This window comes from Scomber japonicus, chromosome 2 (assembly GCF_027409825.1).
Source record: "Scomber japonicus isolate fScoJap1 chromosome 2, fScoJap1.pri, whole genome shotgun sequence".
NCBI classification, from domain to species: Eukaryota; Metazoa; Chordata; class Actinopteri; order Scombriformes; family Scombridae; genus Scomber; species Scomber japonicus.
The window spans coordinates 32014900-32135516 of record NC_070579.1 but is presented as its reverse complement, the minus strand read 5'-3'; the positions used below and the strand labels follow the sequence as shown (position 1 = coordinate 32135516).

The 120617-nt window shown below is 41.0% G+C and overlaps 9 protein-coding genes and 1 non-coding gene across 16 annotated transcripts in view; 4 read left to right on the top strand and 6 right to left on the bottom strand.

Annotated features, from left to right (window-relative positions):
• Window positions 1–7967: 7967 nt before the first annotated feature.
• On the top strand, window positions 7968–16958 carry LOC128370316 (equilibrative nucleobase transporter 1-like). Its single transcript, XM_053330958.1, has 12 exons — window positions 7968–8154; window positions 11080–11209; window positions 12071–12117; window positions 13450–13526; window positions 13650–13742; window positions 14081–14220; window positions 14312–14460; window positions 14665–14808; window positions 14899–15006; window positions 15106–15292; window positions 16517–16640; window positions 16866–16958. Exons 1-12 carry the CDS (start codon window positions 7968–7970, stop codon window positions 16956–16958), a joined length of 1479 nt encoding a protein of 492 aa, XP_053186933.1.
• Window positions 16959–18334: 1376 nt separating this feature from the next.
• On the bottom strand, window positions 18335–29593 carry LOC128370284 (uncharacterized). Its single transcript, XM_053330956.1, has 7 exons — window positions 29320–29593; window positions 26260–26591; window positions 26082–26146; window positions 25813–25970; window positions 21471–21986; window positions 19703–21198; window positions 18335–19190 (listed from the first exon to the last, which is right to left on the bottom strand). Exons 1-7 carry the CDS (start codon window positions 29558–29560, stop codon window positions 18525–18527), a joined length of 3474 nt encoding a protein of 1157 aa, XP_053186931.1. The 5' UTR covers window positions 29561–29593; the 3' UTR covers window positions 18335–18524.
• On the bottom strand, window positions 26455–28511 carry LOC128370300 (uncharacterized). Its single transcript, XM_053330957.1, has 2 exons — window positions 27262–28511; window positions 26455–27169 (listed from the first exon to the last, which is right to left on the bottom strand). Exons 1-2 carry the CDS (start codon window positions 28317–28319, stop codon window positions 26929–26931), a joined length of 1299 nt encoding a protein of 432 aa, XP_053186932.1. The 5' UTR covers window positions 28320–28511; the 3' UTR covers window positions 26455–26928.
• Window positions 29594–32304: 2711 nt separating the features above from the next.
• ccdc175 (coiled-coil domain containing 175) lies at window positions 32305–34521 on the top strand. The gene has a single exon (XM_053327238.1). The coding sequence runs from the start codon at window positions 32305–32307 to the stop codon at window positions 34519–34521; it is 2217 nt and encodes a 738-aa protein (XP_053183213.1).
• An 8483-nt stretch (window positions 34522–43004) lies between these two features.
• LOC128370701 (nocturnin-like) lies at window positions 43005–47418 on the top strand. The gene is made up of 5 exons (XM_053330984.1): window positions 43005–43188; window positions 45157–45287; window positions 45399–45573; window positions 46045–46376; window positions 46460–47418. The coding sequence occupies exons 1-5, from the start codon at window positions 43176–43178 to the stop codon at window positions 46979–46981; spliced, it is 1173 nt and encodes a 390-aa protein (XP_053186959.1). The 5' UTR covers window positions 43005–43175; the 3' UTR covers window positions 46982–47418.
• Window positions 47419–48857: 1439 nt separating this feature from the next.
• elf2b (E74-like factor 2b (ets domain transcription factor)) lies at window positions 48858–66616 on the bottom strand. Of its 6 annotated transcripts, none has more exons than XM_053333887.1 (10): window positions 66317–66616; window positions 58071–58213; window positions 57725–57977; window positions 52976–53089; window positions 52677–52868; window positions 52254–52340; window positions 51948–52143; window positions 51454–51855; window positions 51165–51339; window positions 48858–51041 (listed from the first exon to the last, which is right to left on the bottom strand). In XM_053333887.1, the coding sequence occupies exons 2-10, from the start codon at window positions 58143–58145 to the stop codon at window positions 50433–50435; spliced, it is 2103 nt and encodes a 700-aa protein (XP_053189862.1). In that variant the 5' UTR covers window positions 58146–58213; window positions 66317–66616; the 3' UTR covers window positions 48858–50432. The 6 variants fall into 6 exon arrangements, with proteins under 6 accessions (XP_053189862.1, XP_053189872.1, XP_053189880.1 ...); XM_053333897.1 differs by having other exon boundaries at window positions 51948–52140; XM_053333905.1 differs by having other exon boundaries at window positions 52677–52865.
• An 8639-nt stretch (window positions 66617–75255) lies between these two features.
• On the top strand, window positions 75256–75347 carry trnar-ucu (transfer RNA arginine (anticodon UCU)). The gene is given in 2 exon segments: window positions 75256–75292; window positions 75312–75347. It is a non-coding gene; the product is annotated as a tRNA-Arg (tRNA).
• Window positions 75348–86139: 10792 nt separating this feature from the next.
• On the bottom strand, window positions 86140–89022 carry LOC128380485 (ras-related protein Rab-33B-like). The gene is made up of 3 exons (XM_053340319.1): window positions 88804–89022; window positions 86681–86859; window positions 86140–86535 (listed from the first exon to the last, which is right to left on the bottom strand). Exons 1-3 carry the CDS (start codon window positions 89020–89022, stop codon window positions 86205–86207), a joined length of 729 nt encoding a protein of 242 aa, XP_053196294.1. The 3' UTR covers window positions 86140–86204.
• Window positions 89023–91144: 2122 nt separating this feature from the next.
• naa15b (N-alpha-acetyltransferase 15, NatA auxiliary subunit b) lies at window positions 91145–105508 on the bottom strand. 2 transcript variants are annotated; one of them, XM_053340273.1, is made up of 20 exons: window positions 105356–105508; window positions 100898–100982; window positions 100703–100807; window positions 99124–99281; window positions 98220–98354; window positions 97545–97698; window positions 97158–97277; window positions 96943–97038; window positions 96579–96685; window positions 96196–96268; window positions 95912–96081; window positions 95676–95828; window positions 94491–94619; window positions 94155–94368; window positions 93820–94013; window positions 93615–93723; window positions 93429–93527; window positions 93154–93297; window positions 92971–93068; window positions 91145–92876 (listed from the first exon to the last, which is right to left on the bottom strand). In XM_053340273.1, the coding sequence occupies exons 1-20, from the start codon at window positions 105407–105409 to the stop codon at window positions 92679–92681; spliced, it is 2595 nt and encodes an 864-aa protein (XP_053196248.1). In that variant the 5' UTR covers window positions 105410–105508; the 3' UTR covers window positions 91145–92678. The 2 variants fall into 2 exon arrangements, with proteins under 2 accessions (XP_053196248.1, XP_053196256.1); XM_053340281.1 differs by lacking the exons at window positions 98220–98354; window positions 99124–99281; window positions 100703–100807; window positions 100898–100982; window positions 105356–105508 and adding an exon at window positions 97803–97924.
• Window positions 105509–116582: 11074 nt separating this feature from the next.
• The window catches only part of maml3 (mastermind-like transcriptional coactivator 3), a 108006-nt gene continuing 103971 nt past the window's right edge, over window positions 116583–120617 (bottom strand). The window contains exon 6 of the mRNA XM_053340260.1: window positions 116583–118711. Coding sequence (XP_053196235.1) covers window positions 117609–118711 — 1103 coding nt within the window. The 3' untranslated portion in view covers window positions 116583–117608. The remainder of the gene's footprint in view (window positions 118712–120617) is intronic.

Genomic DNA, 120617 nt, shown 5'->3' with positions numbered 1-120617 from the left:
CTACACTGTGGAATTAGTATTTTTACTTAAGTAGGGATATGAGTACTTCTGTCATCACTTAATTAACACTCCAACAAATGATATCAATGTAAATGTGCAGAATATGACTAAAAACAGGGATTATCTTGATTTAGAAGACTGGATTTCATCATTTTTAGTTCCACAAACAGCCAGTAATTGGTGTTATACTGCAGGGTTCCTGTGCTACTACTATCAGTAAATATACCAACCACCTGGAACCAATTAGTGGAGAGTATGATCTTGGGCTCTGCTAGTTTTGTCACAGGTTGATTCTGTACATCTACACACACCTTACCAGGGCTTTTTCACCTCCTGCCAAGCTATTCTGTGTATCAGATATAGTGAATATGCTTGTTATTTCCAGGATTAAAATCACAAATGTTTTGAACAAAGAACATTTTAGAATATACAGCATATTCATGTCCAGTGTCAGATTATCTGATTACGTATTTTCAAATTATTTATGAGGATTTATAGTGAGTGAAGCATCCAAAATTAATTGAACCTGATTATAAATGACCCCAGGAGCACACAGAAGCTGATGAAACATCCTGTCAGGGTGTGTGGGTCAGCTACAGGCACAGGATGAGTAAGAAAGTAATTCTAATACAGAAGTGAGAAGGAACAGTGGTGCAGCATGAAGGAAGGACTGATATAACAAATGTGATTTGTGAAGTGAAGTGATCACTTGGGAATAAACCAGCTAAGCTATCATACTTGGTACATGACGTTTGGAATTACTTTGAAGAAACAAGTAACAAACTGAAAAACTTTTTATATTAGGTCAACAGAAATAGAGATGTCTGAATGCATTTATGAAAACGACTCTGGTGAAATTAGAGAAATAGTATTTAATGCAGCTGGAGAAAGTGATGAAGCAGTGGAGAGGATGACTGTCTATGAGGTCGAAGACTACCACAGGGGTCACAACACACTGGACCAGCAGCCAGGTGAGAAAATCACACACACACACACACACACACACACACACACACACACACACACACACACACACACACACACACACTGTATAATGAGCTTCTCCATAGCATAATCACTCTTTTAAAGGTTTCCCCTGATGCTGGACTTAAAAAAAAACATTTTTCACCCAGGCAGGACTTCCTTCAGGGCTGTGGCTGTGTGTCTGGGTCTGCTCTGTATTCTCCTCCTGGCTGGCATTATAGGTCTTGGCATATTCACACTACAGAACTACAACAAGAACTGGACTGAAAGGAGAAAGGAGATTTTGGATGAGCTGAGTGAGTGTAAACTCAGATCTGATTGAGCTCGTCTCTGTGAGTGAAATAAAAGGACATTTGTCATTTCTACTTCTTGATTTGTCTATGCTTGCAGGTGATTTCTGTAGGGATGGGTGTACATCATTCAACAACAGTTTTTACTCCATTTCCTCTGTAACAAAGAACTGGGAGGACAGCAGACAGGACTGCAAAGACAGAGGCGCAGATCTAGTCATCATAAACAGCAAAGAAGAACAGGTAAAAGATAAGAATTTGCTGCCTAAACCTTGCTGTTTGACTGTTTAGTTGGATTAAAGCTGTCATGAGAGCACATTTCCTCACTAACACAGTCATATGACTCTGAGTGTTGATGTTGCTTTTCCTTAAAATGATTCAACAGGCATTTATCAGCTCTTACCCGCAACACTGGATTGGTCTGAATGACAAAGAAGATGAAGGAACATGGAAATGGGTGGATGGTTCAGTTTTGAACAGCACAGTGTAAGATGTTTTTCTTCTTTCCCCTGCGCTTTATGACAGCCAGTTAAAACCCAGCTGGAGTAACTTTGTCTTGAGTGTAAAAGGTTATTTTTTACCTTGGAAACGGCAAAAAAAAGAACTCAAGCTCCACTTATAACCTTTTCTGAACCACATCTAGTGGTTTTCTTCAATGGATGGAGTTTGTTTAAAGAAATAGTTTGATATTTGGAGAGATACACTTATTTGTGAGATGATCGATATGTACTCTGTATAAATCTGAGACAACCACCAGCAGCTAGTTAGCACAGCTATTGAGTGGAAGCAGGAGGAGCTAGCCTGGTTCCATCCACCTATCAGCACCTTTAAAGCACACAATGTGCTTTAAAGGTTTGGTGGTATCGAGCAAGAAAGAGAATAAACATGTATCCCAAAATGTTGACATATGCCAATAAACTATAAGCACACTCTATCTGCTGAGGAAGACTATGCAGTTTAAGGGTAAGTAAAATATGAGTAACTATGTAATAATTGTGTAACTGTTTTGAAGTAATATTAGGATGACACTTGTTCAAACAGGTTTTGGAGAAAAGGTGAACCCAGTGGACGAGTGAAAGACTGTGTTAGCACTTTGCATCGAGAGCTCAGCAACTGGAACGCTATTAAGTGTACATCCTTGAGAAGCTGGATCTGTGAAAAACTTGACTAACATTATTTGTCAAACTAAATAAAAATGTACTGTGATGAGCACCATACTTTGTTTTCTTTTCTTGTTTGTGAATCACTTTTTTTGCAGAAACTATAGCACAAGACACTATATATTCTGTTTTTCTACTATATATTCTGTACAGAGTACAGAATATAGTTTCACTTTTAATTTTGTGCACTTTTTTATCAGTTGCTGTAAGCCATTGATTCCTAGGTTCATACAGTCGTTCTTTAAGTAAACTTCCATTTTAATACTCTTTCATAATCCCTATTAATCCTGTCGACAGTAAAATTATTGGTTGAAAAACGTTAACTGAGCTGTCGGACTCTAATCCAAAGCTTTCTGTCACACAAAGACAAAGTCTCTTATGTCAAGAACAGAGTAATTTCAATACCACAGTACCCAAAAAATGAATTTGTATTTACTAGAAAACCAAGAAAATAATGTATTGATTTATGTCACACTCTTGTCAGTAATGTCTGTACTTTTCTAGGTAAACTTTGCTGAAATGATTTTACAACTCCAATGGTCATAACTATATGTCACCTTTACATTTCACTGTCTGAGCTGCTCAGGCAGGAGCATAAACGTGTGGCAGCATGTGTAAATGTCAAGAGAGGAGAGCAACAAGGCAGCATTGGTTGACTCTGCTGTCAGGACTGGTAGAGAGTTTGCTGGTCACAGGGATGGGGTTTGGCTGGGCTTCATTGGTGTTCGTGCTGAAAGTCGATGGATATTTTGCTGGATACTATGGCAATGCCACTAGAGAAGACTATACTATTTACTATTATTTACACAGGTATACTGCATGTGGAGGAATATGCACAGACATGAAAGAGATTGTTTGGTCACTTAATCCTTCTCCTTCTTCACCGTCTTCCTGATTCCAAGAGGACATATTCCCTTACCACTGCCAGAAACATACACTTACAGGTCACAACAAACTATGGTGTCCTAATTTTCCACTACCGATAATGCCAGTGAGACCCTGGCCATTGTGTGCGTTATTGTTAAAACACGTCTGAATCACCAGCTCTGCTCTGACAGGGTTTTCTGGCCCGGCCACAGGAGAGGGAGAGGAGAAGGAGAAGAGGAGAGTGACACGGAGGAAGAAGGAATTAAGGGAAATTCTCTTTTCCCTTGTTTAAAAATATACTACTGAACTAATTTCAAAGAAAGAGGAAGGTATGGTGTATGTTGTTTCTTAAATGTGAGTTATAAAATACACTATGATGTGCTAGACTGTAAGCTAGTTTAGTTTAGTGGTTCCCAATCTATGGGTCAGGCCTGTCCGTTTTTAAAAATAATTACAAAATACTACACTTTGACTTGTGCTGAGCAGGAAAATCACAGGTGGAACTGATATTATTAACATGGTTTCAGCTGACTGCAAATCTAAGGACTGAACATGATATGGCAGTAAATCCAGGAGGTTTGCAAGACTATTTAGTCCATAGTCAAGTTAAACAGAAATAACAGAGATATGTCCTAAACAGATCAGAAATCACATGGAGAAACTATATGGTTGATTATCACTTTTTCAGTGGTCATATTGGCCCGTGAGCGAGGCTATACTAAGCAACTTTCACAGCTGAAAATGAATATGATTAATATTCCTATCAACCCTCGACAGATACAGTTCTGTTATGGGCCTTGTGTGCTTTGACATACTGCAAGTTTGAACCAGAACCGTCAAACATGAAGCAGCTCCCAAAGAACAAGAGGATCTGAAAGGTTGACATATGATATCACTCTCCAAAAAAACATTAACTTCCTCAACAGTTATGATCATTATAAGTGTGATTACTTTAGTTTCTACTGTTGTTTTTTAGTATCTGTTCCTGTACACTCGCCCACTTGTCTTCAGCATCAAGTTGCAGCTGAACAGAGCTCACACACAGTTCTGCAGTTATCCTGCAGAGGGCAGCAAAGATCCACACACAGACAACGGGTCTGTGGAAGCTCAGTACCAATAAAATGTTTCATCAAGCAGGGGCCACCTCGCTTATGTTGGGTGCTGGCTGTTATTTATTCATTCAAACCAAGGTTTCTTTTAATGTGTGTGCATGTGAGTGAATGAGTGTAGGGTACAGTTTTCCTTTCTATTAAGAGGGACAGCAAATTTCGTTGTATGTCAACATGTGATGACAATAAAGGCATTCTGTTCTATTCTATGTTTACAAAAACAGGCAGAAAGTCTTAGTCTAAAGTTGTTGTTGCTAACATGTTAGCAAACGGTTTCTGACACATCCAACCGACACGTACCTAGAGCAATAGTATTTATTTGGACTCGTGTTTTTGGCTTCTTAATTCATGTAAGTCCAGTCTATTGTTTTTGTCAACAGCAACTCTTGAGAAAATATTTGGGTTTTTTTTCTTTTTCTTGCTATTGAATTTCCTCCACCAGCTATCGCTATCTGCTTGCTACTGGGCAGTCATAGCTTAGAATACAGAGGGTTTATTCACTGAAAACTGCTAGCTGCTGTTGAACATTTGTGTAATGAAAGCAGTGACATTAAAACATAGCTACAGTTAAAAAAAGGCTAAATGTTTTAGCTAAAAAACAAACAAATATTAGAGCTGTTAAATTGGCTTGAATATGAGTGGCCCATTTTTACAATACAAACACTGTAGTCATTGAGTCCATGTTAACATCATGTGCTATACGTAGCTCTTGCAACAGGTTGATTTTAAATTAAAGTATGTTGTACACTACATTCGACTTTCTCCAGTGTACCAGAAAATATCCATTAACAGTCAATTAAGCAATGCACTATTTCATTCAGCGTCTTCCTTCTAGTGTTTTATAGTATAACATTGATGGATTCATTCTCAAAATGACCTCTAGGGGACAGTGGAGAGCTCCATGCAGACTGCAGGCTGTGTAAATTTAATAGAAGTCTGCACGTAGTTAATTAAAAGTTTTTAGGGTTTTTTTTAATTATATAAAATTCTGATATTCTTTTTTTTTTTTTTTTCATTTTGCACAGAAATGTAGCATACGTCTACACCAGTGTCTTCATACACACAAGGGTATTGATAGGACAAAAAAGGAAATCCACAATATATTTATTATTTTGATATTTTATCTCCAGGTTTCAGGAATGCGTTGAATTAAATAATCTGAACGGAAATCCGTCACACCATCCTATGGTTCACAATTAGGCAATTCAAGAATTAGTGCTATAATAGAGACCCATATGTCAGTGTGTTTCCCGCCCTGTGCCCACCTGTTGCATTACAGTGAATGTGGAGAGAGTGAGGCGCTGCACCGCACAGTAGTTGATCAAGCTGCGGCTCGGTGGCGGTGCAAGGTGCATCCCCGTCCTTCAGAGTCCCTGCACAGGAGGACCGGACTGTTTGGATCAGCTGGAGGTTGCAAGGTAAATATCATTTTAGGTGTGGATATTGCAGCAGGTGTTGGTAAAATCGTGCATGTTTGATCAAATGAATCAGGTGAATTGATTCAAGCCATCAATAGACAATCTGTGGGTAATAGCTATAGGTTACTCATTATTATACTCATAGCTACGATACATGTCCAGTTCATGATGTGTTAATTGATAAATGCTGTTTAAAAAAAATGTGCCAGGCTCGTTTTCGAGTTTTGTGTCCACGTCGCACCATGTGGCAATACGCATAGATTAACTGTACTAATCTGGATTACAGTGAACACCGCCTGTTAACTGTATGTCTGCATGTCTGCGGTCCTCATGGAGCGCAAATTTAAGATGTGATAGAAAGAAAAATATCATAGACATCAAATCCAGTTTATGGCATATTTTACACAATATCCACAAAAACAGTATAAATAGTTAGCCATAGCTCATTAGAATAAAACATTGATAATGTGTAAAAGTAAAGAAGCAACAATGGTTGAGTTTATCATCAATCAATAGGCTATGTGATTAACTGTGCTGTCTTGTGTTCATTACTATTGTTAAGAAGTTTATTGCTGCTTCCCTTGCCTTGGTCCATGTTAAGTAAGATGCAAGTTCTCTGTGAATATGTGAACAGTGCTTTGATCTTATAGTCCTGTGTGTCCTGAGGAATGCTCATGTTAACTACATTGAGGGTTCTGGTGGTCATCATGTTCTTAATGTGTGTTAAGATGAGGTAAAGGTTTGGAGTTCTTGGAAAGGGCAAGACATGTTTAAGTGTTAGTTGATCATTTGTGTTTCAAGACTCTATTTCCTTCTGTCCAGGGGGATGTGTGACTCTTGTGTGACATGATTTTGGGTAATAAATATGCATATATGTAAATGTATTTCTTTATGGCTATTTGCCATTGACTGTAGTCATGTAGGTTGATATGTTTGACCAATCATAGATGATTTCTTTGTTCCTTCAGAGACTATAATAGTTTTTAGTTTTGTCCTTGAGTGCTTTGAAAGGCGCCTTTAAATAAAATGCATTATTACTATTATTATTATTATTAGTGATACATGCATTTTAATGGTATTTTGATGATAGTCAATGTGGAGCTACTACTATGTATTGTTGGATTAGTTACTGTATAGGAATGCCTTACATTTATGAACTATATATAATATGCTTTTTATGTAAAATTGGAATCTGCAAAGAAACTAATACCATATCAGGGAAATGTAGCACAATATTTCCCTCTAAACTGCTCTGGAGTAGACTTAGAAAACAACAAAAAATGGAAATATCTTACTCAAGTATGCATACTTAACAACTAAACAGCAGATAAGGGTTGCACTTGTTACAAACACAGATAATTGTCTTCATAAACTGAAAAAAAGATCAAGATTGATGTTATCAGGTGACACTTTTTGGAGTTGGCTTGTGAGTCCAAATGTATCTTCATATTCCAGCAGGATCTCTGTGGGTGCCGTCATAGTGTCCTGGCAGCTGTTTTATGATTTACTCATTGTTTGAGCTGCCTCAGGATTTGTGTGACATTGTTACTACAATCTGGAGTGACATATGGAGATTTTTTTAGAGTGGGCATTTATTTTAATAATGCATCTTGGAAATTACCACGAGAGGGTCAGTGAATTAACTCTCACTGGCCAGAGAGAGAGAGAGAGAGAGAGAGAGAGAGAGAGAGAGAGCAATAATTGATAATAGTGTCAATTTGCATCAAGTGTAAACTGGACATGAGACAAGACAAGGAAAAGGCCAAAAATAACAGTCATTACTGCTACAAGCTTCATGATTATCTCCCTCTGATGTGTCTGTACTGTCTAAGAAATGTCAATGATGTAAACTCATTAAACTGCACTTTTATAACACCATACTGAATACAACATTCTTTAAACGTGGTGTAAATTGGTTGACATGGTTGATTGTGCAGTATGTGTTTAATCTGTTCAAATTGCACTCCTGTGTCATCTACTGCGATGGCATGGAAAAATATGTTGTATCACGTTGTACCATTTGAGCTGTAACCGGAATCTGAAAAAAACGAAATATCTGCTTTACATCTCCTCATTTTTTGTTTTTGTTGTTGTTTGTTTTTTGAAGTTGGGGTGACCTGAAGAGAAGTGAAGTGAAGCATGCAGGGATACGAGGTTGGTACCAGGCTGCGCTACAGGCTGACTCTGGCCTCCGGGGTGCTGGAGTGTCTGTGCTTTGCCGGTGTGGTGTTCGGTTACGCGTCCCTGGTGTTTGTGCTGAAGGACGATGGATACTTTAGTCAGCTATGTGTCAGCATCCCACACATCAACATCACCCATGCTGAAGGTAAGCCACTCTTGAATCTGGATGGATACTAGTCCTTTCTTTAAACAAGGTGCTCTACACCAACATGTAACTAAATACAATACATTCCCTGGAGAAAATGTGCAAGCTAGTTAAAAGCAGTTGGCACAGATTTTTATTTTCCTAAGGAATCACTCTATTATTAAATGAAAAAGAATAGGTTCAAGGTACAAGGTATCTTTATTATCTTTATTATCTGTTTAACAGAATGTGACTCGTGCCAGCAAATAAAAGAAAATATAAGAAGAGATTCAATAAAACATTTCCATAAAAGTAGTGTCAAGTCAACATTCAAACTGTGAAGCTTTTGATGAAAGTGCAAGCTTCACAGATACCCGATGGTTACAAAACAGAGGCACACTATGGTTAAACTTTAGAAACTTCATTTTTAAATTTGAGTAAAAACAAACACTTTCAATTAAAACTAAATGAATCCATTCTCACCAGCAATGCACAAGCGTTTTCCATTTGTCAAAACACAAATAAATCCAATAAAATAGGCTCTTTCTACTCAAGGGCCCCATGACAATTAAATACTGCAATACTTCCACAATTCCAGTACCACCTGTAATCTGCAACCAAACTTTTCTGCACTCTGAAAGCTCACCAACTTTTTTTAACAACAATTGGAGAAATTTTCTTACATTTGATCAGATGTGTCAGATTTATAACATTTTTTTTAAAAAAGGTCTTCAAACATTTACAATTAAGACATTTCATACAATCAAACTATAAACAAATGTTATCTAAACCGCCACCGCTATCGCATCTTGAGAATCTAACAATTTCACATTTGTGTGGGAGAGGTTTCTTTATTCTTTACAGCTTTGATGTCATATGATAAGGAGTCTAGTATTGACAGGCTAGAGGCATGGAGACTAGACGTTCAAGAAGATATACATGAAACTGAATGGGGAAATGGCATGCTTAACAGCTCAAAAACAATTAATCAATACTAGAATGAAGTTATTGCAACACAAGTGGTTAATGAGAACTTACATTACCCAAGTCAAATTGAATTATTGGTGCCATTCCAGACACTTGTATTAAATATTTAGAAGGGAAAGGCACACAGTTGTTGCAAATATATCTAAGGTTTTAGGAGTAAAAGTGCTCCACCAAGCAAAGTTGTGTATACTAGGTATATACCCAGACAACAGTTGTCAAAACATTCAACTTTGATTGAGTTTGGACTCCTGCAGGCCAGGAGAATGATAGCTCTATCTTGGAAAAAAATGGATATACCTTCAATAAACGTGTGGACGAAGGAAATGGTATCCTGTGTGGTACTGGAAAGACTGATTTATATAACCAGAGGAAAGACAGAAGAATTTGAAAAAAGTGTGGAGACCCTTATTGGACTTTCTTGCAAATCAGAGTCCACAATCATTTTTGTTGTGAGGTGTTGAGTCGTTACTATACTTTTACTGTTATTCTTTTTGTGTTTGTCTGTGTCAATTAACTTTTGTAAGTATGTGGAACATGTGAAATGTAATGTCATTTTCTATGAGAAATGTAACTCAGTGATTATGTTTCACTTATGTCTGTATGTGTAGAATTCAATAAAAAATATTGTTGAAAAAAACAACAACAATTGGAGAAACTCACCACAAGGTCCAGTAGTGAGTCCCCAACTTCAATGTGTTTCCAAGGTGTCAGTTTGTCCTCGTGTATTCTTTTAATGAAATAGGAGGAGAAGCATTTTAGTTCAAAACAATCAGTTTTATTTTTAACACCAGTAGAATGTGCAATATTACAGAGCTCTGGGTCTGACTTATAGTATCCCTGACAAGCAACAGAGTGTTCATCAGTTCACAAAGTCTGACTGACTATCTCTTCCCTGACCCAGTGTTTTACAGCGTACAGAGCAATAGGTGTAACGCAAGGCAGCGTCCTCTTCTGACTGGCTCAAGACGTGTCATTCATTCTCCTTGTAATATCTGACTCCATCTGTTGTTGTGACGCCTTAGAGCCCAACCTGAAACACAACTGTTAAGAGACAAACATCCTTTCACATACTTGCTGAGAACACAGTCAAGGTCATCTTTTCACTCTCCGTACTTTTCCACTTCAAGTTACCTTGTGTTTTTCTTTTTGTACAGTGGTGTGACTATGACAAGACAATGCAAGCATTCACTTCTTATCACTTATAAAAACCCTTATTAATTAGTGCAACATAGTTCCCTTTAATCATCCGTATACTCAGCAGATTAAACAATGCAACAGCTCAAGGCTACATGAAAATAATATAACAACTTCAATATATTGACACTCTTACTGCTCAAATGCAGGCAGAGGTGTGTGTGTGTGTGTGTGTGTGTGTGTGTGTGTGTGTGTGTGTGTGTGTGTGTGTGTGTGTGTGTGTGTTAGCACAGTGTATGTGTGTAAAGGGCTGTAGTATAGTGCATGTTGTACGGCCTTGTGCTCTGTGTGTTACTCTCTGCTTACATCTCCTGTCACACTTGATACTGACCATTAAGATGAACTTAATACTGCAAAAGTAAAAGTTATTTAGTTAGTGTTAGTGCAATTATCAAAACCAGAATATGATCAGGGTGACTTTTGAACACTGGAAATAAATCATGTACTTGTCCAGGCAGCAGTCCAGTGGCACTCAAAGTTTACATGTAATATTAGTAATAAAAACAATAAAGGTCAATAGTGAACTTTTGATCTCAATTGTATTAAGCCGACATGGACGAAAAGTCCCTAAGGTGTTTTTAAAAAAAATTACATTTCTGTAACAAATAAACAACTCCATCTGCTGAGGTGGATCGTGTAATGTGATTGAAAGTTCTAGAACAGATACTGAATGGATCTTGTGTTACTAATATGGTTTCGTTCTCATCACTTTGAGTCCCATTGGTTTTATATTTTCCCAGTGTCTTTTCTGTCCCTCTGTTTCAGACTGCAGCAGTCAGGATGAGCAATTCTCTCTGGTCTTCACCATTGCATCATTCCTCAACAACTTCCTGAACATAGTAAATGGCTACCTGTTTGATCGCTGTGGCACCATGGTGACCAGGCTTGTGGGAATGTGAGTTCATAACATGTCTTTTTCCAACTATGTAAAAAAAAAAAAAAAAAAAAAAATCCAAGATGAAGTCATCATCAGCATTAGGCCATATTATAACTGACTGACTGAACATATGTAGCTTTTAGTTTTAGTTAAAGAGACACAAATCTGACAGCATGATGAAACAAACCCTTGAGAAGTTCAAGCTGCTGCTGCTTTGTCTTCAAATGGGCTTCAGTATTAGTAGTAACAGTTTAAAATGAACCACATGGGATCCATGAGCTCAAATTCATATTTCAGTTTGCATTTCAGTTATTTCTACAGTTTACAGTTAGGGTAAAGTGGAATCAGTGAAGATAAAAGTAGGGAGTGTCTAACAGAAGCAGAAAGATTATACTCCATTGACTCCAACATTTTGTTGATTCTCATATATTCAGTCAGTATCAAGACTTTGTAATATTTAAATGAATATTTTTATAAAAAATTAGAAAAAAGCAAGAAAGCAAGAAACTGAACTCTTTGAACTCTAAACTCTGTGTCTGTGTGCGAATGGTACATTTTACTAAAAAAAACACCTAATAGACTCTAGATTTATGTATGTCCTGCTGATACCAATAATTAGTGTCTATCATTTTAATGTGGTATGATACATGAAGCCAATCTGAACCTGCCTCTTGTCTTGTTGTTTCCCTGCCCAAAGATACAATAAGGAATGTTGATTTATTGAGCAAAATGAGGTCTCTCCACCAAAATATTAACCAAGATCTCAGGAAACCAAACAAATTGACTTCATATTGTCATATTTTAACTTAAGGAGTTAAAATGCTCTCTAGTGTGTTGGTTAAATGGCTGATCTGAGTTCAGTCTTATTTTTCTCTCTAGATTTCTGTACACCACTGGAACCCTTCTTGTGGCCCTCTCTAGTCCAAGTAGGTGAACTCACACATGCATATGCAACATGCACTAAATAAAACTATCATGTGAGCACATTTCAGGTAGGTCACACAGCTTTTCTAACATATTAAGCCACTTCATCATTTTAAGATATTAGGTAACAGCTTATTTTTGTTGTATGGTTACTATTTTCAACATAAATCAATCTCTTCCCAGTGAAGTGGATTATATGTGCTCACATATATTTTTATACATATGCAAATGTGCAATGTGCAATGTGCAATGTTTATGTTAAGAAATTACCTGCTAAACCTGACAGTCATAACAGACCAGTAACTTAAGCAGGGATGCTACCTTATAGGTTTGATTCTGACAGCCCGTCTCTCTGGATTCTTATTGCATTACCTTTGAGTCTATTTTCTGCACACAATCTGTGAAATTCAATGTTCATCCACTTTCTGCTTTTTTTACATAATGTAAGGAGTAGTGTTTATCATGCTAGTTTAGCGTGTTAGCATGCTAACATTTTAAAATTATTACTTGAAGTACAGTTGAGGTGGATATGAATGTTATTAGTTTTGAAGGTATTTGGTCATAAACCAAAGTACTGGACACATTGAAAATTTGACGTGATGATGGTACTAGATGAAGTTAAGAGATCACCAAAATTACTACAAGGCATCCTGAGCAGGATATAAATGTGCATAGTAAAATTTATCCATTTTCATCATCCATTTGAAAACTCTAAACCAAAAATGTCGACCTCATGGTGATGCAAGCGGAAAAATCTGAACATCACCAAAGCCATTAGGGTACATTGTCTGTACACTATAAATATTGCTACCATATTTCATGGTATCCATTAACCCTCCTGTTGTCTTCTGTCGACCATGTAACTTTTGTCCTCCTGGGTCAAAATTGACCCAATAACAACAGGAAGGTTAAATAGTTTCAATGTGGACCGACTTGACGGACATTACCTTGTAGTCTCTATGCCTCTAGCAAGACTAAAATTTGTCAGATACGTGGAGATAGCTGTTAACCCTCCCAAATGTGAAATAAGCTCAAATGGCTCCTATGGTAAATACATAATTCATACCTTAATCATGTCAAAGCCATATTTCATTCTTAACTCTTAAAAATCTATTTTCATCTAGCTGTCCAAATCACTGACATTAATGTCACAGGATCAAACTAACAAGGATGTGTGTGTATCATTCTTGTTGGACTCGACAGCAGTACTCAAACACTCAACTGTAACAATCTATTGTACTGGCCGACACTGCAACCATTTAATGCAGTGTTAACAAAGAAAATAACATCAACTAATTTAAGGGTTGACGAGTTTGCCTTCCACTGTCATGTAGCATTTTCAGAGCTGCTTTTCCCTGCCTTGTCCTGCATTGCTGTGGGAGGAATTCTGCTCCTTCTAACTAACATGCAGGTGAATACTCAATAGTATTATTAGATGAATATGTAAGAACTGAAACATACTGTAGAGCCTAAATATATTTCAAAAACCCTGTAAATTGGGTATCAATTAACTGTGCTTATGTGTGTCGGAAAGGTGAGCAACCTGTTTGCTGCTCATCGCTCCACCATCATCACCCTCTACAACGGTGCCTTTGACTCCTCCTCAGCTGTGTTTCTCATCATCAAGGTAAAATAAGCACTATTACATTAAAATACTAAATGTATATTCTATATTACAATAAAATACACGAGGCACTATAAAAAAACAATTAGAGTCATCTATAAAGTGTTGATCATTCACACTAGAGTCAGAAAGCTTGATTCAAAGTGGCAGACAAACTAAATATTGGATAGTGGATGATTTCACACATAGCCAGAGACTATGTAGATCAAATATGTTACAATGTCTGCTTTAAGGTGCTTTTTTCTCCTCATCAGTAAAAACACATGAAATTTAGACTTTTTTGACCAAATCAAGTTTAACTTTGGTTTAAAAGTTTAACCACTCATTTTATTGCTTTCCAGGTTCTATATGAACAGGGTGTCTCTCTACGCTCGTCCTTCTTGGTTTTGTCCTTCTGCAGTATTATACACCTTCTGCGGACCTTCCTGCTGATGCCCAGAGCCCACATCCCCTACCCTGTCCCACAATACTACACCTATGGGTAAGAACATTACCTTGTCTTTGCAGCAGCTGACATAACACAGATCTTTAATATGGTGTGGTGGTATGTTGTTACTTTTCCTGACATGCAGACTGAACTGTGGAAAGGCCAACACTTACAATGTGGAGCAGTCGGAGAGTATGAGGGATGGTAGGATGACTGTTACACAGGACGTAAATGGGAGGGACAACACACCACCAGAGCCTGAGGATGGAACTGAGGCGCAAGACTCGGAAAAAGGTATCTATCCTAATTTTACATTGTCAGAATGTCTGCTTAATTCCATAGCTGTGAAAACATGAACACATTAATTAAACTAAGAGCCCAACAGTATATTAGTAGAATATAGTCTATTTATAGAACTTTGAAGCACATCTCAGCGTGATCTTGCACACAGTTGATGTCAGATTTCATGTGAATTTTAATGTAACTTACTTGGTTTAGTGGTGAGTTTCCGGAGCTGCGTGCTGTCCTGGTTCTTTCTGTGGCACATGCTGTGGTTGTCCATCATGCAGCTGAGACACTACCTCTTCATCGGCACACTCAACTCCAGGCTCAGCCGACTGGCCGACAATGACCCCGACCTGGGTAAGTTATTGCAACAGACACTGAACATCTCCATCACACATTCACGTCTATATTTAACTGTACTTTGCATTCTTTGCTTTTCTCCCTCAGTAAGTCAGTACACCAATGCTTTTGCCATGACCCAGCTGTGTGGGGTGCTGTGTGCTCCATGGAACGGACTCATCATGGACAGACACAAGGGAAAGCCTCTGACCTCTGGTAAATATCAGTGACCAGTGTGTGTGTGTGTGTGTGTGTGTGTGTGTGCATGTGCAACAGAATAACTTTACTCATTATTAACCGTTTTCCTTTGTGTAGGAGAAACCGAGCAGGAGGCAGACCTGCGTTCCTCCTATCTCTCCCTGTTCCTGACCGCTCTGCAGTGCCTGCTCTTCTCTGTGTGCGCCTCCATTCCCATCCTCTCGCTGCAGTACCTCACCTTTGCTCTACAAGTCCTCAATCGCTCCTTCCTCTATGGGGGAAATGCAGCCTTCATTAACATTGCGTGAGTACCTAACACACACACACACAGACAGGGGATGTACCAAATACAAGACACAACTTACAATATAATAGTCCAGCAGATAACACCAACTCAGTTAAGGTCATATCAGAAGTGACACAATGGACTTTTCTGAGTTATATAGTTTATATAGTTATATAGTTTAACCAGTCAGTGCCAAGTTTGACACCATGTTGTTCCACAGTGTTTGGGACTGTCTGGCTTGTTTGCAACTTTGTAAGAAGCATTAGTGTTTGAATACTCACTTCATGAATCATTAATGTTCATTAATTAATCATAAATAAAATCTTCTTTTTTTTAAACTCATTTTCTAACCTGGCATTGTACCTTCTCTAAAGAGTGACTAGTTTCATGTACATAACTCAGTGAATTCAAAGGTGCACAGATTTAACTCATTTCATTTTCTTTTTCATTGTTACAGTGAAATAAGCACCATCCTAAAAGCTGAAATGCTGGACGTTTGGCACATACACTTAATGAGTAATGAAAGTTAAAATACATTTATAACTAACAGGAGCAGCAGGCCACTGTAATTATAATTTAAAGGAGCACTCCAATAGTTTTACATTAACATTACATTAAAATTGTTTTTCTTGTCATGAAGAGTAAGACTTCAGCAACAAGAGTTGTACAATAAAGTTTAGATGTGGATGTGGGCAGTAGCCAGATAGAGTAGGTTTAAAGGAATATGCTGTTGAACTGCTGAATTAAGTTGCATTGTGGGAAATGTATGATCCAGTGCCAGTGTTTAGAGTTTGATACATTCTAGAGAATAAAAGTCAAGATATCTTGGTCTCTGCTGCATAGATTTTGACTATTCTTTTTTTTTTTAAATCTGTCTCTTACAAGCTCTCCAACTTTATAAAAGCACATTGCTAAATCACTGGAATACCCTTTTAAATTAGCCTGGATTATATCATAATGATAATAGATGCCTAACAAAAATGAATTGACAGTGTCAGTAATCAAAATTTGTAACCAGGACTGACTGAAAGAAAATTATGTGTTTACACTTTAACTATATCCTCAGTTAGATTAACCTTTCTGACAGTCTCAAAAAAGCCAGCATGATAAGCTTCACAAGACGTTTTCACTTACTGGTATTAGAAACTTTAATGATGATCCAAAACCTGTACTCTATTCATGGCAGCCAGAAAGTTACAGACAAACCTGTGAAGACAACATGTCTCTCCCCCTGTCTCTCAGTTTTCCAGCCAGTCACTTTGGGAAGCTGTATGGTCTGGTGATGTCCATGTCTGGCATCATCTCTCTGCTGCAGTATCCCTGCTTCGCCCTGGTCAAAGGACCTCTGGGGGGGGACCCCTTTTTTGTAAGTGCTCAAGATAGTTTTACTATAGAAAAATATATGCATATCAAATCCTTGTGGAGGGTAGATTTTAGATAGAGGGCACGATAATGACTTTTTAAGGGACACTGGTACTCTTTGTGCCACTGAATTGATATCAAAATGTAAGTATGTGTTAAAGTAGTGCCATAGCTTTTCTCAGTAACAGACTTCAGCTACATGAATAAGTGTTGTTTTGATCTGTTACAGGTGGACATTGCTCTAACTGTCTTCACTCTGCTGGTGTTTATCCATCCAATCTACGTCTTCATGCACTGTAGAAAAACAGCCCATAACCGGTAGGATGATGACAAGCCTGTCGCTAATAGCTCCAAACTGCCTGAAGCCAAGTTGTAAAAGGATAATACTGGTAATACCAGTTCAAATTATTCATTTACTTGAAAGAAGGAAAAACATCTTTTTAGTGGACTAGAAAATGGAGGATACAAAGTTTTGTATAACTTTAGTTTAGTTTTGATATAATATGAAACGTTTTTAATACTAGGAGAACAGAAACACATTTTTTTAACATGTTTTGTATAATCCAAAGTGTCAGTTTAATAAAAAAAACTTTAATATAAATGTTTTTTTATTGACTGGACTGTTTGTATTAACCACAGTAGACAATGTAGAAATAATATACTGTTTTTGTACACTGTTTTATTTACAGTACAGTAAGTAAGACAAAAACAGTAATTCTGCATGTACGTGAATATGCAGAGTTCAATCATGTCAGTCAAAGACAGTACAGGCATTGTGCTGATAAGCTTCATCCATTGTGTTAACAGCGTACTATGTAATGTTGAAGAAGTGTATCATACTTTGTCCGACACATCTAAAAACATCTTCTGAAATACAGCAGACCTACAGTAACAAAGAGTAAACAATACACATTTTGAGACTTTAGATGTTACGTTTCTATGCAGACACATTTTATCCTTTAAGTTGAAGTTCTATCACTAATTTACAGACACAATTCAAAATGACTTAAGTAAAATGAAGGAAGAGCAGCATGAGGTGAATTCATATTCAGTCTTTGGATTTTTCTTTCACAAGCTATCGATCCATAACAGAAAATAATTCAAAAGTAAAGGCACAGTAGTTTTACACAACACTACCATGGAGGACTTTTTTAAAATCAGGACAGACAACAACACACTTAGTTATATAGTTGTTTTTATGAGCATTAAGGAGTAAAAACTAAGAATAATGATAATATCTACAGTAGGATAGTATCGAAACAAGGTAAGGCACTAGGTGCTACAAGGTTGTTGATACAAACTGAAAAGTAAGATAGATCAGCAGTGGAGTACTCCAAACTGTACATGACCTGATTTTCCTTGTCTCTAGCTTCCTTGTCTTTAAAAAAAAAGAAATTTAAAGTGTTAACTTGCCACACAAATAGGGGCAAATTCAGTAAATGTTAGTCAATGAAACGTGGTGTGATAGTTTAAGATCAATCAAGTATAGAGGCCAACCACCAAATAAAACCCAACTTTTCTTCAAGTATGTGCTTAATTTCAACTTTTATATGACTTCTCTGTGTTCTACATCTCAATTCAACAGCCTGTTTCATCAGAAAATGTATCAAATTAATAAGAAAGATGTCCAATGAGGCCCACTGCTCTGTGTGTGTGTGTGTGTGTGTGTGTGTGTGTGTGTGTGTGTGTGTGTGTGTGTGTGTGTGTGTGTGTATGTATATGAACATCCTCATATGTTCAAAGTAGGAACATTCTTCATGCTTTCAGTGGGTTAGTTTTGATTAAGGTATGAATCAGGGTTAAATTTGAATGAGGCAAATGGTCAGCATGCAGTTAAAAAGGTTACATTTTGAGTTTGTCAAATAATGAATGAATGCTATGTGTCAGTTTAAGAGACTTTCTCCAACACACTGCTCTTGTCTTCATTCCTAAGAGTTGTTTGCCCACCCTCACTGGTGGGCATGTGGTTGTGGTGCAGAAACAGGATTGCGTCTAAACTTTCTGGTGGAATGTTGGCTCTCTTTCTGTACGTCGCTCCCGCACCTTCCTGCACAAAGTCCTGTGCAGAGTTCCCTGCCACGGCCGGGGCAGCCAGGTAGGCTCGTGCCACAGTGGACAGCAAAGGGAACTGCACTGCCTTTGTCCTCCACCACTGCAGGGGTTCCACTCCCAGTGAAGCCCCCTTGTCTGCTCTAAAGACAGACATCTCCATTTCCACAGACTCTTCCACGGAGCTCTGCCTGCTACGAGGGGTGGAGCAAAACAGATCTCCAAGCAGGAACTCCATACCAGAGAGTCCGCCCTGTGAGCCTGGGTCTGCAGACTCGCTCTCGTCTGCCTCCCCTGTGTCGCTCTCATATTCTTCATCTTCGATCTCTCTGAAGTTGATCGGGCGGGATTCTTTGAGCCGTTTGCTTCTCCTCAAGAAGTCACTCTCTGACTCTGGTGACCCAGGGGAGGGGCTCCTCTTGCTCTTACATTGACCTCTCCTCCTATCCTCCTTCACTATCCTGACAGCCTCTTTCTTCAGCCAATCAAAAGTCGCTGTCTGCTCCTTAAAAATAATCAGGACAAAAATTATTAAATTGATAAAATCTTGAGAGATAACAGCAGATAACTATAAACATTGACTAGCAGAGGCCAAAGTTATATTCAGGACTTGAACAACTGACAGCCTCAAAAGTTCATTAAATCTGCCCTGCTAATGTAACATTCAAGCACATGAGCATCAGAAATAGACATGAAAAGGAAAACACAAACCTCCCAGTAATTACAATGATTATTATTAAATTGGTTGCAAACCCCAACCTCATTGAATGCCCGTTCAGTCTCAGTCAAGTTTACTAAATCTGTACCATATTTAATTCATTATTGTCATTACTGCTATTATTATTTATTAAAAGTTCCTGCTTTTGTCTTTCTCTGTCTTAAATCAAGGACCCATTGTTTCAAAATGTACAAAGAATTTCAAAAGGTAAATCCCCATTATCACTGAAAACTGCATATCTGAAAATAACAACAGTAACTAAGGGGGCCGGGTTGGCTTTCCCTGCATTTATAACTCACCTTCTCCTCCATGAATCCCAGCCCGTGGAACTGGGGATCGAGGGAACACGCCACACACAAAGCCCTGTTGACAACAGGGTTGTCATAACAGCTCGCCAAGCTCCTCCTCATCGTCCTCTTCACCTCTTTCAAGGTGGATGACGTGTCTCCTGGCCGGGATACAAGGTGGCGGGAAAGCAGGCCGGTGAGAATGGGTTTGATAAGGGACAGACGGGGGAAGGCCTCCTTGGCGAGGGTTCGACACGCCACATCCAGAGGTTTGAGGACCAAACACAGCTCCTCCATAATCTTCCATTCAGAACGCAAAGGCACAAAGCTTGAAGAAAATGTGTTGGAGGTGGAGTTGGCGTGGCAGCTGCCAGATGAACTGGACTCTGAAGCACTGTCTTCTTTGGACAAGCCCTCACCTTTTACCTCTTTTACCATATCACAGAAAAGGCTTTTATGTTTGATGAGCATGCTCAGCAGGGGATACAGCTTATTCCAGGTGGGCCGACTGTGAGCCCATGACTTCAGCTCTGCATACTCCTGTTTCGTCATGCCTTGCAACAGGCTCTGGATGTGATACTCATATAATCCTTTGTTCAGCGCAGGTGGCAGAAAGAGTGTTGAAAGAACACCCTGGAATTGGGTAAGGGTCTTGGAGATGACAGGGTGTGACATCACTTCCTCAATGCAACCTTGCACAGCGCTGAAGAAGCATGGGACAGATGGTAAACCTTCACTTGAATGGCTCTGTTCTAATCCATGTGGTTCCTCAGGTGACACCAAGTCATCCCTCTCAAGAAAGGTTGTTGAGTTCGGGTGAGGGATGCTTCCTGAAGCTTCTCCGCCTTTCTCGCTTTTTATTGGTCCCAGTCTCATCTTGTTCCTTCCCTCCCCTCCCAGCAAGACCAGATTGGGCTGGGCGATACCCCACTCCTGTGCCATAACTTTCACTTGGGTCTCCACTGCTCGAAGGCTGTAATCTTTCACTCCACTCTCTGTCGGTCTTTGTGTTGTCAGGGCAAGGTTCTGAAAACTAAAGTTAGAGTCTATGTAGTGTGCCCAGAGGGTGAGGTACATGTCAGTATTGCCCTGCCAGTTGTGAAACCAAATATCCACACTTAAAGTGACAAAGTAAGGAACCTCTCTCCGATGACTGGGAGGTCTCCCACGTCTCCTGGGCTCATACTCGATGGGAACAGTGTAGTCAGGTATCTCCTCATTCTCTAAACTCCCAGTTTTCCTCCTCAGGAGCTGAGCCAGGCTAGTCTTGCCTTTAGTGTGCTGTTCTTTTAGGAGGTTCTCCAGTTGGCAAGGTGATGGCAGCTCCTTGTAGGAGGGTAGCAAGGTGTGGATCAGTTGTTTAAAGCCCTCTCCTTCTACCAGAGCTGGCGGCTGGAGATCCATGATGAGAAAGTTGGTGATGGCATCTGTCACTTGAGTAGAAAGTACCAGTGGGAACGTACTGATCAGACCGCTGTTAACCATCATTGTCTGTGAGCGTTGTTGACCTGTTGAGAAAAAATACAAATCCTCAGTGGGAAAAGAGCTTTGGCAACACATCGATTCGTCAAGCTGTCGTTAACATGTGTACTTAATTTATGAAGTACACATGCGTGCTTGTTTACAGCCTGCTCTGGTTTTTACCACATTGGACTTACTGTAGTGATGTTGCATTACTAGATCTCAGCAATTACTCTGGTGAATACAATATTATCATAACTGACAGACATGAAGGTGAAAACTATGAAAATAAGGTTCAATCTGTTTATTGTGTAGTTACCTATGGTCAGAAGACTGCGTTCCTTGTTGATGTCACGTGGTCTGATGTGGTGCTTGCTGGTCAGATGGTTTTGGATATCTGCAGCTCCTCCCCCGCAGCCCACTCGCTCCCCACACAGCTTACAAACCGCTGTGCTTCGGTCCAGCGGTCGCCCAGTGGGGTCCGGCTCGAACCCAAAGAAGTACCAGGGGCTATTGTGCGTGGCGTTCGGGTTACTGAGCAGTTTCTCAGTTCCAGGCATAAAATCGTACTTTTCCAACTGATGCAAGCCAGGTGATGGGAAGGAGATGAGTGGGGAGGAGGTAAGGGCAGAGGCAGAAATGGCTCCCAAATCATTAACGGCGTCGGGGTGTGACATGGTGGTTACGTCGTTGATAATAGGCATGGGGCTCTGTGACTGGCTGTGGTCTGACCAAAGGGAGGAGCTGCTGGGTTCTGGGAGGGTGACCAACTGGATGTCCTGCAGGAGCCTCAGAACCGTCTCCTTGTCTCCAACTTCACACTTCACATTCTCACCTGTAACCCCCACCAAAAACAGATGCACAGAGTATTGATTTATTTTAGCAAGCTAATGAGTTACAGTTATACAGTTTTAAAAAACTACATACTACATTTAATATCTTTGTGTCGACTGTGCTGTCTCATTCATTAACACCCAGACATTAACCTGCTCCCATTACAGGAGCAACACACTCTGAACAATAACCCACACACCAGCTTTCCTGCCAATGTCTCTTTCTTATCCAACTTACACACATGAACACCCATCTTGTCCTGCAGCTTAGCTTGTTAAAAAAGCCAACAAACATTCACCAGAGAAAAAAGCACTGCTAACATAAGTTAGGAGGCCATCGTTTAATAGCTAATTAGTTGTTCAGCTGCAGCACATTCATTAGCTGTAAACATACCTGCTGATATCACTTCTGTCCGTTCAGGGGCTGGTATGGTCTTTAACAACATTAATAACAATGTAGAGTATGACATAATGTGTTACTTTCTGATGATGGATATTGTTGACCAGCTCTGGATTAACATTAGCCATAGTAATAGTTGTGTATTTGATATATATTTTAATAACTAATAATTAACTACTGCAAACATTGGTAGTAGTAGTGATTCATTTTGGTACGTATTAACAATTTTACAAAAACATTTCACATAGAAATAAATATCAAAAGGAAAACAAAGATATTAGTCATATTTAATTGCATTTCACTCTGTCATACTGTTATAAACTCACTCAGATACAGTCAGCAGCTGGTTGAAGTCATTGTTCATAAAAAAGTGACTTTAACCATACATTTGGTATACATCTGCATTGGGAGCTTCAGCCCTAAAAGCAACCCCCTAGCTCCGCCCCTGTTAACACTGTCCTTGTACTTTTAATTTGTATTGATATCATTTAGGGATAACCCCATAGCTGAAAACTTACCACAATAAAATGTTACTGTCAGTTGATATCGAGAATTTGTATTTTAATGACTTATTTTTTAAAATAAAGGGACAGAGAAAAAAAGTGAATTATTTTAACCACTTTATTTATTAAGGCACACAGGTAACGACTTCCATGTTAACACAATAATAAAAAATAAAGAATAATAATAACCTCACCTTGGCAACTGTCAAACTGTTTTATTGCAGAGTATCTCTTTGTAGTGGATTGTTTGTGGGTTTTTTCTGCAGATGTTGCAGATGTGGATTGTATTCGTGACTGGCGACATGTTTCGTACTCCAGGGGATGAGAGCGGCCCAGGTGGTTAAATAAGTTTGTGGTATTCCCGCCTTTGGTCTGGACCTTTCTCCTGCACAGTTTACACACAACCGTGTTCTGCTGGATGTCAGACTTAAAAAACCCAAAAAACTTCCAGACTGACGAGCGGGGATCTCTTTTTTTGTCAACTATCTCCTCCCCGTCTGCACTCATCCTTAAAACTCCACGTTGTTTCTGTTGTTCTCCGCGGTGTTACAACCGGGTACTTTTTTTTTTTTGTCAAACAAAACTTTATTCAGCAGAGGAAAAAAAAGGGGAAAGTGACGTCATATTACGTCAGGCCCAAACAAGTGCACAACAAAATAAAGGATGAAAACGAAACAAACCAGTGCAATGAGAGATAAATAAAGAAAAGAAAGGGGAAAAGGAAGGACAGGGGAACTTAATTACTTGTTTATGAATAAAGATTTTTTTTTCCAATGAAAAAATCATATGGTTTGGAGATGTGTTACTCATATAGTCATACTAACAAATGACATATTTCAGAGTAAAACAGTGAGTAACATTAGTCATATTGAAAACATGAGAATTTAAATCAGACCAAAATGTCAGTTATTTTACACTAAAAGAATAAATGGATAGCTGTTTCACCAGCATGTCCACAAAATAAAGAATTATAACATCCTCATATCTGGAGATTATAGAATTCACATTAAATATTGTTTTGTAAAATGTTGAAATTAACTTCTTTGACTTTGTTAGGAATAAAGCAATTTTCCCCCATGGATCAGAGCAGAAGTGCCAAGGAAGGAAACTTTTTCCCTTCCTCCCGAGCTTGTCTCTTGCCACTCTATCCTCTAAAGACAGTATCGCTGTAGCTGCAGAAACTTGCAGCCTTTAGTGCTTCCCACACAGCATCGCAGAGACGGTGGAGTGCAAACAAGATGATAATAGATCAGTGGGATATATCCTTCTTTTCTTCTTGGATGATCAGCAATATCAACACCCTCCTCCAGATATTCATGAGGCCCAGGAGCACCATATTCAACATCAATTACCACTTTTCTCACATCTTCATTGGCCTCCTCTTTCAATCAGTGTAACTTCAAAGCCCAGCTCCAACCGTAGTGTTCACTTCAATCTCTAACTCTGTGTGCTTCAGAATTTCTTTATGTCAATCAACATCAACAAGAAGTTGTTCAACTTGTAGAGGACAGTTTCTCAGCTTGTTCAGAAATTGCATCTGTTCACTGAAAATCTTTCAGAATGTGTCGTCATGTTTGTTGGAAAGTTTCCAGATTGCTGCAAAGATGTCTAAGCTGCCATTACTGCTGTCAATGTTACTGTTAGATTCATACTTCTTCTTTGTGATGACTGGCTTCAAGTGAGAGTTGATGGGGGAGAGCAGAAGATGTTGATTGTGCCATCTGAATTAGCTTCAACCACCATTTTTTCTATACCTGGTACATTTGGATCCACGGAATTTCAATGTCAGTCACGTTACCATTGGTTATTGACTTTTCCTTCCGTTGATTCTTAAGTTTTGATTCAAACCTTTACTGTCTCGCCTATACAAAATATGTTTACACTGAGAACTAAATATATATCACTGTATAATAGGCTGTTTATGAGCCAGGGAAGGGGCACATTTGGGGTTTGTTTATGTAACCAAACTTTGCATATTTGTTATGTGCTTTCATTGAGGTTTGTATCTAATACATTCAAGTAAAACTATTGAACATTCTATTGAACACTTTTCTTATCGCTTTTGATGACGTGTCTGTTGCCTCAACATATCACTATTGGTTTATCACCCAGGCCTAGTGTAAATAAATTGATCAAACTGACTCTCGAGGGATGAATATTATTGAATAGCCTGTAACTATCCTCAGTGCAAGCGTGTTTACTTTGTCGCTCATTTGTCTGCCAGGGCTCAGCCTGCCCGCTGCTGTCAATCACACACCAATCCACCCCTTCCCTTTCCTTTCCTTTTAAATAACAATAAACTATTAATACTAAGTTCAAAATAACACTGGCATTATTTTTGGATGCAAAAATAACTTGAAATGAAATGTGATTTCAGTTGGACTTTAAACCTGATTTAATGCTGATTTTTACCACTTGGGGGCAGCAGAGTTGTTAGATGTTGTTTTTTCTAACCTGTTAGAAAATGTTTTTTTATTTACACAAACAGCAGTTTGAGAGAAACATCATCATTCATTTGGAGTCGTGTTTCTATCCACCTGCTGAATGTAAGTCCAATATTCATTCTCCTTTACCTCTATTTGACGTGTCCAAATATCTAGCTACTAAAAGCTCCACTGTGTTCACCATCAAGTCTACAGTTAACTGTCTGTTGCTGTTTGGTGCTGAGCAGGTAGTGTACAATAGGTCTTTAAGAGCTTTTACTCTGACATCATGTTCCTGCTGCAAGGGAGCAGCAGAATCAGGTGTCAGTAGGTTCATCACTACAAGCGATGCCTTTGGCATTACCCACCTTCACAGATTGTTTTTATAAAAAAAAGAAGTATTGATTCCAGCCACTTTAAGTTCACAAAGGGAATAATCATAATTTAGTAGCCTGCATCTACAACATGACAGTAATGTATCACTTAATGGAATAAGACTCACCCATCCCAAGGCCCAGCAGGGTGGCATAGTCCTTGCCGATCCAGACCCTGAGCTCCGCTCCCTCTGTGATGGGCTGGGTGACCCTGTAGTAGATGTGACGGTAAAACTGGAAAACGACCAGGTTGTGTTCCTCCTCCCTGCTGGTGTATGTTACATATCTGAAATAGAAAGAAAGCACGTACAGTATGTAACTGTGACCAACAAAGTGACTGAATGTTGGAGCACATTATAAAAGAAGTGAAGTGAAAGGGATGGTAAGATGTGCCCACCTCATCCAGTTAGATCTGTTTTCATCAGAAGCATCGACATACACAAAAGCAGCATCATCCCTGATCTGGAGATGAGAACAAAACAACATATTTTATGCAATTTTATGCAACTTTAAACTGCCTCTATATTATAAACATCATCTGCACTTTATTATTCTGTAAGGATTAGACTACTCACAGCCCAGGCATATTTGAGGTTGGTAGGCATTTGTGCCCTGCACACTTCTCCTACATAGGGTCCAAACATTACGCCCTGCTGAAGGTGACACTTGGCGTACACCTTCATCTCTCCCATCTGGTCCTCGCCAGAGGATCCAGGACAAGATAGTTCAGACCCAGCAACCCCACACAGGCACAGACAGGAAGGCAGAGAAAGCACCGCTCGGGTGGGGCTGCCATGGAGCCACGGCTCTCCAGGCGGCAGCACAGCATCTGGGACATAGTTCTGGTTTGCAGCAGTCTGAAGAAACGGAACATCCTCAAAAAATTCCTCATGGTTTAAATCCAAACCTGTAAAATAAAGACATAACTAGTCACATGTGAAAATAAGGTGAGATGTTATTACTGACGGTCCAAAGGAGGACTTCATGGTCAATGTTTAGTGTTGCTTTTCTTAAGTAACACAAGAAATTAAGCAACACAAGAAATTATAAACACAAGACCTTCTGAGGATGTCAGCATAAGTATGTGAGTGACATTATAGTAACCAAAACACATTCTAAACATCAGTTATTTACAGCAGAGACAAAAGCTTTGAGTTTGTTTTGATCATTTTATTTTGTTCCTCCACCAAGAATAATCAATTTGTCTTTAGTATCTTTCAACATCCATTTTCATGTCAGTTCACTCAGAGTTTCACACTCAGACATTTATCTACATAATTCACTTGGAATGTAATTACTGCAATAATGAATCCATTGCAGCACTTGTGCAAATTGTGTGTACTTGAGTGTACTTCTGTTAGGGGTGCCCACTTGTCTGGTGGCAGACCTGCTGGGCCAGCTGAATCTCTCTCTGGCAATGTCTCACTCCACTGCTTACATCTCCTGAGGGTTGGCGTCTGGTGACTCCTGAGGGAGCTTTCAGACCTGTGTTAAAGATTACATTTAAATATAATTTTACCAGCTTTAATGTGATACGAGCAAAATAAGATGGCAGCACATCAATACACTTATCTTACCTGTGAATAACAGATATGTCTCTCTTGTCCAGGCCTGTGTCACACAGTTGGTGAAAGGGTGTGCTCCTGATGCAGTGATTGGTGTAGATGACTGATGTGCCAGCTTCTTTACACATTCGAGCCAGCATTGAGCCCAGATAATTGACTCCTAAGGGGACGTGGCTGTACCACATCTTATCTGTTAGCTCCTTTTTAGGCTGTAAGTACAGGGCAGCTGCGTTGGATGGGAGCTTGCTGAGGTACTTTAAAAGAGAAGTAATGGGACAGAATTCACTCCCTGGCTTCTCAACCATAGAACATCGATCCTTCTCGTTATGAAACTTTTTCTCATCCCCGAAGGATAAAGTGCAATATCTCAGTCCTCTCTCATCTTTTCTGATTACAAATGAATCTGGCTTCAAATTCCTGTTGGCCTGCTTGCCTCTACGACCAAAATATACTTGTATATCAAACCAGACCCTGTTAAGAAGTCCCCTTGGAGTGCTGGTGTCCATGACATGTGAGTGTCTGAGGATGCGGACATCATCAGCTGACAGCGGCTGGTGGTGTGATGTTATATCTCGACCTGACCTCCTAATTCTCTTGAGCATTCCCATGAATACCTTGTTGGCTGAGGTGAATTCGGCATCTCTCATCAAGCACACAGGCCGGCTGACGGGATGCTCTTTGAAGTAACGGTTAATTCCAGCTCTCAGTGCGATGTAACTCGCAATCCCATACAGCTCGCCTTTGCTGTTGCGCACTGAACCATAAAAGTGTCTCAGCAAGCTGTTTAGCTCAGTTTTCTTCAAAGCCCTCAGGTCCACCTGGAGGCCCTGGGACTCCAGCCAGTCAACAAAGCAGTTCACAGCCCATGTTGTCTGCTTCTTTGTAACCTTACTGATTTCATTCCTGTTGTCCTCAAGTTCATCCAGCTCCAAGTCTGACACCATTGCATGTCTGGAAATGTCAGTGGTATTTATCTCACACTCTTCCTCTTCTTGCTCCTCATCTTCTTCTTTCAGTATAACCTCCTCCTTAGTTGTCATATCAGCTTCAAACAGCTGGTCTGCATCCATCCTGACAGAGCTGTGTCTTTATAATGAATGTAAAGGTGGTAGGATTTGCTCATGTAAACACAGCGGAGTGATACCGCGACAGTAGTTCGGTTCCGGTGCAATACGCGGATTATACCACAGTCATTATCAGCTTGTATTGAACAGCCAGGCCAGCTTGTTATGAAAGGGGGGGTTTAAAAGGCTAAAATGGCGGCTCTGCCAGGCCACTATAGAGCTCTTATTAACGACACATCATTACACCGGGGCAGTAGCAGCACCTCACTTAACAATTCGTATTTTAAAACAAAAATGTCCCCTAATGGTACCTTTAGCTCCTTACACCGGACTGCATGAATGATGTTTAGCTGATGCCATGGCAACAGCAGAGGTATAAGACTGCCGTAAACATGACTTGTATAGCACTTGTCGTTGGCTCCTCACATGCGCATGCGTACGATCGTTTCTTAAGTGGTTAAAAATGTAATAGTGTTATATAGTGTGCAGTTTATTATTGCTCCACAATATGAAATGTAAATTACATTATTGCATGAATTAATTTGTTATTAGACAACTAAGAAAAAGACGCATTTCAACTGTTATTTCTTACTAACAGATGTTACTCCAGCTGTGGGCAAGTGTAATGATCCGCTCTTTAAATTTGACATCATAGTGCATGGTTGACATAAGTTAAACATTCATATAGGCTAACATTATAAATACACTGTGTGCCAACATGGGATATTCTGCAAAATAGAATTTACCATACCACTAAAGTGTTGCAAACATCTACTATCACAGCATCATGCTCAGTTACTGATTTATTTTTGCACTTCTGACTACTCTCTATTTAAATGTAACTTTATAAACACCCATTGTAGTGTCTGCATGTTGTCAAGACTTTGGGGAATGGGTGCATGTAGTAGCCTAGTTACAATGGTAGTCAATGAATGCAACAAGACCCACAGTACACTTTAGATATAAAACACTTGCAGTGAAAGCAGTGAATTTGGTAGTAAATCACCTTGAGTCTCAAACAAAGCTCCGGAGGTCGTGGAGGAAGCAGTCTCGAAAAAATCAGCACGGTGTCGACGTCTCAGGTGACTTCTTAAATTCGTAGTGTTTCCACCTTTGGCGAGCACAATTTTTCGGCACAATCGACAAATTGCCTCGCCGGAGTTCAGTGGCTGTCCCTTCTCATCCGCTTTCAGGCCGAAATACATCCACACGATAGACTTGCTTCTTGGTTTGCTGATGAGATCCATGTTTGTGTGGCCCTGTTTCTGCTTTTCTGCAGGCTGGCTGTCCGCGGGCTGCAGCCTCGCTGCAAGACATTGTGTGCATAGAGAGGACAGCGCATGGGAAATAACACAGATCTCTAGGATGCAGTTTATTGTAGGCATGTCATGGTGAAATGTTGATGATGACAATGTGCAGTGTGGAAAAACGTCGCACACTTATTCTCCTTATGATCGGCGCAAAACTCTGTAATTAAACTTTACGCTTTTGAGATAGAAAAATGTTAAAGTTGTGTATTCTAATTCGTAGGATACATGCCAATGCTAAAGTTGTGACTAAAGCTACAACTATACTCTCAAATGGCTTTCATTATAAAACACACTGGACTTCAGTGTTTGTATACTCCTTCTATCTGCTCTGTTTCTATGTTCCCTACGTCTTTATATGCGGACCAACGACAACACACTGCGACTGGCAGGGTTGCCAGATCCTGATGTCAATATACCAACCTGCACAAACCTCCAGCACAAATATTATTCAAATGCTGCTCATATATTTGTTTCATGTCCTAAAGGTTGATGTTGCAAATATTTAAATTTGAATTTAAATACTGACAAATTTACACTCTCCCCCCTTAATTTACCTTTCTTATTTGACTTAATCCACGTGTTATATTTATATTCTTGAGAGTTTGGTGGTTGTATGAATGTTTCATTTAATGTATTGTAACATTGTATTTTTTTCACATTATTACATTGTGTTTTTTTCTAATGTTTCTTTTGTTTTTCTCTGATTGGTGACACGTATGCTTGGGGTTAGTTGTGCTCACCAGTCCAAATAATCTTTGTAGTCCTCTGATTTGATGATTGAAGCAGCTCCAGTGTTAGAGCTGCTTCAATCGTGTTGTGATGCGATTTCCCACCTAAAGAGAGAAGTCAGAGCTGTGTATGTGGCATTACATTGATTCATTTGGCAGAACGTTTTGTACAGAGCAATTAAAAAGAGGTAGATGAAATCAAAAATGACAGTTCAAGTGCTTTTACTTGTTTTACTCTCTGGAAATGAGCAGAAACCCATCACTATTTTCATGAATCTTCAAGACTGGCGCCACAGGATACTCCTTTACTTAACAGGCTGTCCTACCTGCCATCATAGATGAAACTACTAGCACGTCCTTGGGCATCTCTGATACTGCTATGTTGACTGCTTCCTCTTTCACAAAACAAAACATGGTTGTTTTATCCCTCTTGCACCTTACAGAAAAGAGCACAGAAGAATCAGGGATATCTGATCCACTGCTGACAAAACTGTCAGCTGTCCGTCCCCTTCAGGGCCTCTCCCACTCCATCTGGGACACCCTTGCCATGGCTTGCCTCAAAGAACTTCCACTGAGGGCTGTCCGGAGGTGTGGTGGGGTGTTTCTGGGCCTCTTTCCTGGATTTGATCCTGTTTTAAGTCTCCCTCCACTTTTTACGACGTGTGCACTTTTCCCTCTCACTTATGTTATTGGCTGTTTTCTTCTGGCCTGATGCTATGTCCTCTCTGTATTTCTGCTGCTCCTTCTTTAAGTATGTCTCTCTCCTTTCTGGGTTGGCATTGCATCGTGTGCGATAGTGCTGCTACTTTTCTGCAGCACTTAATCAATTGGTTCCCTGTAAGTAACGTGTTGACATCTGTTACTCTTTTTCAGTCATCACTCATAAGAACAGTAACAGGACTGAATGTCTTAGCATAGCGGTAGCAAATGGCATCAATACTACCAGGAGAAAACTGTACATTGAAAGCGACAATCTTAGTCATACAATGATCAAAATACAGAAAACACAGAGAGACAGAGAACTTACTTTTGGTCTTCTCATGGCTTACAGGAGACTCATGGTGCTATCTCCTGTTGATAATGTGACTTGTAGAATGCCCCAATTTTTTAAGAGGGGGGAATGTATCAGGGTAACAGGACTGAGTGAAAACCTGTGGACATGACTAAAATGACTATTCTAACATATTATACATTTCAACTGAGAAAATGTATTTCATGTTTAAATTGAAAAAAAAAAAATTCTGAAAGACTTTCATCATATTTCATGGTGAAATGTAGTGTTAGAGAGTGTGAGTTAAATCGTACTAAAACAGACCAATGACCTATCTTGAAAATGCAATTAGGACAAAGTACAGCACACTCTTCCCCACATCTCTGCAATTGATTTGCGTGAAATCTTCAAATCTGGCAACACAGGAGCTAGGATGCCTTTACTTACTGGCTGTCATACTGAGCCTGACTGTTTTCAGCTCTCACACACATATTTTGGAGAGCGGAAATTGATCCTAAACACCTTTTTTTTCCAGGAGCTGTTACAGTTTTCAGGTAAGCAACAAAGCGGTTGTTAAGCTTCCAGCAGGTAATGTATAGTATTTATCCGGACAAAACGTGTCGACATGCTCTTTAAGTAGGACCACGTGTTGGTTCATGTAAGTACAGAGGTCGTTTGTTTATGTGAGAGTTTATTACAGTAAGCTAGTGACCCCCAATGTCACCATTTGTTTGATGGCTAGCCACTGCTAACAACGTCATGGCGTCACTGGCTCGCCGTAACCGTAGCACGCTTTCTCTCCCGCTCTCTCCTCCTTCGTGTTGGGGGCAATTGTTACCATGGCGACCACACTCACAAGTTCTCGGCGGCGGAAAGCTGACTGAAGTCAACACTGCAGACACACCTTCGAGCACAAGACAAATAAATCTGCAACAAAACACATATAGAAAGCTAAAAAAAAAATGGCCTCTTGCCTCGCCCCCGAGTTCCCGGCCGTCATGGTCGCTCTGGAGCATTTAAAGGAGCTGGACAAGCAGCTGAAAGAGGAGGGGGTACCGTTCTCACCTGAAGCCAGCCTCCACCTGACCGAGATGACTGCTGCCATCACTGAGCTGGAGGCGGAGAGACGCGCTACCCATGAACATTTAGAGGTGGAGACCATAGAAAACAGTAAGCTAAGACACCAAATCAACAATGTTAGAGAACGAATGAGCCAGGAAATAATGGCTGATGTAGCAGCAGCCAGGGCATCTAATGCTGAGGAGATAGAGCAGCTTCGCAAAGACCTCAACACAGTCTCTCACCAGCAAGAAGCCACTGTGAAGAGACAGGAAGTGCTCAAGAGCCAAAATGAAGCTCTGCATCCAGAGAGAGATCGGTTGAAAGTGGAGCATGAGGAAGTCATCGCTGCTCTAAATGATCGAATCACGCTGAAGTACGGCTTGCAGATACAGCTGGGTCGCACGCGGGAGCTGATGGAGGAGTTGAGGTCCTGCATCGCCGACGTGGAACAGGAAAAGATAACGCTGCAGCAGAATATGGCGCTGGAGAGAGATGCCTTCAATGTGAAAAAGGACAACGTGTCCAGAGATGTGGACGTAGCCGAGGAGAAGATTAAGCAGCAGAAGCAAACCATCAGGAGGAGCAGGATGGATCTGGATGTAGTGAATGACAAGAAACAAGAAACCCAAGAGCACCTGGATGAGCTCACAATTCACCTGGCCAAGTTGGAGAGCGCCTTGCAAAGACTGACGGCGTCCCGGTGCCAGTTTGAGAAACAGCTGGAAGAGGAGATCCAAAAGCGTCACGATTTGAAGAAACAGAGGGAAACGCTGAAGAAGGAGCTGTGTGATTTAGAAGAAGCCTTCAGAGCTGCCATTCAGCATCTTAACGAGGAAATAGCAACGGTGGAGGGTATGATAGAAGAAGGCAGAGCATCGAGAATCCTCTATCAAGACTCCTTGGCTCAAATCTATGAGATATTCAAGCGGCAGCAGGAGGAAGAGAATGAGGTAAGGGCCGAGCATTTCAGCGTTTCTCAGCAGCTGGAGAGGTCCAGGTTGCAGCTGGAGGAGCGCATCGCCTCCATAGTGAAACACAGCAAGGAGATTAAAGAGATGGACAAGCAGATTGGAGAGCTCCTGGAGGCGGATGTGATCAACAAGCGCATCTTCAAGAGGAATCAGGAGGAGCTGTGCGGTAACATGGACATAGAGAAGAAGAACATCAGCCAGTTGGAGGAGGAGAAGAGTCGGCTGAGTCGGCTCCTGGAGGAGGCGAAGAGGGTGCAGCGGGAGCACGTGGCCAAGATGACCTCTGACATCAGCAGCACCAGGAGGAGGTACGAGGAGCTGCGACAAGAGGAGGCCAGACTCCTGCAGCGTCAGCCCATGAGTGCAGACACCGACTTGCTGTCAAACCACTTGGCCCGATCAGTGGTAGAATTCAGAGAAATGGAGACCGCGCACCACCAGGAGATGCAGCGGTGTGCCACGGAGACAGAGAGCCTCGGGAGTAGCAACGAGCAGAAGCAGAGGGAGGTGGAGGAGAAGGAGGCAACTCTGAAGGAGGTGGAGGCAGAGTGCAACGAGGAGCGATCCAGGCACCAGAGCCTGAAAACGTGCACCTCCAAGCTTAGGAGGAAGAGGAATGATCTGCAGCTGTCGATCCAGGTGCTGACGGAGAAAACCAGCTCGCTGCTTCAGCCCAAAGAGGAGACGAAGGCCGAGCTGCGGGAGCTGCGAGCGAGTTACATGGACCTGCTCGACAGACAGGCCTCAGAGCTGAGATCTGTGGAGCTGAGCGTCTATGACAACAGCGTGAAACTGGAGCAGGTCGGCATGGAGAACAGCAGGCTGCATCTCTGTATCCGACAGATGACAGACAACATCAACAGAGCCCGGGAGAACAAAGACAGATACCTGCAGGAGATCCGCCAGTTCAACGAGGATACCCGGGCCCTGCTGGAGGGTTTGCAAGAAGCCTGGAGAGAGGATGTGTTGATAACTGGAGACAGTCAGAGCAGGGACAGCGCTCTGTTGGTGTGCATGAGTAGCCTGTTGAGTCATCTGAAGTGCAGGAGACAGCAGTTAGGAAGTGTCAGCACGCTCCTGCACCAACAGATGTTAGACTTCAGCAAACGACTGGGGGATAAAACTACTGTAGTGCAGCACAGCTGAGATGAAAAAGTGGCTCTGGTTCCACTGCTGTACATATCTGTGTACATGTAAGAGTGAAAGTTGGCTTTGATTTGTAATGAAAACTTTAAATAAAGCTCACAAAAACAAGATGATTCCTTTATTTTGTAGAGCAGGCTCATAGGCATAAAAATCTTAAGTAAAAAGCACTGTTGGCACAGCAATAGGAGCAATTTGGGATTAAGTGTCTTCCAATCTTCCAATTGAAAGACAACTGCTCAACCCCCTGAGCCACTCAAATGATCTGACTATATAAAGTGTTGGTTCACAAGCTAGAGGTGGGTCCTCATGATCAGTGAGAAATATACAGACTGAAACTAAAGACTTGAATTGTCAAACACAGGTGTCGCATGTTAATTGCTGCATTGAAACTGAGCCATAGTTAATTAGTGTTATTGGATATACCTGTGCTTTAGTTAAACATGCTCTGATATAAATGCTTTAAGCCATAGTCATGCCATGCCATGGACATCTCTCTGTCCAAAATCCCTTATTCACTCATTTACTCCTCCCTATGTAATAAACATTAAATAGTTCACTCAATAGTGAGCAGCAAGTGAAGATTTCAGACACTAACAAATCATTTTATATCATCACCATCAGCTGTAGGGTCGCATGATGGTAGTTTTCACATCTTTAAAATGTGAAGCAAAGTAGAGTATATGCCATGGACTCTATTTTTTTTGTTTCATGGTGTTATATTTGAGGGCAAAATATAGTGGAGATATTTATACACTCAGCATTCAGACACTCAAATAAAATGGCTGAGGGTAAATATAGTAAATAGGGAATGATATCAGACACAGCCTATGACTTGTGGTCAATTCACCCATAAATATTGAATACATTGCAGTTTATTTTTAAGATGGCATTAAAAAAGGTTGAATTAAAGTCATACTTCATATGATATGGTTTTAATGTTTAATTTTCTTTATCAATATTATTTACTTTTTAATATTTAAGTCTTTGCTCAGTTTGTTTTGTAGTTTTGACATACAAATACGACAGTTGAAGGCAGAATGCAGTAATTGAGTTGACTGACAGTATGTGTCAGCTTCTTTATCATCATCATTATTATTATTATTATTATTATTATTATTATTATTACTATTATTATTGAATAGTGAAGTGACGAACAAGAAACAAGATGAGAGAGTCTGGCTAGAACTGAACTGGGAATATTGCAGCCATGTGGTGGCTACTCCTGTGTGTGTCAGCTTTAACCAGCTTTACATAATGTACATGAAGTATAGGATAGTGACTGTCTGAGTGGAAAGCCTGTGTAAAATAGTTATGTTGTGTTTCTCTCTATCGTGCTCATCTGAAAGCCTTTCTAACCACTTTCCAAGGAGAACTCTCACCTTCTATGCAGCCTAATAAAATCAAAACACACATACATGTATATGTATGTAGCACAGTTGCTTTTAGTGATTTCTCCTGTACAATGTATGGCATACTCTTTAACAAAGAAGAAAAAATCATTATTTTATTATTACCTCTTAGCCTGCTGCAGTAACACAAGTATAATATTGAACTCTATAACGTATAAAGTGTTCTGTGTTCAGTTAAGACACATGAAGAGCATTTCTTAATTTCATATCCTCTTATGACAGATGTGCTCTGGGTTCTTGTTGTGAAATATGCCACCGTTACTTTTAAGTGTCTGTAGTATACAGAACATCGTCAACATCTAACTTCTCTTCTAAACAGTTGCTTTGAAAAAGGATCATTTTGTGACAATAATTTGAGTGTCAAAGTTAAATGAGGAGGTTCACATGTGCCATTTTTTTCCATGTTCATTTTCACTATTTTCTTTTCTCAGACTTGTTGTGTGAAGTTTGGTGACTCCTACCAGCAGAGGGCAGACGTGACCAGGTTACTCTCTGCTGTGACCTTCCCCTGCATTTAGAGGGTCAAACTACCTCCCACTGTTACTTCCCCTCAGAACAACAACACACAGACACATGCACACTCTCTGCCACATAGAGGACAACGTGCAGACGAGACAAGACAGGAGGACAACGCAGCTGCACAAGTGGAGGTGAAAGAAATCAGCTGTTTTTTCCAGAAAAGGAGGTGAGTCAAGTAAACTTCGCTCCGAAGTCATTTGTGCCATTTCCTAACAGCTGCAGTGTCTGTAGTTTATAGTGCTGTCAGACTGTTTCACAATATAGGTGTGAAGCATTTCCTTTCTTTAATTATTTTTCTCTTGGTCTGACTGTATCTGCTGTCATATCAATGTGACGTGTGTGACTGATGCCACAACAACTCTTATTCTTCCAAGATCACAGAAACAGTTGTTCATTAGTATGTTTTTCTGCATTTATGTAAAAAACGTTGGTTGGTTGGTTGGTTGTCACAATGTTATGTTCAGTTGAAGAACAAATACAGCTGTTAAGTTGAAAAAAGTCTTTAAAAATGATGTAATGTTTGATATTTCTCACTTTCAACCAAGATCACAACTGCTGCTTTCACACATTCATAAACATTTATATTCAAGACTGATATATTTTGTTTGTTCCTTTTCAAATTCCCATCAGCTTGTTAAAATGATATTTGAATTGTTAGGTTTTACTCCATTTAGTCTGAAGCACTTCAGTCTTTCAGTGCTGGGTGGTGCCAGCATGTTTTTTGGTGGGTTCAGTTCACAATGAATGGCTTCCTGTTCCTGCAGTGTTTGCATCTGTTTGGTGGGATGAAATTCAGGAATTCTCAAACAAAACAGTATCGACTTTGACTGTTGTCCACTTTAATCTACCCTTCACAACTCCTGCAGCTTAATGGAAGTACAATATTAAAACACTGTAGTACTCCATCAATGAAACCACACCACTAAAGAAAGGTGGGGTTTCATTGAACTTCAAACAGAACTTCAAACATTAAGGTCCTGTACTCATATTTCCCAACAGGCTTATTTAAAGATCTTAGAAGATAATATTTTTTGTCATAAAAGTCAAATTCAGTCCATGAAGATATTATTTTCCTGTAATGTGTCTGCAGAAGTGTTGTTATGTGGATATTAGAGGATATGATATGCAGTTTCCTGTGCTTACATTTCTGGTTGTGGGCCAGTGCTTCTGTACACATGGAAGATTCGACATGTAGCAAATATGTCTGTATCACTGAGATAAGTGCTTCAATCATGTCTGTGACGTCCATGCTAACGGACAACAGTGAATATGTAATAAGAGACACCAGTACAGTGAACACAGGCAAAGAGGAGGGTCATGTTACCAGACACAAAACTGCCATCATCTGTTATTTTCTTCTTTTACTTTTCCTCTTCTTTCTTTATATTGTTGCTTGTGTTGACTCAGCTTGGCAGCAGTGGAGGATGTCGTCGGTCTAAAGGTCAGAGAGTAAAGAGGCAATTTAAAACCACAAACTAGATAACATACCGTACATTATGTTTTTATGTCTGCAAGGTTGTTGTCACACATCATTCTGAATGTGTTGTGTTTTTGATAGAGTTCTTTGTCATGAAAACTACTCCAGTCTTCTGCAGTGTTTAATTTACAGATGAATCCATCACATAGAAAATACATTTATTTTTTTATTATAACCTTTTATTGAAACAATCTCTTTTGAGATTGGCTCTCCCAGAAAGACCTGACTACTTTGATATATTTATAATTACATGATTTTTTTTTTTCAAAGATGGCAAAAACCGTGTTAAACATTGGATCACAGGAAAAAAAAGAGGTGTTGATACAGTGAGACCAGGATGGTATCAGATTGTGATTTCAGCTACATACTGTATGTACAGTGGTGCAAGATGACAAACAGACAACAACTATCACAGTGAAATAGTTTGTTTGTTTTTTTAATAATTTTTTTTAGATTTTGTTGGTATAGACGCCTTTATTCATCAGTAGATCGACAGGAAACATGGGAAAGAGAGGGGGGGGTGAAATGCAGCAAAGGACCTCCGATCGGGATTGAACCGGGGTCGGCTGCGTATATGGCATGCGCTCTAACCACTCGCCCACCTGCGCGCCCCACAGTGAAATAGTTTGAGCTGCCGTGAAAGACACAACATGCACATGTACAGAAAAACGCACCCACATATTGTAATGCAATGAGGCAGCTGCCCTTCAATGTGGAAATGTCAATGTGCCAATTAAGGATACAGCAACATGCGCTCTCGCTCTCGCTCTCGCTCTCGCTCTCTCGCTCTCTCTCTTCCTCTCACTCCCTCTCACTCACACATACTCACACACAACAGTAAATTATTCTATATGGGCTCCTGGAGTAACACGAGGTTGTCTACAGTTGTAGTTCCCAACCATTTTGGGCTGTGACCCCTTAAAATAAAGCAAGGTCTATCTCGGGCCCCTCGTTACATGTTGTATTATCTACCTAACTGATTTTTGCTTTGATTCATCATTTAATAACTTTTTCCACAAAATGTCAGAGAATAGTGAAAAGACCTCTCTAAAGAAATCACCTCTAGGTGTCACCCTGCTCCAATTTACAGCATGTCAGTGTGTGGTGAGAGAGCTGCGTTAAAATAAATAGTCATCAGACAGTTTCCAAAATTCAAATGATATTTGCAGGTTTTGAAGTTTTACTGGAAATGTCAGGCTGGATACAGATCTTGTTGTGCTGTATGGTCTATGGGAATGATTTTGATTGGCTGTCAGTGTTTCTTTCGTTCATCAAATGGCTCTGAAAGTGATCCCATCGATATCTGTCGTTGTCGTTATAGTTGTGGTGTGGACTTGTAATAGCAATTTCAACTCCTTTGTAAAAATACCCAACCTCCCACCTTCTCACCAAGATATCAGAATTGTAAATTCAGTTTATTTGCATCTCTACTACCTGAGACACCAACTCAAACCTTGTGTATTTTAATTTAGGCTGTCTAGACCTTGTAATTGTAAATTCAGTTCCTTTGCATCTCTATTACCTGAGATACCCATTCAAACCCTGTGTATTTTAAATTAGGTTGTCTAGACCTCTTGATTTCACACCTCAGGGGGTCGGTGCCGATACCTGCGAGAGACAAAAAGTGTTGAATCACACCTTAGGTAGGAGGCTGACCCCACAGCAGACATAGGACGTTAAACACACCCCAGAGGTGGGCCTTTCTCTCAGGTATAAATGTTGATGTTTCTCAATGTTCGGGGTCCTTCTTCATTTCAGAACCGCTTGCATGTTTTGTTGATTGACCTTTTCTTTGCAAAGAAAATAAAACCTTGTCGGCCGGCAGAAGTCTCTATTTCATTCTTCACCAAGAGCACAGAATTTCAACGACAGACTCCACCATCCACTTGAGTTAGAATGATTTTGAAATATATATATTTTTAGTTATCAGTATTAGAGCCAGATCGATATATATATATATATATTGGTCAGCCTATATTATTGGCTGATATTGACCTATCACAGATATATTGATATCAACAAATATGTTGTCCAATATTTAATCCTTTCACTGTTTCAGTGTACTGACATAATTTTATACTTTAACGTTTATTGTCAAATGGTAAAATATCATTCCTGCATTACAGAATTTTTTTACTCCTTAATACCTGTATCAGTCCCAAAAATCCAGTATCGGTCGGGCCCTAATTGTTATGAAGTTCTTGGTGTGAACGGGCCTTAACAGTCCAAAATCCAAAGATATTCAGTTCATCATGATCAACTAAGAAAATCAATAAATCATCACGTTTGAGTAACTTCAACCAGCTTATTTTTAAAAATGTTCCTGAAAAATGACTAAAATGATTATTCAATTATCGAAATAGTTGCTAATTCTGCTCTTCTGTCAGTCGACTAATCAATTAATCGACTAACCTTGCAGCTCTAGAAAGAGAACTTTTTTAAAAATTGGATTAACATTTACACGCTGGAAGAATAAAGTAATCCACAAGAAACAAAGCAGAATTTGGAGGAAAGCTGTGTCTAAAATACTTATTTTTTTCCCCTGTATCCAACCCTGTCCCTTCATCTCGCAACCCTTTTGATTAATTCAGCAACTCCTCAGGTTGGGAACCACTGCTCTACAGGATATGAGTCACACACACAAATACACATGTATTATCATTTAATGCTCAATCAGCCTGTTTGGACGTCAGCTGCTTGTTGTTCTTGTGGAGAATCATGAATCTTTTCAATCTACCGCCTGCTGCTTGAAAAAACTTCCTGCCTCTAGAAATCATGTATTTCAATAACATGTTGGCTCTTACCGTCATGTGTCGTGACTTGTGGTAGATGAGTCTTGGGTTACAGACATGAGTCATCACTCAGGTGCCAGAAGAGCTTTCAGTCCTTTATCTCGACTCTGTGTGCTCATCTGTGTGTTGACACAGTGACGTCATGGCATCCAAACTCGATTGGGCTGGATCAAGGTGTAGAATCAGACAGGTGTTATACGGCTTCATCTCTGCTCATAAAATATTAGAATAATAAAAGAAGAAAAACAGAATGGCAGGAATTTGTTTTGTAGGGAGTCATACAGAAACAGGTGGATGTTTCTTAGATTGTTGCATTGTAGACATTCCTCTGATTTGTTCTTTTTTTTTTACTTAAATAGTACTTCTTATGCATTCTTTTCACAGTTCTTACAAGTCTATAATTAGTGCAGCGTTTCACCAGGAAACTGTTTGTTCAAGGTATTGCAGCACCCGGATCTTGACACAGATTGTGTCTCAATCAGTTTTGTTATTAGATGACAGTTGAAACATGAGCAACACCTATAAAATCTGTGCTATTTGCTGTGGGGCATTTGCTCCTTTCCCTTAAATTAAATGTTTTATTTTTGTGAGTGTATATAAGTTTATATAAGTGTATTCATATTATTTTCTTAGCAGAGGGGGTCTTTGTTTCAGGCCTCTATAAAACTCATCTTAAGCAGTTCAACTAAATATGATGTAATATGATGTATGTGTCTTAAGAGATAAAGAGTTGTGTGTGTCATGAAGGGGAAAAAGTAAAGATTAAAGAAAAGATCAGTTTTGTAAACCTTTAGGAAGCTCCTTGTCCAAAGGTTGGAAAATGCTGCTCCAGAATGGTGTTAGAGTCTCAATGAACAAATTTGATTCCAGCCCAGCTTAGATTTTAAAGTATGGAAAGGTACAAAATCCTGTGTGAGGAAGGAAAAAAAAAAAGTTAAACACGGACGTAAATTGTAAATTGAGGAAGTTGTTATTGCAAAAAAAACACACACCTACATACAGTTGTGTTCTAATCAGTCTCACAAAACTGTCTAGTCATCCATACGTATATATTATATGTGAGTTTATTCATGTAATTTAAAGCCTCTGTTATCAAACTTGTTTATATTAATAATGGTTTACCGTGTGTATTATGAAAAGATTTACTTTTGGGACGGCTGCGGCTCAGGAGGTAAAGCAGGTCTTCTACTAAGCGGAAGATCAGTAGTTTGATTGCCAGCTTATCCAGTCTACATGTTGAAGTGTCCCTGGCCAGTGTGTCCCCAAATTGCTCCCAATGGCTGCACCAACTGAGTGTGTTAGTTTCCCCCAATGAGCAGGTTGGCACCCTGCATGGTAGCCCCTACCATCAGTGTATGAATGTCTGTGTGAATGAGTGAATGTGACATGTAGTGTAAAAGCGCTTTCAGTGGTCTGAAGACTAGAAAAGAGCATAAGTACAGTTAATTTACTATTTGCATTGACAAACCCACAGAGAAATATCAGCTGACATGGAGCGTTTTAGCGTCTTTCAGCATGCTGTTTTGGTGTTAGGGTTTTGGTTCACTCTCACAGCTCTCATTGATGTGGTTTCCAGGTGTAGCCGGCATTTAGCAATTAGTTAAGCTAGCTGGTGGCAAATTGAACAACTAGCAAGATAAAAACTCACACAGAGCTAAAAGAGACTAAAAACCGAATGCTAATGTTGTTCTGTGTCTGTTAAGTGTGCTAATAAGGAATTGTTTGAGAAGAAGTTTACCAAAAACAAACACTGAAGTAACATTAGTGACGATAAATTGAAACCAGTAGTTACAACACACAAACTGAGGAAGTTGTGTTTGCTAGACGCACACAAACGCAGTACAGTTGTGCATTCATGTAATCGTTGTTGCAGCAGTGGATATTATATCATAAAAACACAGAGTCATGGAAATGTACTTATCCTATACTGTCGACCTGATATATAGTGTGTGTGTGTGTGTGTGCGAGGAATCACATTACTCTTTTTGAGTGTTTGCTTGCATGCTTCACCATGAGTGAGGATGTGAACAAGCTTCAGATAAAGTCGATATAAAGAAAGCTTTCAGTGATATTGTGCGTCACACATTCAGCGTGTGTAACTGTGAGAGAGCAGCCATTAAAACAGCACAGTGTTTCTCTCTCCCTCAGCGGCACATGACCTGTAATACTCCATATGGCCTGATGACGTCTATACTTCCTAATCTCTCTCTCTCTCTCTCCCTCTCTCTCTCTCTCCCCGAGGCTTTATAGGTAGCAGTGAGCAATGAGAAGTCAGATTTCTACACTCACACACGGAGACGCAACATATCTGTCACTGTCTCCTGCTTCAGTGAAAACAATTTCAGTTAATCCGAGAACCTTCAATTCAGCTAACAGTAGCATACAATATCTTTTTGGGTTGCATTTACAAGTCGGCACACAGAGAATTCACTTGAGTGGACGTAGGTGTGGACAGTGATGGAGACTATGGGTAAGAAGCAGCTGTTCTTTATTATCCTGCAGATGAGGTTGTGTTTGGGTGTTTAGTATCTACTGCATGATTAGTGTCATTTTGTTGAAATGTACAAGAACAAAGATCAGAGATGGAAGTTGTTGGGATTCCTGAGAGATAGTGCATTTGTGATGAAGAGGTTGTGGACTTAGATACTGAAACCAGTCTGGCTGGTCCAGGCATGTTTTTGGGTAAACATGGACTCATATTGTTGACACTAGAGTTAAAGGGTCTGCTTAGGTTGATTTATATGGACCAGGGTTTGTTTTATATGTGGGAAGGAGTGGTGTTGGTTTCCGTCTCTTATTTGATACACATTTAATCACAGAAGTGGACAAATCCTAAACATGAGGCAGTCAAACCGTATCTGATCTCTCCTTTTATAGTCATATAGTTCTGGTATTGAGAAGCTGGGGAGAGAAGACGATCACCAGAAGCTATTTAATCGAGCAGTGGTCAGTTTCAGTTTTGTGCATATTAACATGCACAATGTTTAGTTTTTTCAGATTTGAAGAACTGGAAATGATTGAAACAAACTGTGTCACAGCATTATGGAGAACTGTGTTTTACTCTATTTGGAAAATGGCTAATTTAGCTGGAATGAAATTGTGTGAGATGCGTTAGCACAAATCTGAACAAGATTAAATGTTGCTGCAAAAAAAGTTGAATAAGTAACATGAATTGCAAGATCTGGAATTTTAAAAAGTCTGGCTTCTTTACGGTGGGTCAACATATTGTCAATATGACCTACTTTGGTTCGACCCTTGGCAGTTCAAAGTTCTCACAAACAGCCACCAAGATAAATACTGCTGTGCCTTCATGTAGACTAGAGGAACAGATGGTGGCTGTGCATGTGTGTGTGTGTGTGTGTGTGTGCATGTGTAGGTGTGTGCGCACGAGACTCATACATCAAGCACGTGTGACCTTTGCAAACTTAAACCTACAATCTCAAATTGATTTTTTGGCTCTGTTCTAATTAAAACATCAGCTCCCAAGACTGTCTATAAAACATGAGCTGAGTTTATTCATGTAATTTAAAGCTATTATCAAGATATTTCTATTAACAATGGATTACCATGTGTACATGCAAAAAGATTTACCCATAGTGACAAACCCACAAAGAAATATCAGCTGACATGGAGCGTCTTAGCGTCTTTCAGCTCACTGTTTTGGTGTTAGGGTTTTGGTTCACTGCTCTCATAGATGTGGTTTCTAGGTGTAGCTGGTAAAACTAAAACCCCACTGTACACTACCTACTCAGTACCATACAGCAGACCAAGTTAGTGATTAGTTAAGCTAGGCGGTGGCAAATTAATCAACTAGCATGACTCATAGAAAACTCACACAGAGCTGTAAGGAGATACTGAATACTAATGTTGTTCTGTGTCTGTTAAATGTGCTAATAAGAATTGTTTGCAAAGAAGCTCAGCAAAACAACTTTCTAACAACTTTATATACCAGACAATTTGACACTGGCAAACAATTAACAGCTCATCACCTTGATGCTTCCTTAAGATAGTCACAAGCTAACACTAGCAGTTTTAACAGTTCAGTCTTAGGGTTGCATTCATTTACATAGTTGTGAGTAGACAAGTTGTTGAAGGAGGACGTGCTGGGCTGCATACACACTGTCAGTCATGCTGGCACATGAATCAGAAACATTTAGTCATCAGGTGAATCGAAAAAGGATTAATTTGTCACAGTTACACTGCTCCACTTGACTTAACAGCTGAGACGGTTTAGCCTGTGAGAGATGGTCACACAGAGTCAGCAATCTGAGCTGAAGGGCAAGAAAACAGACTTAACAAAAATCTATATGAGGATTTGTATACACCACCACCTCCTCATCATAGGTGTTCTTTCCCAGAAATGTACAAATGTGTTTGCGGTCCTCCTCTTCAACTCTCATTCTTCATCCTCACCTCACCATGTGTTTCTTCTTTCCAGTGTATTCAATGGGTGGAGGGGCCACTAGGCTATACAGCAACCTCAACAGCAGCAGCAGCCATCCTCTCCCTCCGTCCTCCCTGGACCCCCACCAGCCCACAGACAAAAAGCTGGATCCAGATTTCTGCCAGGTGACTCCTTCTATTCTGTTACAATGCTTTTTTTTTTAAGTGAAACATGACACATAAAAATATTATTCTTATGATGTGAAATAAATGTTAAGTCTTATGTCTGGTTTGCAGGAGCAGAAGGGGTCCTCTTTGTGTCCCCCTGATCCAGACGAACTGCTTCGCCAATTCGAGGAGGCCCTCAAGGATCGACCATCTCGCTTCCACAGGAAGTTCACTTACCCCTCTAATGGAGACAGCGCCTCCAGCAGCCCCATCAGGGTGATGCAGTGGAACATACTGGCTCAAGGTAACTGACAGCTGATGTAACGCCTCATCACACCAAACTGAAAGCTCCAGTTCAAAATATCTCTAGTAACAGAGTTTAACATAACATTTGTTTTGGATGTGGCCATTCATTTTTGTGCAAGTGTGTAATGTGAATGGTGCCACTTAGTGACCATAGACTATGTATGATGAATGTAGCAAAGTGTTACATCACCGATTGGTTTGCATTGGAGCTGGTTTGAAGCCCAGACTTGCAGGTTATGATTGGTCTGGAGGCAGAACCTTCCAAATCAAGAGTGGGGTGTTGCCTTTCACACTGTGGAAACACACACTGCTACACAAACAGCAAACACTAGCTCACTGGGAACACCAAGCACTGCTCTTGAGCTCTAACATAAGCTACATAAGCTAAATATATTGCAACAATAGTCCAAACCCCCAGAAAATAATCACATAACATTATCAACTACTAAAGTCTGATCTCCTTTTTCAGCTCTGGGAGAGGGACTTGATGGTTTTGTCCAGTGTCCCCTGGAGGCCCTAAGCTGGTCCCGAAGGAAGTACCTCATCTTAGGAGAGATCCTCACGTACCGACCTCACATCCTGTGTCTGCAGGAGGTCGACCACTACTATGACACCTTCCAACCAGTTCTTGCAGGCCTGGGTTACAGCAGTAACTTCTGCCCAAAGCCCTGGTCACCGTGCCTTGATGTGGAAGGCAACAACGGCCCCGATGGCTGCGCACTGTTCTTTGATCAGTCACGCTTTGAACTCGTGGATAGCGTGAACATGCGTCTCTCTGCCATTAGGATTCCAACCAATCAGGTAGGTAGAACCTATTAAAACCACACTTGGACATATGAAAAGCTACTTGTCAGCATCTCTGACATGCTGCTCTTTTGTCTCAGGTCGCCGTGGTGATGATGCTGCGATGTCGAAACACAGGGAGATGCCTGTTTGTGGCCGTGACCCACCTGAAGGCTCGTTCTGGCTGGGAGTGGCTCCGCAGCACCCAAGGCTCTGACCTCCTGCGTCAGCTCCAGAACTTGTTGCAGAAACACACTGGCAGGCCAGTGGACGCCCCCAGCTCTGACATTCCTCTGCTGATATGTGGCGATTTCAATGCAATCCCAACTGAGGAGGTGTACCGCCGTTTCATCACGTCGCCTCTCGGTTTGGACTCAGCCTATAAGAAACTCAGCAAGAACGGTTTGACGGAGCCGGACTACACAACATGGAAGATTCGTCCTACAGGGGAATGCTGTGCCACTCTGGACTATATCTGGTACAGTCAGGACACATTGAGAGTGGATGCAGTTTTGGACATGCCTACTGAGGAGCAGATCGGGCCAAACAGGCTCCCGTCCTTTAGCTATCCGTCTGACCATCTCTCCCTGGTTTGTGACTTCAGCTTCAAGGAGAAGGAATGAAAAGGAAGCGATGAACCAGCAGACGGGAAGGGACAACACTGTTAAGAGTCATGGTTGGCTTCACTCCAGAAGCAAGCGTGCGGTGAGACGCCACGTGCGAGGAAACAATGACAAGACAGGAGGCCGAGAAAACCGAAGTGGGAAGTTACCAATTTCGACTGGACTTATGATGCTAAAATTGCATTTAAACACTGCAGTAACATAGACTACCTCCCTAAAATGTAATTTAATGTTAGTGTGTTTTCTGCACCAGATCACTGTCCTCTACCTTCATCTGTACTCCGACGGAAAATACAATGAATCTGACGAGTGAGATTAAAAAAATAATACAAAACTGTCATTGATTGAAAGTGTAGTAAATGTTGAGCTTCATACTGCTGATGTACTACAGACTGACTGAGAATAAACTGTTTTTGCTGTACTGTTTTTGTGGGTGTAGTATTCTGTAGATTTACTATTTTTACTCTTTGACTACGCTCGTCTTGGTTTGGTAATTACTTGGTGGTCTGACAATCTGAGGGTTGGTCCAGCCAAATTACATACACATATACACTGACACACATCCAATGTTCTTATTTACTTCAAGTATATGGGGCAGCTATGTGGATGCTTTTTGCTTCTTTTTTTGTGTGCAGGTTTTGAGTGATCTGTCTCTGTTTTCTGACTTTAATCCAAACCGAGTGGAGGTGGAAGTAATTTTGTTTATGGTGCTCACAGCAATGAAAATATACATCTAAAAAAATGTAACCACGGTATGAACTGGGTTCTGACGTTCTGGGAAGAGGCCTTGATGTTGGATTTTCCTAATGCAGTTTTCAAATTTCCATTCGCCTCTATTTTATCAAGGACGATGAATAAAACCAAAACTACCTTCCTGCCTAGATCCCGGGAAATATTGACAGATCATACACATACCAAGCATGATATTGACCAAGAATTTCCTGTAATCACATGCTACAGTCCAGTAACATCACTCCACCACACACTGGTACTGCTTATGTTCCTGTTTTCATTTACTAGCTGTTGTGACATGGTCTTTGGAAACTACAGCAAGTTACGCTAATGCCATCGTAAACTGTTCGATACTCGTACTCGAGGCTTAAAGTCAAACCACAATTCGAGTGTTGAAATTAACCTTCGTAACTTTGTTTTTTAATCACATTTTGTTCTTGTGTTGATGTCATCACTTTTTCCAGCTCTCATCATCTTCCTGACTTCGACCTGAATGACAAACCTTCAATTTTAGATATAGTTGATCCATGTAAGAGACAGATATTCTTCTGAGTGAAAAAATACAACGTGAGCAGTTTGAACACAGCTGTTTAAAGCTTTTCAAAAACTGCCTTGAACTTTTTGAAAGTTCAGTTAACGTCCCAAAAAATAAACTTTTGGGATTGTGACATTTGCACTATTTTATTTTTTATTCTTGTCTGAGCTTCTTTTCAGCTGCAGTATAACTGACTATCACTTACTTCAAACTGTTGTTTCAGTGCATAATGTAATCATTCGTGGTCTCAACAAGGGAAAGCATTGACTTGTCTCGGTATCAATGAAACTGCAACTGGATGACAGAACGTGTAAAATAACCACAGAAACAGTCTGTACTCTACCTACTCCTGATACACTGCAAAAAATAAATGTTATCACTTCTAAAAAATGATGTTACTGCCAATAAGATTAGATGATACACTGCAAAAAAATATTTACGTAACCTCCAAATATAGACCACCCTTTCTATTTTATCTTGAACTATGGTTGAGCATTAGCTGAAATATTGTATGAATTATTTTAAGTAACTGAATCACATTCTGAAGTGGGACAAATTAAGTAAAACACCAAGCAGTGAGTTAATGTAAAAATATGACGATAACAAATGTGAGGTTTCAAATGTCTTTTTATATTTCAGTAAAATCTACTTTAATACACTTTGAAACAAGAGTACAACAAAATAGAATATACTTCAAATGTTGAATATACAAACAGTTCAGTCTGAACACAAACATCTTTCTCTCCATCTTCCCTCTTTTCAGATAAAAAAAATGATAATAAATGAAATGTCAGGGCAGAGACTCACCTGGCAAATTGACCCTCTGTTTAATCGAGATGTAAAGTGACCTGGGATGACACGCTTGACTTTGTCAGTCGTTTTACATAAAGCTGCGCAATTTCCAACGCCTGTTTTTTTTTAATAGTTAAAATAATTGTTTAAATTCATTCTGGATCTTCCAGTTGATGTGCATCTCTATTTAATTACTGTGTGGACTTTTTTTGTTACCACGCAGTCAAGATGTGTTGGTTTGTCAGAAAAAGAAAAAAAGAAGTACTGAGCCAAGATTGTTTTTGCCAAATGCCCCTAGACGCTGGAGGATGCACTACAAGCAATTTGACTGCTCATCTACAGTATGATGAAGATTCGATCTACATTAGCATTAACAGCCTGACAGACAGAAGAACTAATCATCGTAGAAAAAAGTATTAGTTCCCCTTCGTTTCAGTAATACTGTGCTTGGTACAAGGTATCAAAACACAAAAAAACAAATATTTCAGCTTACCGTTCAGACAATACATGAAAAAAAAAAAAAAAAAGTCAAAATTCCAATCTAAGGCTGCTCTGTTAACTTTAGCTCCGTAAACTGTATAGTAGGTAAATATATATATATTTATGTATATATGTACATACATGACCATTCTGTCTGATATCTTTCTCTGTTAGAGCTTCTCGCAGCTCTGCTTTCTCTTTCTCTCCCCATCTCTCTCTCTCTCTCTCTCTTTCTCTCCATCTCTCGCTCTCTCACATACTATAGCACCACCCACACTTGATCTGCACAGTGATATAAGTAAAAACAAACAAACAAAAAAAAGTTGCTGGTTTTAACATCGGTAGAGACAAAAATTCAATACAAAAGAAGATCTCTAGAAAAATCTTTTATACCCTCCCCTTCCCCCGCTGTGTTTTTTTTTTTTTTTTTTAATTGATAGTTCACATTTTGGTTAGTTGTAATTATTTGCCATATCATGTAGTGTAGTGCATCTGTTTTCCCAATTTGAGTCAGTGATAGCGATATCCATTTACAAGGCGTTAACTGTAGTGATCAATGTTGGTCCCTTTTACCTTTTGCCCCAACGAGTCCCTTTAAAAGTCTTTTGTGTGTATTCCTATGTTGCAGGGCGCAGCTGGAGCTCCATACACAACTGTTTCGCTCAAAGAGGTTTTTCAGTGTGGTTCTGAGGGAGACCGGCTCAGTTAGGTAAAGTTCTAGGCAGCAACAGGGAAGATTAAGTGAAGACGGGTTCGGGACTAAAAAAAAAAAAAAAATAGGCCTTCAGGAGTCTTTAAAGTCTCACAGACTGCTGCTGGTTATTACAAGAGTCAAAAAATGACTTCACACATGTACAAAGTAACCCTCTCTGCGGGAGAAGGTAACCATGGATGTTGGTAGACGTATGTGTTTCAACACTCGGGTTCTTCTGTCTTTATCACGTCAGGTGTTTCCAGTTTGATTACCACCTCAGCATCTACCGCATCTGATTTGTTGGTTTTGGGGTTCGCCTGGTTCTGTTGGACTGCCATCGTCATTGGCACCTGAACAGCTTGGACCTGCAGACCCGCAGCCTTCAGCTTCTCCACAGAGACCCCTCCGGTGCCTGGCCCTCCTATCACCAGCTCTGAGCCATTGATGACGCCACTGATGATGCGAGGCTGCGCCGTCATCGTCTGGTTGGCTGTCGTTACCGTGACTACCCCGCTGCCGACGCTTCCCGGCTGCGACACCACCAGAGTCTGTTGCTGCCCCTGTGTCGGCACTGTGAGTCTCATCACTTGCGCTCCTGGGGCGACGTTGACAGGAGCCAGGGTCCGCACCGTCAGGGGGCTTCCGAGGAGGCTGATGCCCGCTGGCGAAGCCCCGACACTGTGCTTGGCCGAACCCGTGGAGCCCTGGAGCTGACACTGAGCTAACTGGTGAGCTGGGATTGTGATAATCTTAGCCAGCTGGACTGTGATCTTATCTCCGTTCTCTGCTGTGGCTGGGACCATGGTGGGGATGGTCTGGATCACAACCTATGCCAAAGAGACCCACACAGAAATTTAAGATATAAATTTGATCTAACAGTAACGAAATAAAGACGAGGGACACCTCTTAAAACTACCCTCTAACCCTTCTATCTCTTCATGTGTACACACCTTCTGTTGGGAGTTGGTGCCACCAGCAGTGCCGACAGGAGAAGTGTTAGTGAGGAGGGTGGTGTGGCCGGCAGCCCCCGTTGTTCCTGCTGGCTGCTGCACAGCAACTGTAGAGATCTTCTGACCCAGCGATGTTGCCATGACTACGGGCACCTGCATAGCGACCCGCACTGTCCTACAGACAAGAGGTATGAGAGGAGAGGGAGTCAAAAATCAATTCTCACAGTTGGGACAATACGTTGGGGGGAAGTTGCGTTCACTGCAGGTCTTCTCTCCGCAGGGGTCTTACCTGGGCCCGCCGGCGTTTGAGATGATAGCCGTGTGAGATTGCTGGTTTCCGTCTGGCGCTGATGAAACGCTCACTATCCTTGGAACCCCTGTAACCGTCGTGCCACTTCCTGCCATCGTTTTGTTGCCAACCGTGACAGGAGCTTGGACCACGTTGGCTCTGTTGCCCCCCCGCAGGATGTTGGGCCTCTTGGAAGACGACAGCTCGGTTGCTTGGAGCAGCATGTCTGACGGTGGCGGCACGCGCTCGTAGGAGGCGGTGTCTGAGCCCATCAGATGGTCGTCGCCAGGCATGTCTGCCTTGTCGTCATCGATGATGACGATGTTTTTGGGCATCTCTTTGAACTGATAAACCAGACGCTGTCCCTCTACCTTGGCGAGGATGCCACGTTGGTAATAATATCTGAAGACAAATGACAGTCGGGAGTTTTAGTATTTTACAAAATACAAACAAGCTTAAATCTACAATAATATAGCACCACATAGACTCATCACCTGAGTGCCCGGCCCATTGTCTCGTAGTTCATGTCTGGCTTGTTTTTGTGTTTTCCCCACAGTTTGGACACAGCCTTTGAGTCGACCAGTTTGAAGATGCCCTTCTCCCTCTGGGTCCACTTGATGTACCTGGGACAGGTGTTCTTGTCCTGGAGGAGGTCCAACAAGAACTCCCATAGGTAGGTGGTGCTTCCTGCTGGGAAACAAAGTCAATGAAGTGATCTGCTAAATGCTAATCCATCTACTGTGTGTCCAGAGAGAAAACATCTGCATTTTACAGAGGGGAACATTACTACTGTTAAATACCTTTCCCTTCTCTTGGTTTCTTCTTGATGCCGAGGTCAGGTGAGCCATTGGAAAAAGCTGACTGATGTGTCTTTGGCTTCCGTCCAGCTACAAAAGGAAACATTTTACAGATGATTAATAATTTGCCTTGGTTCAACTTGTGAAGTTCAGTTGGGACCCTGTGAAACTCAACTAGATGGTACTCTACAGTTTTTTCCAGTCTGTATAGTTCACAGTGTGGCTGGAAGTTTTGGTTTAAGGCTTCATGGCCTGGCTCCACACTCTGGTTAGGAGGTAAAGTTAATCACAGAGCCGCCAGATGTTTTTCCACTTAAAACTTGGTTTGAACCATTCAAAACATGGTTATTCCTGCCTGCAGCTTTGATGCACTGTGGTTTTCTCCGTGCTGGCACAAACACAAACTGCAAGCTGTTTTTATCTTACCTCTCCTCTTCCTCACAGGCTCGTGGTCAGGCTCTGGTTCTGGTTCTTCCAGCATTGTGACCATCTCTTCATCATCATCATCCTCGCAGCAGTCCTCCGTCGTTATCTCCACCTCTGTCTCTGAAATCATGTCGGGGCGCATGGCAGCATGGAGGAAGTCTGGTGTCGCTACGTATGGCGGGACAAAAGCTTCTAGACGGAGGAGAGAGTTTAAGAAGGGTGTGTTGTTGGATTAAAGTTTGGTTGAGAAAATATTTAACTTAACAGACGGCGTGTCTGAATTAGGTTGTGTATTTTACCTGGGCTGCGATCTTCTCTGAGGCTAGAGGGGGAATCCATACGTAGCAGAGCCTCAGCAGCCTCAATGGTCTTGTCAGAGCAGTGAACACTGGTGCCATGGACAGAGGCCTCCACTGAAACACACACAGAATAATGATTATTGATTAACTCATACTTTGATAAAATTAGGTTATTGATTTTGAGTCCATATAAGTTATACTTTATTAAACTCTCAAAAGGAGAACTTGAATCCAGCTCAAACACAGCAGCCTCAAGTTCTGTATTTACATGCTCTACTATCATTTCACCAATAAAACACCAAACAAAACAACTTCACCATTTGTCATCTCTATCGCCACATTGATAATACAGAGGTGCACACAGAAATCAACTATATGGCGCCCCCTAGTGAAAATCTGTTGCTTATGGGCCACTGATGTAACATTTAGTAGACAACAACTTCACTCTAATGCTGACACAGTATGACTTGATGTAAAACAGGAGATGTATTTATTTGCTTCCTTCTTTGCCCCAAATAACGTAGTTATGCATAAAGGAGTGATTTTATTTCTGCACTTATGGATTCAGTTCAGAAGTTCAAGACACTGTGATACTGTGTTTAGTGGTTCCCTCAGAGTGACATGAGTTAGGGTCAGGGAGGTCAAACCGAGTAAATGCTTCAGCTAACACATACTGCCGCTTTCTGATGTTAACATGCAAATCTGTCAGATGCTGCTGACCCCCCCCCCAAAACAAATGCAGTAACTGCATTCTCTCTCATATTTACACAGACATGACATGAAAGAAACACTGCTGTTAAAACAAATCGTGGAATTCAGCCTGTTGTGAGGGAAATGGTGCGTGCCGCATCTGGGACTATGAGAAGGAACCCGGAGCACCTGCTGCTGTTGTCAGTCACTGGTGGGAAACACGAGACTCTTTTACACCCTGCCCTGTCCATGTTTGGCTATCTCACTGAGGCAACAGGCACTGCACATGGGGGAGAGAAATGGGCTATCTTTAGACTGCCGCACTCACAAACAAACAGGACATGCTGATGGCCATCACAGCAGAGACCCTATAGCCTGCTGGACTGCCCTTGAAAGCAGGCAGCTGTACTGTAATAAGACCACCAGAAGGTGTGAGGTCAGAGAGCTGCTGTTTGGCTTGACCTATATCACCACATATACATACCTCTGCTATTTCAAGCCTGTCCAAATTGTGGAGTTTGATTTACCTCAAAATATAAAATGATGAAATACTTTGAGAATTATGTAACAGGTGTGAACTATGAGTGTGTAATGTAGACAATTTATTTTTATAAGTTTAGAAAATGTCTATTATGAACGTATTCTACTAGGTAACGGCGCCAAGAATAGTAGCGAGTCCGACAAAAAGCAGTGCTGCCTGTGATGACTTCCGTGTTTACACTCCTCATCCTTTCCCTCCAGTTCTCTGTGAAGAAGCACACAAATCCTCTTGTCACTCAACACCCACCTCACCCGTTATTGGACAACTCTCACATTCTGATCCCGCCCCCGGTGAGCTCTAATTGGCCTCTTTGGTGACGTTCTAACGCGGCGCGTATACCATTGGACTAAAGAGAACATCAATCACATGTACGCCCCGCCTTCTCACATAAACAATGCTTCCGCCATCGAAAAGGGACAAAAAATACTTTGAAAATTGCGATTAAAGAGAGATGAAAAACGACGCGGTGTCCTCCATAACACACCACTCATGAGCAGAAACGGTTAAGACGCGAGTGAAATAAAAGAAAACGTGTGTTTGTGTGTATGGGTCGGTGTGGTCGGAGGCTGGACCTGCACTTGAAACAGGGAAGAAAGCGAGTGCAGGCCGCCCCACGCTTCAACCAGGGGCTGCCCACCGCGACGGAAACTATCAATACACTTTATCACAAGATGGGATGTTGGAAATGTTTTTAAAAAAGGTGCTCACAACACCCCAAATTCAGACAAATACCATAGTAGTCATGTATTTTATAAGGGCAGTAGAGTGTTATTCAGGGACTATTTCTGCACATTGTTCCCACAAACAGAACCAACTAAAGCCACCTACGGAGAAATACTAAAACACACGTCTGTTTTCATAATAACAGAGGAAGATATCCGTCGCTGTGTGCCAAATCCATGCGAGTAAAAATAAACCCACATGTCCTTCCGACTCAGACAGCGTGGCAAAGACGTAGGAAAGACAACATCGTTACACTTCCTGGTTTTGCAGAGCCGCTGTGCCAAAACCGTTACCTCTACTCCCGCTACTGAGCGGAACAATATCCCCCCCAAAACATGCAAAACACACCTGGTGCAGGTCACTATCAATCCGTGCAGACTGATCAGCTCTGCCAAAGTTTTTCTATACCAAAAGCGGGTTTGATAAAACGCCATGCAGGGCTACCAAGGTGATCACTTCCTGGCTGCCTCCATTAACAAACAGCACACTGTTCAGCGGCCCAGCTTAAAAACACACAAGCCCCGCGGTCACGGTGACTCCCGGGTCAGGGTGATGAGCACATATCGATACGTTACCGGCTCTGATGAGTAGATCGAGCTGATTTGCGTGCCCCTCATGCTGCGAAGTCGCCATGTTTTTCCCTCTTGCTGCAGATTCACATTGACTTCTCACTGAATTGTATGGGAAGCTACTAGCTCAGATCACTCCGCCGCTAATGGGAAAATCTCCTCGATTTCAACGAGACGCACAACAGCGACAGAAAGGTATCCCTCCGCCGCCGACACAGGAAATCCTTCCTCTGCCCTCCCTCTCTTTGCGTAGTGAGTACGTCAAATAAAGCTGTAGCGTTAGAACTCTGCTTTAACAATCCCTCTGCACAAAAATCTAATTATTAAAGAACAAAGGTGTATTCACTAAGAAAAGTAAAGTTGAACAAGACAGTGCAGCTAAGCCAGCTCAGTTCAAAACAATGACTTCTTTTTATTTTAAGATGGTGACTGCATGTTTGTAGCTCTTTTATGGCATGTTTTGTTTGTTTGTTTGTTTTAACCATATTTAACAAGGATTTCTATACAAACCAAAATGCACTCCTAAAAATGAATCAGTGCACCTCTTTGTCACTGACTGTACTAAATTCCATATTTCAGATTGCTTCTTTTATTGTTATTGTTTTATTGTTTGTTGCCACCATAAATAAAGAATATGAATCTGTCATAACACTGCATTTAATGACGTGCAAACACCTGTTAATAATTTACAGTTCCGTTTTTAAAATTTGCTCAAATTTTGTATTAAATATAATTGAAGCTCTTCAGCTGACACACGCAGCAGTTGGGTCATAGCAGAAATGTTGATTAACAACATCTTTTTTTTAGCCTGTTTTTGTATGATGTCAGTCTTTTTGTCAGAGATTCATCAACATGATGTATGATTTATTTCTAAAGAATGGTCATTTATTCATCAAGTGGCCCAATCTAAAGGTTCTAGTTTCTTCAGCTAAGGGTCACAGTCATGGTTGCCAAGTAGGTACTGATGACGAAATACAATCACACTGTGTGCAGCACATTTCTCATTTGGGACCAGACTTTAAACTACACAAGTAATTCACAATTTTCTCAAAATGTAGATTTTCAATTGTACTGTGCAAATGACTTCTAAAAAAATGATGTGCAAGTGGTTAGATATTCAATTTGGGGCAGTGCAAATGTATATAACTTTCATAAGTACGCCATTATATTCTCCCTGTCTGTCAATGTATTTAAGACTGAAATACATCACTGGACACATCACTATTAATAAAGGAATTAAAAGAAGATTAATGAGTTAATGCCGGACACTTTCACTGTCCATGAAGTAGCAACTGTCCAAAATATCCACATGGTGGCAGTGTGTGGACACAGAGAGCTGCAGTCCTCACAGTGTCACTGCAGATTCACACTGTATGAGAAATATGCCCCAGTGCAACCCAACCACAATAAACAAAAGCAAAACTTTCTGTGCTTTTCCAAGCTTTAATCAATGTATTTACCTTTGATCCAGATTCATGCGAACTCGTATTCTAAAGAAAACTTGTTTTGTAACTTATAAGCACTTTTCCAAACACAGGAACCAGTGAAGTCAGGAGTGACTGGAGAGTAATAAAAGCTGTACATTAAATACAGGGAAAGACACAAAGCATGAAGAACAGAGCAGATTAACATGTACAAAGTGTACCACATATGTTCAGAAGGAGGCGTCAGACACAGACACGCAGCTATGTTTGAGCAGCTGCTCTGGCAGCAGCTAAATATGTGTAAATGTGTGAATATAAACCATGGCATTTTTCATGGTAAACTCAAACGGTTGGCTTGTTGTTTGAAGAAAATGAAGGGTCACCTATGTCTCACAAGTCCAGAACCAATGTTTGATTTGTGAAACATGCAGCCCGTAACTGTGGTTTGATGATCAGCTAGATGAATGCAAAATTCCTCATTTTGCCAGATAAGAGGAGACTCAGAGAATCTCAGCAGAGAAACAGGAAAAGTGCATCAAGAATAGTAACAATACAGAAATAAACATGTCTCCATATCTCAAAAAGAATAAAACAAGTTGCTTAGTGACTGAGGAGAAGTTGTCTGGGCATTCTGGGTAATTTGGTGCATGTTTCTTAACATTCGTCATTTGGTGTCCTGATCAACAGTGACATCTCAGATAAAAGGTCTCATATGAGCCACTTTTCAAATCTCTAAGTCTGGATCTCTCTGAGGTGAGGTAAATACAACTTTGTGATTAATACAGGAGTAATCATGTCTCACCTGCCTCCCTTTCTGTCTCCACCTCCTGCTCATCGCCCACTTCCTGCATCAGGTACGCCTCGTCATCATACACCAACACCTGCGCTGAGTAGCTCTGCTCCTCGGCCGGGCAGGCACCAGGCACCTCCTCCACTATGACAGCTGGGTAGTCCTCAGCCTCCTCTCTGTCCTCGACCTCCTCATAGGCCTCCTCGGCTTCACACTCGCCTTCCACCTCTCCTTCCAGCTCCAGGTCCACCTCACACTCACCCTCCTGAGAGAAGAAGAAAGCAAGATGGTTAAAAAAAAGTTTATAATAAGTAAATGAGACAGTCAAGCTGTTGCTTATGTCTGTGTCCCAACCCACCTGCTGGGGGTCCTCCACAGCTGTGACATACTGCACCACCCTCCCGCCAGTGTCGACCAGCACCACTGAGGTCATGACTCATGCTCCTCAGGGATCAGCAGTGGCAGCCTGTGATTCGCCACAGCACCTCCGCCTGGTAGCCCCTGGAACAAGAGGACACAACTGATAAACAAAACTTAAAAACACATGCATTAAATCGCCAGATTTTATCGAAGCAGAGTCGGCCTGTTTGCCTGTCTCAGCTGCGTGCTTTGTCCTTGATCATAACAATGGATGTCCACCAGCTCCAGAGTTGCTGTTGTCTAGCCAATACAGAGCTTCAATCCTCTCGTGAAGGAAATTTCCCAGTGGTGATCCATCAAGAAATAGCCCAACCTTCTGTAAAACATGCTTATTTGCTTTCTAACCGGTGTGGAGTGAGTTTTAGAACTGCTGGTAGTGATTTTGTTACCGTTGGACAAAGCCAGGCTAGCCGTTTCCCCCGTTTCCAGTGTTTATGCTAACCTGAGCTAACCAGCTGTTAGCTTCACTTCGTTTACCATATAGACATGAATCATATCAATCTTCTAACCCGACTCTTGGCCAGAAAGCGTATTTCCCAAAATGTCAAGTATTCCTTTAAGTCTCATTCAGTCCAGATGCTTTACTAAAATGAAATAAAGGTTCTGCAGACGAACTGGCAAATCTCAACTGTCCGCGCTCAACAACCTTCACGAAATAAAAATCATCTGAATGAGACACCTTCCTCCATTAGTCCCGACTGTAGTCCAACGTCTCATTAAAGGCCCAGATCCCTTCCATCTCCTCCTTTTAACTTTGGCCTGCAGGAAGTGCCTGTCTGCTATTACAGGAAGAAAATGCACTGACAGGAAGCCAAGTCATTCCCTCGAACACGTGCTCAGTGTCCAGTGATCGAGGCAGGGTGGACTGGAGCCATGGTAACAGTTGCTAAGAACCACAGGGCCCTCAGTTCCTGTTCTGTGCTTCTCTGTGGGATGACAATAAGACAAAGGGAAAGCTGGAGCATGGAAAGGCTGATAGACACACACACACACGCTGTGTGGCGTTGTTTAAAGTGACGCTGCACCTGCTCTTACTTTGCTCAATTTTTGAAAAAGGCTGATTTGGCCATGGACCTTCTGGGATTTGATGGATTCTTGCACCGGTGAGCACAAGTAAAAAGTAGTGCAACTCTCAAATAATATGGAAAAAATCTAATCTAACTTAAAAGGTCCTCCTGGGGAGCTTCTGACCTCAAGTAGCACTATGAAGCAGTTTTTTTTTTATGAGTGGGTCCTTGTTTTGTTTATCTCATGATACGTGCACAAGGAGGTGCCCCGGGTCTAAAAAGGGAAGCCAATGTGCAAGTGACTTGAACCTGCATGCATTCTCTCTAATGGCCAGCAGGGTGCAATGCCACTGTCTGCAAAAAATATGATTGTATAGAAGTCTAATGAGAAAATGAGCCCACTTTTCACTTGATTTATTAACTCAGTAAACAGTATGCTAAGTTTATGCTTCTTCAATACATGATGTTCATGTTGTCTAATTATGGGCCTTTTAAATGATAAAGCAGGGTACGCTTTCAAGTCGTTACTACATCAACAACATTGGTTGGATAGCACAAACATGGCTTAACCCCAGATTCACAGAGTATAGGTGTAGCTGTAGCCGTAATTATTTCAATGTGTTTTCAGTTCATGGAATTTAACATTTTGGCCACCTAAAAAAGTTCAGTTTGGTTGTACTAAAAAGCCCTTAAGGGAGCTCTGATAAGTACATTTTGTTTATTGGTTTAAAGCCTGTTTTTTCACTAGAGATAATAAGCATTTACGTCAACACAGCTAACATTAGCTGGTAGCTAGTGTTAGGGTCTGCGCCACCCTCATTCAAATATGATCACTTCTGGCTCCAAAAATCCAAGATGACAGCGGTCAAAATGCAGACTCAAGGCCTCAAAATGCAAGTCCACAAACCAGTGAGCAACATCACGGTGGCTATGCCCATTATTTTTTACAATCTATGAAGAACACACGTGCATGCACGTGTGTTCTTCATAGAACACATAGATCATAGATTGCGATACACAGTCCTGCCACTGGTTTCATACTATTTCACAGATCTACAGGTGGTGGTAACACAGTAAGAAACAGTGATGTGGCAACAACAACAGGGAATAAGAGGACTGCAATCTGGTAAAAATGGATGTAAAAAATGCAGGACTTGATTGACAAATCAACTTCACAAGTGTTTTATGAGGAAAGCAATGCATTTAACGCCTCAAGGATACACACAATACAATTTGTGTAGTGACACCTGAAGTAAACAACTTTTTTTGTTTACAAGATACCTCCACAGGGTACCTTTAAGGTATCAGTACACTTCCAACAAGGTGCTTGTCGTGTGATTGTAAGTGTTGATTGTTAAACAGCGTGTGATGCCGGAATTGAGGCGTCAGATAATTTTCGTAATCTACGTCACAAAATGATTGACTGAAGTGTGCAGAACTAAGATAATAAACAGGGTTTGTGATTGTGCATTGTCTGTTACCCACATGTGTACAAATCCTTGCATACTGCCTCTCTGTGAAACGGCATCACCTTCACGAGAGGCCGGTCAGAACAGGTAGAAGCAGTTTCGCTTTCAGGCGTGATGCTTTTTACAAGCAAGTTTGTTTGAAAAATACTCATATCTTTGTTAAAAAAGGTATCAAAAGAACAAACACTCTTCTCCTCATCAGCTATAGTCCATCTGCCCTCTTGTGAGCCGATGGTGCTCACCTTCTGCTTGAAGATAATCCTGCACAAAATTCTTCAAATTCCTCTGTGCACAAAAAGCAAGCATTAGAAATAACGGTTTCTCACGGACAATTTGTCAGCGTTTTGGAGAACAAAAGTCATGACACATTTAAATATAACCAGAACCCAATATCCTTAAAAAAACAGAACTACAGCGTCCTGTAGCATGGTGTGTGAGTACTTGCTCAGTTACTCTAACTGTTTTATAATAGATGAGCTGAGCTGGTTTTCCCTCTGCTATCGAGACCAACATGCTTATCAGCTCAGATGGAAATCTTCTAATCAATGATTCAACATCAGCACTGTTGAAAGGCAATTCAGATTTGCAGGATGCATGCAGGGGTATAGTTCACTGACAATGTGATATATCCACAGGTCTCACAGAAAGGCATCTATAGTCCCTGGAAATTAGGACACTGCAGGCAGACAAGGTTTATTTCATTGATGTTTAATTACACAACTATAAAGACCAAGGAAAAAAACAACTGTTTAAATATTTCACACTTGACCTGTTGTTTCATGCCGTTTGTCTAGCATAGAAACAGGCTAAGCAAAGAAAGGCGTGAACATGTGCACTCACTGTGCTGTGTGCAACACTGCGTGCCGTTACTTTGCTGTTAAACTGACACAAGTTATTATGTAAGTGCATGAAAGAAGTGGAGATTGTGACAAACTGGAGTTTTTGTAATCTATTCGGCCTGTCAGATGTCTTGCATTAGTAAGCCAGTGAGAAAACGATGAGAGAAAGGCGTCAAAGTACAAAGAGTCTCTATGTTTTCACTGAAATTACAGTATATATTGATGAGTAAGGATCAGCTTTCTTTCCAATCTCCAACAATTGCATAGTGTGCATATACAGAATATGCAACTTGCATGGGAGAGTTTTAAAATGGGTCAATCACATGCACTCACACACACACATACACACAAAGCAAACACACAGATGATTTGTTGAGAGATGAGTTTCTCAAGCCTGACCTGTTGGTTGAATTGAATCAAACAAGTATTTCAGGACTTGCTGGACTAGTGGAGAACACGTGGCTGCTCATTTCAAACATAGATGAGGGAGGCCACATTAGTATTTCAACTAAGCATTTCATTCAGGCACAACCAGCAGGCACCTGAGGATTTTAATGCATTTTACTTACCACACATTACGAGCAAAGACATTATCTTAAAGGTCAAAAGACAGTGAGTGGAACCATTGCTCTCCTTACAGTTAGCTGCTAGTCATGCTGGTATTGAAGGAATTGAAACTACTTCTGCTGTAATGAAAGTCATACCAGATAACAGCAACAGCTAAAACGTGTCATCAATAAAGGGGTGTGAGAACATATAGTTTTTAATGTTGTATTACCAGGTAGTAAGCAGAGGAGTGTCTTGATTCCATTAGAAATCTTGCTGTGGTTGAGTCAGTTGCAGTCTGAAGACTTGAGGAGGTGCAGCAGAGTCATCCTGACACGCCAACTTTCCCACCAAGAAATCCAGATGAAAGAAAAAAGAAAAAAGTCCAAAAGCCAATGCGCTTTCGGACAACATGCAGGCTTTCATCTTTACTTCACTGCCGTTTAAAAATCCACAAAAAGATAAGAAGGAGGATGAAAGAGTGATGCTTTCTTCACGTGTCGAGAGAACGCAACAGGGGTTTCTCTCTCATTTTTTTCAGTCTGTCTCTGACTTTCTCCCACACCTTTTCTCTCACAGCCATGCATCCATCCATCCAACCCCCCCCCCTCTGCCTGTACGCTCGCTGTCTGTCTGTGTGCTTGCCTGTTCCCCGGGTGGAAGGAACCTCTCAGAGCGACTCAGCACTTCTCAGACCCTGCCCTGAGCTCAGATCACATGACAAGGGTGGAACGAACGAACGAACGAACACGCACAGACGCACGCGCACACACACACAGAGTCACATGATCTTTCAACAACAGAGCTTTTGTTCCAAGTAACTGGGGCTGCTGGTAAAGATACAACGCCCTGCCTTGTGCCCTGCCCTACCCTCCACTAACACACACACACACACACACAAACACAGTGATGACACAACGAGCTAATACAAGGCGGGTGTGACCTCAGGATTTACTTGACATCCACCCCCACAAACCCACACACACACCCACACACACCCACACACACCCAGACATACATGAACAAAAATAAAGTCCACTGTAACACAGTTGCTGTAATGTCATCATTATGTTATGTTACACATCTTATGATTGTAGCTCCACAGAAACACATTTAAGCTCATTCAACAATCAGAACAATCTGTAATTTGTAATTTTGTAATTTTTTTTTTTTTAAAGGACCAGTGTGTAGGAATTAATGTAATTCCCTTCCAAGCGTGTAGGAGAACCTACAATGGACGCAAAATTTGCAAAAAACATGACAGGTCCTCTCTAAAGACAATGTCAGGTTTGTCTGTTCTGGGCTACTGTAGAAACATGGCAGTGCAGCATGGAAGAGGACCCACTCCCTATGTAGATATAATGGGCTCATTCTAGGATAATGAAAACACAGTCATTCTTATTTTCAGGTGATTATACACTAATTAAAATATACTTATAAATATTATACTAAATTTATGTTGTCTGTTCCGCTAAATGCCACAAAATTCTACACACAAATCACTTCATTTTCGAGCATATTTGCATCAGCTTCGTTCTTAAAATTACTCTTCCCTTTCTTGCATTTCACACCGCACTTTGAAAAAACTTGAACAGCAACAACCCCTCCTCCCTCCTATGTCCCACCCCCGCACTCCCTTGCCTGCACTATATATAGTTTTCTTTTCTTTTTCCCTGTGATAGCGGCTGGAGGTGAAAGCTGTGGAATCATATCATTAGGACCTAATGATATGATTGGTCAGAGTTTTCACTGACTATTATGAGAATTGAATAATGATTATTTTCTATGCCTGGTGGATTTCTCTAACATTTTAGAGTGTCATTAATAGCATTTTAACCTAAACAAAAAAAAGTGTAAAAATGTAACAAAGTTAAGGGTAGCTTTAACTTAAACACATGAATACACGTCTTGTCCCGCAGTTTAGCCAACAAATAAACATTAATCAGGGAAAAATGCACTGTCACGTTAGATAGCTAATTAGCTTAGCTGCGGCACATTAACCAGTACGTTTAAACATGTCTTACCGCTGTTAACAAAACATTGTCTGCTCATGGTGGCTCATGGCACCTTTTTGACCCACGTGCCGGTGAAGAAATCCGTCAGCCAAGCATATTTTTTACCAGCCAAACTAATAAATTGCCTTTTTAACAGTAGCTAATAAGCAGCAGAGATCTGTGATGTCGAGTAGTTTATGTCCCGTACGGTAAAAGTTTGCAATGGTCTGTGGCTGGCAATCCTTCGCCTCAGACCGTCTAAAGCACTTGTACAGTTTGGCAGTGCTGTTTAGACGTGTGCAAAAAGTGCACAGTATAGGGACAAACATCATATCTGATATTTTATTACATGATTATTTTACATAAATACATTACAACATTTATCCGCCAGTGTTGTTGATAGCTCTTGGAGATTTACCCACCAAAATTGAAAATCTACCCACATTTGGTGATTGGCAGATGTTCATTTCGGACCCTCAGTTTGTTTACATACTGTCTCTCATTCCTCTGCTGGGCCACAATCTGCCAGTTAATGTCAAATATCAAACACAGACACCGACACATCCAATCCAGCTGCTGAGATGCACTGAAAGTATTTTTGACAAGAAGAGTGCTGACTAAGTTTGATTTCAGTTTGACTTTAACATTTTTTGTATGCCAAGTAAGTTCTCTGTTAAAAAATAAGCCATTCACAATGTGTCCAACCACACTTTAATACCTCAATTAATTACAAAAAATTGAATGTTTTTTAATCATTACATCATAAGGGAGCCATGTTAACTTTAAGCTTCAGACCTGGAAATACTGTTAACACCAACTTCCATGTCTGACTCATGGCCTTAAAATTGTGACATGATCTTAAAACATCTCAGCAAACTGAGTCAAACAAGTGTAAAAAACATGTTTTGACAAAGTATCTGAAACATCTAACTGCACTCATGTTTCCAAATCTTGTCTATATGTCTCCAGTTACCAAGCAGAAACCTTCAGAGCACCATTCAATTGTTAGCTTAGACTACAGGATCTACCAGCTGAGTAAAAGGCAGGCTTGTCAATCATTTATGCACACAAAGCAGCTCTCCCTGGAGTCCAGGCTTCTGGCCTTTGTACACCAAACACCACTTCTTTATCACACACAATCACAACCCATAAATCCAGCAGCTCCTAAAACAAACTGAGGAGCAGTAACTTAAAACTGACAACTGTAGCAGGACTAGACCATTACATGATGCACATTCAGTGTCTTCAGATGGTCTACAGAGGTCAGTGCTCAGGAAAGGAGATTATCCACAAAAATAACATACAATACAATTTGAAGCATTCATCCTAAACTGTAAAAATGATTGTATAACTAGGATAGTAGTTACTGCTGATTTCTTATTTTAAGAATTAATAAAATATGTTGGTCCTTTATAAGTGAAAATGCCCCAAATTGTTTGACTTCTGCTTCATGAAAAGTAACATTTCATATGATTGAACACTTTGACCTCTGGCCATTAATGAGGGACAGCTTTAATTCATTTTGACATTCTATGTTCTAAAATAAGTTATAATTAACAACATTAACAGGTTTTCCACTTTCCTGAATAATGGAAATAAACAAACCTACATGCAGGTTAAAGTCTGAAGAGTCAGGACGTCATCTGTTGAGTGTTCATACTTATACACAATTTCCAACAAGCTGATGAATGATAAAATGGACAAAGCTGAGTCTTCTCATTTTGACAGCAAGTCACCATCATCAATAGCCTGCTCATCACCACCTGTTACTACATCACTCTGTCATTCAGCACAGCCAGTATAGTTTCAGTAGTCTTGGCTGCTCAGGATAATAACTTGACACATCAAAAGAAGATCACAACCCCCACTCTTCACTGACACAGTTGGTAGGCCGCCTGTTTGCATTGCTTACAAATGAGGAGCAGTGGAAAGACAACAGAGGGATTATGTCAGACATGTGCAGCATGATACCGTTGCTCCTCAGTGTCGCTAACCTAATCAATGAATTATTAGCCAGCTCCTGCATCATTTACATTCAGCAGTTTTACACGAGTATGTCCAGCTGACCAATGAAACTGTACTAACACACACATACATACACACACACACACACACACACACACACACACGCTAATAACACAAACTATTAGACTATTAGAACAGCGTACATGAGCAGCAGCTGAGAAGAAACACAAACTGAATATTGACATTAACTTGGCTAACATTAGCTGGCTAAGTTAGCATTCTTCACAAAAAACAAGAAGCTGTCAGCAATCTTACAAACACATCATGTGGCTAATGTTGGCTAATGTCAGCTCAGCTCACTCACCGTCAAGTGCTTCTTTCAGCCTCTTGCTGGATAAATAAGTTCACAGGCAGCAACTGGTCGTTGGCCGCTCAGCTAATGAGAGTTTGCTCCTTGTCAGATTGTGACATCCAGTAACCTCTCCTCTTCTCCTCCTCTCCGGACTCAGGCTCCGCTCTGCTCCCGCTGCCGCTAACCCAAACGTTAACGTTAGCTGCTGGTTTTCATGACGAAAGGAGCCCCAGAGCCTCCGGACAGACGTGTGTGAGGTCCGCGGATCTGCTGCTGTTGAAAGCGGGACAGTAAATGAGCAAAGCCGCGGCCACCCTGCTGCTCCACTAATGGAGACGGACTGAGTATGTCAGTTACTGCTGCTTCAGGCCAATTACACCGTGACGTCACAGCGTACAATAAACAACCACAACGTGTCAAATGAAAGCCATTGAACTACTGTTTGTTATGTTGTGTTCTTACATTTTTTGATTTTTTGATTGCAAAAAATAATACATAATATTCGTTTCTACTAACTATGAGCAGAGAATAAACACAGTATAAGCATTATTTTTTATTTGTTCTTTCTTTAGTGGGGGGCTTTAAGGCAACAATAACGATCATCTGATCATCACAACTGTCACACATAATTTCCCCCAAAAGATCCTAAACATCTAATAGCCAAACGCTCAGCTAAATGATCAAATAACAGTTCTCTGTCTCCACCAAGTGGTCAAACAGCTAACTTTAGCACAGTGCCATGTTAATAAGTGAGACTAGTTCAAATGAATAAGTTAATACATGACAAAACCGATTTAAATTGTTCATCCAGCACTTTTTATTTATTTAAACAATGTGAGCAAATTATCATGACAACATGGGCGCCATTTACAATGAATTAACTACATAAAACTGTCATTAATTATAATTTATGTAGTGCACCAGCAAATGTTTTTAAAACACATCAGCCACCTATCTTACAGAATTGGAGGCATGTTACTGTTCATTATCATCCAACTGTAAAGGTACAAATCAATTCATATGAGTTAGCACTGTAATATATGAATCGTTGGTAGTACAATAAGAGAGTAAACATATTCTGAAAAATAGATATGCACAAATATATGAGCATTTTATTGGTATCACCTCATACCTGCGTTAAAAAGAAAATATAATTGGTGCAATATTTGTTTTCACTTTGTGATCTGTTCTACTAAAAGTGCATCACTCAGTACAACTTTCGAATTAGCAACACAATAAAAATAGAATATTAACACTTGAACACCTTAGCCTGCATCTACATTTATACTATATTAAAGTGTCAAAATGTATATCTGTAAGGTAATGTTGGACACTGGTATCAGCTTAAGAAAGCCGAACTATATGTGAATCCCCACTCAAAAATTTGTACAGACTAAATTACACAATTAGGCAAACTTATAATTAAAAGCCCTCTACCTCATCTGTACACAACACATTCACATTGCCTACATTAAGACGCCTTAAAAGCAACTAATGTTCCAGTCAACTGCTCCTGAACAGCTTTGCAACACTGCCACCTAGAGGAAGCGAGACATAAAGGGAGTCATATCACAAACACTAATACAGGGATAAACACCGCTTTTCCTCAATCCACAGATTGGTCAGACACAGAAAGAGAACACTCACAAGACTCTGTGATAACATTTTTAGAAAGGACACATTAGTTAGTTTAACCCATTAACGCTAGTTCTCTTCTCTTCTCGCTTTCATTGGTCGTCCAGGCTTGATTGACAGATAGGCGAGTGTTGTAGAAGGCACACTGTCTGTCATGTCATGACTGGGCGGTCACCACCACCATTGTCTCTGTGGCTGCAACAAACAAGCACAACACTAGTTTGTATGGTAGAAATGCACAGATTCACTACACACGACTATTTGATGTTGCAAACAATACAGCATACACACAGTACTTATCCTAGAATTTAATTGAGTAGAATGGACATGCGTTACAACATCTGTGTAACTTGGACTGTCAAACATGCTGTTCAATCAGTTTCAGGGGCAGCAGGACTTAATAATGAGCAGAGTAGTGCAGGATGAGTTACACTGACCTGACTGAAAATGTGTCTATCTGAGACCAAAACATATCCTGAAGATGTCCATTCTACTATCTCTAGCTCTACACAGACAGCAGTGTTTAAAACTGTGCTGCGTTTTACCTTCTTAACTGTTCTATTACATCACTGAGCAGCGTTTTACAGTCCAGTTAGACACCTTTGGCTCTGTGGATGTAGGCAGAAATACATCTGGTGAGAGCCAAATACAGAGAAGACTCTGAATCTACAACTCTAGCTGCTCTGTCATGGCAATATTTTTCTTTTCGTAACATGTAACAGTTTTAAGTTTGATGCAAGCACAGTCAACATATTTTTAATTAGGTTTAACAAGCTGGTCTCTCCAGTGCACCTTCCTTTAATAAAATGTCCTTAGGATATAAGAGCTTTCCATTTAAGAGGTCCTTTAATACAAAGATTATGGTGTTTGTTGGAGCATTTCATCTAGGAAAATATCCACCTCTATAGATATTTTAAGAGAGAAGAGGCCGGAAGCAACTTTAACAAACTTATTTCGAGGGCCACATACAAGCACAAGTTTATCTCAAGTGGGCTGGACCAGTAAAACCATTGCATAATAATCTACAAATTAGGGCTGGGCGATTATGGCAAAAATCAAAATCACGATTAATTGAACTTTTAACCTCGATTATGATTAATGAACGATTATCTCCACCCTTGATGAACAATTAGCCTATGTATTTTCACAGTTTCTTTTGTTTTGTATTTTACACTGTAGTCACACAATATTTTGTGATATTTTCGCACATGAGTATCTTTAGGGAGTGAAAATAATGATGTTTTAAGGTGTGACGCTGTGGTTGAAAGCCAAATTTAGGCACAAAACCCACTTGATTAAAACTATGTAAAGATCATGGTTTTGGTTAAAAAAGATCACTGGAGACAAGTTTTCTTCCTTAAAGATCTGCAACCTTTACTGTCATGGCAACAGTGAACACCACGATTAATTGACATGAGCAAGATTAAGTCGATTAGTTTCTAAATGTTAGTTTCGATTATTTTTTGATCAATTGCCCAGCCCTACTACAAATAATACATAAAAAATATATTTATTATAACTTTAACAGATTAACAGCCTGAGATGTCCTACGGAAAAATTAGTGCAATTTCCACAATATTATGTCTTAGTTTTTTACAAATTATTTTGCACAAAAGCTGCCGATTTTGCACAATGTTTAGTATATGAATGATTTAAATATGACCTCATGTATCCTGGTCAGGGTGAAAAATCCTCTGAAGTAGCAGAAAAATTGGAACTACTTTTCTGCAATTTCATACTTTGCAATCTTATCCAGTGGGTTGGATTGGACCCCTTGGCAGACCGGTTCTGGTCCGCATGCCTTATGTTTGACACCCCTGTTCTAGATTATCAAGAATTTTATATATTGAAACACATTCATCTATAGCTGCCATTATTTCAGTTACAGTTTATTCACACTAATATCATAGGAGAAAAATAAAAAGCCTTGTTGTGTGTTCTGACAGCAGGAGAAACATGGAACCAATAACTTTAATGTTCTCTCAGTTGCATTCAAGTGTATCGCTGAGCCTTGCCAATGCATACACCATACCAGAACACTGACACTGGCACAGCATAATGGAAAGCAAACAAGGTTACTTGTGTTGCATCTAGGATCTGAAAATCCTACACCAGAATTTATTATGTCAGACTATTTTGTCTTCCTGGCAAAAAAGATAAAAATCTGATCCAAGGACAAACCTTCCTCACCTTGTCTCACTTACCTTAGTCAATTATTTATTTTAATAATACATTTGATGAATCGATTAAGAGTTTAGGTGAATCAGGGCATATCTGATTGGATTAAAGTTTTCCACCGATCATCAAAATCCCAAATAATTCTCTGTGGACTATTATACTAAACTACTATTTCCTGATTTTATATTGAACTAATCAAAGCGCTTGGTGTAGCCGTTATGTAGGATAACAGATAACAGTAATATAAGTAAGAGGTGTTCAAAATATTTGACTGGCAGTTCATACGGTATGTTCTTACTTTGTTCTTCCTCCAGTGACGCCTCCTCCTTGGCTTCATGTGTTATATCCACAGCTTCCTCACTAACCGCCTGGACCTCCAGTTTCTCTTCTACAGCAGCAGATGGCGCCAATTCCTCTCCTGTTGAAGGAGCAGAGTGGCAGGAGTGACAGTGCTTGACCTCTTGCACTGGAGCCTCTGATGATTCTGGTTCAGCAGCTGAAAGAACCTCCAGGTCCGACCCGGCCGAGGCTGCTGCCAGGTGAGTTGAGTCCACAACTGCTGCAGCTTCTGTGTGTGTTGACTCAGCTTCAGATGTCTCCTCTGCTGGAGCTTCAGCTGCTGCCTCCTCCACTGGTGTCTCAACAGCTGGTGCCTCCTCTTCCACTGGAGTATCTTCAGCTGCAGTGGTGACCTCCTCTGTAGGTGTAGCCTCCTCAGCGGGAGCAGTATCTTCAGGCGAAGCCTCTGTGGAGGAGACAGCCTCTTCAGGGACAGCTTCAGGGACAGCTTCAGGGACCGGAACCTGATCCTCAGCTTGTGCCTCTCCCACCTCCTCCACTGTAGGAGCTGAAGTTGCAGGTTCCTCAGGAGGAGGTGCAGCTACCTCCTCCTCCCCCTCTGATGAAGGAGGAGTGGATGTCTCCTCTTGAATCACCTCCTCTACAGCTGGAGCCCCTGCATCTTCTGTCTCAGCCACTTCCTCAACAGTAGGCACCTCTGCAGACTTCAGCTCCTCCTCTGTCACCACAACAGCCTCTTCAGACTCTTCTTTAGTCGTCACCTCTGCAATTGCCTCCAGGACTTCTGGTTCTATCACCTCTGAACTCTTCCCATCTTCTTCTATTTGCCGGACAGCTTTCACCAGACTCGTCTCACCGACAGACGCCGCTGCAATCTCAACTGTAGAGCCAGCCAAGATCTTCACAGCTGTAAGAAGATCTGGCATAGACTCTGAGGGACAGAAGGGAGACAAGTAGAGGTGAGAGATTAAAGATATATTTGAGTCCGATGACTTTAACTCAAAATTGTAACAGCAGTTAAGTGACGTAAACTTTTACATAAACATGCTGTTGGATGTTGTATCTTTCAAGACATCTAATGTAAATTGTCTTATTTACCTTGCTATGAAGATTATTCAGTACATTGTTCTCTTTATGATATAACATGCCCTTTCATATAAATTCAACTTACCTTGACCAGGTGTCCATCACAGGAGGGTTCAGTAGGTACTCTACAGGAGACTACCTGCCCAGTTCATGCTCCCTCTGCTGGTGCAACCTTTTAGAGAAAGTGTGACTCGTGGCTTTAGAACAGACCTTCAACACCGTGTGTTTGGAGGATAGTCCACTGCTTGTGAGCACTCTTGAATCTTGGTGATCTCCAAAATATATTCAATAATTTTAGTTCCATTTACTTGTCAGATACTTAAGAGGTTCAAAAGTCAAAAGCCATTCAATGAGCGCGTCTGTCACCCCATGCTGAGCCACAAGGACAATCTAATATGAGCATTGTAATCTAGGATTAGCCTTAACCAGTCTGTGGGACAGTTAAACAGCTCTTATCACACTCCAGACTGTAAATAAAATGCTCTAACAAAACCTTCTATAGCGGCATGAGTTAGAACAGCACAATTGAATGCTTGTACTATCATTTTAATCTTAGCTTGTCGAGCCGGTCCCATTATCTGACAGTTTTAATGTGTAATACCGCCTGCAGGTTTTTTTTTTTTTTTTAAACCCATCTCTGCTTGATATGAACAATATTGGAGACAGGGTAGATAAAATTTAGTTTCTGCATCATGTCATTCTGTGTATCATCTTTGGAGGAATTCCTGAGATAAAAGACCTGTGTAAGACTTCAGTGCACAGGAGCATGGACATGGCAGCAGCACAGATTCTAGAAAAGGGGAATTACTACAGGATGTGGGTGTTTCTACAACTGCAAGTTCAAATTTTAAAGTTTAAAAGCAACAAGCATCTAAGCTCTGAAAGAACCGTAATTTTGAGTCAGGCCTGGACACATGCAAACAATATCAATGAAAATATTACAAAATCAAATACATTCAACCCACCATAAGAAAAAAAATACAATGTAGAACATAAAGAGAAACAGTCTTTATTGAAACAACTTATCATCCAGTGATGTTTTTCTTTTAATTCTTTGAACACTTAAACTGCATTAATAATTTCAATGCCCAGACATAGGTGAATGCATTTTGCATAGTGTTCCCTGAAATATTAGTTTCACAGATTTAAAAAGAGACAGAATGCAGAAGTTATAAAAAAAAAAAAACCTACAGGAAAAATGGCTTTGATTTCTAAGAAGAGACTGGAGAAGATGAACTGTAGTGTTGGGGTCTGATTTGTGAGTTTTGTACATCGCTGGTTTGATTATAATGATGTAGAAACACAAAAAGTGTATCTGAATGTGTGACCTCCCCCAAAAAAAACCAAACATGATCTTTGTGGGGTGAAAAATAACGAGAAAAGCATGTTTTACGCTGACTTACAGGCGTTGTGCAAAAAGGGATTTAACAGGAGTCGAGAAACTAGACGAGCTGTAGCCAGTAAAGACAAGAGCAAATGGTTTTTGGTCATACTTCACAGTGAGTTAAAACTGAAGGAAGCACAGGCTCCATCTTTTCCATTTGCATAATAATCCTAAATTGAGCAAAGATTAAGATATAGTTGAAATGAAGGATTCTCTGAGCAGAAGGAGACTGAAGAATGTATTGGCTGCATTCATTCACCATGCTGACATTTTTAGACAAGTAAAAGGAACAAGATGATGCAGGACTGTCCTGTTTAAGGGCACTTTAAATATTTTTGCAGAGAACATCATTAGTAATAATCAACTCGGCGCTATCCCTTTTATCAACACTCCATTAACTGTTTAGCAGCCAAACCATCATTTGAAGTCGCTCTGCCTTGGTGATTACCATACAAACTGAATTTTCTGAACTGAGTTGAAGTGCAGTATGTGCAATCTAACCAGACAGCCAAACGACAAATTTTATGGTTTGATTCTGAAGGTTGGGGTGGGTAAGGGATGGGAAGGCACCTGAAAAACAGGACTGATGGACCCCTGACTGTTATATTCATTAACCAACTGGAAGTGAAGCTGTTTGTCCCTTATATTTTAGAATAAAAAAAAACAAAAAAAACAAACAGGGGTTCATGAGTCCTTTTTTCTTGGGCCCACACCGGTGGGACACAGCACATCTAACTCCTCGCTCTCCTTTCTAGGCAAAGCATCGAGCTTTATGCAGCCGCCTCTGCAGCAGGGGCGGCCTCAGCCTCGACGGCTGCAGAGACAGTCTCTGCCTCAGCAGGGGGAGCGGAAGGGACTTCATCTACTGCTGCCGTACCAGCACTCTCTGCTGCGGGGACCTCTGCTGGTGCCTCCTCGATGGCAGCGACTTCGACAGGAGCAGCTTCGGGAACAGCCTCTACTTCCGCAGGTGGTGCAGCCTCTTCTGCGGCTGCTGGTTCAGCTGCAGCCTCGGCAACAACCTCCTCGGCAGCCACAGCGGCTGGTTCTTCAGATACGGCGGCTGGTTCTTCAGACACAGCGACCACTGCTTCAGACACAGCCTCGACAGCAGGTTCGGCAGCGGTCTCTGCCACTGGTTCTGCAGGAGCAGAGACGGATTCAACAACTTCGGTGGATGGTGCAGCCTCCTCCACTGGGGCAGGTTCTGCTGCAGGAGCTGCTACCTCTGGTGCTGCCTCGGCTGCAGGAGCTGCAGATTGAGAGAAGGGCAACAGAAATGCATGAGTGGATCCTTCTTTCACCAACTTCTCCCCATGACCCGTTTTGTGCACTAGGAAAAGTTAAAACAGACATCTAGGTCTGTATTGGCTAACCGGTTGTCAAGTCTTCTAAGGTACATTTTACTATTTGGAAGCATTTTAATTTCTCTTGTGCATCAGTGGCAAAAAATGTTTTTGCAGCTATAGATATCAGCTGTGAGGGTAAATATTTCTTCATGCAGTGTTGAATAGCACTGGAAATAAAGTGAACTTTCCCTAGAAAAAGGTGACCGACGTAACATGTCAGCGGTGGCGTACTAATGGGCTCTCGGTGATCCAGAGTTCCGTGTTCTTCAAATCCTGTCAACCACTTCTGATTACCTCTAATAATCCTTCATGGAACTATAAATTCAAAGAAAGAGCCACAATCTAACTTTGTTAACCATTTGACCCCAAACTTGTGTCAACAGGTAACAGAGTTCAGGCCAGGAGCTTAGGTCTTAAAAAAGGTAAAGCAGCTGCTGTTAAAACTGTCAACATTATGAGTGAAGAGAAGATAATCCGTAATCCCAACATGTCAGAGGGACAGAAATATAACTGCTGACCTCACTGAAGCTGCTGTTATGGTTGGTTTACATTTACACTAAAAGGAGACTTTAGGTTCAGGTGAACAGAGTATATCCTTAAAGAGAACAGGAGGTGTAAGATGACATTAATAGAAGCATTCCTAAACAAGGAAATAACCAAAGCGTAAACAATTACTTTTGTAATTTGGATAATCATCTAACCAGCTTCTTCTGGGTTCTCAGAATGTAAGAGATTGCTGCTTTGCTGTTTTACATTGTACAAGACTAACAGTTTGGAGGGGTCATCTTGTTATCTGAGAAATCTTGATGTAATTTTTGGACATAATTGTTAGTTGCATCCCAAGTGATAACATTTTAACAACTGTGGCTAAAAAGGGTTTCAATTCTTCCATTATGTTAAACTGGTTTAGAGCGCCTTCCCCCATTTGACAAAGTGAAACAAGAATCTGATAAGATATCTGCCATCACAGTAACATTGTATGCATCGTTCAGATCCTCCTGCACAGCTAGTACACTTGTGGCTCTGTGGCGCAATGGATAGCGCATTGGACTTCTAGCAAAGCACAAGAGAAGTGATTCAAAGGTTGTGGGTTCGAGTCCCACCAGAGTCGTGCTTTTGAAATAGTGAAACTGTACCAACAGTTAACCAAACCACACAGACTGTGTAGGAGGGGAGGGATATACTTAAATGAATTCCAATGTGGGTTGGTGTATGCGTTATGGGATATGTTGTAATTGTTGTTGGGATAGTATGGCTGGTGATGTTTTGTCTGTTGTCATTGTGGCTGTTAAGGCATTTATGGCGCAGTTGCTGAGTCCAAGACAAATTTCCCTAAGTGGGACAATAAAGTATATTGTATTGGATTAAGATCCAGAAAATGATCCTAGGATAAACCAACTAAAAAGATCCTGGTTCCCTTATGAAAAGCATACAAATACCTGCCATGAAAAGCTTTAGCAGCAATGGATGTGCTTTTATTGTTACTTAAAGAATTGTTCCTGAAACACATGTGATTTAACAGATGGGTCTGATATTCAATACTAGACTAAAATAGAATACCTTCTGCTTTTGCTTAATAACAATTTACTAATCATTATAAAAACATTTAGTGTATGGAAACAAATAGTCAAGAATATCAGGGTTTTAACAAGCAGCCAAACTAGTAAAATGCATGAATGTGCAGCTAAAGAACACTAAATTACACTATAACCAAACACTGCTTAGTTTAACATGTCAGGATCCTTGATCACTGTCACTATTTGCAACAACAAAACAATTTCAGGAACTTTATTTGCTGAACCTTTTTGCTTGGTTACATTATGACGAAGCAGTAGATTATCCAGTGCTGTAGGGAGCAGAGCTTTTAGCTCCATTTTTGACTAAAAACACTTCCAGGCTGCATGTACATTACTGAACCATTGACAGCAGCTTGCTTATCCCCATCACAGACAAGTTAGCTGCTCTGGGCGCAGAGCCATGATCTGTCCGGGCTCAAATTGGCTGAATAGACAAATCATTTGCAGACTGAAATCAAAACAGACAGGCAAGATAAAGCTATTGAGAATGATCATTCTACCATGTCTGATATTTGGGTGGTGTAGCCAGAACTGACTCAGAAGGACGTTAAGATCTCCTGCTTTCACTCTCACTCTGAAACAGCCACTGAGGCTGTTTATTACTTCATTTCAACAGCTCTGAATAATCTGTGTTAGAGTATTCTGTTTATCAATACTCATGACATATGCATATTAAGCCAAAAAAAAAAAAAAAAAAAAAAAAAGGCCCTGAATCACATGTCACATTTAGAAGCTAAAGACAGATCTGACTATTGAGGATAGCAGATTTAAAAAATATATATTCATGGAGAATATATGTGTGTGAACTGTGCGAGAGGGAAAGTAAAAAGTTTTCATGGAGTACATCAACAAATATTCCTGTTTTGAGATGAACAACTCTGGGGTTTTGCATTTTGATGTGTTTAGGCTAGTTAGCTAAGTTTGTCTTTTTCCTCCATGGTACAGTAGAAACCAAGCATTTCTTTCAAAATCACTACATTTCATGAGTTTACAGGTTGTAAGAAGTCCTGCTTACAGCTTTCACACCCACTGCATTTTATTTCCCCTCTGTGTGGAAGCTGATTCTGGGTGCTAGGACAGGTTTGGGCTAACATTAGCAGCTTGTTTAGTTCACACACTAGCAACACCAAACAAACTTGTATTGTATTTAACAGTCTAACATTCACTGGACACATTGTGTATACCTCATTTTCTTTTTCCTAATAATACCATGCTATGGCTACCTAACTACACTGGAATAAAAAAGAAAATAAAAAAATTCAGTTTTCTCATTTCCACTGTCCTCTCATTATCAACTAGTAAGGATGCTAATGTTTTGCCTGGAACACATAGCTTCAGCCCCAGACTTTTAGCACTATATCATTTATGTAGCATCAAGTGCACAAAGTTCCTGTTTTAAAATGAGTCAGCTATAAATATCTAAGAGTCATCCTGAGGCAGTGTTTTCAACTAATTCATGGAGCTAACATTAGATAGCAACAATCATGATTGAAATGAGAAGCTAATTTGTCTGAAATCAAACTTATTGTTTCAATTGTTGTCATTGTAAACTATATATGTGTTGTGCTAGAATGGAAAGCTTCACAAGAGGGTGGCACTTAGTAAGCTGTCAATTTAGGTCTTCATCCATCTGCAGTATTATTTGGAGATACACATTTTGTATCTGGATTATACTTATTTGTATGGTTTTGTGCCCAGTACACAAACAAAGTAGTCATCATCACTCACTGAAATTGAGTGTGTGTGTGTGTGTGTGTGTGTGTGTGTTTCAGTAGTTGGGTAACTGACCCTTTTCTGTGGAGGCCACATTGGCGAGTTTGTCCTCAGTTTCACCACCAACCGACTTGTAGGCCTGGGAGAAAGAGGGCAGATATACACTTTACATTCCAGCACACAACTAATGATAACAAAATAGTTATTACAAAATGCCACCTTCCACTGTTATTTTGTTCAACATGAACAAACACAGTTGATCTACACTTGTGCTTTTACAGTAGACTGACAAAACATGGAACAAATCTACCCAGACAATAGTGAGTAGAAACAACTGAGTAAGTCAGAAAGCACAAAGACCCTAGTATTTGCCTTCAGTGTCAAAGCTCTGGTGATGACTTTTCACCACAGGACAGTCCATTCTGCTCTGAGAATGCATGTTAACTCCCAGTTTACACCAGCAAAAAGCTCCAGTCTATTTAACAAATGTAGCATTTCAGTGTAGCAGGAAAGTCAAGTGAGCTGCATTATTTTCCTGCAATGATCCAAATACTGCAGCAATAAACTTATATACAAGCAAGGAGTTTGCTTCCAATTGTTTAAGTTGAGCTATCTTGTACTACATGTACCTGTAACCCATATCTTTTCTATGTACTTTGACCACTGTTTGGAAGTCATGGCTGCCATTTATTTTTTTATAAACGCAAATGTTGTGTTTAAGTTCTTAATTCTGGAAAAAAAAAATCTAATTCAATTTAATTAGATGGTTGATGAAAGTATTTTATACTGGTAGTCTTGGACCTCCATTTTTCCCCTTTCTATATATGCATGCTGAAATGTATTAAATCTGTTCCTTCAGTAATTACATTCTCACTATTTAAAAATGGCATTAACTATATGGATTAAGATGAGGACCAAGTGATAACTTTACTCACATACACCGCTGCAGCAGTGAGGCCTCCTCCACACAGAACAAAGTACGTCAGGTTGCTGGAGCCACCAGGAACCCCGAAGGCCATGTGTCGCACTGGAGCTGCTGAGAGACGCCGGAGGACAAAGTGAGTGCAAGTTCAAAAGCAACATGAAGGTTAACATTCACATTTCTATAATTAGATTATGTGAATCAGCATCATTAGCCAGTCAGGATAACTGTTAAACTTATCATTTCTGGGTGTTGCATTCAGGGGGGAAAAAAAGGTCCCATCAGAAGTACAACTTGATTGGTACAAAGACCAACACATTCTGATCATGTGTTTACATCCCTTAATCCAGTTACACAGTACAGCCTTGGTCAGTTGTAGCAGTGGAGATGGGTAGATTAAGCAGCAGCCAAGCCAAACACCAAATTGTCCCCTAAATTAAATCCTGGGCAGCCCTGGCTTCATGATCTTAGATTTATTTTATTTTTTTAAATGATTTGAATTTATATGATGATGTTATTAGTCCCTCGACACATGGTCAGGACTGAAAGAGGCACGGCCAAAAGCTTCTTAATAGGCTGTTGTTGTGGCAGGTAGGTGAGTGCGGCTGGCAGCTCATACGCTCTGTGAAAAGATTTGTTGGTGTTTAGAGGATTGCCAGTGGTGCATGCAGAGGAGGCCATAAATAAAACCACCCAAATCTGGCTCATCCTAAACGCTAGCTCAGTTTAATCTCTTCTAGAGCTCACACACGAACACGCCTCCGCCTGCATACAAACATGCATTCACACACACCAGGAGCATGTTCACCCAGCAACATGATATCTTTAGCATGATTTACGTCTTGTGTGTGAACATGCACATGGCTTGTTTACTCAGACTGGAGGAGGCCATCTGAAGGAGTGAAGGAACACAATGTACAGCTCACACCACCCCTTCTCTCGCTGACATGTCATCATGTGTGTTCAGTCAAACCATAAAACTCATTCAATGACTTTGCATATGACCCCTGGCATCTATAGAGACATAGGAAACTGATCACCTGTTTAACCAGTTACGGATGAATTTTTTTAGGTTTTTGAAAATACTGAACTGATTTAATCAATTACAGGTTTTAAGAGTGACTGAAAACAGAGCTTTCAACTTTAACTTGATTTGAGCGTTAACATCCAAAAAAAAAAAACCTGCAGTAGCTCATCTTGCATTAGGGCCAAAGGTCAGTGTCTCCTTGATTGCACTTTTCTTAAGCCCTTTCCTTACAATAAAAGCGTAAACATCCCTGAAAATGTGCTAGCATTTTTAAAGTAGTTCCAGGAGTTTTTTCTACAAGATTAAATTAGTTAAATTCAGGGGGCAGACATTTTGGGAAAGTACACATTTTAACTTTCTTGCATAGAGATGCAAGAAGTAGCCTTTAGCTTAGCATTAAGACTGGAAACAGAGTGGAAAGTGCTAGCCTGGCTATATCCAAAGCTAACACAATCCTCCTACCAGCTCACTAACACATTTCATCTTGTCCTTTTAATCCCTACTAAAAACAAGTCTAAATTATTTCAGGTCAATTATTTGCCATTTTACTGAAGGTTGCATGCCAAACTATTTGTTGGCAGGGAGCATAGACTTCATGCGTCTCTGTTGCCTGACAAGTACTCACAGCCAAGAAATAAGCTGACACAAAAACACCCTTATTTTTTTATTTGACTTTAGAGACTGTGGCAATAATGTTCTCCAAGAAAGTGGAAAGAAAAGTTGAGCTATTCCTTCACATACAGTTAAAACTGAGCTAATCTGTTTCAATAGATGAGTGTGTGGGGTTTGGTCAGATTTGATTGACAGCGCTGTCAACTTGATCAAACAACCCAACTGTCAGATTCTGATTTGAATGTTGGGGAAATCCAAAAAAGGGCTGGTGCACTGAGCCCCACCCACTTCAAACCAATGAGAAGAGACAAAAAAAAAAAAAAAAAAAACTAATCTTTCCTGAAAAAAAAAAAAAAAAAAAAAAAACCCATTTCAACTTTGGCTAAACATTGTGGGTTCTACCAAGATCCCATCCCTTGCAGTAACTAGCTGATAGGGAAGCTGTATTTTCAGGGCTTTACCACTAAATTACAAGTGCTCCATTCAACATTGTGAAGCAAAGCACTACATAGCTAGACACTGTCCTGTTGTGGATGCTGAGCCAATGTAACACTAAGTCCTCCCTCCTCCTCCTCCTCCTCCTCCTCCTCTTAATGCCCATGACACAGCAGCACCACACAGGGACAAGTCCAAGTACAGGTTATTTATACAGGTAATCAGTTAATCCCTGCTGCCTGGTTCAAGCCTGTAAAAATGGACACGCATGTCAGGCGAAAACACAAGATGGCTGCTGTGGTAGCAGTGATACATGTGCTCTCCTGCTGCTGTCTGTCAGCTGCCATGTGCTCAGTGAGACGTTGAATGAAGGAGAACATGCTGACCTGTAGGACAGGAATGGTTGCCTTGCTGCCTAGAGGCTATAAAGGCTATAGGGTGCTGTGTTTGTGTGTTGTGTAATTGCAGAGCAGCAACCTTCAGCATCCACCTCTTCTTTCTGTCCTTTATCAACTGCATGCATATACAGGATTTTTGGGCTACATTTTTAAAAAGAAACACTTGGTTTTGCAGCTTATGTTCAGTTGTTTTTTAAATTTTATTTTTGGCTTTACTGGAAAGTCTTCCAACAGGAAATTAAAACAGCAGAGGCAGCTTTCCCCCTCAGGCTGAATTCCACATGTTCAGGTCCCAAAGTAAAGGATGATCCAGGCATGGCCGTGTGAAAAGAGAGTGTCCCAACATAACCAGTGATCATGTGTCAAATCCCCCTCAGCTTACATGCAAAGAGGAGTGAATATTCAAATTAATCTGCTAAAAAATAATTTGCATTTTCAAAGATTGTGTTAATTCATATAATAAAAAGGTTTCTTAATTTGTTATCTTCTATTTAAGTTACTTTTAAACCTCTTTTACTCATTGGGACCTCTGCACAGAATTGAACAAGTGGCCTCCATGTGCTTTTGTTCATACAAAGCAGTTCTAGGACAACGTGTTACCATGACACAAAAAATCACTTGAAACATTTATTTTATTTTCAAATACTGATTTTTGTGTGGGATTTAAATACTTGAATCAAATATGTTATGCAACGAGTGCAGCTTGGTTATAAAACTCAAAATCAATTGGGGTTTTAGTCGACAGTGTGATGCGCTCTTTCATAACCTCTGTGTAGAACTGAGTGTTCCCAAAGCAGGACACACCTCCCTCTGACTGCAGCTCCACTCTGCACAGTTTAACATCTTCACACTCGGCCGTTTAACATGAATACCAACCACACACGGCCATCAAAAAGCAAAGATATGAGATACTTCCTTGCACTTTAAAATAAAAAAATCATTGCACTTTTTGGAGTTATGCTTTTGTGCCGTTTTTTGTTTTTACAAGCGATGTTTTTACAATCTGAGCATTTACAAACCTTAATGAATCGATTTTTGTGGATTCATGTCCAACAGGTAAACGCACGAAACAAAAGTCAATTAAATGCTCTTATTAACATAATCAACATCAATCATGTAAAACTATTTAAAAAGTCACAAAAACGACCTGACTCACTGTTAGTGGATGTGGGTTGGAGAGCCCTCCGTGCCAGCGGCCCGATTCTCTGCCATGCCCGTCTGCAGAACATCTTTGCTGGGTTATGAGCGGCAGGTGAGCGTGTGTGTGTCCCTGTGATTCCTGTAGGTTTTTAAAGATAAATGAGGAGGAGAGCGCAGCTGCTGTCCAATGCTGATTAAGAGGACACCCCTCCCCCCTCCCCCAAAAAGGTTATTTCAATCCTGCGCCCCCTGCAGGTGAATGAATAGAATACAGCACATGTAAACTATAATCATCCCCTTCAGACATGGTTCAAAACATATAATTAATATACATTTCAAAAGTTTGTTACTTGGTTAGAGATTTGCAAAATAACACCCACTCCATCTGCCTCATTAAAAATCCAGAATGTGAAATAAAAATACTTTTCCTTTCAGAAGTTTTACAACTGGATACAAGATGTTTCCTCACTCACATTCTCAGTATTTGTGCACTGGAGGCTTCAACACTTGTGTAAGTTATATACTGGACCATGATTGGCTTCCATGTCACAAATCGTGCCTGCAGCGATGTATCTTAATCTCAGATTTAAACTGAGCACAGAGAAACTTTCCTGATGACATTGTCTTATTTACTGGCCTGTATCTGATGAGTTTCTGAGGCAGATTCCACCTGTTCAATTGCATTTTGCAATCATTGATATTTCCCACTTGACTTCATTCCTGGAAATCAAATAGGAGGAGATCATCAAAAGTGTGCTGTAGCTGAGCAGAGGATCAGCCATCCCCCAAGTTTCAAGTGGATTACAGTCCTAATTGGAAAGAGACAACTAACTGGTTGCATAATCTACACTGTCTCTGAGTGCTATTGTGGGCCTGCGTCCATGTGCGCTGTTCTGAATGCCAGAGCCAAAACCACTGCAGGTGAATATAAGAGGAACTTGGTGTTCTCTGTATATTTGAGCACCATGTCTAACTATTCAATTTGGAGCTTGTTTGGAAGATAATACCTGACCCAGAATCAAGGACTGCTGGCTGTGGACTACAGTCAGATATTGATGATTAGTGTATCTGGTGCCCTCCTGTGGTGAAACACCTGCCAGGACACTAACCAGACATGTACCAACAGGCTCCCCATTAACAGTATCAACATCAAGCCATTACTTTCCTACTCTTAATGCAAGTGATTAATTTATATTAGAGACTATGTAACTGTGGTTACATTGTTGCCACACATGGTAGTTGTAGGATAATGGTAAATAATAGAGTAGCAGAGTAGCACAAATACAAAAAGTCATAAATTCTGCAATAATGTAGGTTATACAGTAATATCTATCTGAAGTTTAGTATTGTGCTTCCATAAAGTGACTCACAAAAGACAGAATAATAAAGAAGGGTCAAATCAAAGTAGAAGATGTTGAGATGTACTGATTGTCCATTATCCAACTCCCAAGTGTATTTTCATTAGTACCTTCCTGCCCAGTAAACTACCATGTCTCTCAGACTCCACACACCCCAGTTCTTTAACTCTGTCTGCATCAACTTTGTGACTAAAGGCTTTCAATTAAAAGTCTGTAACCTACAAGCTACAATAAATCACCACACATCACTACAAAAACATCACTTTGACGTTATCAGAGATTATCTTCTCACTTAAAGCTCCTCCAGAATCTCAGCTGAAATACAACTAACTGCCCCCAAAGGCTGAGAAGTGATTTCTGTGGCAAGTAAATTGATCTAGATGTGTAAAATCCATGCAATGTCCCTTTAAGTAGGGACAAGTACAAGTACAAGCACAAGTATTTGCAGTCGAAGCCACATCTGTTACAGAGTGATTATCTTGTCAGATGTCCAAATATAAGCCTCAGAAATTCTGGAGCTGTTCAAAACAAAATAGATAACTTTAATTTCTACCAGTTCTTTTGTTGTTTCCACTTATTATATGAGGGTTTAATAGCTTGTATATGATACATGCATTTAAACCTGTTTCCAAGTAAATTATCAGTAAAGTAACTGGAAGTCTGCTTGAGAAGAATAGTGCTAGACATTTACTGTTTGGGTAGTGAATGTTGCACCAATGTGATGCTGAGACCTGACACTTGCATGTGTACACACGCATACACAATCACTTCAGAGGACATTATATTGACTTATTCTAACCTTAACTATAACCAGATGGCTCATACCCTAATCTTCACCTCAGCTAACCTTAACTTTAAACCAAGTCTTCACCCTAAATGTAATGATTTATGTTAAGGGGACTTGCTTTTTGTCCCCATAAGCCTGTGCAACATGAGGAATACATACACACAGACACACACTTTGCTGCCCATAGCTATGGTGTTGCATGATCGACAGTTGTCGGGCAGAAAAGGTTTCCTCTCATCATGTGATGACCTCTGAATCATCGATTAGACACACAATCACATCACATGTGATACATTTTCCATCGCCCCCACACTGCTCATGCACAAGACCGGTGCATGACTGCTGTGATGTTTTGTGCATCTGGACACAAGTGTTGTGGTTGAAAGCAGGATTAGTGCTTTTTAAAAATATTTTTATTATTTTATTATTATTATTGCTATTAAGGATTTGTACAGATAACAGCACTGCATTAAAGTTACTCAGGGTTAACATCAGCTAGTACTGAGAGTGAAGGGCTGACCTCCTAAATTAAATGAGGTTACAGGACTGTTACATCTGCTTGTCGGCTGAAACTTCATTAAATATTTAATCTAGAGGATAAATGTTGATTTTAATATGACGTTATACTTAGCTGAATTGGAGAAAGGTTACAGAATGTTTTGCCAAAACTACTTAAACTCAACATTTATACATTTTTCTTCATCTGCAACCAAAAGACACCATAAAATAATATTAAAATAAAATAATTTTCAAAGTTTCATCCAGTCCCTGCATTTATTGTTCTTTCTGTTAAGAAGCATCTACAGCAATGCTAGCAGCTATGTGAGCTTGTACTTAAACACAGTGGCAGCTAAATGCTAACATGCTAGTGCTAAGGTAGTATAATGTTCTGTGTTTATCTTAGTTTAGCGTGTTAGCCAAACTTTTCTAATTAGCATAAAACATCAAGTCTAGTAAGGTTGAAGAGGAATGTTATTATTGTACAAGTAATAGTCCACATTTAAATTTGGACCAGATGATGGTAGGAAATTTATCCTGAGGAGAATTTAAGTGCCTCTACCAAATTTGATAGATAGTTGTGGTAATATTTCACTGAAACTAAAAAATATCAACCTCATGCACCAGAGGAAAAGTCAGGGCATCCCTAACTTCAGTGGAATTTATCTCGGGGGACCATGAATGTTGTATCAAGTCATATTGTCAAATTCAACGCATAGTGGCCCCAAATATGCATTTATGTAAAGCCCCCTTTTCATCATGGCTGTAGTATGGTTGTGTGATTGTGGTTCACATAGTGCAGACCATGCAGACCATGTAGGCTCTTTCCACATCAAAATGGAGTTACTGTAATTTCCACAACTCCAATTAATCAGACTTGGCATTAAATAATACAGATGTGCCTGAAAACCAAACACTACATGGCTACAAGGCTACTATGGCCAGAGACAGTATTTTAAACCATCATGTGACCAACTCTTCCCTCATACATCTGTCTTGAGATGTCCGATAGCATTTAGATGCTATGAGAAGACCCGGTCAGTTGATTTTATGCTGCAGATCTATTCGTTATACTGCAAAAAGTCTGACTCTGTTCACACCCCAAAATCTGCAGTTTCCCACCAAGGTCACATGTGATGAAATACTGTCACTACACCAATAGGTCACTTGGATCAGAGCTTGCACCAAATAATGTTTACATTCACAGTCTTTTATTATGAAACTACTGTAAACAATAAGATCACAGTTATACACAAGATTTTAAACAGGACATGTCAAATTTTTAAGAGTATAAATATTAAAGCTCTGAGTGGCACCTGTATTTCAAATGTAAAAGTTTTCCATTCATCCTCATGTTTGGTCAAATTGGAACATCATGCAAATATATTCTCTCTCTCTCTCTCTCTCTCTCTCTCTCTCTCTCTCAATCGCACGCTCATATAAAGAGATAAAGCGTCTCATTCTTGCACCTGAATACACCGACAAGTCCCCTCTGTGGGTCTCAGCAGCAGGTCCAAACCTCTTTCTCCTGTCTTTTTTTATTTAGGACTTTAAAAGAGCCGCTGTACGCTAAGGCATTTGCCGTTAAGGGTTTCTTCTGTCTCTTCAGTTTGGCACCAACAGCAATGACAATGTCCTCCACTTTGTTCTGCTGATAAGGCGCCTGCCCGTCACCTTGTTGTCTGTTAATGTGTTTGTTTGGTGGGTTCTTGGCGGACGTCTCAAAAAACATCATGCTGTGGGCCTTGGCAAAGCTCATTGCCCGCTCCTGGCTCACCTGGTCATTGGCCCTGCTATGGTCACGGAGGTCACTCTTGTTCCCCACCAGGAATCTGAGCAGTAGAACAGACAGATGATGACGGATGTTAACTGGTGTAGAAAGGTTCTCTATAGTGAAGACAACTGTACATCTCATCATCTATAATTACATTTACATCTCTGGTCTTTTCAGGGAGTAGCAGTACATGATGTAGATACCTGGGGATTTCCTGGCCGAGGGAGTGCTGCCTGAACTCTTCTATCCAGGAGGCAAGGCTGTTGAAGCTGGCAGGGCAGCTGACATCATATAAAAAGAGCACTGCGTGGACGTTACGGTAGTAGTGTTGCACCATGGACTTACGGAAACGCTCCTGTCCTGCTGTGTCCCACAGCTGAAGCTGGTGGAGAGGAGGGAAACGAAAGGAGAACATAAGAAATATACAAGATACAAGTTCCTCCCAACTGATGGCACTGACAAGGAGGTAAAAACATGAAAAAGAGGAAATGAAGGAGAAGGAAGGCACAGAGAGGAAAATAAATCATGTGTTGAACATAAACAGGAACATAAACACACTTTAACATGAGCAGAGACACACTGAGTCACCGCTGAGGGGAAGCAAGAAAAGGAATAGATTTGGTCTTTAGAAAGTCAAAATTCTGAGCTGAGCTTTCCTTGATTAAAAACATTTCAAAACACTAAATATCAGATCAAAACTATGATAAACCATGTGACTTTCTCTAAATTGAATAATGCATATGGTGCTGATGTGATAAATTCATGCTACACATTGATCCTCATATCTTATAAAACACAGAGTTGTAGACTTGAGACTCAAGTCAGACTTAAGTCCATTATTTTTAGGTCTTAAGTGTTCTGAGACATCACTCCCTAAAGATCTGACTTGAAAACTCTTGAACATTGAAAATAGTCATTGACAAATAGGCCTTGCATGGCCTGTATTAAAACTGAGTAAACACAGCTGTGAACGCATGTTCAAATGTTGTTTAAGTTAAATCAGCAGCTGTCCTTAAGACATTACCTGTTGACATTGATTATGAGGACTTACAACTTGATATGGACTTGCTCCTTAGTCCTTGGATTGACAGTTGATTTGAGTGATTTGAAACTTGTCTTGAACTTGTGGAGTCACTGTCCTCTAACACTGGATTGTCTTGCCTCGCTTTTAAAATCGCTTTGGATGAAAGCGACAGCCAAACAACAAAATGTAAATGTGAATGATTGACTTCACACTTGTTGATTTAAGACTTATTCTGATTAACTATAGACTTGTCTCTATACTTGAACTGGACTGATCAGTGTCAACAGTGAAAGAAGCGCAGATGTTTCTCGCACAGTAATTTCACACCAGACACACAGGATTATCAAGTTCCTTTGTTGATTTAATGTAGTAGAAACAAAGCAGAAACCTCCTCTACCCTGAAGTTATAAACACATATTAAGTCACCACTGACACACACTTCCTCTGTCATGTGGTTGTGTTTCAAAACACTCAAGAAACACCCAGTTTTCATGTAGAATCGAGTCACTCAAATAAACGGAATCCCTTCTTGTGTTTGCAAAATTCAGTTCAGATAAAACTTCATACACATTGCAGCTGCAGGATTAATAATCAGAGATGAACTGCATTTATTCCTGAGGCTGTTGATGCTAACAGCTAACATGCAACTAACACCAAGCATGTAACCCTCACAGCAATTTCCAGGCCATGTTAGTTCTGCCTGCTGAGACTGAGACATTCAACTCTGCTGATTTTCTGCCATTCAGAGAATTCTAACTGAGACAAATAAGTTAGTGTTGTATGAACAGAGTCACACTGCAGCACAGGCCTTTAATACCACAGCCTCCAAGAATACTATCGCTGACATAGCAGATAACATGCAATAAACATGATAATGTGACTGTTTAAAACACAACCTGAATGATTATGACCACTTTGCTGTAGGATCAGGGTGAAGGTTTCTGGCACAACTTCACCTACTTCCAAGGTGCATGGATGAGGAAGAAAAAGTCTGAAGAGAGTCAAAGTTCCAGCAACACTTAAAGTTCTCCTATACTACTGGTTATGGCCTCTCTCACACATGGAGCCATTTCATAATTGTTTGTTTTGTGATTTCAGGCTGATTATGTCGCTGCATTGAATTCATTGTGAAACCTAATCATATATAACCTAAAATAGCCAATATTGTGTGACTCATTTTAACATTTTACAACACAGGCGGTAGAGATAACACCGCGCGTAAAGGTTTGTTTGGCGCAGCCTGAACTTAATAAATGTTGTTAATTACTTTGCTTTATTTGAAGCATTCACTTTACAACTTACCTTAATCTTCTCTCCATCAATATCAAGCATTCTCTCACGGAAGTCCACCCCGATGGTGGCCTCTGGTCTGCTGGGGAACTGCCCGGCGCAGAGTCGGTGCGTGAGGCAGGTCTTCCCGACCCCGGAGTCTCCAATCACCAGCACCTTAAAGGTCCGACAGCGAGTCAGCAGTGAAGACACGCTGCCCAAAGAGTTGGAAAACTCAAGAGATGACTCCATTTACCAGCCGCTCACAGTGATTTCAGTCCACAGCTGAGCGCAAAGACGCACAGGGTGAACAAGTGTGAACAAGCAGCAGGACCTGTGGAGAAACACGCTGCCTACTGATGATTCAGAGCAACTTTTCCGCCCAAAAGCTCTTCACACACTTTCCGCTGAGCTGAGTGTGCAGGAGGAGGAGAGAGAAAGAGAGGCTGGCGTCTCTCTCTCTCTCTCTGCGTTTCATTTGACAGCATGTCACTGGAGTGTGAGGGTGGAAGAGTGTATGAAATGAACAGCAGGGGACGTTTAAAAACTTAAAAGTCCGCTCCACTGTTGTTTTTCTTCTTCTTCTTCTTCTTCTTCCTACAATTGAATGTTTGAGCTTCACTGTGCAGAATGATGTATGACCAAAGTTTGTTTTCACTTTCATTTGCTTAAATTTCTTTGTAATCTGAGTTTCGGGTGTGAAGCTATGAGCATTCAAGATTCGTGACATCACAACTACTTTGGAGCCAATCATGATCCAAAAGCAATTTAACTTGTGATGTGGAAATGTGAAGGCTTCAGTGCACAAACAGTGAGTTGACTTTATAGTGAAACATGTGACATCCTGTGTCCAATAGTATTTCATATACATCTTAAACATATCTGATGAGGATCTTTAAGTGTTATTGGTGTTAAATCAGCACATGGCCTATACAGAATAAGCAAAACACAATCTTTAATTGAAGAAGCACTTGTACAAGAGATGGAGGCATAATATGTACAGCTATGATATCACATGGACTACTAATAATACATTTAAACAAATTGGGGGGCCCTGGTAGAGAAAAGGGTGCTAAATGCTCCATGGTCCTCATCCTGCTTCTGTATGAATTCAACAAGACTATTACACTTTCATGTCAATTTAAAATAAATCTGATGTACACACCACCATATCTGACCTTAGACTGATAGTATCACTCACTCAGCAGCTCTTCATAGGCAGTGAAAGTATGCTGATACATCATTCTAGATGAGCAGCTGTGCTACTGCTGCCCTCTGCTGGAGGATTTATTCCTTCGTCACTGTACATCTGTATAGAAGTGTCTGTTGTCCCACTGACCCCAACAGATACTGCATCAGGACTTGTTTTGACAAGTGAAGTGGTGACCTACGTCCGGCGCGCACACACACAGACACACAGCAAGAAACCACACTAATCCAGAAATAATGGCTGCACAGCATGCATCAAACTTTATTGCATGTGCATGTATTTACCTGTCTTGATAAACACAGGTATGTAACTTTAAAAATGGATTTGGGAAAAGAAATGAACTACCCGGTCTTGTCCACCTCATCAAATACATATATGAAGAGCAAATTTAGTAAGAATCTATTGGTTGTATTGTGTGCTCACAAATGCCTGAACAGTCAAACTGGGTTGCAATGTTCCATGGTGGGTTTCTGTATGCAACACGGAATATAAAATGTAAGCATTGACATCATGTAGCAGGGTCATGTTTTGATGGTAGAGCTGGTCAAATCTAATAAAACTGAAACTTTTTACTTCTCTACATTCGAGTCAGCAGACCCAGTTGGACACAGAAAAGGAAAGGTTTGATAAAATCAAACCCTCAAACTTGAAAGGTGATGTCATTTGAACTAAAGACAGCAAAATACTAAACAAACTCAATGTTTTCAGGTCAAATGTGTACATAGTATGAAAGAAAATACACTGCACCCACGTCAGTGGGTGAAACTAGGAATCTTAGCACTGATTTGCTTTGAGGAACAGTTTGTTACTCCAGTCCAATTTTCTAGTAGCTGATCTCACTGAAGTGCTCGACTGGTTCTGTGAAGGCTTCAGAAAACATTTCAAAGACAGTTTATGAGAAGAAAAGCTGATTTTTAACTTCTCAATTATTAGAAAATTGGGGAGAAAAATAATCTGCTCAGTTTAACGTGAACTCACTCTGGCTTGGAATTGGCTGTAAATACAAAAACCTAATTTTAACAAAGCAACTTGAAGTGTTTTATTCAAAAGGCCCAAGATCCAGGAGCCTGATCTTTTCTGACCCTAAAACAGCTCAAGGAAACGACAGCTCTGTGAGGTTAACACTAACCATACACAAACATACAGATACCAAAAAGTCTTGGGTTTTTTTGTTTGTTTGTTTGGTTTTAATACAAAAATCCAGAGATATCATACATCACCATCTCAGATTTCATCTTTCACATTAGAACCCAAATTAGAGGAAAAAGGGGAAGAAAGAGATTATCGGGAGGGGGGTAACAGGGGGAACCGAAAAGTAGTACAACAAATTCCAGGTGTTCATCATTTTAGCTCAACTTTGTAACATTTTCACTTGTCACCACGGGCAACGGGCTTCGATGCTGAACTCTGACCTTTGGAGGAGCAGTTTTCATTTGCATGGAAGAGCCCTCTGATGGTCTGTTAGAGTCGCTGCGTACGTGCAGATACAAACCGTTTTTAAAAACAGTCCCATCAGCAACACCAGTGACTCTGCCAGGAGGCTTGCTGGAACCATGTTGACCAGATCTAGAACCGATTATCATCAATAATAAAGAGCTTCATTGATCCATTATGGACAGGAAGGTGTCTATGGTATTGCTTAGATCTATCCGGCTTTCTTGGCGCTATGTAAAAACATTAAGAGTGTATTTGGAACGGAGCACAACACACAAACTTTACAGTTTTTTAAATTCTGTGCTACAAAGTGCTCCTTAACGACAAACAGAGGATTACATATTCCCGAGCTGAACTAGGAACCGTGAGGGAAGCACAAGTTGGACCAAAAAAAAAAAAAAATCTGTTCACATGTCAGGCAGCCTTCCTCCGAGCCGTGTCCCTGCAGAGATCCGGCCATTATTTCTCACACACACGCGCACACACACACGCACTCCACTGCAGTGCCACGTGTAGATTGACGGTCTTACCGGAGCACAGGTGAGTGTTACAGCAGATACAGGTGCACCTGTGCTCGCTGGATGTCCTCGGCGTCTAACTTCGGGTCCTCGGTTAACTCTTCCCCGCTCAGCTTCCTACAGATCTGTCAGAGATCAGATCCACTCAGCTCAGTCCCTCCCGTTCCCCGGTGACAGTCGTGTCCTATTTTCGTTTTAAATGAGCTTTTCTTTTAAAATAAAGAGAACGCAGTATGCGATAGGCGTGTCACAGCTCCACTCGAGTGGTTTGCCGTCACCGTTATTCGTCATCTCTGAGGAAACCCCGACAGTCCGTGTCCGTCCGTCACAGTTTCTCCCAACAGTCTGCCAATAACTGTTTAGTTTTTCATATTCAGCGTGGTTGGTAGCTCTATTAAAAAAGTAAAATGGCCGTTCTGTTAGCTTCCCCGCCCCCCCCTCCCTCCCTCTTTACCACAAATATACAACAACCGCACACATGCTCACACACACACACACACACACACACATACACACACACACTCCCTAGATGCACATACACACACAGTCCTGATTTTCACCATGTGGGAGAGAGCCAAGCCATACCCGGTCAGACCCAATTAAGCTGAGCCGAAGAACGAAACGTCCCATTTCGCTCCCCCGTGTCTGGCTCTACATAATGGCTGCCAGGCGTACCACAAGGCTCCGCGTGCTAGGCCCAAAATTCCTTTTTTCTCATCCGCTGTTTTTGTTGTTCTTGCCGCGCTTCACATCTCGTTGGCGAGCTCCTCCGTTTCCGTGGAGACGTCTCCGTTGGCCATCTTGGTGTTCTCCTCGTATCCAGGGGGCATGAAAGCTAACGTGTAGGGGTAAAGCTTGTGACACTCGCCGCGGTACGACTCCGTGCGCTCTTTGCAGTCGCCGAAGACACCGTTTCGGAGGACCTCCAGGACCTCTGTGCAGATCTGGTCGGAGGGAGAAGAGGAATGGGTAGAACAGAAATGAAAAACGGATTCAAATGTTTCACCAAACAGCTGCAGAAGAAAAACAAACACAAACCTGTATGGTTCTGTTGCTGAGTGACTCATCTAGTGCGGTGGCCAACTCTGCTGCCTTCGTTTCCGTAGATGAGTCCAAATTCACCATCATCTTAGCAGCTGCAGGAGGGAGAGGAGAGTATGAGTCGTAGTGTGTGTGCGCATGTATTAATAATGTGTGTGTGTAAGAGAGAAAGAGTCCTACCAGCTAGTCGGTGTGGTATGGAGTTGGAGTGTTTAGTGAGGTAGGCCTGGTTGAAGCTCTTGGCGTTGCTGTCTCCAAACAGCCGGGTGATCTCCTGCTTCAGGACCGTCCGAACCACCTCTGGCAGCTCTTTGCTCTCCGACACTGGAACGAGGTAAGAAAGGAAGGTGATGTATTGGGTGGAAGGAGGAACACATGATGAAAGAAACATTGAGGGAAGTAAGTTAGGGAAAAGAAAGGAACAGAACCAACAGAAGATAAAGAACTTCATTTACCTCCTTTAAAGAAGCGTACTAGACACTGGTGTAGCCATGGATGGTCTGGGTCAATGGCCAATGCCCTCTTCACTGATTGGAGCATCAACAGGTACTTTTCTGAAAGGAGAAAGCAGATGTGTGTGAAGGGTAAAATAAATATCAAATAGCTCCTGAGTGATGTTGAGTTAAAATGAACCTGCTAACCTTTCCTGAAGTAGATCTCAAAGGCCATTAGATGTGTGTCGATTTTGTCTTTCACCAGGTGTTTGAGAGGCATCAGGAACTTGACGGCTTCTTCCAGTGGATTTTCTACCTGTAAGCAGGAATTTAAAAAGGAGAGGAACTGTCAACATCACTTTGACCAATTTCAGTTCGCTCCATCGTTTCGGGCCATGCTTCTCACACTAACCTTAACCAATTTGTCGGGAATGAGCTCCTCCTTGGGCCCTCCGATCTCCTCGTCGTCATCCTCCTTCTTCTTCTTCTGGTTTTTAAGCTGCTTCTCCTTCTCTGCATTCTTCTTCTCCTCCTCCAGCTGGGCCTTCTTCTGGGCTCTCCGCTGCTTGTTCCTGAGCTTCTTCAGCTCTTTGTCCGAGAGGTTAGCTACAGACCAGAGTCAAAACAGCGGCGTTAATGATGGACAAAATGTACTCCTATATTCTGTTTCTTTGTCCAGGACAGCTTTGAATCGTGGGATAAGACACCTCAGGAAACATGAATCTATAGTAGCTTCCTGCTCCTCACCAGTGTCGGCCTGCAGCTCCTTGCTGTCATCGGTCAGTGGATTGTCGTGAAGGCTCAGGTAGATCTGGATGGCGGTGACAGCGGCCTTGTAGTAGAAAGGATGCATCCGGAGCACGTCCTCCAGCTTCAGCAGGTCCACGTAGGAGCGTAGCGTCATCTTCCTCATGCAGTAAGTGTGGAAATCAAACTGGTCGTCGGTGATCTCCACAAAATGCTGAATGGTAGAAAGCAGGGAAGAGGAATACAATGTGAAGTGACCCATAAAAGACCGTGACAAGCAAAAGGTAAAGAGTCTCACGTAATACAAAGAAGTATTATCGCCGAGGAAAGTCTCACCCTTTCGATCTCATGGCACTTCTTGAGAGCCTCCCCAAACTTGTTCATGGACTTATAGGCGAGTGCACACTCCGTCTGGAACCACATACACTGCATCTCGTTCAGGTTCTCAACTGCGGACGCTCCTTCCTGAAAAGACCAAGACAAAAACAGACATGCATGAGGACAGAAAATGAAAAGGGCTCCAATATACTTCCATTCAAAAATCATCAACTTCTCTCAAGAAATAGTCTTTTTTTTTTTTTTTTTAATGAGTCATTATATTCTCAATTGCTTAATTCTAGCCCTCCAACAAGTGTGCTGTAAGTCATTTTGGAAATTATTGCTCCATTATTAAGATTTGAGGACTTGTATGTTTGCCATGTGGGCGTTGATTGACAGGTGGCCCACCTCCTACTCTCCCCAGCTCCTGGACTCACATTAAATCTGACTATAATTGCAATATTTCACTAATGCTACTTGATAACTATACCTGCTGTGTCAGATATTAACACAAGTGGGCACTGCTGTGTTTCCAGAGCATGAAAGGCAAAATCCCACACTCCTTATTTGGAAATGAGCTCTAGAAACTGGAACGTGGATTTTTAAAAACTTTGGTCAGAACTGAGCTAGGAATTTCCCCATTTCTAGCCTTCATGCTAAGCTGGCTGTACATTAATATGCATCGTGCGGATATGACAGCATTATCAAATTTCTAATCTAACTTTCTGCAAGAAGGTGAATATGAGCAAGTTCTCAGTTTAGACAACATTTTTCTTACAAGAGAAATGCCTTAACTGTAACAGTCTTTGCACTATTATTTATTTTGATGTACGTTTCTGTTTACTCATCTCAGCCTCTGATTCCCACGCTTATATACACACAGAACACCCACAGAGTAACCCTATGCAATACAATAGATGCCTTCCATTCCACATGATTAATTCCTGAAAACTCATTATGAATGAAATATGGAGTTGCTTTGTTGTTGAAGAAATAATCCTGTGTTTTTAATCCTGTGTTAATTTGTCATAAATGAATATTCCACCTGTTATTTCAGGTTTAAGGACAGTATATAAGTGCTATCGGATCTCAGGGCTGTATTTGTCCATCATGGACAGAAAACACATCTATGATTTTTGTTTTGACATTCCAAAAAAGCTTTCTCGACTCGTCAGCTCTCAGCGTGTCACTTTTCCCCCTCACCCGTGTGAACTTGGAGCACATTTCCTCCGCCTCCTTCACCATGCCAGCCTTCAGCATGTACTTGGCACATTTGGAGTTGATGAATCTATCAGCGGTGTCCAGAGCCTGCGCTTCGTCCATCCACTGGGCCGCCTCTTTGATGTTCCCAGCGTGCTGAAGGAGGAGAAAAAGGTCAATGCGACAGTGATGACAGCGCTCCCGAAATACAAGCGAGAGTGAAACAAAGAGAGCGTTACCTTGTAAATCTTGGCTTTGATGAGGAAGAGTTCGATGAGCGTGGGCGTGCTCTCGATGGCTGCGTTGATGTATTCTAGAGCCTGCGTCTGTTGGTCAACCATGTCACAGTGCTGCGCCAGGAAGTACTGCACCCAGAGCAACGTGGTTGGCGGCTCCTCCTTACCGTCATCTGTGACAGAGAGAGCAGAGTCTGAGCAGAGTCTTAACATTTTAAACTAAAGACTACAACTGATACTCATTATTTTCATCCAGATGTTACAATCTTGTGTCATTTTCTTCTCACCGTTCTGACTGAACATTCTACAGCTTTTTAATGAGGTTTCATAGCCGACCACCAACTCCTCTATTATTGCCACCTGAAGAGAAAAAGAAGATAAAATACATGAGTTCAGCTGCAGAGTGAAGTATGAACTTGTATTACAAAGAATTCAGGGTTCCTACACCTTATCTTAAATCAAATTCAAGCTCCTTTCAAGCGTTTACAAGTAAGTAGCCCGACACAAAAAGATAAGTCCTGTTCAGTAAAGATAAATGTTTCCACTCAGTTTGACCTCTCTTCCTTCAGTGCGTTATGTAAGCTGTGCCACAGTCAAATGAGGGGAAAGGCGTCACTGTGATTTAGATTTAGATCAGTCATCAAACGTGGCTGGCAGCAGCGTTAGTCACCTTTTCTTTGTCGTTGTACAGAGATTTGAGGGTTGTGAAGACGGGCGGACAGCCTTTACTGAAGTTCATCCTCAGGTACCTGTCCAGACACTCTCTGAACTTCTCACCTACAGAGAAACAGTATGAGTGGAGAAGATCCGTCAGCTTTTACACAAACTAAATACTTCCACACTTCCTTCAAGTTTAACTGGTGATTATAAAACAACGTAGAAATGGAGTCTAAAATTCAAGTGTGAGAATAGCATGAACATGAGCATATTAAAAACTGAATACAGCTCCTAGCTTTTTTCTTAAAGTTCCATTGATGGAAATGTTAACTCAAGTTACTGTTTTAAGGTGAAAGGAGATGTATTATTGGCCGCACCAGAAAGGAAGTTGAGCGGCAGGCGACGTGGAACCAGGCCTTTAGGAAACTTCTCCCAGGTCTCCTCGTAGATCTTGTGTCTCTCTTCTACACTACCTAGGGAAAAAAAAAAAAAAAAAAGATTTTCAGTACAGTGTGGCCAACTATGGCTTCTTTAATCACAGTAAATCAGTGATGCTGCTGGTGTTTCTAAAAGAAAGGATTAGGTGTCATACTTGGTTTGAGAGCTCTTTCCAGCCCGTGGTAATAGGACCAGTTCTCTGGGTTCCTCTCCTGCAGGCGTTGGTAGACTTCTGTAGCCTCGTCCAGACGCTCCAACCTCAACAGCAACTCTCCTGCAGAAAAAAAAAAGAGTGAAAGTGTCAAAATCACAGAAAGAGTAAAAAGAAAAATGTAGATTGGACATATATGCTATTAGATATACACCCTGACATTTCATTGCTCATTTTCTCTGGATGGAAAATAACAAGTACAAAACAACTAGAGGACAAAAGTTCAACTGCTCTGTTGATATCTGATATCATGTACAAATGTCCACAATGACTGGTTCAGCTAAGCATTTCAATGTCAAATGATGACTAATTGTACACTTTGGGTCAGACCTCGTGTCTCCTCCACCGCCAGTTTGTCACAGATCTGCTTTTCATAGTTGGACAGATGCTCCAGAGCCTCCTTGTTCAGGCCTGCTTCCCTCAGCACCTGGTTCTGGTACAGCAGAAGCTCGCTGTACTCGTAGTCCACTTTGTCTGGAGACGTCTATACACACACACACACACACACACACACACACACACACACACACACACACACACACACACACACACACACACACACACACACACACACACACACACACACACACACACACACACACACACACACACACACACACACACACACACACACACAAAGAAAAAAAAAGCAGGAGAGGTGTTACTGCCGTTATTATTTTTATACAAGCAGTAGTGAAACATTACTGGAACTGCTGAGTGGATTTCATTGTACACTGTTCAGGAAACTCTGCATCATTCTTCAAGTATACGTGTATTTTCCTTCTCACACAAGCTTTTTTTGTCTAACACAGATGGCACAAAGACAGGAAGCGGACTGGTCTTATCAGGAGGGAACCAGTGAGAGTGAGCTCTATTGTTGTTCTGACCAAGACGGGCAGAGACAACGCCAACGCTGAAAACTCTGTTGACTACTGTAACCTCACCTACAAATCTGCCCTACCATTTTAAACAAGAAATAACTCTTAAGCTGCTCATGTGTCAAACCTGTTGTGTTTTCCTGAACTCCTCGATGATCTTTGCTGCCATCTCGTAGTCTTCCAGGAGGTGATAGGCGATGGCGTAGCCGATCCAGGAGGCCCGCTGTGCTGGACGCAGCTGCAGCAGCTGGTACCGCGTCTCCTATGGGAGCAACACGGGAACGCAGGTTTATTTTAGTCATGCTTAACATCAGAACTGACAGTGTGGAAGAAGACTAGCTGATGAGTCTCCCGTGCTGCAGCTACAGAGATGATGGGATAGTAGGTAGCACGAGCTGAAGAAGAGCAATTTTGCTGATTCATGGTATTGTCAGCACTGTTGCTAGCTGGCTCAGAGAGAGAATAAGGGGGGAAAAAAACATCACACACACACACACACACACACACACACACACACACACACACACACACACACACACACACACACACACACACACACACACACCTTTTGTCTCTGGTCCATATTTTTAATCCTTTCAACCAGACTTTTATCTTGCCTTTTCATACCTCTTGCTAAATAAGCATCTAAATCCTGGTCTGTGTCCCAGGAGAGCTGTTCTACATTGTGAAGACTGACTGCAACCTGATACCAGCCTGCTGATTTGCTGCGACCTCTGCAAATCAGTGCCGTACTGCGTCCTGTACGAGGGCGCGGGTGGGGGGGTGACAGATGGGGGTGTGAGTATTCTGGAAAAATTCTCTTCCCCTTGCAAACTGCTTATGTCTGTTTGTGCTTTTGTACTAAAAAAAGAAAAGTCCCCTGTATCTCACCACAGGGTCTCTGGCTCTAGAGGTGTGTTCTCCTGTGGCTAGTCAGGTTTTTTTTTTTTTTTTAAATGATCCTCAACATATCTCGGAATTATTTTCTAGCCCGGACTCTTGCACCCTCAGTCCCCTCTGTCAGTCCTTACCCTGTAGCCCTCCAGGTCTCTCATCTGGATCTGCAGCAGGGACAGGTCCCGGAGGATCTGCAGGTTGTCCTTGTCCCACTTCAGGGCGTTACGGTAACACTTGATGGCCTCGTCGTACTTCTTATCCGAACGCTGCAGTAAGCCGTAAACGTGCCAGCCTGGGACGCGCAGGGAGTTAAGGAAGAGACAAACACTGTCCTCCACATGATGATCAAACTGATATCTAAAAGTGTACAGATGTGGTCAGAGATGTTAAGTCAGTGGGGTCAACGTGGGGCCAGATGAACCTGATCTCCAGCCTATTCAAAACGCTCTTCCACTGATTAAACCTAACAGGATATACACATGTGTACACACTGAATATAGCTGCCATTTGTGGCTTAAACATCAATAAGTGTCACTTTATCCTGCAGTGAAGAAAGTATTGAGACAAAAACTCAAATACAGAGCCAGGTGAGAAAAGAGACGCCAGGAAATCATAGCCTCCTAAAAATGCTGCACTATTATTGGTTTATAATAATCTAATGAGCAGACCCACACCTCCGCACATTTTCCACCAATAAAGATGCTGCTTGTAAAACTGTCTGTGTGTTAACGATTTATTTATCAATTATATACCAAATATACATCATATAAATCAGTATCAGAGTACTTTTACATAATTATTATCTCATATGTTATGATCTATTTTAGTCTAGCTTTTTATTTTCTTTCTCTTTCTATTTTTCTGTACATGGTTTTATTTTTAATATAATTTTAATATAATAATTATAATATATATATATATATATATATATATATATATATATATATATATATATATATATATATATATATATATATATATATATATATATATTTAAAATCAGATTAAAAAAACATTTCAGCAGCTGGCGTTTTTGCTTGTTGGAGTAAATTAATTAACCTTGCTCTATTAATTAGTGAATAACGTCAGTGTTGGTTATTGAAAGGTTGCTGAATTCAGAGAGGACTTTAAAAAAAGACAATGATAATCAGAAAATCAGGGATGAGACTCAAGATCCAAATTCAGATGTTACAGCTGTGCAGAAAACACAAATCTAACATTTATGGACAGAAAGCTGCTATATAAGCCTTCCTCAACAGATTAACTATGAATTAAAATGTCTCTTTATAGTTAAGCAATAGCCTATATCCTTTAAAAATACACACCACACTATCAGCTAAACAAGAAGGGGTTTCTGCAATAGACACTCAAGATAAGGAACGACAAGTGAAGCTAAAAAGAAAGCTGTGTGTTGTCTGTTCAATCACAGATATGTTGACTTCAGGCTGAGATAGCACTTATCTGCTGGAAATGTGCGCAGATTTCCCAGAGAAGGAGAGAGCGTAAGAGAGAGAGAGAGAGAAGGATGTGCTGACTATGCTCCACAGAGACCAGAGCTCTTCTACGCAATGGCGTCTCAAGGTCCTGTAGCCTCTAACAAACACACACACTTTACAATACACACTGCAGATATTCAACAGCTTCATCTAAAACCAATCTCCATCTCTGAAACAGCTGGTGCCCCAGTACAATCGGGCGTGTATGAAAGGATACAGACGTGGCTCCTGAGGTCGTTGCGCAGGCCTCTTCTCACCAGCTCGTAGGCCTCCTCCTTCTTCCCCAGACAGTTCAGGGTCAAGCCCTTCATCGCCAGGGTCTCTGAAAAGGGGAGCAGACATTGAGGAATACATATCACAGATGAACGGAGATCTTTTTCTGCACGTGTCATCTGCTGCTGCTGCTGCTTACCTCCATGCTCTGCAAACTTGGGGTTGGACAGGATTTGTTTGCAGAACTTGAGCCCGTTTCTGTACTGTTTGTGTTCGTAACATCGCTGTGAAAGGAAGGAGAGAGAAATCACGTTAGGCCAAAGCTCGTCCTGCAGTTCACAGCTTTGACCCACCCTAAAACTATTCAGTGCGGTAAAAAGAGAGAAAAAAAGCCTGCTAGTGTTAGTGTGTTTTATTGTTTGTGATTCACACTGATTAACTAGAGGATGGTACAAAGAAGCAGTATTCTTCCAACTTTAAAAAATGTGCACGTACTGCACATCAAACTTATAAAAAACAAGAAACACATTTTTATAGCTTTAGTTTGCCATTTGGAAGCTAGCAAGCTCTGAAGTAACAACAACAACAAATCCCCCCGAAAAAAGAAACTTCCAGAACATTTATGGGACTTCTGCACACAGCTGAGATCTCTCCATTAAGTATTAAAAACTTAAAGAAAAGACTCTCGGCCCTACTGTTCCATTTAAATATGTGGTTTCACCATCGTCAGTACACCAGATCTCTTTTTAAGCTGATCACCAACTATCTGGGGAGATAGTGATTGTGACTGTGTGAGAGAGAGACAGAGAGACAGAAGAGTTTAGCTGGCAGATGGCAAAGACTTCCCTAATGATGAGAGGGAAAAAAAAGAAAAGAAATTACGTCAACTTCACCGACGGGTGCCAAGGTCGGTTATGAAATTATAAGTAATTCACTGTTAAACTAAAAGGAGGATTACGCCATTATAGACACACACACACTTAAATCTAACTGAGCTGTATGAAGGACAATGTGAAATATATAAATGTATAGACACTAACACAGGCATCAGCGGCCTCACACTTGAAGCATTGAATTAAGTGACACCAATTCAAACTATAACCTACATACAGAACCATTGCCTACACTCTGTAGGTTTGCAGAGCAGCTAACAAAACTGATCTCTTATTTTGTGGCACAACACAAACAAGAAGTTGGCCACAAGTGAAACTAGAACGGAGTGCGACTTTTTTCTTCACGAGTCAATTTCACAATATGTGGTTTTTTGCCTTCATTAAAATTCAGAGGAAGGGTGCCAAAGAATGTGTGAGGCCTCTCCGGACCCGACCCGAGCCGTGCCAGCCTGAGGTGCTTATTAACATTGAGCAGTTAAATATATGTAATGTAGCGATCAGCCGCTTTTTAAGATTGGCAGTCTGTTACATAATCTGTAGCTCCTAAAGTTTTTTTAAACACTTTAAGATGAAGTGTGGTTGCGTGAGCTCTGTTATGACTAGTGGAAGTATTTGAGTTCAGATATTGTAGATAGCAGCTAAAGCAAAGTCTTCATCATCGTAACAGCGTCTACCACCTGTGACGACAGCCGACGTCTACAACGAGCACCGCTTCAAAGAGGCGCGAGTGCATTATGCATGTATACAGATGCGAGTACACACACACTGTATTTTTTTAATGTCAAGTCAGCAGCATTAACACCACCAGCTGTGCTTATCCAGCATGTTCTGCACCTCACCCAAAATAACTCCCGCCCCCCCCCGGTCCCCCTCATTCACCCCTCCCGAATTACAGAGAGAGGCTGTCAGTGCTCCGAGCTGTGGGGCACGCTGCAAAAGGAGCCGGGGGGAGCACAGAGAAACTGTTCCAAAAAAACTTCTTCCAACAAAAACACAAATACTGATGTTACATTCACATCATGTCAGAGGGAAGGTGGTGACAGTGCAACATTTTACTCGTCTTTCTACGGGTCTAATTTCACTCTGAAGCTACATTATTACATCTGGAGATAAGACTGAGTGTCAGTTTCAGTGGAGCCTTCTGTGCCAGCAGGAAAAAAGGATTTATTTTCATATTCAACTGTAATCTGTGTGATACTCTAAAAAGGTCGTGACATCTATATATACACACACACACACACCGAAATCTACTGATAACAGATTTGTCATGCACAAAGCACTGCAGTGTGTTTTCAGTCAGACTCAGGCCTGTTAAACTCTAACTGTCCCACAGTGTTCAGCACTGAGCCAAAAGGCAAAAAAAAAAATTAGAAAGACAAAGGTATTGGGAGTATATGGAGTAGGCATGTTTCTACAGGTATCAGTGAAAGTAAATGAAAACCTGTCACTCTATTACACAGCAGTTTAAACTCCTCCGAGTTAGGATTTTACAATTCTGACAAGTTATCATGACAGCAGCGGTTTCCTCTGATGAGAGAAGCATTTAGAGTTATGATAAAATAATCCACCTGGACTGTGCTTGCACGTTATTTGATTGACAATGGCCTCTCTCTCTCTCTCTCTCTCTCTCTCTCTCTCTCTCTCTCTCTCTCTCTCTCTCTCTCTCTCTCTCTCTCTCTCTCTCTCTCTCTCTCTCTCTCTCTCTCTCTCTCTCTCTCTCTCTCTCTCTCTCTCTCTCTCTCTCTCTCTCTCTCTCTCTCTCTCTCTCTCTCTCTCTCTCTCTCTCGTCACTTGTTGATGCAGCGTGAGGAGAAATTAGAAGTGCCTGGTTGGTTCGATGAATCTCCCTGAAAAACTAAAAACAGAAGAATAATTTTCATGTAGGAACAAGACGCCTTAGAGCTGCTGATGAAATAACCATTTTTAATTTTGAGAAGATTAATCGTTTAGCTTGGCTGCAGTATGGAAAAGAACTACATGGAAATTCATCCAACTCCACTACCATGCACAAGTTGGACAGCTGCCAACTTATAATAATGCATTTAGGCTGCCAGTCTGAGAGAGCAAAAATAAAAGAGGGGTGTGGTCCTCTTCTGACTACGGCCAGAGAGAAAACTGTTTCAAATCTCAAATCACATCCCCCCTCCACTGCAGAAAGGTTAATCACTGTCATTTTATTGTGGGGTTTCTCACTTATACAACAACAATTTCAACCAGAACTAAATGCTTACAGATCTCTTTTCTAACTGGGACATAAAGGTCACTTCACTTTATTAGGAGTGTTCAACAATGATGTCTGGCTCGGGCCGGTGTTTGACATTAAACTCTGATAAATGTAGAGGTAATGTGCAAAGAGAATCGACAACACAACACACACCGAGAGTCAATAAACAGGAAGAAAGCCTGCAGTGCATCTCACACACAGTTTAGCATGGCGGCAAGATTGATTGTAACTTTAATTAGATTATTATTCAGAGTGATTTGACTGTCATTTTTGCATTTATCCTGCATTGCTCTGCAATACAATTGTCATCACCTAATCTTCCCCTGCTCATTTATTCCGTTATTACACGTGCAATCTCTCAAACACCACTTAAATCCATTAACAGTGCAGCCTGACAGCAGTCGAGGGGAAAAGCAATACCCCCTCTGAGGTATGCAGCAAACGCAGGCTCCAACTTTTCAAGATCAGGTGCAGGTCACAGGTCTCTTCTCCCTACCAGGAGGTACCAGCCCCATTGCTTATGTGCTGATAAACACCCGCTAACCCTCCGCAGAGCCCCCAGCACTTTCAAAACAATGATGTTTATCTGGATCTGTGTAGTGACAGTTCCTGGAAAGCAGCACAACACAAGACTGTCAACCAAAAAACCACAGCAGAGAGGAAATAACTGTTCAACCTGGAGTAAACCACGCAGCTCAGATCACCAGCACATAGGGCATAAGTAGAAAAAAAGAGCTCTGACCTACATAAAGCTGAGTGCGGATAGTAAACACCGGGACTCTAATATTTAGGAGAGGGATGGGTGGATGGATGGGGTGGCTGCCGGAGCACAGCAGGCCTGAAGCAGTTATAGATTTGCTGACACAGACACACCGGTCCTTCCCTCCTTTTCACCCATGCACCACCGGTGTGACTGAACCTACCCTGGGCCGGTGGCGGTTCTGTGTGCAGGCCGAGGCTCCACACATTGAATAAAAATGGCATTTCGCTAAAAGTCAGCTAACACCAAATATATCTAACCCGGTGTTAGCTAACGTCAAATGGTCAGATAGTGAGCAGGTTAGCATGGGCCACGAATGAGCAAAACACACGTACATGAACAGGCAGGTATATTCCGGTAAAGACAACGACAAACCGCACCGGAGGATTATAAAAATAGCTCGAAATGCTAAATTAACAGCTCACACCACCGTTACTTTCGTTAGCTTAGCCGTCGTGGAGCCCGGCGGTAAGTTAGAGGCCTTCCGCCAATAAACGCTAAATTTAGCTGTTTGAATGAGTTTATTTTTAGTATTATTAAATTTTAATCACGGTGAAAATGTGTCAGAATCACCACAGTCACGAACAACCATTAGGGCTTCACGTTACAGTGACAGCGCACATCAGGGCCGGGTGAGCTATCACGGCTAACACATTCAGTGATGCCATCTTGCTAATGCTAACAGAGCTACACCGACACACAGACGGAGCTTTAAAGTCGCCCCGGTGTCGGTGTTAACGGCAGCTTCAAGTTGCCCCGCTTCCTAAACTACCGACTCACCAAAATCCTCTTGAAGAGCGCGTTCTCTTTCGGCGGTAAAGTAACTGTCGGCATCGTTGCAGCTGGGATGAGTTTCCCCCCTCGACCTCAGCACATGTAGCTAAAGTTAGCCCGGGCAGTCGAGACGAGTCGAGCGGAGTGACGGACCCGGATCGCCCGCTGCAGCCGCTCCGCCGCTCCGCTCGATTGCTCCGTTTTCTCTCCTCACGTTTCTGGCGGAAGCTGCGAAAAAGCTTTCCAAATGGCGGCGGATGGGTGTTACATGATGCAGCCATCCATTTATTGGTTTTGTGACAAATAAAGACACGTATTCTTTTAGTAATAATTTGTGTCCTATATTGTTTACAAAAAATGTATTTCCCCTTTTGATCATTCACTGTTTTTGTTCTCCTTCCTTCACTTGGGTGTGCCTATGTAGGTCTAAACAAAAGAAAATATTTCAATATTTATGATCAAATACCTCGATATATATTGTACAATATTGTAGAGATTACTGTACACTCACGGACTATTCACAGAATGAGATTTTTGATCATCAATAATGTGGATATGATAACTAAATGGTTAAAGGAAAACAATAGAATAGGTGTTTTGAGAAATCCAGAAAATTACATCACTTTACTGTAATGCAGCCTTTAAAACCAGGAAAAGACAACACTTATGTCATATGACATTATTATGTCTAGGATGCTATCTAATCATGGTATCAGTGTCATAGTGATATCAGTATTACAGCCACACTGAGACAAACCAATTTTGTTTTTTGAGATCATGATTAAAGTCATAAAGGTTGTAATAGCCTATCATGTAACCACTGTAGTGGGGCAGCTGCGTGCAGATTTTGGTGAAATCGTTTTCTGTGTGATATAAGCACCACATTTGGTACAGGGATTCATCTATACAAAAATTACATTTGACACTTGAAAATCAACCTGTAATGGCACTCATAGTGAATGTCATGCACTAATAGAATCTCCATGTTTCAAAACATAGATACTGACCCATCAAACATTAAATTTGGACAGTTCCAGTAACCATCATTTGGTGACCATCTTGAAAAATGGTTGCCATATTGAATCCAGATTGGATTTCATGCTTGTATCACCATCTGAATCATTTTGCACCACTGCTCCAATACTGGCAGGCTTGCAGTCGACCTCTTCCACAAAAACAGGCAATGTCTTCCAAGTCTGTGTGGTTCTTTCTGTGGAATATACACACAACAATCATAATATGGTGCTAATGTGCCAGAAGATTGAGTATTTTGTTATTTGTGAAACATGAACCCAAGCTGATACTGGAGCTACAGGTCTGCTTTGAATGCACTGCTTGGATTCTTGTTTAGCATGCATCTATAAACCTGGACAAACCTACTGACACTGTGACATCTTACATCAACTTTTGTGAGGATATGTGCCCAAAAAACGTTCTGCACCTTTAATTACAATAAGCCCTGGTTCATCATAGCATAGTTCAGGCAGCTTTGTCAGGCCAAAGAGGGGGCCTATAGGGGTGAGGACAGGATCCTGTACATCTAGAAATCACAGGAGCAACTACGAAAAACTGAAAAACAGGTTTTCTTCTAAAGATACTGTGTCAGTTTGGAGAGGCCTGCAGAACATCACTAGCTAAAAGAAACCCTCCTCTCACTCTCTAGAGAACCTTCAACTAGCCGGAAACCTGAATGTTTTTTAACGGCAGGTTTCATAAGCCCACTTTTGCATCCCACACCAGCTCCAACTGAGACATCACCCAAACAACTCCAACCCCTGCTATCACCAACCAGGAGCTGAACATGCTCAAAACTGTGGAGGTTACAATGGACTGCAGGAAGATTCCCCAATCACTGTCTCCTTCATCATACTCAACAGCGCTGTGGATGTGGAATCCATCAGGTTTCTGGGATCTACAATCTCCCAGGGCCTGAAGTGGGACTCAAACATCAACACAGTCATAAAGAAAGCCCAGCAGAGGATGAACTTCCTGCACCAGCTCAGGGAGTAGCTGCTGATCCAGTTCTACACTGCTGTCATTGAGTCTATTCTCTGTACATCCATCACTGTCTGGTTTGGGTCGGCCACAAAACAGGACAAGAACAGACCACAACGGACAGTCAGATCTGTAGAAAAGATTATCAGTGTTGACCTGTCCATCATCCAGGACCTGTACACCTCCAGAGGCAGGAAACAGGCTGTGGAACTCACTGCAGAACCCTCACACCATGAACATAACCTGTTCCAGCTTCTGTCCTCTGGCAGGAGCTACAGAACAGGTCATACCCAAACCACCAGACACAGGAACAGAGTCTTCTCCCTCACCATCACACTTATGAACAGTTAACTCTCTGTGGCTCTGTGCAACAATCCTAGAGCACTTTAATACCCACTGCACCTACAAATTATATATATTTATTTTAGTCCAAATAGAACTGTGCAATACATTTAACTGACTACTGTATATATGAACAGGCTGTATATGGTGTACATAACCAACTACTCTATGTGTACTAAGTAATCATTTTTTGACCATTTAATATTTATCTCATCACTGTAAACTTCTTTGCACTGTTTGGATCCTGTTTAAAATTCACAGAGCAGTTTCATCTGCATTTAGTCTTTCCTTGTGTATATTTCTGAAGATGAGTTGAGTTTGAGTTGTTATTGTGTGCAAGTACATTAAGAGCCACTAAACCAGAGTCAAATTTCTTGCATGTGTAAACATACTTAAGATAATTCTCAAGAATAACTTCACCAGATACAGTACATTCCTCTGATATCCCTCCTTAAACAGGCCATTATATTCAGTTTATTCTCATAAAGTTAGGACTTTTTTATCAAAAATATGCTACTCTTGTAATATTACAACCTTTTTCTTGTAATCTCAGATTTGTTTCCTCTCAGTGTGGCCTGAATATTCGTATGTTGTATGTTTAAGCTTCACTGTGCAGAATGATGAATGTGCAGAGTTTGACACTCAAAGGTTGTTTTCACATTCATCTGCTGAAGGCGTACTTTCTTTATAACAGGCCTAAAAACGTTCTTATTCAGGGAGGCTTTTTCATCAACTCACTACCAGCTCACAATTACATCTCATGTGTTTAATCTGTACAAAACCCGAAAGTGTAAACATAGCAAGTTGTGGTTTTACAGGGGGTCATGTGACTATTTCTTGGGTGGGCACTGTGACTTCCTAGAGTTTTGCCACAGTGAGGTTGCCAGGCTACCAGTAGAGATTCCTGGACATCACTGCATCTGGCAAGAAATAGTCCAGCACACAAACTTCCATAAAACCACGAGTTTATACTTTTTACACTTGTGTTTTTGCAAGCACTGTCAATGACATCAGTTAGTAAGAATATAATATGGTAGCGCGAAGATAAATATTATTTACTGTGATGAATAGTTCAAATTACAGGCTGAAGTTTTTGGTCTGACTTGCTCTCACTCTGTCGCACTAGTTCTCCGTTTCAAGCCTTATTTTGGCTCCAGTATTTTTAATGTGATCCATCCACCTCATGTGGAAATAAAACAAACAACAAGATGTACAGCTGAAACAAGCCCTTAACCCCAGTTGTCAAAATTCCTAATTTATCACATGAGATTATGTGCTGTTATGCTGATCATGTTTTGACAGCGGGTCTTTAAAGAGTATCCCAGTTACTACTGAAATTTCATAAATCAGAGATCAAGATATATTTAAAAAAATTAAACCCTCATTATAGCTAAACCCACTACATTCAAACCCTGTGTTTGAAACACATGGCAGGCTGTTATAAACCTTTAGTCTCCATTTGAAGTGAAGATAACCCTGATGACATCATGATTACATCATCAGGGTTATTTTATTGAACTCGACAAAGGTCCCCCAGAGCCACAGACAGCCTTATACAACTTTTTTCACAAGATGAGGAGCGATACATAAAATGATTGTGATGTACAAAATTGGTAATGGCCGTTTAGATATTTTGAGTAAAAAAGCTCAAAATCACTCACACTCAAACTCCTTTTTTAAATCTTCTTATTGTCATGTTTGTATCATGTTGTCATAAAATACAAACACACAATTGCTTCACTGCACAATGTATCACTAGGAAGGAGAGACAGAATAGTTTTTTTGAGTAGTCTTTTTGGTTTATTAAATGTTTTTTGAGCTGTTTTTAAAATAATGTGGTGATGTGGTGTAATAATGATAACTTACACAAACTATATGAATGAATATAAACTATGATTTCACATCTATGTGAAGTGTGATTAATACATAGATATATGGCAGCACAAAGAGCAGGATAAGGTTTCTCGCAGTTCAAGCCAGAAGCCACTAGATGGCACCACATCGACAGAAAAGGTGAAACCACATCACTGCTCACAACATGACACTATTTGATGCTGATCATCTGCCAACAAGCAGACTTGAAGGCACCACTTGAAGGTTGCGAGGGAATGTAGACAGTTCACTGAGCATACAGTTCATATACATGTGCAGGTTATCTTAAACAAGCCGGGGCAGCAGACGGAGCACTTATCCCACAGTCTGATACTCACAATTTAAATAACTCAATGAAACAGAAAGATAAAGTCATCCGAAGGTAATTAGAATAATCTAAGTGTATGTGTGTGTGTGTGTGTGTGTGTGTGTGTGTGCGTGAAAGAGAGAGAGAGAGAGAGAGAGAGAGAGAGAGAGAGAGAGAGAGAGAGAGTTGGAGCTATAGAGAGATTTTCATGGTGTTTTATTCATGGTATGAGACAGCTTAGGCCTTGCTCTGCTGTTATCTGGTGGCCTCCTACTCCTCCACCACCACAATGGCTCCTGCTACCACATTCATCAACTTGACACCACACACACACACACATATACACAAACACACACGCATTCACACTCTGCACTCTCCCATCCCCTGCCCCCTATATGTCTTTCCACTCCACATTTCTCCAGCTACATTTCTTCACCTTATTACTCTCCACGAGGGAGAGAGAGAGTGAATGATTCTTCTAACTCATCTCCCACTCTTTGTGACACATCATTTGTCGCTCTGATTAGAGCCCATAACAGTGCCTCTGGAGTGTGCGCGAGGCTGATGGTGTGTGTCAGTAAGCGTTTGGATACAGGAGGAAACTGACTGTCATTAACTCAGACTTGCGGTTGGCTCATTGTCTGCTCAGGTGATGATCTGCTGAGCACTGAGGAGAAAGAGCGGCTGTTCCGTGTGTGTTTATGAGGTCTTTTACCTGCCACCTCTCCCCTGCACTTGTGAAATTAGATGAGATTATGTTTTTTTTGCTGCAGCAACCCCTAAAAGAAGAACAGATCTGAAGTGGATTGGTTGGCCATCAGAGACCAAACTTTTACATTGTGAACTTGTAGTTGCATTTTATCCACACTGCTGATTGGTCGTCTGTTGGTCCAGCACTTCAATTGATTCTTTGACTTTTTAGTGCCACCAAAAGGTTCAAAAGGTCAAAATGTGTGCTCAAATAGTTGATGATAATGATAATTTTTAACCAAATACCTATCATAACTAGTGATTAATCCAGTGGTAAAAAGTATCTGAGTAAATTTACTCAAATATTGTACTTCAGTACAAATGTAAGGTACTTCCATTTGATACTACTTTATACTGTACTTCCACTTCACTACATTTCATAGGGAAATATTGTACTTTCTACTCCACTACATTTATTTAACAGCTTTAGTTACTTTTCAGATAAGATTTGACACAATGGATAATATAACAAGCTTTTAAAATACAACACATTGTTAAAGATGAAACCAGTGGTTTCCAACATTTTTGTTGTTTGTCTTTTGACATATTACAAAAAGCAGTGTGTAGTCGGCTCACATTTCAGATGTCTATGAGTTGTTAACAGCTCCTCCAAATAGTGATTTTCCCTCTAAACTTCTCACATGGTTTCATTTCAATAAATAATTTTTCAGCAAAAATCAAAGAGAGAAATAAAAGTTTTTTCTTCTTTCCTCTCCCATCAATCATCTCATGACCCCTTAGATTTGGTGACCCAGAGAGGGTCACCAGGTTGGGAACCACTCAACTAAACTAGCTAACTGTATTGAAACTAGCTTCACCTCCAGCAGCTACAACAGTAACATAATACTTATGTACTTTTACTGCAAAACAACATCAAACTAATATATATACTTTTACTTCAGTAAGACTTTTACTTTACATACATTGCTGTATTGGCACTTTTACTTACTTAAAGGATCTAAATACTTCTAACACAACTGGACTAGTCTCACCAGGCTTAGCTGTACATAATGTTTAGTGCTAATTAGAAAATGTTACAATGTTAACATGCTAAATAAAAACCATAAACAACATTACTGTCTAAACTCTAGCATGTTAGTATTTAAAGCACCTCTGTGCCCACGTACAGTCTCTACAGTCTTGCTAGCATGGCTGTCATCCTTGGTGCTCTAGCTTGACAGAAAGGCAGGCCCTAGCTAATAAATATGGAAAAACATATAATTTTAACTCATCAAAAGTAAAGAACCAAATAACATGTTGGTCCTAGCTTCTAAAATGTGAAAAGTGCTTGATTATCTTTATAAATTGAATATTTTGGGTGTTTTTTCAGTTGGAAGACTTTCCTCAAAGCTCTTGTGTTGTGTGATTTGACATTTTACACAATAAATGATTAATTGAATGCAGCAGTAGATTTAGCGCTAAAGAAAATTGTTGTTTCTTACAGCCCTGCAGCCATACCAGTTTGATTGGATTTGTGTAGAAAACCGATGAGTTTCAATCTTCCAGGCTGCCATTGCTATCAACAGTTGTTTCACTTTTTCATACCAGTAATGAACACCTCAACATCGTGCTCTCTGGAGATGTTAAGGTGTGTGCTCGGGGGTGGGTTGTAGCAAACACCTCCAACTGCAGCAACCCCCTCCCCTACACTCCCCATCTTCCTCCTGTCCTGTCCTTCATCCTCCCTCTTCCTCTCGTTTTTCTCTGTCCTAGGTGGTGTCGCTACTGAACATGAGTAATGATGTTGTCATCTCTGTAAGTCTCCATTTATCAATGTCAGATGGGAAAGCAGGAGTGTGGTGGATACGTGTGAGTGTGTGTGGTGTTGGTGGGTGGGGGTAGAATGTTGAGGAGAAACACAGCACCCTTTAGGAGAGAGCAGAGGAAAGGAAAGGAGGTGGTATGGATGGCCGGAGACGAGGTAGAGGAAGGTGGTCAGAATGAAGAAGAGGGATGAAGGAAAGGGGCGGGGCTGACAGAGGGCGAGGAGGAGTGAGTTTGAGAGGGGCGGGCTGAGGAAAAGATGAATTACAACAAAAAGGTCCCGGCCCTGTGTGTGGTCTCTGTCTGTCTGTCCGTCTGCTGACAGCAACAGGGAGCCCATGATTCATTGTCGTTATTACTGCCAGACAGAATTAAGGCTCTGCTCTTTAGCATATGCAAGTCTAATTATGCAAATGAGGTCTGTTAGACAAAACATTACTGCAGCAGTTACTCAGTCTGGTTTTTGGTGCTACATGAACGTCCGTGTGCATTTGTCTCCGTCAGCATTGTGACCCTGAAATGAAATGACTGCTTGTCAGCTAACCCAGATAAATATAGATGTTGTGTAGGCGCACAGACACAGTATTGTTGTGAATAAAGCCTCGAAATGGACAATAAGCACTAACCAGAGCATAACAATTCCACATTTCTTTATACATAGAGTATATGTTAATGAGATGGGTAAGTCTCTACATGTCCCAACGTCATAACTTCCGGTTGTGGAGGGGGCGCTTATGAGGTAGTCCAAAATGAATGGGGGTTAAAATAGCTGTAGCCCCAAAATGTAACTTTTGTGGGGGGAAAAATCATTATGTTTTTGGTATAATTGGTAGAGACAATAGATATAGTTCCATTAGATTAGACTTTTGTGCCTTTTTCATAGTGAAATACCTTTCTTTAAGTATTTGTGGTGTCCCTTCATCGCACTTTACAGCATTCAAACTTGTGAGTGTAAAGGATACTTATTAAGGCAATCATGTCTAGTTAGCAGCTATTATGTTAGCCAGATCTACATTTGGCTATCAAACACTAAGATCCTCCTGGTCCTCCCTAACATTCAACTCATTCAAAACTTCTACTGACCCCGGCGCCCGGTGCCATCAAGGAGGGACGTCCTGTCGTCATCAGTTCTTAACCAACCAGTTAGCTTACATTAGCAGAATGCCAGCCCTTTATGGGCCAAAAGAAAAATTAAAGGGCATTGTATTTTTTTATTTCAATTCTGATATATAATCTATAAACCAGCAAAGTTAGCTAGTTGCACTGTGATCTTACCTTTTACCATTTTCATCTTTAAGTGTGCATCTAAAAACCATTCAAGTAATGTTCGCTAGCTAATGCTAATATTTACTTTACAAATTATGTGATTCCGTTATATTGTTGGTGTATTCAGTTATTGGTAAATGGTAAACTACTTATATGGCACTTTTGTAGTCTTTTGACCACTCAAAGCACTTTTACACTTCATCTCACATTCATCAAAATTACCGTAAAATAATTTTATTACACTGCATTTATACTTGCATATATATTGCTGGAACTTTGCAAAAATGAGGTGGGGTGGGATATGGGTATGATATTTTTTGTAAAATTTCATGACCCGGTGTTTTGCTTTCCATTAACAATGAATTAATTGATTTATTTATTGTTTCACCTACCTGGCCAGGGACTATGGGCGGAAAATAGCAATTTTGCTAAAACCCAGTGCAATGCATGTCTCCTTGCTTTAATCAAGGTTAATGTTTTAATTTGCACTGTCCTTGTTTAAATAAAATTAAAAAAAACCAAACATCCACACACTGATGGCAGGGGCTAACATGCAGGGTGCCAACCTGCTCATCAGGAGCACACTTACATTGACACAACATTGGCGCAGCCATCAGGAGCAATTTGGGGTTAAATATCTTTTCCCAAGAACACATCGTCATGTCGACTGGAGGAGCCAGGAATCGAATCTTCCATCAGTGGATGACCGCTCTACCTCCTGAGCTACAGCCGCTGAACTTAATGAACAACAGAAGCTTTCATTTAATATGATCAGCGAGAACATTCTCTCTTTATTGTATCTTTTTGAAAAACAAAACAAAACAAAAAAAAAAAGGTTTTTGTAATTCTCTTATGTTAACATTTCAGGATTCTGTACAGGATAAAAAGAAATAAGCACTGCTTAAGAACAGAGTCAAATCTCAAACTAGAAAAAACAAATGAAAAAAATTCCAAAAAAGAGAGGAGGTTTACAATACAAATTAGTAGTAAGACATTGTCTGAAGTGCAATGGCATAGCTCAGATGGGTTAAAAGTGAAACCAAAAAACTTCAAAATAAAAATACTTCTCTATTTTCCAACAAACAGTAAATTCTTTACAGAGTAGAGACTGTATTATCTGATGTATTTAAACCTGTAAAAACATATTTACAAATAGCCATTATCTTTTATATACTTTTTCTCATAATCACATATATGTCAGCACCAGTAAAAAAAACAAATAAAATAAAACAAAGAACATCAACAACAACAATTTTTGTTAAAATGTTGTCTACAGACTTGGTCCCGGTACATAATGATATTTGGAGGAAGCTTCCTTTCTCTTCCTGAAGGGATATCAAACCATATCACGAACCTTCACTTTAAAGAAGACAAAAAACAGTCACAACCTTGTGTGACCTGAACACTGCCCCACAAGTGTTTCTTTACCTTCATGTCTACAGTTTAGAGTGATAAACCTCAAGGTGTTTTCCTACCATTGTCTCCATTCGGACCAGTGTTCGCTCGATTTTTATTTGAGCCTGCCTGGAGTTCTGGATCGTTCTCAGAGTTTTGGAAGCATGAGCAGTGGAGGCTTCACTGCTTTTCCCGAACGAAAGCTCAAACAATCCAAGAGTTTATCCAGATGCTGACGCAGGGTTTGTTTTGACCATCTCGCCCTGATAAAACTGGGGGAGGAGGGGGGCACGCTCCAACCTCAAACATCCCTCACGCCCTCGACCTTCAAAAACTCTAACTAAACTAAGACGGAGGACTTCCACTCCCCCCAAAAACGTGACAAAATCAAAGTACAGAACCTCATTCGTGGTTGCTACTAAATGCAACTTACAGGAAAAGGACGAGGGGCGCGGTGGTTAAAGTTTGTATTTTTAAAGGGTTTGGATTCTACAACACCAGCAACCGTGAGAACAAATGCGTTTGGATGGCGAGGAGTTAGTTTACAGAGAAGAAGGCTTTTTTGGTTTGTTGATTACAGCATCATCCTCGAAACTTTCACTCTGATGAGCTAAATACAAAGTAATGCAATGTACAGACACTTTTTCATTCATCTTTAAACTGAGATTACAAAACAGTTAGAGAAGTAAGGTGATATCTTACCGACAACTACTGTATTAGAACCTATTTGACACATATCTATTACTCATGAGGGCAAAAGAGTGGACAGCTTGTTGATGATGTTTGGAGTAAAGCCTACAGTTTAGTGCAGTAAGCTCAGAGAAGTGGGGAGACTTCAGTGGAAGCACTGATTGTTCTGATGCTAACTGTCGAGCTTGTCCGCAGTGTGAAGTTTCTCTACTGTTCAAACCAGGAATTACAGAGTCTATAAAACAAAAACCCAAGGCTTTAGCAGTGGTTCATTTTCCTAGTGAAAGCGCTGGAAAAGGGGGGCGGGCTCGCATTTCTTCACAGTAGTGTTACAGTATAGCGTGGTAAGTTGGAGAGAGGGCGTTTTTTTTATAGCTGCAGTACAAGAAAAAGCCACGATGTAAAAGCGAGGCGACGGTGATTGACAACCAGTAGGGAAGGCTTGTGCCGCGACGGGAAGACAAAAAGACGAAAAGACGACACGAACTAAAAAGAAGGCTAATTTAAACTTCTTTATTTTTTCTCTCTTTAAAAAAAAAAAGAAAAAAAATCGACAGACACAACCGGCATCATTGTTAGAGATAAAACACAGCCACAAACAGAACGACGTGGGTGGGCTTTCAATGAGCGTTTTTTTTTTTTTATTGTTGTTGTTTTTTTTTTTCCTTAAAAAGAAGAAGTCACTTGTGGTGCTTGAATACATTCGGTGCCCAGCGATCATTTAGCTTTGTGTCGGCCTGATGCGTGTGATGTGGTTTGTGTCATGCGGGCGGAGGGTTTAATGTAATATTAGCTCTGTTAGCTGCCTCTCACACATCCGCTCATCCTCCCAGGCTGATGCTTGTTTATCTGTGTTGGTTTGTCTATATATATATGTGTGTGTGTGTGTGTGTGTGTGTGTGTCTGAGCCTTTGAGTCCAAGTGCTTGCTTTAGCTGCCTCTTGTCTCCCTCTTTCTCTGCATTCAAATCTCTTTGTCTTACTGTACTGTACATGCCCATCATCCACAGCCATGCACAGGAAATGAACCCCCCACCACCTCGAAAAACGCCACCCACGTCAGTTGCCTAGCAAAAGCACTAGAGGGCAGAGTGCGCTCGTGTGGCGCGGTGGAGGAACATCATTTGTTCTGTTGTGATGTTCACAATTTAAACAGAGAAAGGAGTGTTGAGAGCGAGGAACGAGTCTCTGGAGAGAGGGTGGGAAAGACGGGAGGAGAGAGGGAAGGAGGATGAGAGAAAGAGAGATCAAGTGAAGAGAACCGTGAGAGGGAGACAGATTTGTGTGTGTGCGCGAGTGTGTACGGAGGGCACAAATCTAAGATAGGAAATGGGAGTGTTGAGAGTGCTTTCTACTCCCTTCAGCTCCTCACACAGTTGAGAGATCTGAAGCACTGAGCTGGGTGGCACAAACACACAAACACAAATAAATTGCTGTCTTGAGAACAAGTCTTCCTCCCCCTTCATCAGCCTGCGATGTTCAATCAGCCCCTGCTGAAGCTCTGGCTCAAAGCGCTGTGTAAATGGGGCTCGCTTTCAAACACTGGAACACAAGAAAAACTCATTCCGTGGAGAAAAAAGGGAAACTAATGGAAATACACCTCTTAATCTCTATGTTGGTTTTTCATTAATATGCACGAGACATAATGGTCGCTCTCTCTATCACACACGCACACACACACACACGCACACACACAACATAACATAACACATGAACTAATTTATAACCTTGCTCATGTTTTACAAAACAAAAACATGCCGGTCACCAGTCCACATCATGTCCTCCTCCTTTTTGTTTTGACTTTCTCAGGTTTTAACATTTGTCTTACTTTAATGTTCAGTTCATCCAGTAAAAACTTGTCTCCAGTTCCCCCCATTAGCTATTGGCTCGGGAAAAACTCCTCCATCCAACCATCGCTTGAGTCCAGCTCCGCCCCTGAGCCATCGCCCAATCCGAAGGCTCCTCCACCTGAGGGCCCGCCCCCATATCCATAGGATGACATATCCTGATTGGCTGTCCTCTGGTAGCCTTGCGGCTGACCTCCAACCCCAACTCCCCCTGGTCCGTAAGGTCCACCTCCTCCTCCCCCTGCCCCTATTCCGGGCCCCCCAGGGCCTGGCCCGAAACCCCCCATGCCAGTCATCCCCTGGCCCATTACCCCCTGGTTCATCCCCTGGTTCATGACCATGGGCCGGGGCTGGTTGGTCCTGGGCTGCCCGCCCATGTGAGGGCCCATCATAGGGCCACCCATACCTGCCGCCGGGTTGCCCACCCTGGGGTCCATCCCCTGGCTCATCCCCTGGCCTGGACCCTGAAAGTGTTGCTTAGCCATTCTGGGGGGCTGACCCGGCTGCATCCCATAGCCCTGGGCAGAGCTGAACCCCACCATGTCCCCTCCCCCTCCGCCTGTAGTCCTTCCAACTCCTCCCCCCATGGCCTGCAGACTCTGTCCTTGCTGCTGCGGCCAACCACCTGGCGCCATTCCCCCGCCACCTCCTCCTGCTCCCAGCATGCTTTGCAGTCTCTGTGCCTGGGCTTTGGCATTAGGAGGGCCTTTGAGGGGCTGCTGTGCCATGGAGTTCATTAACATCCCCTGTCCTCCATACCCTCCAGCTCCTCCACCTCCGGGGCCTCCGGGCATTCCTCCTACCCCAGGCCCTGCACCTGCCTGCCGGGGTGGCCCTCCGGCAGGGTTGTGCTGCGGTGGAAGACCCATGGTTGCTTGGACGCTTTGGCTCTGGTGCTGCTGCTGGTGGATCATTTGGCTCATGGAGGGGTTGAGCCCATACAGGGAGCCCTGGTTGGACCCCTGGTTGCCGTAGGGTAGGCCCATGTCAGTTTGGGGTCCAACAGAGCCTCCCTGGCCCTGAACAGAACTCATCTGGACCATCTGCTGCTGGTTCTGCTGCTGTTGTTGTAGAAGACGGGCGGCCCGAATGCTCTGGAGAGCCTGGCTCCTGGATGCCAGATCCTGAGGAGTACCTAGAGGAGAAGAACGAGAGGAGTTAGAACAAGAGACTGAGAAAATGGAGTTGGGAAAGAACAAGAGAGGCATATGAAGAGAGAAATCCCCAAGGAGCTGGACTTTTGTGAGAGAGCTTTGGAGCCTCTGCACTAGATCCACTTTAATCACCAAATAGTGCACAAGAATGATCTAACAAGTCAGTGCTGAAGGAAAGATTTATGTTCTATGACAACCTGTTTACTCTAGAAACAAATGCTTCCCTCTCAATTTAGTTCAAATCCTACCACAGTAAAAAAAAAAACCCCAAAAAACCACACTTGCACATCAACACCTCACTTCCTCACTTTTCCTTTTAGACACTCAACAGCAGAGCTGAGGAGGTTTGCTAGCGTGGAAATGGCTCTAAATCCTCTAATAAACCCATTTCTGACATCATTCCACTAATCCCTCACCTCACAGTTCGGACTAAAACTGTAATAGAGGAGTGAGAACGATGAAATTACACTCTCCAGGCTCTTTAAAGGGGACTTATTATATGAGTGTATATATATATACACATATATATACACATATACATGTGTATCTATATATATTTATTATGTTACAATGTTGGATGTTCATGTCAAATAATGAAGTAAATGTGTGTCGCAGTAATCCCTTTGAGTAAAAAGCTTCAGACTGCTCTGAATGCTCAGTTTCCAACGTGTTTTTCTACTTTCATTCCGGGCTGACGTCGGCTTGTGATGGATTTCTTTATATGGTCATCTCATCTACTCCACTCAGCTAACATTATGGCATTTTTCCATTGTTTTGGGGGTAGTCACACTGAGCTGTGACATGAGTCGAGCTGGCACACCGTGAGTGTTTTTCCATCCTGTCTGAGAGACAATTTCTTTTTTCCTTTCTCCTTTTTGTACATGAATACAAGACAGAATAATATGACGATCTTTTCCCCACACTGTTCCACCACGCGCACTCCATGCACTGACTAAATGTTGTGTGATGTGTATGTGCATGCAACCAATCACGCATTATTATGGCTGGATATTAGTACTTGACATTTTAAGGTGTCAACCAAAACAACCCAGTACCAAGTAGTAAGTAGTATTGAAACTTCTCCAGTCCAATGCTACCTGCATCTGGGGAGGGGGGGCATTGGTCTACAGTTCTGAGGGACTTTAGCTACCCTGTGTCCTTTTAACTTTGATTTATCCATTTCATTTCACATTTTTAACACTGGCTTGACAGTACAGGCCACCAGGAATTCTCCTAGTGGTCCAGATGGCCAGTTCAGGAATGACAATAAGAGTCAAGCATGGTGAAAATTTTGTATATTGAGCCCGTAACCCTCAAGTACTCACTTGTGCAAGTCTAGCCATGAGGCACTAGACAGCCTAAGGTTTAGTATAATTTCATTGAATAGTTGAAGTGATATATGTGCACACATGCCAATCATAGGTCAAAACATTGCTGAATTTGGCTGAATTATAAAAGCCAGAAGTGGTACTGAATAAAGGCCGTCAGGGAGCTGAAAGAGCCGGCTTTTATTGCTGAGTTGAGCTAAATGATCTGGCTCACTAAATGAACATAATAGTCCTCTTTAAGTAAGAGAGGAGAGAGCAGAGTAGGAAGTAATGTAACACCACAAAACAGCCACATCTATTACACATCTCATTTTGTCTAACTGTAAAGGAAGGAATCTCTATCTGTATTCTGTATGTATGTATGACCTGTCTGTACCTCGACAACCGTTTTTTCTTTTTGACTTCACACTTTGTAGGAGCATTGCAGAGGACCCAAGGAAGTGCACTGTCGAGTGTGAAGTTGTTTTGATGAGCGGTTCTCAAGAAATATATAAAAAAATACCTCATAAACAACATTCCTTCTACTTCTTCTTCTGCCAGTAGAATCAACAAGTGGAAA

Bases quoted from the DNA above. Each gene is read 5' to 3' on its own strand.
- LOC128370316 (XM_053330958.1), top strand. From the start codon at position 7,968: ATGCAGGGATACGAGGTTGGTACCAGGCTGCGCTACAGGCTGACTCTG. The intron at 8,155-11,079 runs GTAAGCCACTCT...CCTCTGTTTCAG, and splicing joins CAACATCACCCATGCTGAAG to ACTGCAGCAGTCAGGATGAG. The intron at 14,221-14,311 runs GTAAGAACATTA...CCTGACATGCAG, and splicing joins CCACAATACTACACCTATGG to ACTGAACTGTGGAAAGGCCA.
- LOC128370300 (XM_053330957.1), bottom strand. From the start codon at position 28,319: ATGGATGCAGACCAGCTGTTTGAAGCTGATATGACAACTAAGGAGGAG. The intron at 27,170-27,261 runs GTAAGATAAGTG...TCTTTAACACAG, and splicing joins GACATATCTGTTATTCACAG to GTCTGAAAGCTCCCTCAGGA.
- LOC128370284 (XM_053330956.1), bottom strand. From the start codon at position 29,560: ATGGATCTCATCAGCAAACCAAGAAGCAAGTCTATCGTGTGGATGTAT. The intron at 25,971-26,081 runs GTGGGCACATCT...TTTCTATTTCAG, and splicing joins AACAGATCTAACTGGATGAG to ATATGTAACATACACCAGCA. The intron at 19,191-19,702 runs GTGAGTTATAAA...ATTATTTTTAAG, and splicing joins TGGGATTCATGGAGGAGAAG to GAGCAGACAGCGACTTTTGA.
- ccdc175 (XM_053327238.1), top strand. From the start codon at position 32,305: ATGGCCTCTTGCCTCGCCCCCGAGTTCCCGGCCGTCATGGTCGCTCTG.
- LOC128370701 (XM_053330984.1), top strand. The intron at 45,574-46,044 runs GTAACTGACAGC...CTCCTTTTTCAG, and splicing joins GTGGAACATACTGGCTCAAG to CTCTGGGAGAGGGACTTGAT. The intron at 46,377-46,459 runs GTAGGTAGAACC...CTTTTGTCTCAG, and splicing joins TTAGGATTCCAACCAATCAG to GTCGCCGTGGTGATGATGCT.
- elf2b (XM_053333887.1), bottom strand. From the start codon at position 58,145: ATGACCTCAGTGGTGCTGGTCGACACTGGCGGGAGGGTGGTGCAGTAT. The intron at 53,090-57,724 runs GTGAGACATGAT...TGTGTGTTTCAG, and splicing joins GGAGACAGAAAGGGAGGCAG to TGGAGGCCTCTGTCCATGGC. The intron at 52,341-52,676 runs GTAAGATAAAAA...TTCCTTTTGTAG, and splicing joins GCCTGTGAGGAAGAGGAGAG to CTGGACGGAAGCCAAAGACA.
- LOC128380485 (XM_053340319.1), bottom strand. From the start codon at position 89,022: ATGGAGTCATCTCTTGAGTTTTCCAACTCTTTGGGCAGCGTGTCTTCA. The intron at 86,860-88,803 runs GTAAGTTGTAAA...CCTCTCCACCAG, and splicing joins TTGATGGAGAGAAGATTAAG to CTTCAGCTGTGGGACACAGC. The intron at 86,536-86,680 runs GTATCTACATCA...TCTACTGCTCAG, and splicing joins CTCGGCCAGGAAATCCCCAG to ATTCCTGGTGGGGAACAAGA.
- naa15b (XM_053340273.1), bottom strand. From the start codon at position 105,409: ATGCCGACAGTTACTTTACCGCCGAAAGAGAACGCGCTCTTCAAGAGG. The intron at 98,355-99,123 runs GTAAGGACTGAC...TTGCTCCCATAG, and splicing joins GAGACCTGGAGGGCTACAGG to GAGACGCGGTACCAGCTGCT. The intron at 94,620-95,675 runs GTGAGGGGGAAA...TGGTCTTTTCAG, and splicing joins TGTGCTCCAAGTTCACACGG to GAAGGAGCGTCCGCAGTTGA.